This window comes from Pinus tabuliformis, chromosome 2_1 (assembly GCF_031772625.1).
Source record: "Pinus tabuliformis cultivar Carrire ecotype Pingquan chromosome 2_1, CPIR1, whole genome shotgun sequence".
Classification (NCBI taxonomy): Eukaryota; Viridiplantae; Streptophyta; class Pinopsida; order Pinales; family Pinaceae; genus Pinus; species Pinus tabuliformis.
Genome location: NC_142299.1, coordinates 126,279,047 through 126,423,225, shown reverse-complemented (window position 1 = coordinate 126,423,225; position 144,179 = coordinate 126,279,047).

Below are 144,179 nucleotides of genomic sequence, written 5' to 3'. Positions count from 1 at the left end.
CTTATCAAACTAACCACACTTCTTGGAGAGACCCGTGCGAGCTCTTCCTTGCTCTCTCATGAAGGTGAAATTAAGGGATTGTTTTCTAATTCCCCGCTACCTTTGTAGATCTTTCCGCTTCACGTCGTCCCAAACATTAATGTGTTTGCATAACCCGCTTTTCACATAACAAAGTCTTAATATAGGTATTCAAAGATTTAATATACTTACCTCGCGGTCCCTTGAGAAAATGTCGTTCTGCTTCACTGTAGCTCACGATCATGTCTACCGCAAACTCAGTGATAAACCCCCCTATTATCCGGTCGAGCCAATGGTCCACATCTCACGTGATCTTATCTTCTGATGCCTCTAGTCTGCGCACTAATTCCAGAGTCCACACTATCGTTTGGTTGAGCCTACACCTTCCCTGGCTATCAGCTAACCTCATGATCCACTCTTACAGTTCATAAGGAAAGGATGTGAAAAAAATCTCATGGATTTCCATATACACGTAGCGATCCAGCCACCTTTTCTCAGATACCTGTGGAGTTTTGTTTTCCTATGTCGCAAACTCGTGAATCTTCTTGTCCAACCACTCTTCAATTTCCTTCTTTATTGGGTTCCAGTGGCACGATATTAGACATCCCTAAGGTAGATCTCAGTCTCGGCATAGAACCATTTGTTGGCTTGTTGGGGCCTGACCCAGGTTCAAAAGTGAGTTAGCCAAGCAAATCCCGGTACTGTTGGCCCTTTCGGCAACAGTCCATGGAGTGCGGACTGAGGTATCACCTGAAGTAGTATGGGAGGGTGTTGGAACCAGGTTTTTTCACCCTACAGATGTCTGATATGGGCGATAGGAGCACGATTCAACCTTCATGCTTACTAGCTTATGCGCACCAGCGAGCTTCTTGCATCTTGTGGTACTGCCTTCGCACAACTCCAGCCGTAGTGCAACCAGTGTTAAATACCCAAGTCTTCCTTAATTATGTTCTGTTCACTTAATTACTTAGAAGTTTTTCATACATAAGAATTCATACAAGTGCATGCATATAAATTAACAAATACATAACATCAAAATATAGATCCACGAAAAGATGCACAATATGCCGAATCAAACTTATCTTTATTAATAATTCTCTTCAAGTTCAGTTCAATACAAACTCGACTCCACCCCACTCACACAGTTGCAGACTCTACTAGGCCTCTGCGCACTCAGTTGTGGATCCTCTAACTACTACTACGACCCAATACACTTCAGATCCACTTCTATCCTCTAATCATGCCTTCGCACTATTACTTGTTTTTCAAAAAATATCTTTAAAATTAGAGCCTCGTTCTATTTATACACTCCCATGGTCCACGGACCATGGGTAGGCCAACACAACTTTATGTTATATTACATTATTTTAGGGCGGACAACCCTATGACTCATCCTAGATTCTTGTGCTCTGCGCCCACATTTCACGGGAACTTTACATTTCATTGACCAAAACTTGGGCTTTACACCCCAAAACCCTGCTATGGGGGGATCCGCTGCCCAAAAATTTCATAGGATCCTGATTTGATAATGCACACATGATCCCTTAGAGTAGATTTCATTTCATGCAATTTCATTTCTCCATGTGTGGTAGATTAAGATTTCAATTCTTGCAAGTGTGGTAGACTAAGACTTCAATTCCTGCAAGTGTGAAAGATTAAGATTTCAATTCTATGCATTGTACTATAATTGTACTATAATTTCTTTTGAATTGATTGTTGAATTAGAATAGGTCAATTTGGTTTGTCATTATGTGGTTTCATAGTTAGATTAATCTAAATTGGAAGTTAATTTATAACATATACAATGCATACATGCTTCTCAAGTTTCACGAAACCCCGGGTTGACAATTAAATGATAGGTAATTAATTTTCCTCAACATTTTGGCGCCATTGTCGAGGAAGTGTGCATAGGAACTAGCTTTCAGTCTAGAGTTCATTTATTTATTTTATTTTATTTTATTTTTATTTTTATTTTTTTAGTTTTTTTTCTAGATGCATGATTAAAACATGTAGATGCATAAATAATTTAGTTTCATATCATTTTTATAAAAATATATATATTAAAAAAAACCTTCAATCACCTAACACTCCCACTATATCACGTGGTGCAGTAAGAGCCGCACATCCACATCATGAATTCTTATTTTTGTAGGTAAAAGGGATGATAAAGGAGGATGAATAAATGGATGGAGATCCTCTTGGATTTCCCATTCAAGAAACTGATGTCAATGTTCAAATGAAGAACATCCCTCCATTTGTACTTCCTAACTTCAATGGTATGTGATTAGAAGAATCAGAAACTTTTCTTTTTGAATTTGAAATAATTTGTAGATCTTATGGCTACTCATTACACATTCAAAAGTTTAATGTGTTTCCAACAACATTGAAGGATAAAGCTCTTAGATGGTTCGTGACTTTAGGAACAAATTCTATAAGGACATGGGATGATATGAAAAGAGTGTTTTTGGAAAAATATAAAAATCATTACAAACATCATGACCTTAGAAATGAAGTCTTTAAGATGAATAAAAAAGAGGATGAAAATATAGAAGACCTAGTGGAGACATTTACTTATAATGTCAAAAGATCTAAAATGTATAATTTAGGATCAAACATATTAAAAACTCTCCTACTAAATGCTATAAAGGATGAATTGATTGATCTTCTTAACCTCGTTGGAAAATGAGATGTTTATCAATTGTCATTTCAAGATATTTATAAACTATGCATGAACATATCAAGAGGGAAAGCAAAGTATGGAAGATCTCCTCAAGACCTAGTTACGACAAGGGAAAGTAAGTCGACAACATGATTGGTAAGTCAAACTTAACTTAACAATTTGCTAAACATTCTTGGTAATTTAAATGAACAAATTGAGATGATAAGAATGAAAAACAAGAAAAAAATTGAAAATGTTTCTTTATTTTACCCTACATGTACAAAGAAACATTCTTTGCATGAATGTCCACTTGATAACATTAAAAGTTGAAAAATTTGTGTAGGATCACATACTACTGAAGATTTCCCATCATTACCAGGGTTAAAGGCAGTTTACCAAAAATATAATGGAGTGAATCAAGCAAAAGAGAAACTCTATTATGTAGGTCCAAGAGGACCATGGCAGCCTCATTAACCCAATATGGTGCAATATCCTTGTGCACAATTTCAAGGTTATGCACAACAATATCAAAATAATTGGAAAATACCTTTGCCTTGGCAACCTTGGCCATCTCAATCCCAATCTCAAAACCAATCTTGGAAATAGGGTTGGGAAGAGCCTTACAGAGGAAATCCACCATATACTCAATCTTCCCTCAGTGTCCTCAATACCAATATCAATGTCATCCATACCATTCACCTCCACCATAATATTAGTTTCACCCTCAATTAATCTCAATGCAACCTTTCCCATTACTTGTACAACCATTTCAAATCCCAAACAATAAAACACCTCAATCCACTTACAATGTTGAGATATAGAAAAATGATTCAGCACCTGCCATTGAAGAACAACAATCAAAAGAAGAAGATTTAGATAAGGTCCAAGAATCATGGATAAATGTTAATAAAGAGAAGTTGCTCCAACTTGAGATTGAAAAGTTTCATGCATGCCTATCACTGGATTCTATGAATGGAGATCACATATTTGAGGACTTGCATGGCATGATAGAAGGAAGCCAAGGAAGAAAAGATTATATTGAATCTTGGTTCAAGACAATCATTGGATCCCAGTATTCCATTCTTCAGTATCTTCTAACATCATTTCAATCAAGACAGTTGGTCTCTCATATACTGGTACATAACAAAGAATATATTTCAAACCTGCATATGAGTATACCTATCATTTTGTTACACACATGGCTCCATTGGAAACATTCATATACTTAAAAAAAATAAAAAAATCAAGTAGATTAATTAGGAAAAATAAAATGAAGCTTGATTGCATTGTTTTTGTTTTTCTTAATTGCATTTCTTTTAGAATTTAGAATTTTTAGATTATATTTATTTTCTTGCATTTTAATAATTTGGCCCACAGGGCTTTGGATTGATGGTGAATGGGTGTACTGTTAGGGCACTCCTTGCGATAGGTCACCGGTTCAAAATCCCCCGTGGGTGCTTAGGTAGTATTATATAGAAAAAAAAAAATTTGAAACACACATATATATAATAATAAAAAAAGATAAAGTGTTTCTTTTTAAATTTATATAGGTATATATTTAACATATAAAAAAAAGTATATTTTCTATATATATATATATATATATATATATATATATATTACACAAAGAGATTTGTTTATTTAAACCAATTTTAAATAAAATAAAAAAATTAATTTAAAATGCAAATCATAAAACAAATTAGAACTTGTAGCTTCATGATCTTCGATATCTTGTTAACGATAGTGCACGATTGGCATGGAATTGTATTTCATCTGACATCTGTAATAAAAAAATAACTCATATTAAGCCATTTGGTCTCAACCCTGGCTCAGAAAGATCGAAAATGTTGTAAATAACTGAAAATCCCATTCTTATTGATCATGCATTTGTAAAATAGTGCTCCATTTGTTTCAGTAGATTATATTTTGTGCACAGATTGTAAAGCTTGTGAACTTTCTGGATCATGAACATTGTTCCATCAATTCAATGTTGGAATCCAGACAATAAAAATAACGAATTTCACCTAGCAGTTACCTGAGCAGAGGCCAAATACGCAGAGGTTAAAACCGTATTTTTTAAAACGAATTTTGTGACCAAATGAAAATGAATATAAAAAATATAAAACATGGGTTTTTAGTAGAACATGGTGGATTATGTTTAACGTGGAAGATTTCCTCAAAATTTATAACCGTTTGAGAGATGTTCTGGGTTATTTAGAGCCTTATTTTCCATATTGCGTGAGAAAAATAGATTTAAAAATTAAATGCATAGATAAACAGTAGTGGCCATGATCTAATTTCCCTAATCTTCATGAGGAATATCCACCAAGATCCAATATCCCTGATCTATAGGAGACATGGAGTGTTGTCCACGCTTGATATTCTTCAATGATGACAAGTCTGTGATTCAAATCAAAAGTAAATAAGAGTGCAAAGGTTGCATTTCCCGAGTCTTCCATTCAGCCCGATGAGGAACAAATGGAATAGATTAAGTGTGTGTTCCTTAATGGATTGCCCACATCTTGGGATGAAGAGAGAGTTAAAAAGGGACACAAGGAATTTGGTCAAACTGAGAATGTTCAATTATCGAAGAACATAACCTCTGTCAAGCATAAAGACTTCGGTTTTGTTCATTATTCTACTTGTGGAGAAGCTCAGGGTTTTATTGATAGTCTCATTAACATCGAGATTGGAGAAGAGGATAGTAAGGCACTTTTTATTATAGATATTATTTGATGTTGTTCAATCATTCTTCCAATTGTTTGGTCGATCAAGAATCTTTGTGAAGCATTTAAGATTGATAAGAAGGAAGTTAGGAATTTGGAAAAACTGATGATTTTTTAGGTAATTTTACATTGTTTTTAGTTATTTGTATTTTACTAGAATCATGGTTGATGCCTTCAAAACAATTACTACGTACAAGTACAGACAAGAACAAAAAACAAGGCTATGACATCAACAAACTAGAAATCTCTCTGCCATTATTCAGCTAAAGAAGGTTTGCAGGTAAAAATAAGCAGATCAGAATTACCTTTCCTTTTTAATAAAAACAAAATTGTTCTATTTGCTATTTTTTTTGGAATAGATACCGATTAATTTGAATATTGGACTGGTTATTTGTTCATAACAAACATTCATAGCTCTATGTACTTAACTGTCTGTTCAGGATTTTAGCTAGAGAAACTGCGCAATTCTGTAGCTGAACAACAATTATGCAGTTGAAAAACAATTATGCAACTCTATATTTAATTCAATGATTTATTTGTGACAATGCATTCTAATCAAAATTCATGAGCAACATGCCATCTAATTTTCCTACGTCATCCTTCACATCAACATCATGTTCCCATGCCACACTTAAAGCATGACAGTTTTCACTATTTCACAAAAATTTCAAATAAGCATAACTCTCTCATATGACATCGGTTTTGGATGATTCAAATTTCATCAGAAATATCTCGATGAGATCTACACAATGAGAAAGCTTTTAGAAAAATGAAGAAATAGTGAAAGAATGAAGAAATTTCTAACAAGACATGACAAGTAACGTGAGGCACTAGTTCAAAAACAGGTAACCATTCATTTGATTTTCTTTCATAAATTTATTTTATTAGTACCAATTCTCAGTTTTTTTTTGTGTAAATTACATAAATAGAGAGATTAATCACCTCTCTCTTTTGATTATCTTACATTTCATTTCAGAAAAAAGTACTAAGTTTTTGCAGGTTCCGAGAAGGTAAACAAATGGACACAAACAAACAATGTCTCTCAAGGACCACATTTTTTAAAAAGGAACATGATCAGAGCAACATCAAAGATGAAATATCCAAGAATTAGCACATGATTTTGGATAACAAATTTCGAATCAAATCCATCACATCATTTGGAATCCTTTCAGATACCAGTTTTACCATTGCATTCCTACTTATTTAGTCAATAAAATATTAATCTCATTTTCCTTCACAATGATTTTCCTACCTCGCTTTCAATAACCTTTAAACCTGGCAAAAAAACCATTCATGTCCCCTACAAAGATGATTCATTCCATTTTCATTTTTGTTGTGTCAAATAAACCTTGATCCACTACAAAAATTTTCATCTATAGTCCTTCAAAATTGTTTTATGCTCGCGTTAGATCATGGAGGATTCATTAATGCCTCCCTTCTAACAAGTCTTGGCCTATCAACATCAGCATATTAACAAGGTTCAAGGATAGATTCCTTATTAGTACCTTGAGGCTTGTATGCATTAATGCTCAGTTCTCTCATTCACAATCATGGGAATACATCAATGTCCCCGGATCATTGTATCTTGCAAGTGGCTCGACATTAGCTCATCTATTCACACTTTGCAAGACGTACTTAGGTACCTTGGCACTCATTGACATTACTGGTGATTTTTCCTTGCATTGGTTAACAACATTCATCAATGGCTGGGAATCCAATGAATTCTCTTCATGCTCCACAACAACACATTTATTCGCATGACTAGAATTGTACCATCGCGTTTTTTAGCAGGTGAAGACTATATCATTTCAGCATTTTGTAGCAGATACAACAAATTTAGCAATAACAATAAAGAATCCACTTTCACCACCTCATCCACCATTTATGCAACCAATAATCAGATGAAATTGTGCATTCTATTCCATGATCCAACAATAGTTATAACTTCTCTACATCTGCACAACTTTTCCACTTCCTAGTTAAGTAAAGCTATGTTCTTTTCTATTTTTTAATCATAGAATTCCTTGAATATTGAAATTATAATTTTTGGAAAATACTTCACCATATTTCCTTTCTCATTTGAAAAAAATCCGCAAACACCTTTAGTTGGGGGGAAAGGGACATCCATTTATTATCACATCCATATCACTTCATTTCATCCTAACATACTTGTCCTAATCAATTATTATTGCATTATGGTTCAAAAGTTGTGTGATTTACAAATAAATGCCTAAATGATGAGAATATTATATAGCTTATTTAAATATGCATTCTTAAATATGCTCAATGAATCTTGCTGCAGCAAAAAGAAACAAGGTATTGAAACACAAGAACCAATACCAATTAAGATTTGGTTGTCAGACAAGAACCAACCAAACATGTTGCAATTAAATGTATGACAAGGAATACTCTGCAAAAAGAAATGAAATGGTCAAATGAAAAGTTTAAGGACAACTGATATAAGCCAAGCTCATTCAAAAGAAAATCATGACTAAGCAATGCAATCAATTGCATGAGGGCATGCAATAACGCCAGTTGGGGAGTATGTAGAGTCTCAAAAATGTATTCAAAATATCATCCACTTTCACCTTTATCACCACCATTTCACTCACATGTCCCAACTCCATGACCATATAACCTTTCATTAGCCTCCATTTTTATAATTATATGGGTTCCATTTGTGTTTTCCAAAAGTTAATGATTTATAGTATTATAAGTGAATTAAATAGTTAAGACTTAGAAGAAATACATATACTTGCTAACACTTAAAAGTGGCTTGAGTTTCATGACATGTTTAGGTCATTTGGAAGCTTCCAACGCACCCTTATGTGGCCTCCAATGCTCAAATTCGATTTCCCTGCAAGATATGGAAGAAAATTTGGGTAAAGATCAAAGAGGATATGTGTCTCATAATTACCTATTTGAGTTGTAACTCTATGAGATTTTCTAGGGATCTAGAGAGAGAATAATGGACCTCCATTAATGAGGTAGCTTCTTATATTTTTTTATAAATAGGAGAGCCTCCTCCTTTCAAAGGCATGTGAAAAGTTGGAGATACTCGGGTGTCCAAGTTAAGATTATTCATGAATGGAATTTAGATTTAGCACCATGCTCATGAGTGACGTTCACCTCTTTCTAGTAATGCTTGCATTGGGATCCTCTCAACTTGCCATCTCTCATACTTTTGGATTGGCCACCTATAATGTGTGAGATTTATTGTTTTTCATAGATTAAGATTTATTGCTTTCAATTTATTTCATATCTTTTCCTGTGTGAGAGGTTAAGAGTGATTGTTTTTATTTTATTTCATATCTAGAGGTTAAGAATTATTGTTTTTGCTTTCATTTCATTTCATTTCATGTGGTTTTGATTATTCATTTTATAGGATCCTGATTTGATAATGCACACATGATCCCTTAGATTATATTTCATTTCATGCAATTTCATTTATGCAAGTGTGGTAGATTAAGATTTAAATTCCTGCAAGTGTGGTAGATTAAGACTTCAATTCCTGCAAGTGTGAAAGATTAAGATTTCAATTTTGTGCACTGTACTATAATTGTACTATAATTTATTTTGAATTGATTGTTGAATTAGAATAGGTGAATTTGGTTTATCGTTATTTGGTTTCGTAGTTAGATTGATCTAAATTGGAAGTTAATTTCTAGCATATACAGTGCACGCATGCTTCACAAGTTTTACGAAACTCCCAAGTTGACAATTAAATGATAGGTAATTAATTTGCCTCAACAAGAATTCCACAGATGCTCGTGAGGAAGAGGCTATTGAAGAAGAAAGTTTTATGTTCGTCGATCCAATCCAAGAAATAATGAAGCTTTTGTTAACATCTAATCCGAAACGGATGGGTGAAGCTGGACAGTCATCTAGAAGATGAACTGATCCGTTTTATGTATGTATAAATAATAGTTGGCTAATGAATAAAATCACCAGTTGTTTCTTGCGCTCATTAATTTCTGGAGTTAACCTGGCCTGACATGGTATCAGAGCACAGGTCCCAGAAATAACTCCTGCCTCTGCCAGGTTTCTGCTACCTCATGAAACCTCTGTCCTGAGAGACTGCGCATCCGTTTTCATCTGTGCCTCTGTCCTGGAGACTGCGAATTCTTTTATAAAACGTTTGCCTGAATTTGCTGACCCTCTCTGCGCTGCCTCTGATCTGACATATCTGTCCATATGCCAACACATCTGCCTGAATTGTCCTCTGTCTCTCTGCACATTCATTTATGCCAACGCATCTGCCTGAAACGTTCTTTGCCTCTGTCGCTGCCCAGAGATTGAGCTTGGTCGAAACTTGGACGTGCTATGTTGAACAGTGAGACTGCAGTGTGCATTTTGCGTCAATTGTGTTCAAATATTGAAGGCGTTCGGTAAGTGATCAGAATCCATTAAGAAGCTCATAGCATTGAAGAATATTGATAGTTGATTGAATGGCATGTATTCGGAGTTCGAATTGTATGTGAAATCTGGAGTTCGAATGGCATGTATGTGAAATCTAAGTTCGAATTGTCGACTTGTGGAACTTTGGCTTGGCACCGTCCTTATGTATTGCACTCCCATTCTGGCTCATGAGTTTTTAAACTCTTCTCTGTCGGCTCCCATACGCCGTTGAAATCCCATACCAGGTTCTGTGTGAGCTATTTTTTATGGGCGTAAATTTAAATCCCATACCATTAATATCGGTGAAGTGTTGTGTTTATATCCCATACCATTCATTTAAATACGATGGGGTAGCTGTGAGAACACCGTTTTCCAGTCCATTCATAATCATACGGGCATGAACTTGCCCTACTGTTTCAGTGTTGGTACAGGCCTCTAACGCAGAAGTGTAGGTTGCATCCATCTCAATACCTCTATACATTGGCTTTGCCTTCAATTTTCGTGCGCATTAACGCTGTGGTTATATTGACCACGGTTTGAGTATTGTATGGTAATCAGTTTTGGCGGTTTGAGTATTGTATGGTAATCAGTTTTGTGCTGGAATCAGTTTTGTTTGGTATTGCGGCCATCGCAATTTTTTATTATTTCAAAAACAATACAATTGGTCTCTTTCAGAATCGAGCCTATCTGCTTCATTTTCTGAATCCATGAATGCTGCGGCAATGCCATGGCTATGAGTCCACGAGTTCCAACAGTGAGGTATGGGATGGAGTTGCGGTTTGAATTGAGCCAATAATATTCACTTTGTCTTCAATAAAAAAAAAAAATGCAGTCCATCCTCAAACGCAGTCATTCTTCAAGAAGGCGGTCAAATTGAATAGAGCAGGAAGTCGGAGGCGCGGATCAAACAAAGCACACCAACGTCCCTTACTCGCCCGAATCTCTGTCTAAGCTACTAGAGAAATTGAATCTCGCTCAGCCCGCAGCAGAGGCTTCTTAATTTAATTTGGAAATGCATGTCTAGGATCTATGATGCCATGCTTGAGCTTATTGCTGTGAAGCACGATAGATGCTGGAATATGTGGATCTGCCTAAACTGCTGAAGCTATAATGTTTAATGAACATGGTTGCTTTATTTTCATTCCATATTCTAAAGTGAATTTTCCTTCGCAGTTTCAGTTTTTTAAAGATGTGTTGGGCTATTCTGTTTATGTTTCCTTTGACATACTTAGTGGAGGACATTTTATAAAATTTTGAAGACATTTGAAGAAAAGTTAGCATAAAGAATCTGTTGCCCTTTTGAGTATACTTTCACTGTACATCAGTAGAAGTTCTTTTTATCAGCAAAATTATTTTTCCATCAGCAAAAATAATTTTTGTTACAGTATGCATTCAAAAGAAAGAGAAAGATATTTCAGAGGCAGGGGGGGAATACATTCTCAAGCAGAAAAGGCAGACTTACATTGCATTCGCTGCAAATGAAATGGATCTCATGATGCTTCTACATGCAAACTACCATGGGAAAAGATTTAGAAGAGAAGAAATCAGCAGAAAGGTAAAACTGATGACACAGACAAAGGTAAAGCACCTGAATCCGCTCACTATATTGAGGCACAATGTAACATTGGAGTAAATGAAGATCTGTTTAATGCTTCACTTACTTCTTCGAAAAATGACTGGTTGCTTGATTCAGGAGCAACCTGTCATATGACTCATAGGAAAGATTTCACTGATAATGTTGATGGAGAAGTATACTTTGCAGATCAGTCAAAAATCAAGCCATCAGGGCTTGGAACAGTCAGGCTTAAACTGCCTGGTCTTCCAGACTTTCTTCTGGATCATGTTCTATATCTCCCACAGCTCAAGAGAAACTTGCTGTCCCTGGTCCACATCCTCCAGCAAGGTCACTCCATTCATATGTTTGATGGAAAGCTTGAGGTAAGAAAGGCATCTGACCATTCACTTGTCATGAGGGGTATAGAAGAAGAAAGACTTCTTAAACTGCAAGGAACCTCTGCTCATGCACAACATTTTTCATATATTTCTCATCATGATGAAGGTACACTTCCATCAAGTTTATTATGGCATGCTAGATCTGGACATTTAAACTATGATAGTCTCCGCTTGTTGAAGAAAAATGGTGTTGCTGGTTTGCCTACAATTCCTAGAAAACATAAACAATGTGATGCTTGCATTCTAGGAAAGCATAGCAAACAGTCTTTTCATGATTCACATTCAAGAGCACATAGGAAGCTTGAACTTATTCATTCAGATTTATGTGGTCCAATGCCTGTTCCTTCTGCAAATGGAAATAAGTATATCATGACATTTATTGATGATTACACCAGAATGTGTTGGGTTTATTTATTGAAGAACAAATCTGATGCTTTTCAAACATTCAAGAATTTTCATAAGTGGATTGAAAATGATGCACAATCTCATATTGGGTCTATTCGCACTAATAATGGAAAAGAATATACATCAAATGAATTTGAACACTATCTTCGCCAACATGGGATTAAACATCAAACAACTGTGCCTTATAATCCTCAACAAAATGGTGTAGCTGAAAGAATGAACAGAACAATTTTGAATATGGTACGATCCATGCTTTTCTTCAAAAATGTAAAGACAATGTTTTGGGATGATGCTGTTCTATGTGCTGCATATATAAAGAATAGATGTCCATCTAGTGCTATAAGAAACAAGACTCCTTATGAATTGTGGTATGGACATGTTCCTTCGGTAAAACATCTCAGGATATTTGGTTCCACCTGTTATGCTTTAATACCAAAGGTACATAGAAACAAACTTGGTGCTAGAAGTCATAAGTGTATCTTCCTGGGGTATTCAAACACATCTAAAGCATACCGCCTGTATGATTAAGTAAATAAAAAGTTTGTTTTATCTAGAGATGTCATTTTTCTTGAATCATCCAAATCTGACAGTGTTGTTGAGCGGCAACTTGATCGCTTGGATAGATTCACAAAACCGAAATCATTCCAAGAGTTTGATAATCAGATTCCACATCTTGAAGGGGGGATTCCTATACTAGATCAACATGTGGAATCTCCTTCTGAAGAACAATCTCCCCTGCATGACACTCCAACAACGGATGATGCTTTAAGTGATGTAATTGATAGAATTGGGAGACTTAATCTTGATTCAGTCCCAACTCAATCAACAGAACAACCTGGACCATCTCAGAAAGGTCCCCCAAAGTGGCTGACAAAGACACTTGAAAGTGTTCATCCTGATGAAATTGGAAAAACAGGAACCAGAAATTCAAACCGACAAGATGGAGGTGATGTAGATAACTCTAATTCACCTGTTGATATGGATGTTACTTATGATTGTGAATTGAACTTGTCTACAGATTTTGAACCAACTTCCTTCAAAGAAGCTGCTTCTCATGATAAATGGAAAGAAGCGATGCAGAAGGAGTATGATGCCCTCATAAAGAATGGCACTTGGAAGCTCGTTGATCCTCCATTTGGAACCAAACCAATTGGCTGCAAGTGGGTCTACAAGAACAAGTACAAAGCTGATGGCTCACTTGACAAGCACAAAGCTAGGCTTGTGGAAAAAGGTTTTGCACAGAAGGAAGGGGTCGATTATGAGGAAACTTTTGCTCCCACAGCAAAATGGGCCACCATCCGGACACTCTTTGCACTAGCTGCTCAGAACGGTTGGAAAGTCCATCAAATGGATGTAAAAACTGCATTCTTGAATGGAGATATAAAAGAGAATGTTTTTATGTCCCAGCCTGAATGATTTGCTGTGAAAGGACATGAACACAAAGTATGAAAACTTGTGAAGTCCTTGTATGGCCTCAAACAAGCACCACGAGCCTGGTATGAAAAACTAACTGAGCATCTTCTGAAACTCAACTTCAATCATTTTGATCTTGATGATGCAACTTTATTTGTCAAGAAAGTTGGCAAAACAGTTGTATATCTTGTGGTATATGTAGATGATCTTTTAATGACAGGGAACAATGAAAGCTATATTGCATCCATAAAGAAAGAATTAGGAAATTTTTTTGAAATGACTAATTTGGGCTATGTTCATTACTATCTTGGCATTGAATGTAACCCAACATCCAAAGTCCATATTTCTTTCTCAAAAGAAATACATTGGAGATTTGTTAAACAGATTTGGCATGACAGAGTGCAATCCCCTTTGTACTCCAATGGAACAAAACTTGAAGCTCACATCTATTGAAGGAAAGGAATTTGAGGATGCAACAAAGTATAGGCAGCTTGTAGGAAGTCTCATCAACCTCACTACTACCAGACCAGACATTTCATTTGCTATTGGAATCCTCTCCAGGTTCATGCAAAAGCCTTGTGAGGGACATTGGTCTGCTGCAAAAAGAGTTCTAAGGTACTTGAAGGGAACTCAAGACCTTGGAATCAAGTATACACAGGTGGACGACTTCAACTTGATTGGATACTCTGATTCAGACTTCGATGGAGACAAAGAAACTGGGGTATCTACTTCAGGATATGCTATGAGTCTTGGATCAGGAGCTGTCTCCTGGAGATCACGCAAACAATCAGTACCAGCAGATTCCACAACAGAAGCAGAATATGTGGCAGCAGCTGAAGCAACGAAAGAAATTGTGTGGCTCAGGAAAATTCTTGAAGATTTGCAGGTAAAACAAATACAATCAACTCCACTCATGATTGATAACACCTCTGCAATAAAGTTGGCCAAGAACCCAAAGTTCCATGATCGTACTAAGCACATCAACACTAAATATCATATGATCCGACATCATGTTGAGGCCAAAACAATCCATCTCCGTCATTGTTCCACAAACGAGCAAATTGCAGACATCTTCACCAAAGCTCTTGGAAGAGAAAATATTGAAAGATTCAGAACGATGCTTGGACTCACCAACATCCCTTCAGATTAAGGGGGGGAATGTTGACACCTAATCCGAAACGGATGGGTGAAGCTGGACAGTCATCTAGAAGATGAATTGATCCGTTTTATGTATGTATAAATAATAGTTGCCTAATGAATAAAATCACCAGTTGTTTCTTGCGCTCATTAATTTCTGGAGTTAACCTGGCCTGACAGCTTCAAATGAAAGAAAACAAGAAAATTAATTCTTTAGTTTTGATTAAGCATTAGACTAGTGAGATAAAAGGAGAAATCAGAACCTTGATGCAACACATTTGTTGGTATGCGGTGAGAAACTCATTTAATTATCCCATTTATTTGTTTATGATTTAGTTATCTCATCCTTTATAAAAAAACTCTTTATTTTATAGGGATTTTTGGAGGAGCACAATCCTCATGCTACGACTATGGAATTCGGCATTGGTAGTAGCGCCAGTGCTCCACCTGTGAGTGAGTCACTAGGCATTGAGAATGGTAGACCCACTTAAACACACACAACAGGATTTTCACCCCCTGAACAACATACGTCGGGATCTACATATGATGTTGTGGATATAGAGCATGATCCGATTACACAATTTGAAGTGATATTCCTTGGATATTCCCGTGTTACTAGCACGAGAGCACTACCAATCATGTTTTTAGTAGTTGATGAAAATGTTCCCATGAAAATAGAGAAATTTATAGGTATTTAAGAAGTTTTTTAAATATTAAGTACAACCTAAATCGAATTAACATATAGTTTGTCACTATTTCAAACCTTGTATATCATTTTGCAAGAAATGATGTATTTTATAGACACTTGTATGACATAACCTTGGAAATATTAGGGCCAACCATTCGAACAAACTGGAAATCCAAAAATTCGAAGTTATAAAATGACCTTATTACGAGAATGGTTTGCCTATTTAGTGATAGTACCTTCAACAAAACTATAGTTACTTGAAAGTATTCCTACATTTAAAATATTTGCAGAACCAATATAGGTCTCAATTGGAAAGGGCCAATTCACATGATCTCCCTCCATTGATTCCAAAGATGGAGTGGATAGTGCTCATGGAAGATGAAAATGAGAAGGAACTTTGAAAAGTAGGGAAGACACCAACTAGACCATGAAGGTATGAAGCACTTTTAATAATGTATTTATGATTCTTTATCATCATTGTGACATCTAGGTAATTTTTCAATGTAAATATAGGCTCCCAGATACTTCCAAAGCCACGATGGCTAGAATATCCAAACATGGGAAACATCATCTTGGCCTGAGTGGTTAATTGAAACTAGCCGCAAAAATTGTAAGTATATAAAAAAATAATTTGCATATAAATTATACATTGTTGAAAATTTTAATTTAATATCAAAGAAGAAGAAAAATTTATGTTCTAATGCAAAATTGCATGGGTCACAATTCAAAGAGGCTCCCATGAAGGAATACCTAAAGCTTTCTTTCAATTTAGACTATCAAGTCATAGTTGAACGAAGGACAAGCTTGGCGTATTCAACATATTCCACCACCCAACCTAACACTCACATAAATTAAAGAAAGTAGTAGAATTTATAAATCATTACTTTTACAATCTATTGGTTATTATTTTTGGCCATAAAGTAATGTGCTTTATTGTAAAAAGAAGGCAAGCAATGTAGATACAACACATGAGCCTATTGACGATGGAGTGCCTGATCTTGAGACTGATGTTCAACTCAGTACTGAAGGTATTTCATGTGTTATAAAAAATTGTAGTATGGAATACAATTAAAAATATTTGAATGCAAATGGTTTATTAATTATAACCTTTCTTGTTTCTATGCCAGAGCATGTACAGGATGTGGCCAGAGAAGAGGAGGAACATATGGCGACATCTGAAAGTATTGCACTTCCCTCCACTAGAAAAGCAAGAAAATGACATTATACTACTCCTTTTATTAATAAAACATTTGTAATAATAATAAATATAAATATGAATTTAACATTTCTTTCTTATTGCAGCTTGGCCCCACTTGCAAGAACATACTCATAGGACTAGGTCAACAACAAGACTTATTACACTAGATACCACAAAAACTAAAGGCGGGCAATAACAAGACATCAAGGCTAATAACATATTGAAAAATAGAAAGAAAGTCGATAAAAAATGACCGAACTTCTTTATTTAGAGCCCCTTTTTTTGAGTACCACATTTTTTATTGAGATGTTGAATGCATCATGGCATGTGAACATATAACTTTAGACTATCTTAAAAAAAAGTTGTGATTTTCCATTGCAAAAATTTAGAATGATTTTGTTTCATATTGTGTAAGCATATTTTTGTGATACAAGGAGGCTGTATAATACCATATATTTGATAAATTTGTGGTACAAGTCAATTAACTCTGTTACAAACACCAAGAGCATATAATTATATTCCGGTGTGAAACTAATCCTTTACACAATCCATGCCCATGATAATTCAACCATCTACTAATTTGTATACCTATCCCACTAAACCCTACACTACCACACCCCTAATTTAGGTGCTAGCTAATGCTGCTTCAATTCCTAATCACATCAATTTGTGATTATGACGACAATTTAAGTACATGTGTGTGCAATGTCCATGATGGGATGTATGAATTGTCATCCCCAAAGTTTCCTTTAATGATTATAACCTTAAATGGGATAGCACTGGTCTATCTCATCATCTTAAAATGACTTGGCAGATGAAAATTTACAAATTTTTTCATCAACAGTTCACACTAACTCATGAATGACCCTTTCTGTTGGGTAGTGGATCCCCCCATAGCATGTTTTTGGGGCTTGAAGCATGAATTTTGGTCAAGTGTAATGTAAATACCCCGTGAAATGCAGACCCAGAGCGCAAGAGTCTACGGTTGTCCGCCCTAAGATATTATAATTTAATATAAAGTGTGTTGGCCTACCCATGGTCTGCAGACCCTGGGATTGTATAAATAGAGTGCGGCTCTAAGATGTAAGATAGATATGTTTTTTTGGGATGATAAATGAGCTTTGAGTCTGTAAGTCCGAGTCTTGGGTTGTAGTAGGAAGAGGCTCTGCAGCTGAGTGCGCAGAGGCCTAGTAGAGTCCGAAGTTGTGTGTGTGGACCCTTACAGCTGAGTGTGCAGAGAGGAGTTAGGATTGTACTTGGATGAATAATTAATAAAATATAAGTTGATTATGTAATATTGTGTGTCTATGCTTCTGTTATATTTATGCATCTCTTTACAGTTTTATGATTATGCGCACTTGTTATGAATGTTGAATGATTAATGAGAATATTGGGCCCACATAATTAAGTTAAAGACATATGATAATAGCACAGTAAGGATAAAGGATCTAGACAACACCTCTTCGCACTCTTTGCAGAGCTACATAGAAGCAGTAGCACAAGCTGCGAAGGATAGATGGCTGCGCGGAGTAGTGCAAGCGCGCCAGTTTGGTTCGCGAACTTCCTAGACTTCATCAAGACATCACTAAGGTGTGGAAAACTTGTTCCAACACCCTCCCATACTACTTCGGGTGATACCTCAGTCCACGCACAACAGACTGTTTCCGAAAGGGTTGGTAGTTTCAGGATTTGTTTGGCTAAATCACTTCTGAACCTGGGTCAGGCCCCACCAAGCCAACACTTTCTATAGATCATATGCATGAATTTTTTGAAGGTCATCCCCTCTACCTATCCTATGATTGATTGTGACAACAAGTGAATAAAATAAAATTGACAAATATTTGTTGACAAGATCCCATACTTATAAATTGTACTTTGTTCACCTATTCTCACAATAAATCATAGGCTAGGTAGAGGGGATGGTCTACCAGAAATTCATGCATATAATTTGTATAAGGGGTCATCTATGAGACAATGTGAAGTGATGATGACATACATGGTAAATATTCATCTATCGGGTCATTTTGAGATGGTGATTACAGATCAATGCTAACCCATTCAAGGTTATAATCATTGATGGGAAATGTGTAGAGGACAAGTCATACATCCCATCATGGACATTACACTCATGTGTACTTAAATTGTCATCATAATCACAAATTGTTGTGAATTGACAGCTAATATATGTTAGAATTTTGTTAGATTAATATAAATTAGAAAATGCAACCAATATAGAGATTATTTACAATAAATATAGTAGAAAATATAGCAACCATTCCAACAGTGTCGACTAGTCTATATTGAGACTAATCTTGATGCTTAATGGGATGACGTATCAACTCATTTCATGTTTTATCCCAATAAGCATTGAATGTCATAATATTACTCTTAGGTTCTATTCAAATTCTAGCAATTTATAAGACTTGTAGCCTTCTACTATTTGCACAACTCTCTAGCTTCAAGTGGTACACTATGTCTAGGTTAATTAGTATAGGTTTAATGAAGGTAGTTTATTTTCCTCAATCTACATTCAAAATATCTTTCAAACCTTCTATCATAGGCATGGACTCCTATAGGTTATTCATATTCTCTATTTTCTTAGTTTGATCGATATTAGAAGTCTCATTCTCATAACACACACACATACACATATGGAAACATTTATCTGATATTAATCATTAATATCTATGCATCAAACACAACTCTCAGCTTATATACTCTTGTTCATACTTTGAGTCTTACATATGTATGTGCAAGATCTTTTTGTCTTATTCAAGTGTTGGACCACTAAATTTTCATTATTATTACCATTTGTTGACATTTATTTCATCCATTTCCACCATTCGTTTATCATGTTATTTATCATTTAATTCCATTTTATAATTATTCATGCTCTTGTGGATTAGTGATGTTTATTCTCCTTTATTTTTAATAAATTGAATATTATTATGTATTAATTTTACAATTATGGTTTATCAATGAATTTGTTATAACATCACTCATGATTTTATCCTCCATGAACTCTTTCAGATTACAAATTGATATTCATCTCATAATCAAATATTCCAATTCAAAAATTCGCTGAGATAAAAAGTGGCATCTTTGCGTTGGACTTTTTGGGCAAATGAAGATGAATCTTGAAAATCTGATACATTTGTTTTGTGTAGAATGAACCAAATTAGTTTTCCAAAATTCAGTTTGGATTGAGAGAAATGGAAGGTTCTCTGAAGGCGATTTCCTCATATTTTTCATTGTGGTCTTTTTCCAAATTCTCACAATTGCAATACTATATTCAACTTGTTCTAGTTGAATCATGATGCAAAGCTCTTTAAAACATGATATTACTGATCAAATTTTTGTGGACAATCTACAATTGTAATGGAAAATCAATTTGTAATCAATTTAGTAGTAATTTCCATTTTCTCTCCATGTATTTAAATGAAACCAAAGATCAAAGAGGGGAAATTAACAATTGTGGAATTAATGTCAAAGCTAACTTCATTCTGGTATAATTATTTCTCAGAGATGTTTTAATGAAGGAAGTTATCTATTCAATTCTACATCTATTATTCGTAATGTAATTTGATTTATTTTTCAAGGCTGAACTAACCCTTTTGCAGTTGTTCCACCAACCTTGGACGACGTTCTACCTTAAAAATCTAAAGTAGTTTAGTTGTGTTCTTGTTTCTTGGAATGTCAATTGTTGTTCCTTAAAGTAAATTTCCTTTTTTAAAGTAATTTTTTGGCTTCTACATTTTCCTAAATTATTGTTTCCTACAATTTCTAGATTTCATTTAATTTACCGCACTAGATTAGTATTTGAATTTTGTTGGGTGCAATAGGTTAAATTTCCAATTCAGCAAGGTGTGCTTTAATTTAGTATTGATTCAGGTTGTGTGATGAGCATACTAATTTTCTTCTCATTTAATTTTTACTTTTTAAATTTAGTATTGTTTTTCAAGTCTTACATTTTATTTTTTGTTGAATGAGCTTGATAGTGTAGAACCCAATCATGTAGAACCAATGTTAGTTGTTGGTAGTTGCTTGCATATATTTTGCAGACTGCCTTGAAACAAAAAGACGTTCCTCAGGTTGATAAATAATGTTTAGGTGATTAGTTATTTTTTATTAAGAAAATAATTTACCCAACATTTTGGTGTTGTTGCCAAGGAGGTATTCAAATAGCACTACCACACTAATATTTGGTTGTAGATGCACAGCTGACTCTGAGAGGGTTGGATATTAAAGACAAAAGGTAAGAACCTGCACACACACCCTAGATAACTTGTGGTGAGGTCTAGCCTCTGTAGGTAGTTTAAGGTCATATAGCATGCACTGATAGAAATAGGAAGTTTAGAGGTAGACTTTTAACTTTTTTTATGATTTCAGTTAAGTGGTGGTGTAAGTACCACCCTTTTAGCTAACCAATTGTTAGGAGCATTCGAAGGAGAAGCCTTGAAGAAACACATGATGAACATCTTTTATTTTGTTAATAAATGGCACACATTACTACTTTTGAATTCCCTATCAAAGATCTAGGAGGATTCATACAAATGCACATCATTCCCCCATCTACTCTACCAAATTTTCATGGTTTGGAAAATGAAGATCTAGATACATTCTTATTTGAGTTTGAAGTACTTTTTAGAGGATATGATTATTGTACTAATGCTCAAATGTTGAAATTATTTCGTCTTACTCTAAAAGGACCAGCTCTCTGATAGTTTATGAGCCTTGGTCTCAATTGCATTCAAACATGGGAGGACATGAAGAATGTATTCTTGAATAAGTACCAAGACTAGTACAAGACCAATGAAGATATTTTCAGAATGACACAAGGGGAAGCTGAATGATTGGAGGACTATGTGGAGAAATTTTAATACAACCTTCAAAAATCAAAGCATAAACAATTAGCAAAAGAAACCTTGAAAACACTCCTTAAAGGAATCATAGACAATTTTTTAGAACTTTTAAACCCGATAGAAAAAGGTGATTTTTTCAGCTAATGTATGTTGATGTTTGTAATTTATGCATAAGGTATTCAAGAGGAATCTCCAAGGCTGGTAAAAATTCTAGAGAAATTTCATCTTTCTTTTTCAATTACGCTACAAGAACATGAGATACATGAGCTGAGATTAGTGATTTATTTAAACATTTTAAAATTTATATTATTATCTCTCTAATTTCACAATTGGATGTTTTTCTGGTTAAGAAAAATAAGGAAGAATTTGAAGAAGTGTTTTTACCTCAGTGCCGAAAGAAACATCTCATAGATAGTTGCTCTTTCTTTACGATGGAAAATAACATATCAAAGAGATGGATAAGAAACAACAATCTCACAACCATGGAAACCATGGCCTACATGCATGGTTCATAACACTTCCTCTCCATTTTATTACTTGTATAATCCATTATGAAATACTCATGTGTTAGGGCAACCATACCAATCTTAGTATAACCCCTACCAATATTGTCCACAATTTTGGCATGACTTATCTTATGATTACATGAATACTTTCACTCATCTTGTAGCATAAAAACATCATCAATATTCTTTAGCAGATTTTCAACAACATCTTGCTTTTCTATCAAAATCATCCACACAACCCAATCAACTACATCATCAAAATCCTCCATGCCCTACACAATTTCCTACTCAACTCATTCCACACCCTTAGCATAATAAACCCATACAACATGCTTACAGTGCTGAATTGAAAAATTTACCCACCATTCCCACCCATTCTATCTCACCTGCGCCATTGAAAAAAACTTATATTGATATTGGGAATGTTTCAAATCCAAAAATTGTAGGAGTTATGGAAGAAAATGAGGTTTCTTCTAGTCTGCATCAACAAGGAAATGAAATCAACAAGGCATTGGACACCCAATTTTCTAAAGAACTTCATGATATGACAACTATGGGAAATCAAGAAAGTAAATGATATATTGAAGATTGGTTTCACTATGTCATTTGCTTGCAACATCACTCCATACTTCGCCAATTTTTGGCACCAACTTTTCAAGGGAACTTGGGCTCTCCTACCTTGGTATTTATTAATGTACATTTTTCTAATTTGGAGATGTATGTATTTGAGACCTTGTCTTGAAAATGGTTCCATTGGAAGTACTCTTATACGTAGAGAGATTTCATATTTTTCAAATTGAGTAGGTTAGTGTAGCAAATAGAATAAATAAGGAGATAAATAAAAACATTTCTTTATATGTAAAAATAGTTGTTTTTGTTGCAACACATTATGAAAATTAATATCGATGATAAATATTTGAATTTATTTATTTATGTAGATGTATTATATTGAAAATAACATCTCTACAAATACTTATATCCATTTTTATCACCATTTTGGAAACATTTCCTTATTATCATATCTTATGGCATCTAGGCTTGATCAAATTTTTGAAACAATAGTCGGGATAATAATGTTTTGAGGGATAAAATGGACATATTTTCAAAAAATGTTTCTATTCTAAGTATAACTTGATGTCTGATTTCTAACCCAATTCTAATCACTCAATTTGGATGTCAAATGAGAAAGTTATGACCAAAACATTGACATGGTGTCTAGTAGGCAGCTCAAGAACAAAGTTGGTATAGTGAATTTTCTTAGGCCTAAATGACTATATTTTTAAAACTATTTATATGGAATATTTCCCTATGAATATATTTTACAAGGAAATTTAAATCACTCAATTTAGATACTGTATGAGAAATTTATGACCACAATATTGACTGTCTATTGTAAATCAACACTCTTAAAACTTTGTTTTTCAGTTGTTCTTTAGCATATTTGAACTATCAATTATTATTTTCTTCAAAACATATTTATATTGGAGATATATAAATGAATATAATTTCATTCACAATTTTAATCATTTCAATTGATCGTCAAATGAAAAAGTTATGCTTAAATATGGACTTTTGGTATAAGTTGAGAAATAGAAAACAACTCTCTTATGCAGGATGTTCTGAAAAACTTTTGACATATTATCACATGGAATTTTTAAAACAATTTTCTATTGGGGATAACCCTATGAGTTTACTTTCATTTTCATTTGGTATCACTCAAATCATATGAAAAACGAAGAAGTTATGATTAAAACACTTCTAGTCAGTACCGCTCTCCAGTAGGTAATAAATCAATTCTACTTTGTTATTTCTATCTATGGATTTTTTTTATAGAGTAAATAATTATTGTTATTTTCAATATTTCATGTATTAAGACAGCCTGTACACCTCTCTTCTTCCATGATTTCATGTTTTATTGTAGGTAGTTCCTCGTTTTTGGTAGGTCCCAGGAGAATAAAACATGTCCATTTATGAGTAAGTGATTCTTGAAGGAAATGATAATGAAATAAGGGAATTTCATCGAAGCATCTATTATGAAATTTAATAATGATTTTGATTCTTTATAGGTGCCATGGTCTAAATTTTTTATCATAAGAGCTTTCTACAAAAAAATTATCGCTATTTCCCACCAACACAAAGAAAACAATGTGAAGACTTTTTCATTACTTGATAGATTCATAACAAGAGAAATGAAGAATTGATTTGAAGATCGAAGTCATTTATACCAAATCATTTTTCCAAAATATCATTTGTTTCCACTCATTCACCATTGACAGATTGTTATTACCTTAGGAAATAACATTGTTGCAATCGAAATCACAATTGTTGTAACTTCTGTTATTTATTTACTTATTGTTTTCAATGAAGTGTTGTTTCTTTTCTAATTTCTCTTATGATTTTATGTTTCAGGTGTTATTTACTTCAAAGTCACGACTTTTGTTCCTTCATCAAAATAAAAGAAGAAAGTTCTTCAATTTCATGGTGTTTCTTCACATCTATCCCTTTGTTTCTCAATCTTATCAAGTATATAGTTGCCTAATATCTAATATTAAACACTCTTATGGTAAGACTTGTCAAAAATGATTTACTCTTAATTCCTGATTATTTTGTAAAGTGACTATGATTGTTGGACAACTAATCCTTTTTCATGTCACCTTGGTAGGATTGCCCATTAAATTTGTTTTTGGGAGGGATTTCTATAGTCATGTTTGATACTTCGTGTCCTCAAACTTAAAATGGTATGGGTAGTTTTGAGGTTGTAACATGCAACAATGGTATTGTTGGATAAATAATTCTCGAATCATAATTGTTTCTACCTTAGTCACAACTATTGTTTCCTAAGTTACAATTGTTGTTCCCTCAGTTACAACTGTTATTTCCTGACTCACAGTTATTGTTCCCTCAGTCACAATTGTTGTTTCCAGACTCACAGTTGTTCCCTCAGTCACAACTATTGTTTCCTGACTCACAGTTATTGTTCCCTCAATCACAGTTGTTGTTTCCTGACTTAGTTTTTTTCCCTCAGTCATAAATGTTGTTTCTTGAATCACAGTTCTTGTTCTGACTCACAATTTTTGTTCCCTCAGTCACAACTGTTGTTTCCTGACTCACAGTTATTTTTCCCTCATTCACAATTGTTGTTTCCTGACTCACAATTGTTGTTCCCTTAGTCACAATTGTTGTTTCTTGACTCACGGTTGTTGTTCCCTCATGCAAAACTATTATTTCGTGACTCACAATTATTTTTCCCTCAATCATAATTGTTGTTTCCTGACTCACAGTTGTTGTTCCCTCAGTCAAAGCTTTCGTTCCCTAACTCACAGTTGTTGTTCCCTGAATCACAATTGTTGTTTCCTTACTCACGGTTGTTGTTCCCTCAGTCACAGTTGTTGTTCCCTCAATCACAGTTGTTGTTTCCTGACTCACAGTTGTTGTTCCCTCAGTCACAGTTGTTGTTTCCTGACTCACAGTTGTTGTTCCCTCTATCACATTTGTTGTTTCCTAAGGCATAGTTGTTGTTCCCCCAGTTACAATTATTGTTTCCTAGTTCAACTATTGTTCCCTCTATTACAATTGTTGTTACCTAAGTCAGGGTCATTGTTACATTCATCAAAACTATTATTATTAGCCCATTTTCACGCTTTTGATTCAACACTTGTAGGTCTTTTGATATTTTTCTCCTTGCTGAATGGGAAATACTTTTAATGTTCTTGTTCCTCTTTGGCATAATGATTGGGTAGTCAGTTTATATTTCTTTATCTATAAACATAATCTTATTTTTAAGGAATAATTATGTAAATATGATTTCATCATGTTAATTTTGAACTTTCTTAATTTTTCAAGTCCCCGATGTTGTAAATTTTATGATGATTACCACAAGTTTGTATTTAAATATTTCCATCACTATATAATGAATTGTTCCTCAACCCCAATCTTAATAAAGAAAAATATATTTATCAATAGTAATTTAAGGTTATTAGTTTTATATAAGCAAGATTAACCAAGTTGAAAATAGTTACTATAAAAAAATTTACGCAATCCCTAGCTCTTAAGGAGTTGTACCACCCCATCTATTAAGTAATATTTTGTTGATTAAAAATAATCAGAGTGGAATTTTAAACATAAATATTCAATTGAAGGATAAGAGGTCTCATCACGAGCTGACCTACCATGATCATAGGTCCTAATAAAGTGACATTATGACTACTAGTCACCAAGCCAGGGTAATGTCCTTTGGTTGTAAAAATGAAGGATAAGAGGTCTCATGACAAGCCGAATTGTTCACTTTTGTTACCTCATGTGAATGACATTGTTATTAACTAGTTACCAAGCTAGATCTATGATCTTCAGTAAACATCTAAGTAAATTGAAGTGCTCTCATAACTATGTATTTATTTCTAATAGTGTTACACAGTATTTTGTCACACTTCCCATCCCATATCCTAAAGTGTCAAAATGACGAAATATGTCAGTGTATTCACCATGAAACATGTTTAGAAGCATCCCTGAAGAACAAAAGAAAAACTTTCCTTGAAATATTTATGAGAAAACTTGTTAAAAACCTATTTTTCAAGAACAACGCGTTTTGTACCACTGGTAACCCATACTGGTAACTTGCTGCACTATGCTAAACTAGCGCTTCCAATGAAAATTTTATAAGGAAAACCCACACTAAACCTCTTCAGGTAGTTTTTACTAAAGTGGAGGAGAAGCTTCTCTTACTATAAGTCTCAAGAATGACGAGCTGGTTACAAGCGAATAAGGATTAGATGGAGATCTCCCATTCTTGGTCCTTGATCCTACTTTCATGGATTTTTCCCTTGAGTTTTGGAACCTCTCCCTCCTTTTATGGATCCTTAACTCCCTCACCTTCCATATAAATGAGATCCCTACTATCCACAACTGGTTGGCTATTTCTTGGTTGCCTTCCTGTGCTGAAACTATGCCTAAATTCTTACCATTTGTCTAAGGAGAAAGGAGTGCTTGAAGGTCTTGGATAAGACTTAGAAACTCACCTAAAGGAGGATTCGAACATCAAGGATTAAGTGTTTGTATGCTTCCCTGACTTTCTATGAATAATACATATGTGTTTTCTTTCCATAAGTGTGTCTACCATTACTCATTTAGTGTGATACTCCTTGATCTGTCACATAGTTTATGTTATAATGAATTATGTTGTCTATGTCTTTTTCATATTCGTTTGATCTTCCTTGTATGTATTCATCTGCAACGGCATAAGTAGGATTGACCTTGGAAGCGATAAGATCAAGGATGACACCAACAACCATTAGCATGAGAGTTAGGTAGGTCACCTATCCTACTTTGTATTTTCTCATATAAACTAGGAAAGTTTGTACATATTTTTCTAGTTTGTTGCTAGATCCTCCCATAAGACTAGACAGATTGTTTCTTTCAACAATAAGGATTGCCTGCACAACAAAATGGCGACTCCACTAGGGATCTTATAGCGCTTCAAACCTCCTTTTTACGTTTGGAATTTTTGTTTAGTTTGGCCAACCTCCTAGTAATCTGTAATTCAAGTATATTATGGGTTTGCATTATAAATAGGTTGTTCTTTAGAGTGTCAAGTTTGGATATCTCTTTGAAATTATTTTTATTTTTCCAAGTCTTTCTTAGCCAACGCATTTTATCCAAGAATAGTCATGCTGCTAGGGTGGTTTTTCAATAACAGTAACACTGAAAGCCTTGTCAGCATGGGTTTTGACTATTACATTCACGCTGATCCCTAAAACTTGAGGACTTTTAGGGTTTCTCCCAGAAACATCTGGTGTGTCTTGATCTCTGAAGTATCCTCCTACTCTATGTGCTTTGGATTTATCAATATTTTGGTTGATTTATTGTTGATTTGCAAAATTCCATTCCATTGCTTGAAGTAATGAAAGTGAAGTTTGGTTTAATCTTTAGGTCTTTAGGTCAATTGGATTTATTGTTTGTTGCTTGTGTGTGTTGAAATATTATTGATTTGTTGTTGATTAAAGCATTATTAGTTCTTTTGGAAATCATAAAAGAAATCACATTTTCATTTTCTTAGCTTTCATCTCAAGATTTACTTTTCGAGAATTGCATTAGGTTAAATTGCATTGAAAAGTCATTTTTGGGATTATAATTGAGCATAGATTACATTGCTTAGTTTCAAAAGCTGGAAAAAAGTGCATTCTCGTTCATTGAAAACAAGAAAAGTGAAAAATTCATGTAGTTGCATGTTATTCAATTAAAGTTTCATTTTACTTTTGGTGGATACGTTGGAATAGTGAAATTGAAAGGTCTAGTTAGGAAGCTTTGTTTTCTACATACTTGATTATTGTATCACTGCTTGAACCTCTTCCCTATGCTAGATAGATTTCATCGAGGTGAAAAAAATCATTTTTTCATACTAGTTGCATCGTAGGTGTTCAGGTGAGATCGATCTTTCAACCTTAAAACTAAATCTTAATTGAAGATCAACTTAAAATTTACCTCAATTAACCTAAGGATCACTTGTCATTAACGAAAACATTTAGAGGTCTAGGCTAGAGACATGTTTTGGTGTCGATAAAGGTAGAATTTGCCATTGTTTGCCATCGTTGTATCTTGGGGGTGAAATACAGTTCCACATATGGAAGTGTATAGGACTATTCTCCAGTACTTTCAGGTATATCAGAGGCACTCTATGCATGGTAAGTATATGCAAATGATCTCATTAAACGGTTACGCATTAGACAGTTCTACGACAGACTACACTCCAACGTACCATCGCATATATTTTGGGAGTCCCATATAAGTTGTTATCCACCCACAGGTTACTGAGTCTATCGCCTTGTATTACATGATACACCGAACACAACATTCATGGAGATTGGATGTCATACATTAATCCTTGGTTTGCCAAGGTTTATGTTGCAGTTCATGGTTGCTTGGTAAACCATCATGCCTAGTTTACCCCTTTTTGATTTATTTATTTTTGTTAATTTCTAAAATATATCGACCACATAATTACATCATATACGTGAAACAAAAACTCCTTTTGTCCTCAACATGAATGGTTAATTGTAAAATCAGATTTAAGCCAAGAGAATTCACTAACACACATTAATGATTGATTTTATGAAAAGACATTGTGGCAGAACCACCAGGAGTCCAAAACAAGACCCTAGATATCAATGGAGATGCTAATGCACTTGACTCAACTAGAGTTGTAGGTTCTAATAATGTTGAGGCTGAATCCCTTCAAAACCAAGGTGTTGAACTTGGTATTTTCCTAAATATCCAGCCCCTTGCTTCCTGACCACCGATAGAGTTAATATGTTAGAAAATTATATATTACAGAGCAATGGAACACATAAAATATTGCAGAAATATAAACATAGAAAATGCATAAAACAAGAGAGACACAGATATACATGCTTCACCCAATTTGGGCTACGTCCACGGAGAAACAGCCAATCCTTATTTTATTATATTATCCAACAAACTGAAGAGATACAACCTACAGTAGATCCATTGTAACTCCCTCTTCACTCTCAATCTCCTCTCTTCTCTTCACTCAGAATACAGATATGATAGACGCAATACAATTCCCTCATATATAGTGAGGGGTTTCCTTCTAGGGCAAAAAACCATAAATTAAATATAACTTCTACTGTCAGATCATCTACCTAATGAATGGCCCAGATTGACTAGAAAGTACTATACTTTTACAAGGCAATTTTACATTTGTTTTTAGCTTCGGGGGCACTACCCTCGAGCCCCTGCCGGGGGACCACTAGCCCCCGGACCTCCCAGCCAGGGGGGATCGGCCCCATCGAACCCCTTTGGGAGGAACAAGCCCCCCCCCCCCCCCCCACAGCCCCCCACGTGGAGGGGTGTACAATCTTCCTGGGGTATACATTCGTCTGATACCTTTGAATACAGAAGATAATCAGGCTCCACACCCAATAATCTCCTACTTAGAGACTGATTATAGCAACTCCATCGCTGCTTCATTCGCTAGACAATGAATCCTCTTTGGACCTAGCTATTTCTCAACTTCTTCATCATACTTGAAGACCAATTGAAACTGAGCAGATTCTCGATTTCTCTATGGTTACAACTTTTGTTAACATATCTGCAGGATTCTGGCTAGTGTGTATCTTTTCCAACTTCAATTGTCCATCTTCCAATGCTGACCGTATGAAATGGTACTTGATCTGTATATGCTTAGTCTTGGAATGAAATGCATAGTTATTTGTAAGATGTATGGCACTCTGATTGTCACTGTATAACCTGCCCATCTCTTGCTTCTTACCCAATTCATCCAGAAACCTTTGTAACCAAATCATTTATTTGCTAGCCTCTGTAGCAGCAACATACTCTACTTCTATTGTTGAGAGTGCAACAACACTTTTTATTTTTGAGACCCAACTAACAGTTGTTCCACCTACAGTGAACACATACCCTGTTGTGCTCCTCCTATTATCTCTATCACCTGCCATATCTGCATCAACATATCCCTGTAGAGAAATGTTTGAACCACCAAAGCATAATGTTTGATTTGTGGTACCTCTCAAATACCTAAGAATCCACTTCACCGCCATTCAATGTTCTTTTCTTGGATTTTTCATGTACCTAATTACAACTCCCACTGCATGTGAAATATCAGGCCTTGTGCAGACCATTGCATACATTAAGTTTCCAACTGCTGATGCATATGCAACTTTATACATATGAGCCATTTCTTCCTGAGTTTTGGGACACGCCTCCTTACTTAATTTGAAATGGCTGGCCAAAGGTATACTAACTGGTTTTGCATTTTGCATATTAAACCTTTTCAACACCTTTTCTATGTACTCACTTTGATACAATGTTAATTTGCGATTCTTCCTGTCTCTAGTTATTCTCATACCAAGGATTTGTTTTGCAGCACCCAAATCCTTCATTGCAAATGAGTTTGCCAATTTTCTTTTGAGCACATTTATCTCCTGCATGTTAGAACCTGCAATGAGCATGTCATCTGCATAAAATAACAATATAATATAGCTACCATCATTTTTCCTTTTTAGATAAACACAATGATCAGAGTGACATCTAGTATAACCTTGTTTAGACATAAACCCATCAAATTTTATATACCACTTCCTTGGAGCCTGTTTTAAGCCATACAAGCTCTTCTTCAACCTGCACACTAGTTTCTCCTTCCCTTTTACCTCATATCCTTGTGGCTGCTTCATATATATCTCTTCCTCCAAATCCCCATGGAGAAAGGCTATCTTTACATCTAACTGCTGAAGATGCAAACCTTCAGCTGCTACTAGACTTAGAATAGTTTTGATTGAAGTCATTTTCACAACAGGAGAAAATATCTCATGAAAGTCTATACCCTTTTTCTGTGCAAACCCTTTCACCACAAGTCTAGCTTTATACCTTTTTCTACCTCCATCTTCTTCCTTCAACTTGTAAACCCATTTATTCTACAATGTTGTTTTACCTGTAGGAAACCTGACTAAGTCCCAAGTCTGGTTATGTGCTAAGGAGTCCATCTCTTCTTTCATGGCTTGCTCCCACTTCTTCCTGGTTTCTACCTGCACTGCTTCTTCATAACATTCTGGTTCACCAGAATCAGTCAACAATACATAATATAATGAAGGAGAGTATCGTTCAAGGGGTCTACTTATCTTGGTAGATCTTCTAACACCACTTACAGGTGTTTAAAGTGCTTGTTGCTGTTGTGGTTGTTGTTCCGACTGTTGATCATTATGATTTTCAGGCACCATCACTTTTCCTGTGATATCGTCAAGCACTGTGTATTCTTTGTTTTCTTTTTCCTGTTTCTTTTCCTACAACTGATTCTTATACAAGACCTTTTCATTGAATATTACATCTCTACTCCTAATGATTTTGTGATTTTCATAATCATATAAGCGATAACCAAAATCATTAACACCATATCCAATAAAGGTACATTTCTTTGATTTTGCCTCAAGCTTTGTTCTATTTTCGTTGTTAATGTGGACAAAGGCTTCACAACCAAAAGTCTTTAAAAAAGAGTAGTTTACCTTTTTACCTGATCCAAATTTAAACAGGAACGCAACAAATTACATAGATAACCATATACACAAAGATGCAGCAGAAATAATACTTCATTTCATTAATGGAAAATACTGAAATATGCTTACAAACAGTAATGGAAATAAACCAGCTAGGGCGATGGTAGCTTATCTCTAAGAAGAGATGTGGTGGCTACATGCCTCTAAACTGTGTTACAATGAGGCTCAAAGGCCTATTTATTGTTGAGAAACAATGGAAAACCCTTAACATTCCAAAACCTAACCCTAGAAGATGAAACACCAAACAGTGGGCCCCGTTTGGGTAAATTGGTACACCAACTTCCCGGCGTCGTAACTTTGGCATACAATCTTCATTTGACACGTACAATAGCTCGTTAGAAATATCTATCCGAGCACTACCACTTTGGGAGGCAACATCTATGCATCGACCCATGTTGCCCCAGATTTCCCAAAAAACGTCGTTTAGGGCCTCAAAACGGCTCCGGAAGTTGAGGACCCGAAAAACTGCTAAAAATAGTAAGTTGTGCTACAATTAAGGAAACTGAAAATGTTGAGAGAAACAATGGTGGGGGTCCAGGTGGACTTGGCAGGTGGCCACCAATATCCACCTGGATCATTCCTCCCCCCTTAGGAAGCAATGGTCCCCATTGCGTTGAGTTCCTCCATGAGATGAGGAAACTTTTGCTGAACTTGTTCCCTGGTGAGCCACTTGCCCTGGTGAAGGAGTTGGCCTGCTTTGACAACTCGATATAGTTGGATATTCTGTTGGCAAGTGTTCTTGATCTGTGTGTCCATGATCCGATCAATTGCAGCTTGTTCTATGCAATCTGGATTTAATTCTGTGGGTGTGAGCTGTTCTGAAATGTCGGATGTGTCTAGCACTGGTGGAAAGTATGGCCGAAGGCGGTCCACATTGAACACTGGGTGCAAGCCAAGGAATGGGGGAATGCTGAGCTCAAATGCATTGTCTCCCATAGCCTTAGTAATGGTGTAAGGACCATATCGAAGTGGTCTCAGTTTTCGATAGGCTCCAGTAAGGTGTTCCTTTTGCAAATGCAACCAAACTTTGTCACCCACCTGAAACTTGTGTGGCACCCGATGTTGATCATGTCGCTGCTTGTACTTGGCATTTTATTTCTCCAGAATGTCATGGACCTGCTGGCGAATATGTTGGATGTGCTCAATGAAGCTGGTGGCCTTATCTGTTTCAAACTAGGCATGAGCTGAATTTATGTGAGTAGCTGCAAGTGGCATGGCCACATCAATGGGGCATAGTGGCTGGAATCCCAAACCCACCTGAAAAGGGCTATGGCCAGTGGAGCTGTGAAGAGCTCGATTGTAGCTATGCTGAACATATGGAAGGCTCTCGTCCCATGTGCGTGGATGCTTTGAGTTATACATGCACAGAATGTGCACAATCATCTTATTGACAACCTCTATCTGGCCATCAGTTTCAGGATGGAAGGTTGTGGACTTCGTGAGTTTGGTGTCCAACATTGACCAAAGACTGGACCAAAATGTGCTGAGGAACCGACTGTCCCGATCTGAGATGATAGACTGTGGGCTCCCAAAGTGCACCCACACTCGTTCAAAGAAGAGTTTAGCAGTGGCTTCTGCTGTGATATTCTTCTTGCGGGCTGCCATAATGGCCATCTTAGAGAACCTGTCGACGACCACAAAAACACACTCATTTCCATGCTTATTGGAAGGAAGGCCTGACATGTAATCCATGGAGATGGATTCCCAAGGTCGACTAGGGGTAGGCAATGGGGTATAGAGGCCGTGCTTCTTGATGGTCAGTTTGGCAATGGCACAGGCAGTACATGATCTGATGTACTTCCCAACATCCTGTCGAAGATTCGGCCAATAGAAATAATTTTGTAGTACTGCCACTGTTTTCTCGACCCCGAAATGCCCAGCAGCCCCACTGTAGTGTGCTTCCCAAATCATCTTGGCACGCTTGCTTGAAGGAACACAAAGGTGACCCAGGTGACATAACAGGGCATCTTGGAGGTGAAAATCTGGAACATGCTGACCCTTCAAGAGTGTCTGGTATGTGTGGCCGAATTCTGGGTCACTTTTGTAGAGAAGTGGCCAATCAGAAGTCTCGTGCCCACAAGAGTTGAGCACGGTGGTTAACGCCATGATCGGTGGTCGACTGAGGCAATCTACAACATTATTGGTGTTGCCCTTCTTATACTTGATATTCAAGTGGAACTGTTGCAGGTATGTAGACCACTTCTGATGGCGATCATTCTGCAATTTCCCTTGGGTCTGTATGAACTGCAGGGGTCGGTGGTCTGTGTGGATGACCGTTTCCTTCCCCAAAATGTAATGCTTCCATTGTCAGCAGGCCTGCACAATGGAATACATCTCTTTATCATAAGTGGGGTACTTCCGGACTATGTCTGAAAGTGTTTCATTGTGATATGCCACTGGATGTCCATGTTGAGTAAGGACTACCCCAATAGCATAGTCAGAGGCATCTGTCTCGACCTCAAATGGTTGTTGTAAATCTGGTAACGCGAGCACTGGTGCCGTGTAGAGGCAATCCTTCAACTCTATGAATGTCATCTATTGAGATTCAGACCAAAATAATTTTGCTTTCGCCCCTCCCTTGGTGACTTGACTCGAGGGCCAAGTAATATGAGAAAACCCCAACACGAACCTACGGTAGAAGTTGGCAAGACCTAGAAAGCTGCGGAGCTCTATTAGAGTGGTTGGAGATGGCCAATCCTGAATGACTTGGATCTTGGCTGGGTCCACATGCACCCCCTGTTCATTAATGATGTATCCCAGATACTGAACCTGGGTCATGCCAAAAGTTCATTTCTCCAAATTGGCACATAGCTTGTGTTGCCGCAGTGTTTGGAGAACCTGTCGGATGTGGTGGAGGTGCTCTTCCCAACTCTGGCTGAAGATCAGAATGTCATCCAAGTATACTACTACAAATGAGTTGGTGAATGGCCGCAAGATGTCATCCATTAGCCTCATGAAGGTTGCAGGAGCATTCGTCAATCCGAAAGGAATAACCAACCATTCGAAAAGGCCCTCCTTGGATTTGAAGGCAGTCTTCCACACATCAGAGGGTTCGATTGGTACCTGGTGATATCCTGACTTCAGATCGATCTTGCTGAAATATTTCACCCCCTTTTGTTGGTCCAGGAGGTCATCAATCCGCGGGATCGGGTACCTATTACAGACAGTGATCTTGTTCAACGCCCGATAGTCAATACAGAGTCTCCATGTCCCATCCTTCTTCTGTACCAACACGATTGGGCTCCCACAAGGCGATGAACTCGGACGGATGTGACCTTTCTATAGGAGCTCCTGAATCTGCCTCTTGATTTCATCGTTCTCCAGAACGGAGCGCCGATAAATTGGTCCATTGGGTAGCGGCGCACCTAGGGTCAGATCGATGGAGTGCTTGACCTGACAGTGCAGAGGAACCCCTGCGGGGGAGGTGAAGATGTCCTCGTACTCCTCCACGACCTTGTCCATCTGTAGTTGTCGTGCGGAGGGGCCCTGTCTGGAGGCCGCGGCCACCGTCTTCTTCTTTCCTTGAGGGCGTATCATCAGGAAAACAAATTTCCCGGTTTTGGAAATGAGCTTACTACATTGTTTTGCAGTAATCAAAGAGATGGCGGTAGGTGGTGCTACCTCTGGTATCCTGTACAACTTATTTCCCAATGTAATAATAACAGCACGGGGCCTTGATTCATACACAGCATGTCGCTTCCACAAGTATGGCTGTCCTAATAATACATCACAAACTTCAAGGGGAGCAATGTCACACAATACCTCATCCGTGAAGGGCTTGATGTTGTATGGAAGGCGACACTGTTGGCTCATGCAAAGATCTCGTCCTTGGTGAAGCCACCCGATGGTGTACGGTTGTGGATGTGCTGTGATCAGTAAGCCCAACTGCTTCACGACCTCTGCCGAAATGAGGTTCTTTTGGGTCCCGCTATCAACATTGAACTGTATTGGGGAGCCCTTTACCCACATTTGGGAGTGGAAGAGACGCTCCTCCTCCTCTGGATCTTCGGGTTCATTTTTCTGGATCTTGGCGGTAGCAACAGTGGCGTTGGGATCCGCATCAATGATCTACTTCCGTTTGTCATTCCCTTTGTTGGGTTCTGACTCAGAGTTGGAACATGCATCTGATTCTGAAACCTTTAGCTCAGCCACCAGTGACTGCTTGGCCCGACACTCACTTGTGTTGTGAGTGGAGCTCTTATGGAACTCACACCATTTTCCCGTGTCCTTTTTCGGCTTCGCGGCGCTGTTCTTTGCTTGCAGCTTCGGCGGGTTGTCTTAGGCTGCCCCGCCTTGGCTTTGTCCTTTGTTCTGTGGTTTAGGGGCACCTTTCCCTTGCTTTGGATTCGCAGATCCAAAGTCTTGCTTCTTTTGTTTAAACTTCTGCTCGACCTTGACGGCATATCGGTATGTTGTGCCGAGCGAGGAGATGTTCAGGAATTGTATTTCTTCCTAGATGTACTTGTGCAGGCAGCCGCAGTATTTGAGTATCAAATGCTGCTCCGAATCCTTGATACCCAACTTTGTGCGAAGGGTATGGAAAATATTGGTGAACTCCGGCACGTCTTGGTCCCTTCCCTGCCGCAGCGTGGTCCACTTTATGTATTCATCCTCATAGCTTCCGACAGGGTAGTACTGCTCCTTGATGGCATCCCAGAATGAATTCCAGGTGGGTGCGGCTGAAAATAGTGAGCCAGTACTTTCATCCTTCTGCTCGCAGTAGGTTTCCCACCAGTCCTTGACATGGGGGGCTGCTTTGAGAAGAGCGAAAACAATCTTTTCCCGACTCGAGAATTCATGAACATAAAAATAACCCTCTAGCAGATTTAACCATTTATCTACGGCATCTGCGTCTATCTGACCCTCGAATATGGGGATTTCAAAATTAACTTGTACCTTAAAGGGCATGGCACTTCCAGAGTAGCTGCTGGAAGCCGATGCGTCGTTTCTGGGTAGCCGCTGAAGTATCTGGGCAAAGTTGTCCATCATCACATTCCGTTGTCGCTCGAGGGCTTCCGCGAGCAAGATTTTGATAGGATCTCCTGCCCCCTCGTCTTTCTTCTCATCTGCCATGGGAGGCCGTCGAGATTTGTGAGGCTGGTCTTACAAAGTTTCGACCAGTTCAAGCCCTAACTCCTTATATCCTGACCTTGTTGGGGACATGCAAAGAAAAACAGAGAAAAAGCAGACTGCTCTGATACCACTGATTCAGATTTAAACAGGAACGCAACAAATTACAGAGATAACCATATACACAAAGATGCAACAGAAATAATACTTCATTTCATTAATGGAAAATACTGAAATATGCTTACAAACAGTAATGGAAATAAACTAGCTAGGGCGATGGTAGCTTATCTTTGAGAAGAGATGTGGTGGCTACATGCCTCTGAACTGTGTTACAATGAGGCTCGAAGGCCTATTTATTGTTGAGAAATAATGGAAAACCTTAACATTCCAAAACCTAACCCTAGAAGATGAAACGCCAAACTGTGGGCCTCGTTTGGGTAAATTGGTACACCAACTTCCCGGGGTCGTAACTTTGGCATACGATCTTCGTTTGACGTGTATAATAGCTCGTTAGAAAGATCTATCCGAGCACTACCACTTTGGGAGGCAACATTGGCCCCAGATTTCCCAAAAAACGTTGTTTAGGGCCTCAAAACGGCTCCAGAATTTCAGGACCCGAAAAACTACTAAAATAGTAAGTTGTGCTACAATTAAGGTAACTGAAAATGCTGAGAGAAACAATGGTGGGGGTTCAGGTGGACTTGGAAGGTGGCCACCAATATCCACCTAGATCATTACCTGTCCATGCCTCCTCTGGAATACCACCATCCAAGGAACTTGAAGGCCCTCTGTTTATTAGATAAACAACAGTATCTACAGCATCTGCCCAAAATTGTAAAGGCAATCTTGCATGCAATCTCATGCACCTTGCACGCTCCATGATTGTCGTGTTCATTCTTTCTGACACGCCATTTTCTTGTGGTGTTCTTGGAACTGTCTTCTCTCTACAAATTCCATTTTCTGAATAGTACCTATCAAACTTTTTTCTACAATATTCACCTCCATTATCTGATCTGAGACACTTCAACCTCTTTCCTGACTCATTTTCAACCAAAGCTTTCCATTTCTTGAAAGTATCAAATACATAAGATTTATTTCGAATACAATAAATCCAAGTTTTTCTGGTTGCATCATCAATAAAAGTAACATAATAACGAGAGCCACCAAGAGATGATACCTGATCAGGTCCCCATACATCTGTATGCACAAGCTCTAATTTTTTTCTCTTCTTTTCTTTCCCAACTCTAAGGAATCTGACTCTCTTTTGTTTTCCATAAACACAATTCTCACAAAATTTTAAATTGACATGCTTCAAACCTAGCAACAAATTTCTTGAGTGAAGAATCTGCATCCCCTTCTCAGTCATGTATCCAAGCCTATGACACCACAATGTCGTATCTTCTCCTATAGAGGTTAAAGCATTAACAAAATTAGAAATACCATTGCATAAATACAATGTACCAACCTTTCCTCCTTTTGCTATTACCATAGATCCTTTAGTGACCTTCCATGTTTTATCTGTGAAAGTAGTTACGCAACCTTCACCTCCCAACTGCCCTGTTGAAATTATATTTTTCTTCAGATCTGGAACATGCCTTACCTCCTTTAATAGCCATTGATTTCCATTCTGATGTTTTATGAAAACTGTACCCATTCCAACAATTTTATAGGGTTTATCATCACCCAATCAAACCTATCCAAAATCTCCTTGAACATAATCATGAAAATGTTTCTTATCAGTTGTGGCATGGAATGAGGCCCCTAAATCTACCACCCAGGCATCAATAATATTTTATAATGAAAGAGTCAAAGCACCTTGCAACATAAAACCTGTTACATTCACTTCATGATTAGTTTCTTGTTGCGCGTCTCCTTCTTTTCCCTATCGAGACTTATAGTATTTCTTCAGGTGTCCTTTCTTCCCGTATTTCTAGCACACTATCCCCGATATGGATTTGGATCTGCATTTTCTTGACATACTGCAATATCCAGCGCTCTTTCCTCTTTCAATTTTTCTTCCCCTAGTCTCTGCAATCAAAGTATTACCTGATGTCTCCCGAGAGCTTTTCCGCTGCATTTCCTCGCTAAGGATTGCCCCAACAGCATCATCAAACTTTAAAGTACTAGATCCAGAGACAGAGTTACTAATGGCCATAACTAAACCATTCCAACTTTCTGGCAGTGAGCACAGAAATAACAAAGCCCTAACTTCATCATCAAAAGTTACCCCTATAGAAATTAACTGACTTGTAACTGTATTAAAATCATTTAAATGATCAGCAACAGATCCATCTTCTGACATCTTCATATTAAATAAATGCTTCATAAGAAATACCTTATTTGAGGCCGAGGGTTTTTCATATATTTTTACCAATGTTGACATTAAGCCCTCTGTTGTCATTTCCTTTGAAATATTAAACGCTACCGATGCCGCTAGGCACAACCGTATTGTTCCAAGTGCCTTTCTTTCGAGAATATTCCATTCTGTGTCTATCATACTCGTTGGCTTATTTTTCTTTCTGCTCAATGGTAGGTACAGATCTCTCTGATACAAATAATCTTCCATCTGCATCTTCCACAGCTGGTAGTTTTAGCTGTTGAATTTTTCGACCCTAAACCTAACATCTTCTGTCATTTCTCTCACACGAACCCGAAACCCTTCTCTCCTGCGATTTTATCAGCCAAATAGACCTTCAGCTCTGATACCAGTTGTTAGAAAATTATATATTACAGAGCAATGAAACACATAAAATATTGCAGAAATATAAACATAGAAAACGCATAAAACAAGAGAGACACAAATATACGTGGTTCACCCAGTTTGGGCTACGTCCATGAAGAAATAGCCAATCCTTCTTTTATTATATTATCCAGCAAACCGAAGAGATACAACCTACAGCAGATTCGCTGTAACTCCCTCTTCACTCTCAATCTCCTCTCTTTTCTTCACTCAGAATATAGATATGATAAACGCAATACAATTCCCTCATATATATTGAGGGGTTTCCTTCTAAGGCAAAAAACCCTAAATTAAATATAACTTCTACTGTCAGATCATCCGCCTAATGAACGGCCCAGATTGACTAGAAATTACTAGACTTTTACAAGGCAATTTTACATCTGTTTTTAGCTTCAGGGGCGCTACCCTCGAGCCCTCGTCGGGGGACTGCTGGCCCCCGGACCCCCTATCCAGGGGGGGATCATCCCCCCTGAACCCCCACAGGGGGGGCAAGTCCCCCCTGCACCCCCCCGTGTGGACGGGTGTACAATCTTCCTGGGGTATACATTTTGCTGAGACCTTTAAATACAGAAGATAATCAGGCTCCACACCCAACACAATAGGCTCATCTCAAGACTCTCATCTGGCTAGTCCTCGACCTACTTCATATTTCTTTCTTTTTCCCACTAATGCAGTGTTTGAATCAGATCCTACAGTTCTTTTATATTTGTCACCTCCACATCTGTATAGTCCTTTTGATAGTCCCAATGTACCTTTGAGTCCTTCTCCCAAAGAGAATTGGGTTCTAATCGGAGAACCATTCCCAACCATGGAAACAAAAGGTGATAACCCGCCTATAGATTCAACACCCCAAAGTATTCCTATGGATACTTATGGAACTCATATTCCAAGTATGAATATTAATCCTCCTTTACTTCTTTCTCCAAAAGGATTTCCTTATGTTTCTGCGCCCTACATGATGAGTGGGCCAAGTACTCCTCCTGCTTATAGTGCACCCTTGGTCCCACCCTTGGTACAAACATGCCTGTAACTGTGCAGACCCCTACCCAACCTATAGTGATGGTAGGTGGAACACATGCTCCTCTTAATCTTTTTGCTCCTCCTACTGTAACCATGGTAACTGCGGTCCCTAATGTGAGTGGAAAATCTATAATTTCATCTCTCCCTTTTTCTACGGGGCAACTAACTCCCTATGTACCTCCTACTTCTAGTTGAAACCATGCACCCCCTCCTCCCACATCAGGGGAATGTCTACCCATTGGTGTTGTTTCTAACCCAGGTGGAACACCATTTCCACCTGTATCAGGTAACGTCACGGGGACACCTTTACAAGGTCACCAAGTCCCTTTGACTCAAACTTCATACCAGTAGTTATATATTCCTACTGACTCTTAATAGCTCCAAACTCCACTATCAAGAGTTCCCCCTTACCAGCAGGAAGGTCCTCAAATGTAGTATGGTCTTCAAATGAAATACGGTCATTAATTGCAGTATGGTCATCAAATGCAGTATCCTTATGGGACTGGTAATTCTCCTCTATGGCCATAAATTCCTATCCAAGCGCATCAGGAACCTTATCCACAATCGCAACCACATGTTTCTTACCTGCGGCCGCAACTACAGGTTTCCTACCAATCCCAATAGGGGCCTTACCAGCAACCACAGCCACAAGTTCCTATCCAACCCCAGTAGGGACATTACTTACAACTACAACAACAAATTTCCTACCAATCGCAATAGGGACCTTACCTATAGTCGTTTTTGCCACAAGTTCCCTTACAATCACAATAGGGACCTTACCAACAATCGTTGCCACAGTCGCAGCAGATGAAACATGGACCTTACTAATGACAGTATGGTCAATTTGCTTCAAATACTCCATACATCCAATATGGTCACCAGACTCATTATGCTCAACCTCTATATGGTCTACCTCCTTATCATCAACCTCCATATGGTAACCTCCCTATGGTCAACCTCATTATGGTCAACCGCCTTATGGACAAAACCAACCACAGTGGGGGCAGACCCAAACTTAGAAAGGTTGGAATACTGATTTTGGCACATACCAGAGACCTTACACCCCATATAATCCAAAAACTTTATTCCTGACGACGTTGGAATTATTGGATGTGTCACAACTTACAAATGACCCAATATTGCACTCATCGTACTGACCTTTGGTTCTAACTAAAATACCTAGCGATTTTCCTAAGTTCGAAGTTAAATGTAGATAATACCCTCCAGTGCATGTTGTGATTCACCACCATTGGTGTTCCTCTAACTCTTGGGTCGTTGATGTAATCTGGTCGTGTCTTTTCTAGTGCACTTTAACGAGTGTTTCCACTAAAGGGTATGTTGGGCACGGGATCCCCAAAGGGAATTTTTGGGGTTTAAATCCTAGGTTTTGACTAAATTCGATGTAAAGGCTCCACATTTTGTGGGCATGGAGTTTGAATATTGTAAAGGAGTCATAAGGTTGTCCACCCTCATTTTTGTAATATAATGTCGGATTTAGAGATCTACCCATGGTTTGTGGACCATGGGATTGTATAAATAGAGTGAGGCTCTAAGTTGTAAAAATAATCTAAGTAGTAAACTAAGGATGCTAGAATAGAAGCATATAAGAAGATATAAGTGTAGATTCGAGTCTTTTGGGTCATAGAGTAGGATAAGGCTTTGCAGCTGAGTGTGAAGAGGCCTAGTAGTCAACAGTTGAGTGCGCGGACCCCTGCAACTGAGCGCGTAGGGTGAATCGAGTATGTAGCTGTTGGAGAAGAAATAAAGAGAAGCTTCATATCAATTCTGCGTAACTTTTTCCTGTTTTTTGCATTGAATATATTGGGTATAAATTGAAATTTCACTGTTTATATGGTGCAAGAACTTATATGATTGTGTTATTAAGTGAAAATAAGATAAAGTATCTGTTTACACAAAGTTAACTAACATTTATAAGAACATAAGTAAGATCCATGATGTAACTTGGGGAAATAGCGCAGATCGCTGCATTAGCAATGCGAAAGCACCTCAGTCCCTGGTTGGGGTTGTGCAAAGGCGTTTATAATAGATCACGAAGGTATTGCAGGTCAGGACAGTGTGTGAAGTGACCTGCGCGAAGCTATTCACAATTGGACTAAATCAACCTTTCAGACATCTCAAGGGTGCGAAAACTTGGTTCCAGCATCCCCCCATACTACTTCAGGTGAGACCTCAGCCCGCGCTCTGCGGGCTTTTACCGAAAGGGCCAGTAGTGTAGGTATTTTTTTGGCTAATTAACTCTGAACCTGGGTTAGGCCCCATCAAGCCAACAGGATACATCTAGCTCCCTCGAGGTCCCTTCCAAGATTTCAATACTTTTGCTATGGCTTTCCTCACCCATTTCCAATTTCTTATCCAGTACGAGACTAGAACCCATCTCTTAAAATCTTTGCAATAGACGACCTCCACTCATATCTCTGATCATATCCATGAATGGAGACGTAATCATTGTCTCATCAAATTTGACATACCGAATCAGATTTTGATTGAATGGTTCATCAAATAATTCATCCCTATTATCACTGAAGACATATCCATGGGTGGTTGTCTAACTGAGGAGTAAGCCATCGCCCATGCTCAGTATTTGGATCTTTTCTATTCACAATCTGACATGTTGTACTAACTCCTACCTGGTGCCCAATGACCTTCGATTGGTCGTGCATCTTCCACACCTAAAAATACACCACCCATTGATGGTATCATTATATATGTGGCCCAACAGTCTTGTAGTACCCCAACTACTTATACGAAACCTAAATCTACTCTGGTCGCTGCGACCTCCAATACTAGAGACAACTCAAAGAATCCTAGTAAAACCTTACAGATAAATGTTGTCCAGTATACCACAGTAGAAAAATCCTCAAAAGCAAAGAAGAAAGGTAAAGGAAAAGCTAAGCAAGATACCTCCAAACGGGATTCGCAAAAATCGTTTGCTAACGATCCGTCAAAAAAAAATCCTAAATATCCTTGCCTTATTTTTTATGAAGATCATTACGCTAAGTATTATCCCCCGACGTGCCAATGTAAGTCTTCTTCTGAAATGCACCATAGGGACACCAGATGTGTTGAAGGAACCTTTCCCATCTCAGCAAACACAAATGGTAGAACAACCCCATGTTAGACCTCTAGAAGCTCTCAAGTGTTCATGAGTGACTCAGAACCTATTTTCGTAGCCACCAGATCAAAATATTATCCTCCACCTGAAAAAATTATGGTGGAGAAACATGCCACTGATATACCCTCTTCCTCCACTTCACCCAATTCTGGTCCTCTCCATATCAAGAAACCTAGAAATGATCCCATAATCTAACCACCCACCAAATTAGGTTTTCTTCAGAAGTCATCTTATAATCCCAATGTGCGAGTTGCCCAACATTACAAGATTGTAGAATATTTTTCTCAAGCACCCTCGACAATGTTGGCCTTCGAAGTCCTTCAAACATGTCCATCAAAATGGAAGGATTTTCTATCTTCTATTGGAGGAATTGATCCCACGGATTCCAACTTTATCACTTTTGATTTTGAAAACCACGTCCCTCCCTTACCACATCAACTTGGTTTTTTCATAAAAGTTGTTTTCATGGGAAAAATGATTCACCAAACTATTTTTGATGAAGGAGCCTCTACATTCATAATGTCCTTATCATGTTGGAAAGCCATTGGCTCCCCTCCTCTCAACCAATCCCCGAATACTTTGGAAGCTTTCAATGGTAGAGGTTTCCAACTGTATATCATTCTCAACTCCTTAACCATATAGTTGGAAGGAAAAAATGTCAATTTGGAAGTAGAGGTTGTTGACGCAAATCTAAACTATAACCTTCTACTTGGTTGTAGCTGAACTCACGTAATGTTTAGTGTGGTTTCTTCGCTTCTCTGTGTAGTCTGTTTTTCCCATCAACACATTCCAAGACATCTAAATACATTGTCAGATGCATTAGCTAACTATGTTTTAGATTGACATTTGCAGAATATGTAAAAATGAAAACCATGGCATAATAGGAACATCAAGTACATAGGGTAAAACATTTGGTGACATTCTTCCTAGAGTGTATCCCATTGTTCATGTATTATTGAGTAGAGGTGGAAGCTCCTAGACCTAGGGATCCATGACTACTGAGGTGGGGTGAGTTGATGCCTCGTCATGGAGGTGGTCAATAGATGTCCTTGCCCCCAAAGTTATTTGGATGGCTGCATCAAAAACTCATCATGGTAGATGATTGGGCCTATGCCGATACATATTTTCAAGGAGATCATGATCTCCCACTACCACATGGAGAAAAATGGACTGACTCAGTTAAAGAACTATTTTTTTTAGTCTTTCAATTTTTTTTTTATGTTTTTCATTATGTGAGCTGAGATTGAAACTTATGATATTTTGTAGATGTGGGACCAAAGTGACCTCCAGGGGTTTCTCTAATAGTGAGGAGGGTGGCATGCAAGATTGAGGATGCACCCTATAAGGGGGGAGTTGATCCTATGGTAGAGGTGCAATGCAACTTGTATGCCCTTATAAGAGGCATTTGATAGTATGCTATGACTGATAAGGTACCACTCTGGTATCAGAGGCATGTTGTGGGAGTTTTAACCAGACTGTGTCGGTTATTGTGCCAGGTTTTTAGAGTTGTTTCATGCTATCATGAGCACCATGTCAGTGAATAGACGTGTCTCCAGTTTTATTTTCTACACTTATGTAGGCTCGAGGAGCCATGTGTCCCAGAACATAGATTTTGAATTTTCAATGTAATAAAAATTTGAGAAACCCTATATATCTATATCTATATATATATATATATATATATATATATATATATATAGGGTTTCTCAAATTTTTATTACATTGAAAAATCAAAATCTATGTTCTGGGACACATGGCTCCTCGAGCCTACATAAGTGTAGAAAATAAAACTGGAGACACGTCTATTCACTGACATGGTGCTCATGATAGAATGAAACAACTCTAAAAACCCGGCACAATAACCGACACAGTCTGGTTAACACTCCCACAACATGCCTCTGATACCAGAGTGGTACCTTATCAGTCATAGCATACTATCAAATGCCTCTTATAAGGGCATCCAAGTTGCATTGCACCTCTACCATAGGATCGAATCCCCCCTTATAGGGTGCATCCTCAATCTTCCATGCCACTCTCCTCACTATTAGAGAAACCCCTGGAGGTCACTTTGGTCCCACATCTGCAAAATATCATAAGTTTCAATCTCAGCTCACATAATGAAAAACATAAAAAAAAAATTGAAAGACTAACAAAATAGTTCTTTAACTGAGTCAATCCATTTTTCTCCATGTGGTAGTGGGAGATCATGATCTCCTTGAAAATATGTATTGGCATAGGCCCAATCATCTACCGTGATGAGTTTTTGATGCAGCCATCCAAATAACGTTGGGGGCAGGGACATCTATTGACCACCTCCATGACGAGGCATCAACTCACCCCACCTTAGTAGTCATGGATCCCTAGGTCTAGGAGCTTCCACCTCTACTCAATAATACATGAACAATGGGATACACTCTAGGAAGAATGTCACCAAGATCGATCTGTAGCCAAACTGCTTAAGTTCCTTGTCTTGCATTTGGTGAGCCGATCCTTCATGTTGACCAATAATCCAATGCAATAGTTGAACATTGTAGGACTAAGACAATCTACTGCATACTGGAAGTGAGACTTGATCTCTTCATGCAGAGCCTAGGCCCCAACTACTTAGACTATAGTAAGTAGATTTTTTCTCAATGGAAGGTTTGTGATATTTTGATATCAATCTTCCCACTCTTCATCTTATGGGAACCTAGGAAATGTCTAGCGATCAACATGTAAGTACTCTCTCCTCAAATACGAGATCTAGACAACTGAAATCGTTGTCCCCTCCTAGACAAATCTGTGATGAAATAGATGTTTGTAATTTCTATTTCGAGCTCTTAGTCTCCTATGATGAACATATAGTGGTCTACCTCCCACCATCCTACCAAGTGTTGTGGTAATTCCATCTGGGTTCTGATCCCAAGAATATGGAAGAATTTGAGCAATCCACATGCCCGAAGAGCCCTTAAGCAATTTAGATATTATGTTTCTTGATGGTATTCCACTTCATGACCTCTTTCCTTTCACTCAATAACCATTTTCTCCAGCAAATAACCTGTGAAACATCAATGAACAAAGATTTTATTAGCTCCTATCGAAGAAAATTTGCAAAGCAATCAGTAATTTCGGAGATCCATTGAAAAAATTTGATTCACAGTGCCAGCACATTTGTTTATTTTAACTCTTCCAAGGTGATGGCACCATTGATATTAAGGAGAGAAATGCGAGTCCGATGGGTAGAACCTGAATTGATTGGCCTCAAGATAATTTTTTTTCAAGCCCTCCTAACTACCTATCCTATAGATGAAATCACTTAAAAATACAATAAAAATGCAGAGGAAGGACAAATCTCTTTCTTGCAACAAATGGTTTGTTGAATGGTGCCATGGATCGATCACACTCCTCACCTAAATATCGCGGAGATTTAGGGTAAATTGTGCTCTCTAAATTACAAAATAGTAAATGGTAAATTTTCTTTTTACTTTTTGAGTTTATATAAGATTTTTAAAGTATTTTTTTACCATTTAGGGCATATTTTACCTATATTTTAATATTTTTATCGAACAGGGTAATGTTTGTTCACATATGTAGTGGCAGGTTATGGCTTCTTAGTGATGGTAATTGATTTTGACTGAAATATCAAGTTTTGTTTTATCATTTTTTTGGACTTGTGAAAAATAAATGAAAAAGGAACCCCCAAGGAGTAATCTTTCAGCTCTTTTCTGACTCTCGGAATATGAAAATATTGCCAAGTACTTGTTGTCTCAAACTCGTTAAAGTAAATGAAATGACATCTACTCAGTACAAGTGTAACCCTTTTCCGAGCTAAGATAGACTAATGTACGAAAAAGGAATACCTTAGTCACACATGGCTAAGAGATTCTCATGAATTTTGTTTTCTACCTTTTCTAGTTCGAGAGACTACCTATGAAAAGGGACCTCTGGAGTTTCATTTTTGCCTCTTTTTCAAACTCTCTAAACATGAAAAAGATGTTGAGCTACCCCTCTGTCGGACTTGTAAAATTGAAATGACAAAGGACTTGTCACCATAACGGGACCAAGCTACTCCTTCCTAGGCCTTATTAAAAATAAATGAATGGATTCATTCGAAGGATGAAGTTGTACGACAATCATATGCTATTCTATTCAAGCTTGAGATAAAAAATAATGAGGTACTCACTAGAAATAGTGGGGAAAATTGAAGTAGGCATGTTCTGTATTTTGTATAAAGGCAACATGTCACTCTTCAACATGACACTTATCTGTTGCTCATGTTGGGTTTGGGTTATCCTCACCTCATCACTTGTCTTCCTGGGTTTTGAAAATCAATTTTCCTCTCATTTTATTATATCATATTGTCACCATGACCTTTGATCATATGTTGAGTCAAATGCTACCAAAGTCTAGACTCATGTCACCGATATGTTCAGGACAAGTCTCATATGCACCTCAAAATGCTTATACCCTGTTTGAATTTTCTGCAAAATATTGAATCACTCTTACCAACTCTGCTAAATCCTATTTTTCATGTTGATGATGTGGGAAACATTATGACCTTCCTTCGATGGATCACTTCCTATTGACTCCAGATCATTATCCATGAAGATGATCCAGAAACTCCCTTTAAGTACCTTGGAGCTTGCATGCCTCAATGGTAGGTTCTTTGCATTCGACGATAGGTTCCCATCATTGGTCTTCGATTGAATCATTCTACGAGTGTTCAAATTTAGCTTCCTTGTTCACACTCATGGATTTTGTTGTTGTACCTTGATATCCATCATCATTATTGGTGGTTTCTCTCATGCCTATTAATGGTTTCTATCATTGACCCGTAATCAGGTGGTTTTCTACCATGTTCGACTCCGATACGTCTAATCACATGGTGGGATTCATACTTTGGTTGGGTCAAGACAAAGATGAAGACCCTAGGTTTCATCAAATAAATCCAGGCTGTGTGGAGTTTGTTATCCTTTGAGATAACCTAAGGTCAATTGGTTATGCCAAAGCATCTATAATGTTTTGTTGTTTTAAATGATTGGATGACCAGTGAATTGTTTACAAACAGGTGCTTTAAACTTATATAATTCTTAATCAAATAAAAGCTTGTTCTTTACATGCACATGGTTATTTTGATTTTAGTGGGATGGATAAGTAGAATATGGAGAAGTATAATTGATTTAATATTCAAACTGAGTATTTAACCATTTATAACCATAAATTAAGAAAACAATGTTTTCTTAATCAACAAAATATAAACAGACTATCACAGAGATCTAGTGCAATTTATTATCAAAGAGGAATTTGCAATAACAGATAGTTCTGTAAATTTATCTCTTATTTAAATTACAACTTCACAGAGCATCCAAAATGAAACTGGAATTCAATTAAATTTTAAATCAGATAACTACAAAAGACATTATTTATATGAAGAAGACATAATGAATTAAAAATAATGAAATACAACTCACTGAGAGACAGACCATATGCGGCAAATCCAGAATATTTTATTATCTCAAAAATTCTCTAGCTTAGTACAAATCTACTTGATAACTTGTTCAAGGGTTCAACCCTGAAAACTTCAACAGAATGAAGTATTTAAGCAAAATTACAAAAATATTACAATTAATTCCTGAGTGACATGGCATACTGTTATTAACTTATAACTAACAAAAAAGAAGTAATTCAATCAAAAGGAATGAATCTGAATATTTGGCCCCACTTTGAAGGAGAATAGTTACTGAGTGGCCACTATTCAGGTGTTGCGTTGGTGAAGCTGACCTATCCTTTAGTCCTGAAATTCACACAACTTACCCCACTCTTCTTCATCTGGAATAAAAATATTTTTTACCTTGTGGTAGATCTCATCTACCTCAGTATACTGAGCAAAAGTGGGTTTTACTGCAAAAAAGAGTTTTATCTCATGTTGGATAAAACTTATGTTGCTGATGGCTTTGTAAAAATCCATGCCTATTGTTATCTCAAAATCAGACCCTAGAAGGCTGCTGACCAGGAAGACCTTAAGTAACTATTTCAAACCTACTTTAGGCTGAGGCTTAGCCTCCCCAACCTGAGAGGGATCTCTCAAAGGATTAATGATTTGGATAATGAATAAGATGGCTAACTCCATGAAACAAATGCAGAAATGTAAGTGGTGGAAACACAATTAGAAAGTATCCATTGGGCTTATGGAGTCAAAATCATTTCAGTATAACAATGATATCAACCTTACATAGAAGTCAGGACATTTAGAATTCAACCATTTAGAACACACCAGAAACATATAGGAAAACACAGTTTATAAATATGTGAAGGAAATTAGAGCACAATCAGTGATTTCTAAGTAATCACACATCTATACCACTGCAAATACTGAGGAGAGGATAATACAAAACATTCTGAACAGTAAACTCCTTCTGATTCCTGAGAAGTAAAGCCAAGTATTGTATTACTAAAACAGAGTCATGTACATAGCACAATAGTTCCAATTTCTCTGAAATTTTCCCACAAACAATGTAATTTTCTTCATTATTATGATCACTCTTTGATGTAAGCTGCTGCAAGGAATTACAAAAATGAACAACCTTTTCCTCTGCCTGAGGGTTATAAAAGCTATCTTCTAGTACTTCTTCTTGGTGTTTACAATCAATTTCATACTCTTTATGATCAAAAGACTAGCAAGTTTGCTGCATCTTCTCATTCATATCAGAGGATGTAACATGGTTTTCATAAGTAAACCCCTACTGATTTTCATGTTGCATTTCATGGGATGTTATACTTTCTTCTTGGTGTTGAAATGCATTGTTATGAAGAGCCTCTAAAATTTCTTCATCCATAAATTCATCATCATCATAACAATCCTCCAAATACTGCATAAGACTCAAAAAATGTTTACAGCAATCTTTGACCAGCAATAAGGAAGGATGAGATTCTTTATACATCTCATAGAATTCATCGTGAAAATCAGCAAGAGAATATAATGAACCATTTTCCAAACTTTTATACCAAGACCATGCTTTTCCTTCTAAAGTGGTCATAAACATCCTCATGAGACAATCTTCAGGGAACTGAACCTTAAGACTGCGTACATGCATATGAAACCTAACCAAATGAAGAGCAGCATTGTCTTTCTTTTCATATTTAAATATTGGAAGATCATCTGACCAATCAACCTTTGGCATAGGATTTGGAAAACTAGGGATATGAGACTGATTCATAGGGGCATACTTGGCATTCATTCTTGCAATGGAACTCATTTTGAAACTTCATCAAGCTACTGATCTTCTAGCAGTGAAGTCACCTTCCAATTTGTTATTTGATGTGTGGAGTCGCCAAGGTAGTTTGCAGCCTCAAAAACTTTATGAGCTCCTGCTACCTTCAGAAGTTCAGCTTATTGATTTCAGGAATGAATAATCTTCAGACTCCCGACAGACGCACCAAAATGTTATCACCAAAATAGGACCCTGATAGGCTGCTGATCAGACTATCTCGGTGTAACTATTTCAAACCAATCTTTTAGCTAAGGCTTAGCCTCCTCAGCCTGAGATGGCTCTCTCAAAGGGTTAATGATTTAGATTAAAGATATGAATAGATGGCTAACTCTCTGGTTTGTAATTGTATATGTTTATAGGTTGAAAGATGAAGGCTGGCTACCATTGGGCTATGGAGTCAAAGTATGTTTTAGTACCACAGCAAGATCAGCTTAACATGAAGTCAGGTCATAGAGAGTTTTTATGCATCAACAAAACAAAGATACAATGCAAGGAAACATAGTTTATAAATACATGAAGAAAGTTAGAGCATGATTTGTGAGTTCTAAGTAACATGTATTCATACCACTGCAAGTAAGTGAAAGAGGAAAGCCATGAGACAATATGACATTAAAAAATCTCTTTGAATCCTGAGTAGTGAAGCCAAAGAATTCTACCTAGCATGGAAGTCAAGGCATTATAGAGTTCAAGTGCAGAAATGAAAATACAAAACAGTGAAACATAGTTAGTTTATCTATGAAGGAAGTCAGAGCATCATTGATGAGTTCTAAGTATCATAAGTAAACACCACTACAATGTAAGTATTGGAAGATGCCATCAAAACAAGAACATACAAGAAGTCTTCATGAATCTTGATTTGTCTAAGTAGAAATTCTGCATTAGGTCAAAAATATACACAGTCTGCACATAGAGCAGCAGCTGAGCCAAAAAGTCTCCAACCCTTTGCTAATTCAACCTCTTTCTCTATATATAGAATTTACAATTAGGATTCCATCATCCCTCATCAAGAGAATTCGAATTTTCCATCAGTGACACCTATTATAACCATAAAACAAACCTTTAAATGCATTTGACAGCGAACTAGCAGTCCTAGAGACCTAATACAACTAGGAGTGTAACTCCTTATTATGATTACAACAACCTTATCTAAACATTTAAATGCATTCTTTGATAGCTACAACCTCATGAAGTCCAATTTGATGAAGCCTCCCACATGGTCACCCAACTGCTGATGACAAACCTAGAAATTAGGGAACATGTTTCCCTATTTTTAGGTTTAGATCCTTGAAAATTGGCACGTGGGACAGAGCCTTTATCTCCTCATCCATGAAAATTTTTATGAAACTGAAGGATTTTTTTGTAGCCCATGTTGTCCAGAACAAAAACCTCTCCTGGTTTTTTAAAACATTCCTCTAGCTATCCAGAATTTGTCCTTGAAAACACGTGTCAAACAGGAAAAATTCATTTTCTGAAATTAGGGTCTCAATGAAAGCTTAGTATCTCCCAACTGAAAACACTTATGAATAAAGTGAGATAGGTTATTGTATCTGGAGAGTTTATTAAGAGAAACCTCCCTAAAAATTCCAAAATACGTCTTCCTGTAACCAGAAACTGATCTTGAAAAAGACTGCTAAAACCAGAAGACAAAGCTTGACTTTCAACAGTTTCGTAGCGCAAGTTTAACCATAAATTCCTCCCACCTTAGAACGAATTTGAAGAAACTAAAAGGCTTTTTTGTATTTCAGCATGTTAGGAAGAAAAGCCTCTTTCAGTTTGCAAAATTGAGTTCTCAGATGCTCAGGAAAGCTTATGGAAGTTAACTAGTAAAAACAGTTTTTTTGCTGAAACAGGCTGCTTCAGGGGTTTCGTAGCGCGCTACGAAAACACTGATTTCATAGTGCAAAACAGGATTTTTACACTATCTGCACTACGAAAACGTGGATTCGTAGCTAGTTTCAAAATTTCTCCAAAATGATGTGAGATATGACTTCTAAACACATGGTGAGGCTTCTAGGACATGGAATGAGGCTTTCAAACTTTATTTGAAGATGGACATGAGACTCTAACCCTATGACTTAGACTCTAAAACATAAAAATGACTTCACCATTACTTGACCATGACTGATACAAGAATTGATAAACCATGTAAGTTGTCCAAATTTTTTAAGGAAGTTTTACAATGATAACAGTAGCAGTTAAGGCATCTAATTCAACTTATTGTTGAAGATAGGCCTCATCTATATGCCTTATTAAAGTAGAGGTTAAAGCTTCTAGTTTATCAAAAGTATCCAAAACATGTTTATCTAAATATGGATGTATAGGAACCTTTTTTGATTCAATGAATTGAACAAAATTAGGGTCTATTACAGTTTCATGAATTGAATTTTCTGATTTAGTTCTAAAAAAAGAAAGCTCAAATGATAAATCAAACTGAATATCCTCTAAACTTGATAACTCCTTAGGGAGGGAATTTTCTTTAATTAACTGACTAATAATTCCTTGAGTTTCTACCATTTTTAGTTTCCTTAAAATTTTGTCAGGATCATCAACTATTGTAGCAGGATTTGGATATGGATTTGCCCTAGTATAGTGTGTCCTTTTGGGAGCCAGAATTTTAATTTTTTAATTGTTTTATGAAACTTTTTTAACAACTTTAAAATAACATTAAGATGAAAAATATAAGATTTAATATTTATCAATAAAGTTTGATTACACGGAGGATTGGTCCCCAGTATGGTCGCCAATATGTTATCACTCCTAAATTTCTCTAGAGTTGTTATGAAAGAATTGATAGAGGTAACCACAAACCTACTTTGGAGATTAGGACCTAGCCTTCCTAATGCTCAGAGAGGGCTCTCTCTTTATTATTTTACTTTGTTTTAGTTAATTGATTTTAGGCTAGTTATGATGGTTCTTGGGTTTTTATTTAGATTTGGTGGTGGAATCACTCACTTAGATGTATAGAGGGATGTCTTTTACCTTTGGTCTATGGGGTCAAGTCTCAGCAAACAGGACTGGATCAAGTTCTAAAGATAGTGTTTACAGGGCAAGGTAGCTAAGTAAATTTAGATCTTAAGGTTGGATGGTGAAGTGGTTTTCAATCGGGCTCAAGGAGCAACTAAGGGTTCCTCAAATCGAATAATGAAGGAAATGGTAGGGGTCAATCGAAACTAGGGAGCAATGAAGGATTCAATACTCTCGATATCAGAAGAAAACATTAAAATGATTAACACTTCAAGACAGAGTGTACTTAAAAATATTTTATAATATAATTCCAGTTAATTCATTCAATTTAGATAACATGCAAGTTTGTGAAACACTTAATAAAATAACAATTTGACAAAAGAAAATACTTCACTAAAGTAGCTCAACACATGAATCTTGTCATGCAATCTCTTTATTACTCAGTCCAGTCTGCTGACTTGAAAAATGGTACAATGAACCCTTAGGTTACAAAGCAATACAACTATAGAAATGTCTAGCAATCCACCTCTATACTTTGAATTATGAAGTATTTATGCAAAAATAGTTTACAAAATATCCCAAACTGTCTTGGGAATTATTCTAGGGAAAAGAAATATCTTCATGCAAGAAGATAGAGACAGATATTCAACTGTTGCAATCTGTCCCTTTTTATTAGGTTGTGCTGTTAGATCTTTTGCAGGCTTTTCTCCTTTGTTGTTTGTCTTCCACGCTGACTGTTCTTTTACTTTTCCTATTAACTAATACTCTTTCATCTGGCTAACCTGTTGCTTTTATTTTACTGCTCTGTTTTTACTTTTGCCTTGCAATTTTACAGTAAGTCATTTAATTTCTCCCAAGTGTCTGCATCTAGTAATTTGATATTTACCATTTTTCTGTAGATTTCATATGCTTCTGTGTACTTTGCAAAGGTGGGCCTATTCACAAAAGAGTGTTTTACCTCATGCTAGAGGTAAAATAGGTTCTCAAAAGTCTAGTAGAGAACCTTCCCTATAGGCACCCCTTTTATAGAAGAATTATTGGCTTGATCTCTTTCTACTTCTCTGATTTTCTTATTGTAGTCTTCATGTGGCATTAGTTTGTCATTTATCACCAAGGGATTTGGCAAACCTTTCTACCTCAAAGCATCAAACTTAACCATGAACCTATCTATAGCCAGCTCCATGGTTTGGCATTTGTCCTCAAGGTTCATCATTAAGTTCCTCTTAGTGAGCACTTTCTTTACCTCTAGTATGGTGCCAATTCTGTCAGCTATGTCCAACTCCTACAATTCATATTTCTTTTTAGAGTTAAGAAATTGCATTATTATAGTGGATTCTTCTGGCATGTCTCCAAGTTCGGCCTTAACTCTCTGAATTTCTTCAGTAGCCTCTTTGATTAAATAATTTTGTTCGAAGATGACTATGTGGATAGCCAGATATCATTGACAAAGTCAATGATATTTGCCCATAGATGTTATTTAGCGTGGGCAAGTGGCTTTTTTAATGTCAATTCTTTTTCCAAGCTCTTCATTCTTTCAGTTAACCTGGTTGACTTCTGAACATCATTTTTGTGCATAATCTGAGCCAATTTCTTCTTATCCTCCAGACTTGTTATCTGTTCTTTAAGTTTGTTTATTTTAGTTGTCTGAGTGGACATGTCCTCAATGGCTTTGACCATTTTACTTGCCTCATCACATGGCTAAGTTGCTATTGTTGTTGAACCTATTGCTGATGTAGATGTTATTGCAGCTGGAAGTGTTGTAGCCAGTGGAGCTGTTGGGGCCAATGAAGCTGCAAAAGTTGATGGAACTATCGTGGTGACTGTATGGATAGCAGTGGTAGTGGTTTTCTCAAGGCTGGCCTGTTTCAGCTGTATCAAGTTGTCCAACTCCTTCTCCATTTGTTTTAATTGATCATTTAGTTAGAGAATGAAATCCATCATCTCCTCTTGCTGAGTTTGGCTTTCATGGACCTCCTTGGTCTGTGGATTCTCTGAATGAGGCATCTTCAATTGTTTCTTTAAAGCAGCAATATCCTCATTTTTCTTCTTTATCAATTTATCTGCAGCTTTGACATCATTGGGATTATATCCAAGCTCAATCACCAAGTTCTCCAGTGACTTGATTCAGTTATCCTTAGCCTATGAGGATGCCTTTTATAGCTTATTTTGTATTATGATGGCATCCAATGAGCTGTGAAGTTTGTGCATAGTCATTGCTTTACTGGTCATGGTGGAATAAATCATCTCACCTGCCTATTTATGGAACTCAATTTGGTCAATAGGGTGAAAATCCCTAGCCAAAACTTCAACTTTAGTCTTCCTGTAGTCTGCTAATGATTTGGGTTGCTGGACTGTAGGCTACATGAATGTCATTTGCATCTTTCCAGTCTTAATGTCAAGGGATGACATTAATCAATTTTGATTGGAAGGTGTTTGTTTGAAGTATTGGGCATAAGTTTCAACCTTCAATGCCTCATTCCTCAGCTTAATTTCCTTGTACTTCTTTTTAATATCTTTCTCTTTATCCACTGGTTTGCTAGATGAAGAGACTTCAATGCTAAGTTGTTTCTCAATAAGTTGAGTGTTTGAAGTAGAAGGCTGGTGAGTTTCCTCTGAAACTGTTGGGTCTTTACTCCTTCCAACCATTATGTCAGTGTCAATGATTTCCACTGTCTCAATGGTGTCTTCTTGCTCAGTTACAAGATTAAGCTTGGGCCTCTTCCTGTAACTGATCTCAAACCTATCATCTATAGTGTCCATCGCTGAGCTAGAACCTTCTTCCCTGGTTCTTTTCACATTTTTCTCCTCATTGGCTGGAGTCTGTAGAATGGGAGTAATATTCATCTGTTCTTCTAGGGTTGGAACCTGCAAAAAGGAACTAGTATCAAACTTCTTTTCCACATCTATAAAAGTATTCTCCACATCTACTAGATTATTCTCCACATCTATCAAAGTGTTTTCCAGCCATTCTAACTGGTTGGAATATCTCTCAATGTCTGGCCTGGGATCATGTATGAAAGGACTTAGCTTGAATTTGAGCCTTAGTTTATTTATGACTCCATTAGGTTCATACTGCCACATAAAAGAGCTCTTGAAGTTCATCTGCTATAAAAGTTTGTCTGCTTCTGGCCCAACTTTCCTATTATTACAATTGGTTTTTCATTTTAAACTGGGTCTTCTTCCTAGCTGACATGAAATTAACTTCATGAGAGTTTATGATTTGCCTGAAATACTCAGATGCAAATATCCTCATTGGAAGGTATTTGGGCAGATTGTAGGGAGTGAGTTGGCATCTATATATTCTGATTTATGTGTGGTCCTAGTATAAATACAAGTCTCCCACTCTACTATTCTTAGCCAACTGTAAAACTCTCTTAATCTCCTCACTAATTATAGGTTGATAGCTACTGGTTAGCATTTTATAACAGGATGAAAAAATGAATCAACAAATTCTTTCTAACCAAAAACAGTGGAATATATTTGGATCAATGGTGTCCAAAATATGACAGATCTTGGATTACCCTTGGTGTCTAACTTTTGGATGCTGACTGGAATTTTGTTTGACTGAAAGTATAAGAACATATGAAATACTACTAATGAATACTTGAAGACTCTCTCATTTGGTAATCTGATAAACTGTTCATGGATTCTGTCTCCTATGAACTGAGAAAAGTTGTAAATTGTAGTAGGAGGCTTGTCAGGGCAAAAGATAGAAAGCAAAGCAAGGAAAACCTCATCCATATCTTCATTTGTGGTGTACCTTAGAATGCAAGAGAGCATGGTAATAATTTGTCTTCCTCTCTCAGAGAAAATGGTGGAAGCATATGGAGGACTATCTGTAGGAGTGTGAAACTCCTCTATGATGAAAGTTTGAAAAATTTGAGCTTTCCTGGGAAGGTCTAGCTTGGTGTAGAGTTCAAGTAAGCCTTCAATGGAAAGTGGGGTCTTATTTGGGCTTGGCTGGATCTGCAACATTTGATTTAATGTAATAGTGAATAAAACCTATTGGTCACAGGTGATTATGGCTCTTTGACTGGGAACATAGCAAGCTTGACAAAAGTGGATGATTTCTAGGAATTGGTGTACCTGTGGGATCAAGTACTTGGGAAAATTTGACTCCCATAGGTGAATGTCATCATTATAGTTCAAGAACTTATCTTTACTCCAGCAGTGGAGTTTCAGTAGGTAGCTAGGGGAAGCACTGTCTTTAATTTGAAATTCTTTGTCGGCTAATGGGAGGTGGTCAATGTCCGAGTGAGGGATTTGCAGAGGTCTTACATCTAGAGAGGTTTGGGAAGCCATAATTTGGTTTGTTCAATGGAATTACTCTTTCTGTGATTTTAGGAGTAAGGTCAGAAGGTCTGGAACAGTGGGTAGGGTAATAACATTCTCAAAAAAGGGGTTTGGGTGCATAGTAAGATTTTCTTGAGTTTAAAAAGGTATTTTAATTAATTTAATTAATTAACCTTTGATAATTACTATGTATAACTTAAATTTACAGGGCCATTCTGGTTCTATCGAGAATACCTCGAAATTTGACAGTTTGGTGTACAGATGGGGTTCTGTGGTGGCAACAGATGTTACTAAGGCTTCAGCTAGCTATTCGTTTCTTCAATTTGGTGTCTGTGGCGTCTTCAGGTGGCAATAGGTGGTTAAATTGGTCGCACAGAGGTTCAGGGTGTAAGAATTGGTTAACAGAGGTTTACAGTGAAAATGAGCGAAAAGAGTAAAATGGGGTTTTTTCGGCCTTTTAACCAATAATGGTTACATTTTGGCACGAGATTTATTGAATGAACAGTGGGTATTTTTGGTTTAGGTGGGGAGGTGATTTTAGGCCATATTGCACCACTTTTGGGTGGAGGGTGGTATTTTTCGTGAGCACGCGATATAACCTGGTGCCACCACGTAGCAAAACAGTGCTCGGTCAAAACCGTGAATCCAGCATGCTCTCAGGCCGTTAACTATTGGATTATGAATCTGCGCGATATGGTTGTGCACCATTCAATCTGGAGGTGGGAGATTGGAGGGATATCACGCGGTGAATTTGCACTGACAGAGTTGAGATGTGATTGGCAGGACCCGGGGTATAATTACAAATGAAATGTGATTAATTAAAAGTAATCATGAGATTTTAAATATAAGCTATGGGTTAGTAAAGGTGGGGACCATGGGTTATATGGCGGAATTTTTAACCATTCACCAAGGTTTGGTGAGTTAAAAGGGGGTCAAGAAATTATAACGTGGGGGATTTATAAAGCAAGACTTTAGGAAATAACTGAGGATAAAGGGTTTTTGTTAATTTTTAAGGGGAAAAGGGAAATTAATAAGTGGGGGAAAGTATTATTTGTGATGGGAATGTGTTTCACACTAGGGAAAAGGGGTTTTGGGAAGGGGAAATGATTTTTTTTCAAGGGTACGGTCTAGGGAAATGTATGAAAAAAAGGGATAAAACGTCAAAATGAAAGGAAAGGGCTTTTACAAGTAATTAAGGGATAATGAGGGTAAATTAGCAAATAAGTATGTGGGGGTGTAGTGAAATGAGTGGAAATTAGTAAATAAGCTTTAGTGAATTTCATTTCTCTTTGACAATTCCTCCTGCACATGAAACATATGATTAAGCATGATGAATGTGCTTTTGACCTAGCAACATTGTGCATTTGTAAAACTTCTTCTACATACCCTTTATTTACCCTATCATTTTCTCTTCGTTCATTGGGTGAATTTGATCTTGCTGACCCTTTATTTATTTTTCTTTGATAAGAAAACTATCTAACTGTAACCTTATAACTTCCAATGGCTCAGATTAAACTGATGAGCTCATTATTATTCTCTACCTAACTATTGATCTACCAAGATTAAAAATTTTGGCTAGATATTTATTCTCTATCTATCAACATGAAATTTAAAGCATGAATGAATCGAGATTAAACTATTTGACCATAATGGATTGTGGCATTTTTGACAAGCTACACACAATCTTATTTTCAAAGTGAAGTAAAAGGAGTGGCATTTGAATTTTCACACTTTCATGATCTATTCTTATCTTTTTTTGGGGTTCATATTTTTCACTTTTTTATCTTTTTCTTTCTTTCTGTCCTTTGATTATTCTTTTAGGACATACCCTCTTTACATTTTTTAATTTTAATATGGGAAAAAATTTGCAGAAAGCAAAAGTATGTACAATATTACAAGACTAACCATAGCCAATTCAAAATTATGAATCCTATTATTATAGGAGCCTAACAGATGTATTCCATAGGCATTACCACTTCCATACCATAGACAAGCATAAAGGGGTTTGTCCAGTCAACTTCTTGTATGTCGTTCGATATGTCCACAGTACTGCAAGTATGTGTAGGTCCCAATCAATTGCTGAGAATTGCAAACCTTGGTCGGCTCTCGAGCACTTTTTTGAATGCCTTTACTGTTCCGTTAGCTTGTGGGTGATAAGGAGTGCTCTTCTGGTGATAGACCTGAAATTCCTCCGTAAGTGCGCTAATCGTCTCATTCAGGAAGTGCATACCATGATCACTCATCAAGATCTTCAGACATCCAAATCACGTCAGTACATGCTCAAATAGGAAATTTGCAGCAGTCACACCCATGCAATCCTTCACTGGCTGCACTTATGCCCAATGAGTCAAATACTCCATCGCAGTGATAATGTATCTCGCTCCTGTCTTTCCTTGTGGCTAAATAGTTCCTACAAAATCGATCGCCCACTTCTCGAAGGGTTGCAACATCATTTGTAGATTCAGAGGCATTTCATCCCTCTGCAATGGCCTGCCCGTTCTTTTACATACATCACACGCCTTGCAATATGCTTTAGAATCTTGATGAAGGGCTAGCCACCATAACCCTGTGTGTAGAATATTTTGCGTGGTTGCTCTCCCTGCATAATGTCCTCCTGCGACACCCCCATGAGCATATGAAAAGATGCTGCTTCTTTCAAACTCAGGTACATACTGTCGCAATATCTCATCAATACCCATTTTATACAGATGTCCAGCAATGATAGGGAAATATGTCGCACGCACCACTAATTCATTCTTTTTCTAGACAATGTATCTTTTTGGTGCATTTCTTATTGTTAGGAAGTGTATTATATCCACAACACGCACTGCAAATACTTGTGCATCAGGAAACCCTTCTTCCAAGTTAGTAGGTTCCTCCCCCGTTTCGATGTGCGATAGATGATCTGGTCCCATGTTCAATCGTCCAGGCTTCATGACAACTTGAAAAATCGTACTCCTGAAATAATAAGAGCCATCTGTAGATTATCCCCCTGTATACATCTTAAAATGGCCTCCTAGCAAGTAGTGTCGATACTTCTGGAGTGCATATACCATATCTAACCCTTCGCACTCAGTGGTGGAATAGTTCTTCTCTACTTTGGATAATTTGTAGCTTGTGAACACGATAGGATGGTCCAAGTCTTCTCCACTAGCCTGTGATAGTACTGGTCCTAGCGCTATACATGACGTGTCAATATGTAAATGAAACTCTTTCTTCTAGTCCAGGAAGACTAGAATCGGTGCGATAACCATATTTTCTTTCAATATGTCCAAGAACTTCTTATAGCCATCATTCTAGCAGAACGTGACATCCTTCTTCAACAATTTTTCCATAGGTGCAGTGATCTGGGCATAGCTTTTGATAAACTTTCCGTAATATCCCGTATGTCCCAGAGTACCATGCAGCTGTTTCACATTCCTCGGTGCTTCTAAGTTTAGTATCCGTGCAATCTTCGTAGGGTCTACCATCAGTCCTTGTCTACAAACCACATGCCCCAATAGGTTTCCAAAAAGAACACAAAACAAAAACTTCTTGAGATTGAGCGCGATCTGGTATCTTCGACAGGTATCCAACATAAAGTGTAGGCTTGCTACGTGGCACTTAACCAGCCCAAATATAGTCCAGTCATCAAAATATACCTCTAGGAACTTATGAATAAATTCCTTCAATGCTACAACAACCACGCGCAAAAATATTGCAGGCACATTACTCAATTCAAACAACATTACAGTGTACTGAAAACAACCCCACTCAGTTGCGAAGGTTATCTTGCTCCTATCCTCTGGCACGATTTTGATTTGGTGGTACATAGAGAACCCAACAGTGAAGAAGTATGCTTCCTGGCCGCCTACATTGTCCAACACTTCATCCATGAATGGAGTCGGGAAAGGATCATGCACACAAGCATCATTCAATTTTTTGAGATCCACGCCTATCCTTATCTCATCCTTCCACTTCTTCTCTTGCACCACCATTGGACTTACCCAATCATATTCTCCCACAGGCTTAATGATGCCTTCCATGAGCATCTTGTCCAGCTCTAAGCGGACCTTCTCCTTATATTTCGGATTGAGACAGTAAGGCCTTTTCTTAACTAGCTTTGCGTTGGGCTTTAACGTGATCTTCGTCATTCCTAAGTCCCTGATTATTCCTTTCAGATCCGTAAACTTGGTATGGAATAAGTCTTGGTATTCACGGAGCAATTCAGTGACCTTATCCACTGTCATGTCGTCCCAGTAGTCTCTAATATTCACGAATTCGGGTTCTGCCTCTGTACCAATGTTTACTTGTTTCGTTTTCAGCAGCACGGTTATATCAAGATTCTTAATCTGCGGCCCTTGAACCTCCCGGTGACCTTCTGTTTCTAGAATGTTAATCCTCCATGGATCCTCATCCTCTTCTTCAGTAGTTACATTATAGCATTCTAGCACGCGGCTCAGCTCAGTAGCCCATTCAGACTGAGCCAAGTCTAAAGGATCCTGCGGTATCCTAAAGATAGCTACTTTCACCTCTTGTAGCGCTTCATTAATACTATCAAACATGTCCTCAAAACTAAAGGTCATCATGAATCCTTCGCATAGGATATCCCATTCACTTATCCCATGGAAAATCTTTGTTTCTATATACGAATTCATGGGGATAGCATCGAGGGTATGACAGAATAGGTGCACCCATTCAAGTTGGGCCTTTTCTTCATAATCTTGGGTCCATTTGGCCAGATGTGCACACAGATCATCTTGCCCATCATACTTGTCTGTCAGTCACAGCTTAGACTTCTCAAATCATGTTCTCGTCATCCTCCTACATTCGTGCCAATCGGAAAAGCTTCCCTTGTGCATACGCCACCATATTGCGGGCGTAGCGCGTAATGCCCAATCCAAGGCCTAGAAGCACTGCTTTTCTGGTACCTCCCTTTCAAATGCATTGAAAATGATATCTACCTCATTCAAACCATCCTAGGTAGGAAGATTTCTTACTTCTCGTGACAGCTAGTGTAGCGACTGGGTCATCATGTTGCAATTCAGCGTAGTTACTTCATGTAATCAATTTTTCCAGCGTTCTATTTCTTTGTCGGAGTCCAAAGTGCAGGAACTCTCATGATCCCATGTGATCCATCCATCCATGGTGGGATTCACCCAATCTTGGTCTCGCGTTGTTATCTCATAGATACAATCCAGGTCGTCATCACTCTCATAGTCACGGATATGTTCAGTGTAGCGCGATCCTTCAACAATATCAAGGGGTACTATTACACACAATGATTTCTTCCCAAAGATCATCTTCCACTTCTTCATATTGATTACCCCATTCATATCAATAGCCCAGTCAATTCCCAGGAGCGTAGGACAGGGATTGCTGTCATCCACTATCTCTATTACTTCAAAGTCAGCCAGTGTACTCGCTCCCTCAAATATCCATGGTCACCCCCTAAAGCCGCCCCATGGGGATGATGTTCTTCTGATTCGCCATCCTTAGCTAAATCTGAGACCATTGCAGTTGAGGTCTCCCCATCCATTCCCAAGTCTATTTTGGTAGGACATTCACATTTGACCCTAGGTCTAAAATGAACTTATCCATTTCATACTCTCCTATCTGTGCAATCAGTCTCAACTCCCATCCCATCCGTGTTTTATGCTTGCCAATATTTCGTACTACACGCAGCTCACCTGGTGCAGTTCCAGCACATCAATTAATGATTTCTTGTAATCATTTCATAGCCTTACTATCATGCAACAACTTCATAGAAGTTTCCAAGAAAGTTGTGAGCATAGAGGGGTCCATCTCCTGCTCAGGCTTATCCTTGATTCCTGAGGTGGAGGCCTCAACAAATCTCTTCTTAGATTCCATGAAGGTTTCATGTGCATCCTCCAAATTCAATTCAGTTTCCTTTGTTGGAGCTTTGCGGACCCACGCACTATCTTCTGGTTGTTTCCCTTCATCATATCCCATCGTGATTCCACTTCTTAGAACTATATTTATGTTTGGATCTTCTTCGCGTGGCTCAGACCTCATCATTTGCAGGTTTTGAGTTGGCGAATGTGGTAGCACCCCTTTTTCACATATCCTAGCTGTCAACATCGGACAATCTTCCATTTTGTGATCAAATAGGATGCAATACTTGCATGACGAACATGTTGGGCTAGTGCAATCGCGGGTGTAATGTTCTGGTCCCCCACAATTGTAGCAGATAAACTGTCCTCGACCTCTTCCAAGTCCTCCTCCACCTCGGCCTTATCTGCATCCTTGAAATTCTATCCGCACCATCCCTACACTCTGGTCAGGGGGCCGCATTTCGGCCTGAACCCTATAGGCAGGAGTTCTATCCATCATTAATTCATAACTCCTGTAACTACGCTCACCATTCCCTGCCAATCTACAAAAGTTGTAGAACAACTGTTGCGGTGTCTATACATAATTATTCAGCATATGACAGTTATCATGGCATGTTTTTCTGCTACCTAACATATAGCGCACCACAATGCAGGCCTCGCGCTAGGTCCTTCTTGAGCTTCTAGCCTTAAAGGCATCGGTCCTCCTCCTATAATATAGTTTGCAAAGACCCGGCAATGGTCTTTTACATGACCCTAACTCTTACATTTCAGGCACCATACTTCCTCGCGTACCTCGGCCGAACCGTCATGTTCGGCTTCAAAATTTTCATCTCAAGTCATAGATTCTTCAGTTGCGCATGGATCTACTGAACTCCTAGATTAGGATCTTACATTGTAGTTTCATGTAGTCTCATGGAAATCTCCAAGGCCTCTGCCTGAGATGTTATCTTTTGTTGTGACAACGTGGCCCTTAAGTGAGGTAGTAGCGAAGCCACAAACCACTTATGATGTTGTCCATCTATCAAATTCATGTTGGTTTCATGGATTGTACACTTCAACCTCTGATCTAGCTCCCAAGGCATCAATAATATTTTCTAATGAAAGAATCAAAGCATCTTGCAACACATACATATATAGCTCAAGTACCATTTCATACGGTCAACATTGGAAGATGGACAGTTGAAGCTGGAAAAGATACACACTAGCCAGAATCCTGTAGATATGCTAACAAAAGTTGTAACCAGGGAGAAATTGAGAATCTACTCAGTTTCAATTGGTCTGCAAGTATGATGAAGAAGATGAGAAACATCTAGGTCCAAAGTGGAGTCATTTTCTAGAAAATGAAGCAGTGGTGGAGTTGCTATAATCAGTCTCCAAGTGGGAGATTGTTGGGTGTGGAGCCTGATTATCTTCTGTATTTAAAGGTTTCAGCCAGATGTATACCCCAGGAAGAATATACACCCCTCCACGCGGGGGGGGTGCAAGGGTGACTTGTCCCCCTCGGTGGGGGTCTAGGGGGGGTAATCCCCCTTGGCTGGGGGGGTTCGAGGGCTAGCGGTCCCTCGGCGGGGGTTTGGGGGCAGCGTCCCCGAAGCTAAAAATAGATGTAAAATTTCCTTCTAAAAGTATAGTAATTTCTAGTCAATCTGGGTTGTTCATTAGGCGGATGATTTGATGGTAGAAGTTACGTTTAGTTTAGGGTTTTTTTCCCTAGAAGGAAAGCCCTCACTATATATGAGGGAATTGTATTGTGTCTATGTATATTTGTATTCTGAGTGAGGAAGAGAGAGGAGATTGAGAGAGAAGAGGGAGTTGCAACGGATCTGCTGTAGGTTGTATCTCTTCAGTTTGCTGGATAATATAATAAAAGAAGGACTGGTTGTTTCTCCGTGGACGTAGCCAAAACTGGGTGAACCACGTATATTTGTGTCTCTCTTGTTTTATGCGTTTTCTATGTTTATATTTCTGTAATATTTTAGGTGTTCCATTGCTCTGTAATATATAATTTTATAACAGTTGGCTTTGTGGATTGTACACTTCAACCTCTGATCTAGCTCCCAAGACGTCTCACATGGTTGCATCGTGATCTCCTTGAATCCCACAATCAACTGTGCCTCAAATTTAGGCCTACTGAACTCTATATTTAGTGTTGTCTAGATGTCTTCCACTCCAGCATTCAGGTTATCATTTGAGTACTTGATATACTAGGTTAGCACACGATCTTGCAGGGCACTAAACAATGTCGTCTTCTTTATATGATCATCTATAATACCTTGAGCTTCCCATACAACTTTCACAACAAACCAAAATTGGCCTAGATCCTCATTTCCCAAGCCTTTGAACAAAGGCATCTTTACTGCATTTGCCATACTGAACTGCGGTGGAGGTGGAGGTGGTACGGGTGAAGTTGGAGGTGATGGTGGTGAGGTTGGAGGTAGTGTGGGTAGATGTGGTATTCGCGGGAATCCTTGTCTTATTAACTGAATAGCACTTCGTGGAGAAACCTTCGCTATCCCTTCCTCGTCACTTCACGGAGGTGAAATCAATGGACTATACTCCATACCCTTTTTTCCTTCGTTTCTGTATGTTTTTCCACTTCCCGTAGTTCTGAACATCAAGGTAGCTACATGACCCATTTTTTGCATAATAGCATTTTAATCCAAGTATTCAGGGATTTCATGTACTTACCTCGCGGTCCTTTGAAAAAGTGTCGCTTCGCCTGGCTGTAGCTGACTGAGGTGTTGACCGCAAATTCAGTGAAAAATCCTCCTAAGACACGATCGAGCCAATGATCGACAGCGCGGGCGATATTATCTTATGATGCTTCCAACCTTTGCACCAGCTCCGGGGTCCACACAATAGGGTCGTTAAGTTTCCACCTTCCTTGGTTATATACTAGCTTTGCAATCCACTCGTATAGCTCAATAGGGAAGGAGTAGAAAAAGATCTCATGGATCTCTATATATAGGTATCTATCCAACGATTGTTCCTTTGTCAGTCACAGATTTTTATTCTCTTGTGTCACGAATTCGTGGATCTTTCTATCCAACTAGTCTCTAATATCCTTCTTAGTTGGATTCTAATGATACGACATCACACATCTCTTATGCAGATTCTGGTCCCAGCAACGGAACTATTTGTTGGCTTGATGGGGCCTGACCCAGGTTCAACGTTAGTTAGACAAACAAATCCCTACACTACTGACCCTTTCGGCATTAGCCCGCAGAGTGCAGATTGAAGTATCACACGAAGCAGTATAGGGGGATGCTGGAACCAAGTTTCCGTACCCTGAGATGGTCGTGATGTCGTTTAATTCCCTCTATCCCTGCCTTCGTGCAAGTTGCTTCACTCTAGGGCTTACAGGACAAACCCTCTATTTCGTCCTTCAATACCTCCACGAAAGGATATTATCATCCTTCGCGCAGCCCGAGCCTGTTGCTCAAATACTTTCGCGTTGAAATGGCAGCGTGTCGTACAAATTCCCCAATTAATCTAAGTTCCTTGCTTATCTTATCAAACGATATAGTTATCCCCGTGTAAATAGATATTCGTAAATGCGTTCAGTTACTCAATGTAATTGCATTCATTTGCGCACCATATAAGCATAATAAAGAAAATTCTTACCTAGCATATCAAGATGCATCAACAGAACAAATACACAGAAATTGCATAATATAATTATTTATTAATATCTTCCAAGTGGTTACAACCTTTGTCCGCCCTGCACACACAGCTACAGGGGTCTATGCACTCAGCTGTAGACTTCTACCCTAGGCCTCTATGCACTTGGCTACAAAGCCTCTACCTATACTACAACCCAAGACGTAGACTTCTTGTTCTAAAGCTATGATTCTATTACATCATTCATCACTGTCTGTCTCTTCCAAAATACTTAGAGCTTAGCTCTTTTTATACAATCCCATGGTCCACAGACCATGGGTAGTTCTCTCATAGTCGACTTTACTTTTACAAAACTAAGGGCGGACTACCCTTTATGACACATAACACCTTCGTGCTCCACGACCACAAATTGCTGAGTCTTTACAAGAATATTACAAAAATTGACTTAAACATGGGCTTTTAGCCCCAAAACTTCCCTTGGGGGATCCCGCTCCCAACAAGGAGTATAACAACAACAAAAAGAAATGGATTATCAACTACAATACAATATTTGAGATCCAGGATGACTATTACATTAATGGCTTATGACCAAGAGGTCATCAATTTTTCTACTTTGGGTGTCTGATCCAGAAGCATTATCGCTCCAAAAACCATCAAAGTTTCTGGACACAAAGTTCCAAAGGGGGTTTCCACATGGAGAAGGAATTCTAATTCGTACTTGTATATAATTCTAGTTTCTTTAATTATCATTAGAAAGCATGAGAGATTTAAGGGTGATTTATGGAGTGATTCTAGGGAAATCTTGAGCAATTTTAGGATTTAGAAAATATAATTTGTGGAGTGATTTATGGGTGATTTATGGAGGGGTCATAGGATCTAGAAAATGTGTGATTTTTCTCAATTCTATCTATTAATATCCTACAGGCAACAAAAAGAGAGAAAGTGTGAGGAAAAGAGATGGTGGCCAAATGAATGTGAAATCTGACCATAGAGAAGAAGTAGAGGTTCTTAGTAGCTCTATATACATATTATGTTAATGAAATGAAGTTTACATTATATGATTGTCTCTACATGATTTTGTAATCCCAATTTGAATGTATGAATTCATAATGGAAATATATCATATGAAGGAAAAAATTCTTGTTTAGGATTTGAGGCAATCGAGTAAGGGAAGAATTTGGTATATCCATAGATATTTATGTTAGTTTTAATAGCATCCATATGTAGTTGTCAAAGAGAAAAAGTGTATGGGAACCTTGATGTCAGTAGTTCACTGAAATCCCACAACTAGAGAAATTGGAACTTGCAGGAAAAAATGAAATTTTCCTGCATTACACCAATTCTTGAACTAGAGTACATTGTCATCACAAATCAAGGGATGAGAGATTTCATAAAATAATTTTTGTGTTCCATTAATAGTCTTCACATAGTTAGTCTATTTAATAACACCTTTTTTCTGGGATATTAAAGAATACCTTTAATCTCTATTTTGAGGCTTCTGCGATTTGTATTATGTGTATATGTTTCTTCCGAAAGAATCGCATCCATAATTGTTTGAATCGACGTTTCAAGCCATCCACCATGGCTCATCATTAGGATAGATCAATAAGTATATAAGACAGATCTCTATGGAATGAATAAATAGAGGTATGAGATAGTTATGGAACGGGAATGATGGTAGCCTATGTGTCTTAAGGAAGGTTAATTAATAATTAATAATAAAACTTAATAATTATTAGAGTTAGCAATTTTATTAGAATTAATTGAATTTTAAAATAAGATTGAAATAAAAATATAACTTTGGTTTTAATTTTATTTAATTATAATTTAGAATCTTATTAAGAATATTGTTTAAATTTTAATAATATTAATATTAATATTAATCCAATTTTTTAAAAATATTATGGATTAAGATTAAAATAAATAAAAATATAATTTTAATTTAGAATTTTTTAAGAATATTTATTAAGAATATCATTAAAAATTTTAGAAATTTAATTTTTTTTTTTAATATATAAATATCTTGAATTGTTACAGTTAATAGTTTTGATAGAACTAATTGAATTTTAGATTTAGATTGAAAAATAATTTTAATTATAATTAATTTTAATTTTAATTTTAATTTTATTTAATTATAATTTAGAATTTTAATAAGAATATTATTAAAAAAATAGAATTTTTTGTTTTTTAAATATATGAATATCTTAGATTTTTAACTAAAATCAAAATTAAAAATTAAAAATTCAAATTAGGGTTGTGATTAGTTAAATGTGAGTTGTAGAGAGAGAAGTAAGGTTAGAAATGTAATTGAAAGGTCAAGTGAAAAGAGGGAAGGGAGATGTTAGGAGAGGGTGATTTAGGATGTTAAGGTAGGAATCCAATTGTCACTTATTTTCCATCTTTCATCACGATTGAGGTTGTTAGGGTGTTTGCGTATTTCTATGGCTTTCCGAAATTTTCTATGGTGATAATGATCAAATTTGGCCACCACACTGGAGTTTTCAATATAGACATGATGATTGGTTTTACTGGAATGTTCAACCAGGGCTGAGGTTTTTGAGCTGTTGTGTTTTATGTCGGTGGCATGTTCTTGAATCCTAGTTAGGATAGATCAACCGGTTTCCCCAATGTAGGTTTTGTTGCATGAAAAAGGACCCTTGTAAACTGCTTTGTGGCATTTGGGATCCATGGGACCTTTGACCGATTTAAGGCATATGCTAATGGTATTCATGGGTTTAAAAGTGGTTATATTATTTTTCTTTCTTAAAATATATGAAATTTTGTCTGTTGTGCCTAATATGTAGGGGACGTGAAACTTACCCACATGATCATCCAGAGGTTGTTTGTTTTTGGGATTCTCAACATTCTTAAAGGCTTTGATCACTTGGTGCTTATTTTATCCATTCTTTTTTAATACATCCATAAGATGGCTTTTCTCTTTTTCAAAGTGATCCTGATCCAAAATAAGTACAACCCTTGTTGCTAGAGCGTCGAGAACACCAATTTTCTGGGAAGGGTGGTGGTGAGAGTTGGCATGTAGGTAATGTTCTGTGTGGGTTTTCTTATGATAGACCTGGTGAGATATGGAACCATCATGGTTTCTATTGATTAGGATGTCAAGAAAGGGAAGGCTGCCATTTTCCTCCATTTCCATGATAAACTTGATATAATTTGATTGACTGTTTAGGTGTTGCAAGAAAATGTTTAATTTTTCTTTTCCATGGGGCCAAATAATGAAAGTGTCATCGACAAATCTTTTCCAAGGTTTGGGTTTTAATGGGGAAGATTCAATGGCTCTAGTTTCAAAATCCTCCATAAAGAGATTGGAAATAATAGGAGGTAGAGGAGATCCCATGGCTACACCACAGGTTTGTTCATAAATTTCATCTTTAAAACTAAAAAATAAATAAAAATTAAAAAATAAATAAATAAATAAATTGTGTATATTTTAAAAAAGAAAAATATTAGAACCACTTTTAAACCCATGAATACCATTAGCAGATGCCTTAAATCGGTCAAAGATACCATTGATCCCAAATGCCACAAAGGATTTTACATGGTTCCTTGTTCATGTGGCAAAACCTACATTGGGGAAACCAGTCGATCTATCCTAACTAGGATTCAAGAACATGTCGCCGACATAAAACACAACCGCTCAAAAACCTCAGCTCTGGCTGAACATTCCAGTAAAACCAATCATCATGTCTATATTGAAAACTCTAGTGTGGTGGCCAAAATTGATCATTATCACCATAGAAAATTTAGAGAAGCCATAGAAATAGGCAAACACCCGAACAACCTCAATCGTGATGAAGGATGGAAAATAAGTGACAATTGGATTCCTACATTAACCTCCTAAATCGCCCTCTCCTAACATCTCCCTTCCCTCTTTTCACTTGACCTTTCACCTCCATTTCTAACCTTACTTCTCTCTCTCTACACCTCACATTTAATTAATCACAACCCTAATTTTAATTTTTAAAATTCTAAAAAACAATTTTATTTATTTATTTTTAACTTTTTTTAATGATATTCTTAATAAAATTCTAAATTAAAATTAATTAAAAAAAAAATTATTTATTTTAATCTTAAATCCAAAATATTTTTAAAAGTTTAGATTAATATTAATATTAGTATTATTAAATTAAAAAAATTAATAATATTATTAATAAAATTCTAAATTATAATTAAATAGAAATAAAATCAATTATAATTAAAATTATTTTTCAATCTAAATCTAAAATTCAATTAATTCTAACAAAATTATTACTGTAATAATTCAAGATATTGAAAAAAAAAAATCTAAAATTTTTAATGATATTCTTAAAAAATTCTAAATTAAAATATATTTTTATTTATTTTAATCTTAATCCATAATATTTTTAAAAATTTGGATTAATATTAATATTAATATTATTAAAATTTTAACAATATTCTTAAGAAGATTCTAAATTATAATTAAATAAAATTAAAATTATATTTTTATTTCAAACTTAATTTAAAATTCAATTAATTCTATTAAAATTACTAACTATAATAATTATTAAGTTTTATATAGCCCCAAGGGTTAGCTCAGTTGGTCAAAATCAGTGCCTCGCCATCAGGAGGTCACAGGGTCCATTCTCCCCGAAGCCCTTGGGGTCAAGTCTTGTAGTAGGCCAAGGGGCGTCAACCCATATTTTTCTATGGACGTAGCGCCACCCATTGACGAGGGTGTCCATGAACCACTCTAAAAAAAAAAAAAAAAAATTATTAAGTTTTATTATTAATTATTAATTAACCTTCCCTAAGACATGTCGGCTACCATCATTCCCATTCCATCACTATCTCATACCTCTATTTATTCATTCCATCGAGATTTGTCTTATATACTTATTTATGTATCTTGATGATGAGCCACGGTCATTGGCTCGAAAGGTCGATTAAAACAATTATGGATGCGATGATTCGAGAAGAAAAATCTACACCTTTAATCTAACTACATACTAATATAAACATCCCAAAATCCATTTGTTGACAGCCCCCATTATCTGAATACATATTTCTAATAAAAATAACTCCTATTTTTAATATATATCCCCCATTTTTACTTAATACCCATTTGTATACCCCCTACTACCTATAAACCACCCCTATCCCCCTATTCAAACAATAGCTACAATATATTTACTCTATTTTTCACAATTTTAAAACCTCATTTATGAATGAATGTGATAACTTAGTGGTCAACAAGGTAAATCCCCCCATGGTTCCATTAAAATTTTGATTCCTCTAAGATAGCTAGGTGACATTGGAAAGGAATTGAACATGACATCATTAACATTAATATGAATAACTTTCAAAGTATATGAACATATTGAATTTGGAACAAGTTAGACTAAAGCCAAGTCTAAAATTGTTGAAGAACAATGTTTAAGAGAGCCATCGTATATAGTGAATCCAAATATGTGTGAGGGGCACCAATAAATGCCAAAGGAATATTATTAAACAACATCAAGTCATTCACAAAGAATTATGGAATTATCTCCAGACATGAAGAAAAAAGAGTATGATGTACCTAATACAAGTGGTCCCACTTACAACCTACTCTAAATTAGCACTTAACATCCATACGAATATGTTAGCTAAGAGAATTTATATGCAAAATAAACTAGAAAAAAATGCCAAATAAACAATTTGTGCCAAGACAAAAAAACCTATAACCAAACAACATTACCTAAATGCCACCAAAATGAATAATTTACGACAAGATATGCTTGTACCACCTACGTTATTCATAATAATAATATGACACAATGGCCACAAAGGGTCATCATTATAATATAAAGGTAGATGCACAAAGACCCAAGATAGGTAGGTGAAAGAGGCAACCCTGGGCTTGAGACTAGATGTTTTAAAGTAATATTCTCAATGTTCCTTCAAGTGGGTGTTTGCACAGAAAAACATGAAGACAGGATAGAGTAACAAAACTCCTAAACATTCATTAAAAAAATTACTTCGAAAATGCATCCATAACATTAATCTTTATACACTTAACAAAGCAATAAAGTCTTGAAACAACTATTCATAAGGAGTTGTATGATGTGGTAATGGAAAATAGTATCATTGACTCCCATACAAAATTTATATAAGAAGGACATATGTGAATAATCTTGCAGAATAAACATGTAGTATACCTAGGGGGTATAATATGGGGTACAAAGGGAGGTACCCAAGGGAATAATGTAATAATGGGATGGGCCATAGTAATAAATAAGGTGGTTAACCCATATCATGTAAGGGACCACAAGTAGTTAGCAATAATGTAATAAGCCCATGGTATTAGATAGATGGTATTGAGGGAACCATGGTAATGACCCATGGTATTGTATGTATGAGGCCTATATAGAGGCTAGAGACTCCCAATTGAGAGATGTCAAGGAATATTGTATGAATAGGCATATGGCTTGTGGAGTGTTCTCCTTCCTTAAGGAGTGAATGTACAGTGTTGCCCTACCTTAAGGGTTTGATTAATAAAGTGAAGCGTTTCTATCTATTCAGATCTTATTATTATTGGGTATATTTGTATTATCTTATAATTTTGGATCAGATCTATAACAAGTGGTATCAGAGCACTTTCTTGGGCAAAGTGGAGAATATTTTTTATTTTCTTTTTGCGAGAATATTTTGGGGTGGCGAGTTTGCAGATCATATCTGTACGTTTTGGTGCAAAATTTGAAAAATCTAATTGCAGATCTGGATTTTTTGTGAAAAAATAACCAAGTTCAAAAAAAAAAATTGGCCGAATCAGAGCCCGATGAGGGAGATATAGCTTATTTAAAAAGTAGTTGGGTTGCAGACATTTTTCGAGGCAGCGAGTTTGCAGAGCAGATCTGTACATTCTGGTACAAATTCTATAGAATCTAATTGCAGATATGGATTTTTTGTGAAGAAATACCCAAGTTTAAAAAAAAATCAGTTGAATCAAAGTCCGGATGAGGGAGATATCGCTGATTTAAAATCAGCTATTTTTTCAGAATTTTTTTTGTTGATGGCGGGACAAGTGCAGCGTGAATAAAAAATTCCAGTGCCTAGATCGGGATTTATATCACATGGGCAGATGCAGAATGGTTGTTCCATTTCCAAAAACAAGTGATAATAGGGATTCTGAGCAATATTGACTAAACTCTGACAATTTCAAATTTTTTCCAAGTAAGTGAATTTTTCCCAAACCCTCTTCATAGCAATTCTATATTTTATAGGAAAAGATAATGGTTCTACTATTGAAGAATACATAAAAGCAAAAAAGTCAGTATGGGCACAACATTGGAGATTTTTGGTAGTGGCTCATTTTTCAGATGAGGCGGCCACATGGTGGGAATTACTGAACAAAAAGAAGTTGTACAACCTTTCAAATGAAGAATTTGAAATTTTACTTTTAGACAGATGATCTCATGCCAGAAAACAAGATAATGAGAAACATGTGGGGTTATTTCCTACTGGTATCTCCTTATTGCAGGTTCATGGATTGCTTCAAAAGGAGAAGATCATTATGTCTATAAATCCTAGTTGCAAGAAAAATCTTATAAATGTCAATTTGGCAAAAAAAATGCAAGTCCCAGCAAAACAAATGGAGCACACACAGGTTAATAATGAGGAGGTGCAAGTTTATAAATATTTGAAGATTTCTATGGACAAGTATGTATTGCATTCTAATTTTTATGCTCTAGATATGGCTAATGTGGATGTTGTTTTGGGATACCCTTGGATGGAAGCAGTGTATACTATCAATATTAATGTGCAGAAGAAATTCCTGAAGCTCTAGTATAAAAAGAAGAAAATTACATTACAGGATATTTCCATCAATAAATAGGTAGAGTCCAAGGAGGATGAAGCAGAAAATGTTACATCAGATGAGGATTCAGTGGTTGAAGTAATATTGGAAGATAAGAAACAACAACAGGCACCACAACATGTACCAGATACCAATCAGGCTCCATTAGGTGGTAAATTAAAGAAAGATACATTGTTGGTTAAAACTTCAGCATATCACCACCCACATCACCCAGCAAGAAAACAGCCAACAAGATGGCAACAAATTAGCTACAAGGACAACAACCCCCGCATGGCATATAGAGAGGGACGACGATCCACCTACTATACATCAACACAAAAGAGCTACGAGGATCAACTTCCATCTCAAGTGAGTGAGGCACCAGCTAGATCGAGAGTTCACCTTTCTCTTGGATGGCTAGATGCACGTGCATGGTACCAGTGGACTACTCTTTTGAGTAGATCTTATTACTTGTGTTCTTCCCATGTTTTGAGGATGAAACATGTTAAGGGGGGTGGAATGTAGTATACCTAGGGGGTATAATAGGGGGTACAAAGGGAGGTACCCAAGGAAATAATGTAATAATGGATGGGCCATAGTAATAAATAAGGTGGTTAACCCGTATCACGTAAGGGACCACAAGTAGTTAGCAATAATGTAATAAGTCCATGGTATTAGATAGATGGCATTGAGGGAACCATGGTAATGACCCATGGTATTGTATGTATGAGGCCTATATAGAGGTTAGAGACTCCCCATTGAGAGATGTCAAGGAATATTGCATGAACAGGCATATGGCTTGTAGAGTGTTCTCCTTCCTTAAGGAGTGAATATATGGTGTTTCCCTACCTTAAGGGTTTGATTAATAAATTGAAGCATTTCTGTGTATTCAGATCTTGTTATTATTGGGTATATTTGTATTATCTTATATTTTTGGATCAGATCTATAACAAAAGAACACTATTATATTGAACAATTAGATCTATTGGGTGTAATGTCTATCTCTGGATGATCACACGAAGAAAAAAAAGAGAGAAAGACCCATGATAGTTTGATGATAAAAGAGAGCTTGGAGCTCACTCTTTGGGCATGGATAATTACTTCCTCATATCCATTTGTAGAGCTCTTATGGCTTTTTGTCTTTAGGAGGATGGACCAATTATTATTAGCAAGTTGAAGGTGATTTTTGTGGGTAGTTTCATCCCATAATATTTCCTCCCTATCTAACGCCATTATTTTCTTAGCAGTTCAAGCCATCATTTACTAGGCCATGGCATTATAAGGGAGGGTCGAACCAAGAATCAATCTATTGTACTATAGTAATTTACAATAGTATAAGAGGACATTTCGGTACTTTCATCATCCTCTTTTGGCCCAATAAATTGTGCCATTAGCCATGGTTGTTTATGGGCTTCCATAAATTTATTTTTGTAACTAAATAGGCTGCTCAAGTATGTAATTATAAGTTAGACTATAAATCATATTAGAAGATATTATAAGATTTTGTTTACTGTGGTATTTTTTCTTATGGTATGATGGTTGATTTATTTGTTTAGCAAGAAAGGATTTTACATTAATATTAATAAATATATCTGTTATATTGGTTGAATTTATTTATTGCAATATTCATTTTGGATATATTGGTTGAGTTGCTTGTATAGAAAGAGGGGATTTTACGTCGGGGTATACCAAAATACAAGAATACCTCACATTCCATATGTTTTAAATAGAGTACATGTGATGGTTCAACCCATAACTAGTTTGCATAGGTTGATATGTGAGATAGGTATATGAAAGGTGCCCAAAGAGGAATGGAGCAACATGACTTATTAATTGTACCATTTAAATGAGATAGAGATTGAACACTACTTCTTACTACAATACATAATCTATAGTCATTTCAAAATGCTAAAAAAATGTATTTCTTAACATTGTTTCATCATAACCACTTAGAAGAAATGGTGCGAAGAGGGGCAAAGATGATACGTAATAAAGAATAATGCTATGAACTAACTCAATGTTGGTGATTAACATCTAACACATTAAAAGAATTTAAATGGACCAAAAGTGTATTGCTTAACATTGTTTCATCATAACTATTTAAAAGAAATAGAGTGAAAAAAACCCAAAAATAGCGCACAATAAAGAAATAATACTATAAACTAACTCAATATTAATAATTAACATCCCACATAAAAACAATCCAACTAAGTACTTAAAATAATTTAAATTAACCACCTAATTGATATCCATAGTTCAATTTTTAACTCATATATCTCACATTAAATATAAATTAAATTTTATATATATATATATATATATATATATATATATATATATATATATTATTTCTATAACCAATATCTACACAAATCATCACCCTTGTTCTTTATAAATTGAAAATACTATTCTTTAACTTCTACATTCTAAAATAGGGAATCCCAATCAAACATGGAACGATGCAAAACCCTACAGACTTCAACTATGTCTTTAATCACATTTAATCTTTTAAAGCAATTAGTTGAGCATGAGTTGAACACCCTCTAATGGATGTTTAAACAATAATAAGGATGACATTTGTTCTCACGATGAACAATAAAAACGATATTGTTTTTGAAACTTTAGGATAGTATAATTATTAATTAATATAAACTTGATAAAATAAAACTATAATTATTAAAAAGAATATTAAAAAACTAATATAGTTAATAGTAAAAATAAAGTTTGTAAAAATACAATTATTGATAAGATAGTCAATGCTCGTGCCAGACCATTTTTGTAATTATTGTTGATTCAATATGAATTAAGATGATTATTTTAATTAAATGTTTTTTTATAAATATTATATTTTTCAATTATATTTAGCAGTGTCTAAATAGATTAGATAATCAGTCTCAAGAAATAATAAAATATTTTATTTTATTTCTATGTAAACAATAAAATTTATTATAAGCAAAAAAATTTAATAGTAAGAATCACACATTCTTTTATTAAATTAAAATTATAAGCAATTTGAAATTGTTAGTACAGCTTGTATTATTCCAACAAAAATTTTAAAATCTATCTTTCAATTAAAAATATAATAACATAATAATATTTTTCATTTTCTTAATTTTTTAAATTATCACGTTTTAATTTCTTTATTTTTTAAATAGACCCATTTTTTAAATCAATTTTTAAAAAAATATTAATAATTCTTTTAATATAAATATTTTATTTTACAATAATAATTTAATAAAGATATTAAAAATAAATCAATTACAAAATAATCAAATCAAATAATAATAATATATATATATATATATAAAACTAACTAACTAACTAAATTGGTGATTCCCACGCATTGTACTTAATAGACAAATGGTAATGGCATTTTTTATTTAAATAGCATTTTCCTTTTATTTTAAGGAACAGCAGTAAGATTATTGTGCACATCTTTATCCACCTGCATTGACTAAAAGAAGAAGTATGGATTAAAAACGATATTATTCTTAAAAGCGACAAGTGCTAAGGGCCATTTTTATTTAAAATGTTTTTTTAATAAATGACGACCAGATTAATGTTACACCTCCCTGTCCCATGCATTGATTAAAAATGATATTATTTTCAAAAATTTGCCATATTATAACTATTATTTTAACATAAATTTTATAAAAATACTATTATTTAAAAATAAATGTAATCATTAATAAATATAAATAAATGTAATCATCAATAAATATAAGGTTTATAAAATAATTGTAAAACGGCAAACCTCGTAATGTGGGATAAAAAGAAGTTCCTCTTTGAAACTTTAGTCACTCCTGTTATCTTATATGGCTGTGAAGTTTGGGGCTACAGCATCTCCAGAGAATCATGGAGGAAGATTGAGCAAATCCAGAAGCGTTTTATAACTTATAACCTGAAAATTAAAAGTAATACACCCTATCCTATTCTCCTTATAGAAGCAGGTCTTTCTTCTATTGAGAGCCTAGCTATGCTCAGGTTTCTGATGTACAAGCACAAGCTTAATAACATAGACAATCATAGACTTCCTAAGCTAGCTTTAAATTCCAGCCAAAATCACCTAAGGCTTAACCGAGGATGGCATAAGGACACAAGGGCCTGGTTAAACTATTGGGAGATCAATGAGAATGATGCCTTGCAAAACATAAATAACATTAAAGATATTGTTACTTCTAAGTTCAAAGAAAAATTGTGGTGTGAGAAAGATTTAGCGTCTAAAAGAAAATTAAGTTATTATAAGAAGGTCATCAACCCCACCCTTGAAGATCAAAAGTATCTCTCTATTCTAACTAGCTCAAAAAAGAAAATTAATATAGCAAAGATTAGAATGAATTCTCATGAGCTCCATAGTGAAACTGGCCGCTGGGTAGTTCCTAAAACGCCATGGATGGAAAGGATCTGCCATATTTGTGAGAATAGGAGCATCGAGGATGAAAACCACTTCCTCTTAGAGTGCCCTGCATACAACCACATTAGATCTCAATTTCACAACCTTTGTTACAATACTGACCTTCCTAGCCTTTTACAATGCCAAAATTATAGTGAGCTCGGGAGGCTTCTCTCCAAGCTTTTTGAGCATAGGAATAAAATCTTAAATCAAAATAAATAATTTGTCTTTTTAGGTCCGATAGATCATTATTTGGTCTCAGCGGACGTTAACGATCATCATCATCATCATCATCATAAAAATATAATTATTGAAGAGATGGCCAATGCTCATGCCAAACCATTTGGCATGACGGTGGGTGCAAAATCAATTGAAATCATTATTATAAACTATATGTCTTTAGTCAATGCTCATGGCACACCATTTGTAACGACCGTTAGTGCGAAAGCAATTGAAATAATCTTTATCACAATTTTCTATCTCTTATATATATATATATATATATATATATATATATATTAATTATATTATATTATATAATATGATATAATATAATATAATATAATATAGTGGTATATGTTTTTGTAAATATATATAAAATTAATTTTAAATTAGTGGGTAGCATTGTTGTTTAGTAACTTTTTTTTAATGAAAAAGATAATTGATAATTTTAAATAATAATAATAATTTTATTAATAAGGTTAAATTTGTTGAATTGAGGTTTCTATGATCCATATCATATCTAACTACTCCCCAGTTAAATTTAGCCGTTATAGCCATTTTCTGATCTTGAATTATAGTCGTTGGAGGTCTGCTCTGTCTATTTAACATGCATAGCTTGATCTGCTCCTCAACTTGTCCTGATGATGAACCACACTAGTTGGTTCGAAATGCATCGACAAATGAAATACCATGTGATGTGCGCCGAAAAATCTATCGTAAAGGTTAAATTTATATATTAATAAATGGTTTAAGATAATTATCATATGGTTTAAAGAAAAATGATAATTAATTTATTACAAATGATAATTAATTCACTATATTATTATAGGATGGGAAACATAAAATGTTTATTATGATAGGTTGATTACATAAAAGGTTTATTTATCATAATAAGTTTTTTCCCAAAGAAAAATCGTAATTTTATTTAACTTGAAAATCAAGAAATAAAATTACATTCTATAGATGTTAGAAGACATTCCTTTTGCTCAGTCTTTCGGTCGATGCCCAAAAAAAGAGAAACACAAAATTAAAAAATAAAAGTTACATGAATCTTTCGAAGCAGTGCCAGTCAAAGGCTAGCACCCAAAGAAAAACCAAACCAAAGAAAAAGGAGAAATTGAGACTAAGAGAATGCTTAGTCACCCTTTTCTACCCTTCTTCTTCTCAACTTTTTGCCATCCTCCTTGATCAGGAGTGTTACAGATCCATTTGGGCACATCAAATCCAAACATTCAGGTCAATGTTTTAGGGCTCATCAAACCCTAAATTCAGTTGTTTCATGCCCTAAACAAGTTAACCCTTTGAATGCCTCCTTCCCAGACAGTTTCATGACATGAAGACATCTAGAAATTGCCTCTAGAGGGACCAACATAGGTAAGCCCTTATGAAGGTGTGCTGCAGAGAAGTTGAGTCTACTGCTAGGGTGCTTTGCAGATCACTTAGGCTTCCTTTCACCTGCGCTGGGCGAGAATGAGCGAAATTCACATAAGGTTTGGGGAATATTCTTATCTTTTGGAATCATCTAGAAGTTTACTTGTCTTATCAACTCCTATGAGCTCGAAAATGGATGAGGAATGAGTTAAGGAGCATCCTATCCTCTCATCCCTTCCTCCATGGAATTAATTCTAAGAATGGAAGGCCATTCAATGTCACCATTAATGACAAAACCTCCTTCATCTTCCTATAAATTTACCACTCATCTAAGTGATCAGGGGTTGGATTATGTTGAATCGTAAGGAGATAATGCTACTATGAGACTTGAGTTTGGAGCAAATGATGTGATGCCACAAGCTTGTCTTGCTTTTGATGTGATGTGGAAGGGATCCAAGCTAGAGGAATGACTTTGAATCAGACATTGATGGTTGTAATTCCTTCTTCTATCTAATAAAGTGTTTGAAACTTTTTCCATATGATGTGTTCTTTCATAATGCTTATATGTATGAATTGCTTCTAATTCCTTCCATTTATATTCAATGGATCATATGCTTTGATCAGTTTTCGTCTTCTGTTGTGTTGACAGGGTACTCTTCAAGTGGATTAAGTACGGGAAGGAGCGACGGAATCGATACAAGGGAGACGAGAGAAAAGCGGAACTACAGGTAGGCCTTCTATCCTCTCTTCTTATCTATTGCTTATAGAGAAAGTCTAAAACACTTTAAACTGTTGTTCTAGGCACAACTACCTGTCTAGTGAATTAGTTTTTATCCATAGATGCTAAATTCTCCAAAACAAATTGGCAACTCCGCTGGGGAAGAATTCTCTTTCCTACTAGCTTATCCACTTCCTAGGACATCCTTGTAGAGTCTATTTGTGTTCATTGATTGTAATTTAGTTGCTTACATTGAGAAATTGGTCAAAACTGTGTCAAATTGCCTCTTGAAATGGCTTATTGTCACTAGTGCAGGCTTGTGAGGAACACAGTGCGCTGCATAGCATCCCTGGCTTAGGGATGAAGCACACTGTCTCCCAGTCTAGGCTGCGTTGATCCTCCTAGGATCAGTTTCCCACCTTTGGAAAGTGTTTGTTGCCAAATTTTCTCTGTTTTATTGTTTGTTGATTGATAAATGAATGTTATGTCTTAGAAAATGAGTTTTTATCTCCTGGTCTAGTCCAACTTTGATAGGATGGATTAATGTTTCTTCATGTTTTCTTTATCATTATCGATCAATAGACAAAGTTAAGATATAATTGATTAATCTTCATTCGAAAGAAAGTCTCATAAATTCTTCTCTTCCTTCGAATTTGAATTTTCGTAAAAGCCTTCGTTCATATGAAAGATTGATTGATTGTATGTGCATATTTCCTTTTTGTTCATATTCACATTAAGGGAATCGAAAAGAAATACATACATGTTGCATTGAAAAATTTTGTGTGTGCTGATAGGAATAGTGTAGGGAAATTGCATTTAGATTGTTCTCTTTGCTCTTTGATCAAAATTAATATGATTTCTCTATCCCTAAGTAGCTAGGATTTTCATCATTAAATTGAATGGAAAGAATGCTTATCATGATAGTTGCATTCCTAGGAATTTCAGAATACATCACTTGGTGATCTTGAAAGGCAAATTCCTAAGCAAGATCAACTTAAAATAAACATCAATTTACCTAATGGAGCATTTTCATTAACGAGGACATTTAGTGGTTCTAGGCTACAGACGTGTTCCAGCATCGTAAAACAAAGCAGTTGTTGCTAATGTGTCTGCAATACATCCCGACTGTGTTACCTCATTCCACGTATGTGAGTATATCGTAGCTCATCCACATACCTTCAGGTATATAGGATAGTGTTACAGTACGTAAAGTATATGGGAATGCTCTCACTGTGCGGTTTTGCATTAGACAGTGCTTATACAGACTGGGCCTCCATGTACCTTCGGGTATATATGGGAGGAAAACTCTAGGTTTCTATCCATCCTTAGGTAACCGAGTTGGCCACCTTGTAAACTGTGATACACTAAACACAGCATTCGAGGAGATTGCCTACCCGTACTTCTTGGTTTGTGAGGAGGTATTCTGCAGTTCATAGTTTCTTGGTAAACCTTTTGCCTAGTATAACCCTTTTTCTTTATTTCATTTTTGATAATAAAATTAATCAGCAATCGTGGAGGAACATCAACCCATACCCCATCGTTCGTGGAGAAAAACGAGCAAACCACCTTTGCCTCCCGATGCGACACCAATTTAGGCAAAGCGGTCTCACTTAACTGATTCTAGTACATAAAGAACTCCTAGTTCTTCATCTGAATTACCTGAATCATCTATTTCAGTAAGTATTGAGACTCCAGTTACTCCAACTATTTCTAGCCCATCTGTTTCTTAAGAAGAAGTTTCACAATTACCTGAGGACATTAGCACTGATCCTAGTGAAACAGTAACCGAGGTTGTTCAACAACAAGTTTATCCTCAACTTGAAATTTCTCAACAAGAAAGTACTTCTAAATTTGAATTAGTTCAACCAGAAGTTAATCCAGAATCTATCCCAGTTCAAACAGAAGTTACATCTGAACCTGAAGTTGTTCAGGGACCTCTCTCTGAAACTGTTGTTCATTTACCCAAACATCTGGAGTTCGAATTTGAACATTCAGAAGTTGTTACTTTACTAGAAGACAATCAATCGATTATCCCTCAAACATCAGTAACTATTGAAACTTCAACTTCATCAACACCAAAAATATTTTACGGACCTGACGAGGAAGTTCTTCCACCAGTTTTATTTGCTATAGAGGAAGAATTGGAAGAATATTCCACACGTGGAACCCCGTTTCACTTTGGAACTGGGCTTTATCTTTACCCTCATACTCTTAATTTTTTCGCTCCATTTGATCTTGCTTCTTTTCAAGTACCCGTCAATTCTTTAGGACAAATTTTGGGTCAGTTAACTATGGTTGAACAACCATCAACATCTCAGACTGTATCATTTGATGCAGCTACAATAGAATCATCTGTTGCAACCTCTTCGATGTTTTCTACCACACCTGAGTCGCACCTATATGGTGAATCGTCCATCCCAGTTGGTTACCAATCATTGTCTGGAACCCACTCAGGCGTTGCTTCTACACCATGGTCATCACCCATGTCCTCAATCAGAATTTTTCCTGGTTCTTATATAATGGGAACTCAACAGTTTGATCCTGCATATCAGTATCAAGTTTGGCAATTTGGTCAACAAATACCTATGTATCCATTAAATACTAGATTACCACCATATGGAGAGCAATATGCTTATTCATCATATCCTCCTTATTCCATAGGACTACCATATGGTAATATCCTACAATATTTAGGTCAATCTGGAATTATACTTTGTCAATGGCAACCAACAATGCCAGTTCAACTGAGGCTTGTGTATCCAACAAAACCAATGCAAACTATGTCAGCTATTCCTACTACACCTGTTGTTACTACTGTACCACAGTCACAAGTTAAAACTATTGTATCTCAACCGGTACAAACTGATCCTTCTACCTTGCAACCACAAGTTTCAGGTCAAGAAGTTCAAGTTCCTCAGGTTGTTGTACAACAACCACTCGTTTCTGGGGTTCAGCAACAACCTCAGGTTAGTATACCCTTTTCTAGACTGACCCAGGCTTACACTAGTATAGTTTATTCACAACCTGGCCAACCTTTCATTGATAGACAACAACAACCGTTAAATCAACAACAATTGATTCAACAACCATGGCAGCCTCAATTTCAACAACCCTAATTCCAGCAATTCCAACCCCAGTTTGGACATGTTCCACAGGCTCAACCTGGTTTTGGTCAATCTCAAGCTTACTAAAGTCTTGATCAACAAGGCTTTGTAGGTTATGGACAATCACACATTCAACTTGGTTATCGACAACCACCTTATGTTGGTTTTGTTCAACAACAACCACACTAAGGTTACCAAATGTAGATGCCCTTTATCGGTATGCAAAGACCTATTGCTCAGGAAATTCCATCATATCCTGGGTATGCTCAACCTGACTTAAATCAACAGTTGTCGTTTGTAGCAACTTTAGAATTACTAGATTTAAATCGGCTTACTAATGATCCAATCTTATATGCACCTTGGTGGCCGATAATTCCACATAAGTTACCATCTGACATTCCGAAATTTAACGAAAATCCTGGAGAAAACCCATCAAATCATGTCATGACCTTTCATTTGTGGTGTTCATAAAACTCTTTAAATGATGATTCTGTTAGACTTCATCTTTTCCAAAGAACACATACTGGTCTAGCTGCTAGATGGTACATTGAATTAACAAGAGCTTCTTTCGATAATTTTACCACTTCAGCCACTACATTTTTTACCCACTTCCAATTACCCATCAGATACGAGACTGGAATGGAACTCCTAACCACTTTAAATAGACTATTGCTACCCATATATCAGATCATATTCATGAGTGGTGACGTCGTCGTTGAATGGTTAAGAAATATGTTCCCGATCAGCGTTTAGCTAAGTGGTTCATAAAATCCTTATTGCCATCAATCACCGAGGATGTGGCAAAAGGTAGAGTTGTCACAGAAGAGCAAGTTATTGCTTGTGCCCAATACTTGGATTTTATTTACACACAATCTGGCACACTTTATGATAAAATACCCAATGCAGCTCAACCAGCTTTCATTGTTCCCCCTCCTCCACAATCGAGTAAGGACTCTCATGCCGACGATGGTGTGATCGGTTCCTCGAGCACACAAACAGTAGGAAGACCATCTGGTCAAACTCTTGCTATTTCCAATCAAACTACCAATGCATCATAAAATACTCTTTCCTCCGAGATTAATTTTGTGTCATCTGACAAAGGCAAAAAGACAAAGAAACCAGGGAGCAAGAAAAAGGGGAAAAACAAAAATAAACAAGAAAATTCCCCTCCATAGAAATCATCTGATTCCTCTACTTCGGCAAGGAAACCTCGTTATCCATGTCTAATCTATAATAATGAGCATTTTACAAGAGATTGTCCACACCGCTCTGAGGTCTCTAAACTTTTAAAGACTTCAAACACATCGACAGTGTTGACTGATCTGTTTCCAACCCTGGAGACACATTTGGTTGCAACAAACCATGCTTCTACATCCCAAGTACTCATGTTATCCATCACAAAGTCACAAAATGAAGTTTTGGTGTCAACAATAAACAAAGAATATGGAAATCCATCGTCATTGTTGAATAATCAAGCCACTAATCAATCTAATCCTTCGACTTCGACTTCATCTAAAGTTGTTCCACCCATTGTACTTGAATTGAAAATAAAACCACCAAAGGGAGTTGTGCACAAATTGACATTTAACCCTCGGGCTCGAGTAGCTCAAAATTATAACATAGTGGAAGATCTTGCTCAATCACCCTCTGCTACGTCGACACTCGAGGTGTTGCAAAACTATCCCTCCCAGAAGCAGGCTTTACTATCAGCAATAGGCAGAATAGATCCCATGGATTCAAATCTTGTGGTTTTCAACCATGCAGGATATACACCACAGTTACCGGCACAATTAGCTTTCCTAATTCAAGTAAAAGCTCTCAATAAGAATGTTCACCGAACTATTATTAACGAGGGGGAATCTACTTGTATTATATCCATGAGTTGCTGGAAAACACTTGGTTCACCGTAATTTTCACGATCACCAACCACGTTGAAAGCTTTTGATGGAAGAACATATACTCCATGTGGGATTTTGAGTAACCTGCAAATCAAACTAGGGGGCAAAACAGTTACTGTTGAAGTTGAGGTAGTTGACGGACCCCTCGATTACAACATTTTACTGGGAAGGCCTTGGGTATATGCTATGGCTATTGTGGTTTCCATGTACTTTCGTACTATTGCATTCCCTTTTAAGGGTGGAATCATAGTCATCAATCAGCTAGCCCTCTTTACCAATAGTTCACAGGCTACGGGAAGAATTATGTTGGTACACAGATCTCCACTGTCACTTCAAAGTGTTGGAGTAGGTCTTTTAGAGATCCTTCTCTAATGGGTAATTTTACCCCACCGTCACCATCTGATTTGGTAGAAGTAGCAAGAGTAGAGAATTGCAACATGATTTCCTCCACCTCATCTGATTTAAGGAGGATTACCAGCAAAGTTGAAGTTGATAGTAATATTGAGTTGATGCCATCAAGCCCCATTGAATCATCATAACAATCAATCTTTCGGGCTTGTGTGGAAAACCCAAATCCGCACTCAATAATTGTATGGGTAGATAGGTCGTTAGAATATGGTACCTCTTCGAATCCTTTTCCACTTATACATTCTACAGATGAAGGAATCATCCAATCAATGATGAGAGGAACCATGGGAATATTATCATCATCGTTCCCACCTTCCAGATGACATTGAAGATTATTCAAATGAACTAAACCACCCACCAGTCATTGATTTCCTATTGAATTCAGTTTTCATAGACACAATCGAATCTGAGCGAAACCTGTCAAATATTGAAGAAATGGTTTCTATTAATATTTCGACCAAGACTAATATTGTAGAGAACATTTATGTCACCAAATCTTGTTCTCCATTGGAACTTGATAATTACCATACTCTCTTTCGTGAATTTAGAGATATTTTTGCATGGTCTTACAAGGAGATGCTAGGCATTGACTCTATTATTGTTGAAAACAAAATCAAAATGTACCCTGATGTCAAGTCAGTTTGACAGTGGCTTCGACCTGTTCATCCAAAGAAAGATGCTGCAATTAAAGCAAAAGTTGAAAAAAATTTGCGGGCTAATTTTATTTACCCCATTCCTCTTACTGACTGGGTTTCCAACATTGTTCCTGTCATGAAGAAACAAGGAACAATGCGAGTGTGCATCAATTATAGGCATGTAAATCAGGCATGTCTAAAGGAGAATTATCCTACTCCTTTTATCGACCAGATTATTGATGAATGTGTCAGATGTGAAATATTTTCATTTATGGATGGATTTCCTGGATACAATCAAATCAATATACGCCCACAGGACTAATCGAAAACAACTTTTATTTGTCCATGGGGCACATTCGCCTATAGGAAACTTCCATTCGGTTTGAAGAATGCTGGGGCCACATTTCAGAGGGCAATGAATTATGCCTTCCATGACATCAATCACATTGTTCAACCTTACCTTGACGATTTACCAGCTCATTCACGAAAGCGGACTGATCACCCGCAACACTTGAGAGCAATATTTTTACAGTGCTGACACTACAAGATTTGACTCAATCCACACAAATGTGTGTTTTGCATTGTTTCTGGTCACTTTCTTGGATTTGTAGTGTCTCGAGAAGGGATTCGATTGAATCCATTAAAGGTTCAGGCAATTCTAGATTTGGCTCCACCTTCAAATCTTTTATAGTTATAGAGACTCCAAGGGAAAGCCAACTTTCTGAGGATTTCATTCCTAATTACACTGAAATGGCTAAAGGCTTTACACGTATTTTGAAAAAGGAGATACCCTTTCATTGGGATCAAGTTGCGCAAGCTTCCTTTGACGCTCTTAAAGATACCCTGATTAGAGCTTCCCAAAATGACTATTACCTGTATCTCGCCACTGCAGGTACAACCATTGGCATGGTTTTAGTCCAGGAAGAAAACGGGATTGAACATCCTATTTATTACTTGAGTCGTAATCCCAACGATATATAAAGTAACTACTCTTATGTCAAAAAACTAGCTTTGGTAGTCGTCCAAATTGTTCAAAGTTTTCACCATTATATCCTATTACGGAAAACAACTGCCATTTCAGATTGCAACCCTATGACATACATTTTGTCACGTCAATTGTTGGGGGGAAAATATTCAAAATGGATAGTTATTCTACAGGAATTTGATTTAGAATTCATCAAGTCTAAATCAAATAAATCTCTAGTTTTCGTTGAATTACTATGTGACCTTCCCTCGACCTCCATCGATTCAATATCCGAACCATCAATTTTGGATGAGTCTCTGTTTCTAATTTCGTCATCTGACGCTTGGTATGGAGATATACTGATTTATTTCCAATCCCAAAATTTCCAGCAAGATACCTCTCGCTTACAACAACGACATATTCAATACCAAGCCAAAGATTATTTGATCATTGGTGACACATTTTACTGTCGTGGTATCGACACGGTTTTACGGAGGTGCCTCACGCATGAGGAGGTCGAGAAAGTATTGAATGATTACCATTCAGGTGCCTGTGGTGGACACTTATCTGGATATGCAACTACACAAAGGATTCTTCGTGCTGGTTACTTCTGGCCAACTATAGTTAAAGATTGTATTATTGTTGCCAGAAGTTGTCATGCATGCCAGATATATGACCGAAAAACCAGATTACCACCTGCACCATTACATCCAGTCATTGTTGTTGTCCCATTCGCTAAATGGGGCATTGACTTTATGACATGTAACCCCACGTCGACTAGGGGGCATGGGTATATTATAGTCGTCGTTGACTATTTTACCAAATGGGCCGAGGCGATGCTAACATTGAACAACATTGGTGAAACAGTTGCTCTTTTCTTTTATAACCATGTGGTTGCCCAGTTTGGTGTACCACAAGCCATAGTTACAGATCATGGGTCACATTTTTGCAATCACATGATGGTTGAGTTCACTGCTAAGTTAGGACTGTCGCATGATAGTTCTACGTCGTATTACCCGCAAGGGAATGGAAAAGTTGAGGCTATCAATAAGGTCCTAAAGCGGATGTTACAAAGAATGATATTGGTTCATAAAATAAACTGGCACTTAATCCTGTACTCTGCCTTGTGGGCATATCGAACCTCGATGAGAAATGCAACTGGATTTACACCCTTTCAGTTGGTGTATGGTTTGGAAGCAATCTTACTGATACAATGTGAAATTTCATCGCTCAAACTCGTGATTGACCTGTTACCCAACACTTCTAAAGAAGAAGCACGTTTCTTCGAATTAATCCATCTGGATGAAACCCGCCGTGATGCCACATTGGCTAATGAAGTGCATAAGAAATGTATTAAGGCACAATATGATAGGAATGTAAAGCCTTGTATCTTCTCAGAAGGAGACCTGCTCTTGCTTTACGATCAGGAAGCTGATAAACCTAGAGCAGGGAAATTCGAAAAAATGTGGATGGGTCCTTATGTTGTCAAGCATGTTCTGGAAAAAGGAGCCTACGACTTAGTAGATTATGATGGGATTCCATTGTCGCAGCCCCGAAATGGGTTGTACCTCAAATGTTACTATGCTTGATTAAGTATAGTAAAACTCACTGTATATATGCTTTCATTGCATGTGTGTGTGTGTGTCTTTTAGATATTTTTATCTGGTTAGTAATCCGCTTTGCATTTGTTGCAGATGTCGAAGTCTTCAGAACCTTTTGTCGGTTACGCCGATGGTGCTAGTCGTAGTACGCAGAATCTGCCTTCTGCAGCATGGGCCATTTTTGCTCCAAGTGGCGAGTTAGTGAGTTTTTAATGGATTTGTATGGTCAATCGACAAACAATATTACTGAGTATAGTGTGTTGATTGAACTAATATTTGATGTCATTTCACTTGGCATTCACCGAATCATCATTAGGCTAGACTCGCAACTCATTGTACTACAACTAACAAAGATTTATACTGTTCAAAATCGAATAATTTTTCGTATGTTCCTTAGAGTTCATATTTTGGAAAGACGTTTTGAACACATTCAATATCAACATATTTCCAGAAATCTTAACACATTAACTGATTCTCTAGCGAATTATGTGTTAAATAGACATTTGCAACATATGTAAAAGTAATATTTTCAATTCACATCATCAGTTGAATAGGATTGCATATAACCATAAAAAAATCTGAAAGTAAAATAGATAGGTGTTTTAAAGTTTTTACAAAATTTCTGCCCAAGACACATTTGGTCATGTGACCCAAAAACTCAAAAATGCATACAAAATATCCTAAGTAGATATAATGGTGCTCATGGTAACAGGTCACAGCCTATGCTATCATGCACAAAAGCCTAGCCCAATGGTTAGGAACACCAATAGTGTGGCGTTGCACCCTCATAGGTAACTCCTCAATCTGAATATTTGAAATATTAAGGGTTAATCCCTATATGTGATCCTACAACTCTGCTAAGGTCTCGGCCAAATACAAGTCCTAGAGAACTGCTCTCCTGATATTTCTCTGCGCTAGCCCACCTGCAACCTGTTGGCATACCGCAGGTCGAACAATACCCACATCTATATGCATAAGATTAATCTTAGTTTAGTCTTGGAAACAATAAAAAAAAACCAAAAAAACATGTAGAAACTTGAAAAATAAAAAATCACTTTGGTCAAACAACTTACCCATAGCACCCCATTGTGCTCCAACTGGTAGAATCAAATTTGGATTTCCATGATAATCCATCCCTGATTATGGATGCTTCTTGATAACGACATGTTGTCACTCAAGCCAACTAAAAAATGCAAGGGAGAAAATGATTGTTGACTGACCAGCATGTCGAGCCATCAATTCAACCGACCTTTTCATATGTGGATCTCTAGGACCAGCCACACCCAGTGATACATGCTGTGGTTGCATCAATGGGACTTTCTCTAAGGCAAAAGCAATCAAGATCGAACCATAGCAGAAATTCTTCATCTTACCGCTCTTTACCTTAGTCAATTGTTCTTTCAGTAGTGAAAGTACAACCTCGCACCACTTGAAAACTTTTGGCTCTAGACACTCCAGTGCATGCTGCATATATGATCTGTTCGCCAGATGTAGTGTCACACTGCCAGCGAATTTTGTGATCGCGAAAAGGATCATTCTTAAAGTAAAATAATTTACATCCCGGATATTTATTTTCTCGTCCTTTCTAGTCTGTGTATGTGGCCGACAAAATTGTTTGATGTAATCTCTCACTGATTCACCTCCACGGAAAAATCCAGAAAGTGAGATGGGGGCACCTCACCTCGACAGTCTTGTAAGAAAGTTAAAATCCTCAATAGTAATAGGGACCATCTTGTCCCTAATGTGAAATGTTTGATCTGTCGGATCCCATGCACGAACAAGGAACTGCAATAGTTTTATTTGTTGCCTCATTTCGGACAAATTAAAGTAATTGAGTAACCCCTAGTTCTTGAGGGCCTCAACTGTACTCGAGTTATTTAGGGAAACCATGTCTTGTTCTTCATGCTCTATTTCTCGCCATGTAATCGACATTCTGATCCGATGAAATCCTGAAACACAATCATAGGCTAAATTAGGATCCTTTCCATGCAAAAAACAAGACAAATTTTGGATCTAACGGCTAAAACAAACTTGGGAAATGTACCCAGTGCAACCCAGGCACAGAGACAGTGTGTTGCAGAGCATCTAGCCTTCTATCTGGATGCTCTTCAGCACAGCTTTTGATGTGAAAGCCTGCACTGATACCAGGGCAAAAAAATGAAACCCCAGGGGCCCCAAAAAACCCTAAAATTTTCATGAAATGACAAAAGAATGGATTGAAAAGAAAGTAGAGAGGTTTAATTCCTACCTGGTCCAGACGGCTCGAGCAATGGTCCATAGAATCTTTCGCAATTAGCCAGTGAATTTTGAGGTAAAAACTGAGCTCAGGGCACAAAAATGGATGGTAAGTTCCAAATGGTAAAAATGACATGGTAAAAACTTGTTTTATGTTTATTTCATGTTAATTAATCGGCTAAACATTAGTATTTGCCTATTTTTTCCTATGAAACAAATATTTTTAATCCATTTGGTGATGTTTTGAGCAAGCTACAACTGATTTGCAGAATTCAATGTGCTGGATTGTAAGTTGTATTTTTGACCACAAAGCACACTTTTATCTCTTTTTTGAGCTTTGTTAAAAATGAAAAAGGAACCCCCTTGGTGTCCTCTTTAAGCTCTTTTCAGAATCTCTAAATATGAAAAGATTGCCGAGCGCTTGTCCTTTCCAGCTCGTTAATGGATTGGAAACGATATCTCTCTCGTATTATTTCACGCTTTTTTGAACTTGAGAGATTAATTTACAAAAAAGAACTGGTGGAGTATACTTTTTGTGCCTTTTCAAACTCCCTAAACATGAAAAGGACCGAGTTATCTTTGTCGTTAAACTCGTTAAAAACATCAAATAGCAACAAACTTGTCCATCTAGACAAGAACGAGTTTCACCATTCGCTAGACTCGTTAAAACATCAAATAGCAATGGATTCGCTCAAAGGGTGAAATTATACAACAAGCATATGTTATCCTCCTCAAGCTTGATAAAAATAAAGAGGTACTGGTCAGCAATGACTGGAGAAAATGAAAAAGGGAAACCAATTTATGGTAGCAGGTCGCTCTTGAACATGACACTTTCACTCCATCACCGTGACATCTGGGCTGGGTTATTATCTTGATGGTTATCATACCATTGGTCTATCATACCATCCATCACTTCATTTTGGGTCAATGCTACCAGTTCACTTTAGTGTCACTGGCATGTTCAAGAGAAGTCATTCAGTCAAAATCTACCTTTTGCAATACCATAAACCTTCATTTTCATGACCACCATTCCTAAACCTTGTGTCGTTAGTCAAATTCCATCTCTAAAATCACTACATTCATTTCGTGTCGTTGATGTGGGATACATCAAGGCCCTCCTGCGACGATTCACTTCTTGTCGACATCAACTCATTATCCAAGAAGTTGACTTAGAAACACCCATTCAGTACCTTGAGGCTAGCATGCATCAATGGAAAGTTTCTCGCTTTCGGCGATAGGCATACATCAATGGCCTTCGACCAAAAGACCTTGTATGGTGTTCGACATCAAATCATCCATTCACATCATGCAAAATGTAGTACAGTACCTTGAGGATCATTATCATTATTGGTGATTTCTCTCGCATCTGTTAACAACTTACATCATCGGCCGGTAATCAGATGGTGTCTTCCCATGTTCGACTTCAGATCACATATTCACATGGTTAGACTCATACTTGAGCGAATGGTTGAATGAGATTGAAGACCCCAGATCTAGTTTCATCCATCTGAGTTTCTATATCAAGAGTACTAAATCATATGTACAACGGCTTTACATTGATATTCATTCCAATCATGGGTTTATATTTGTAGACGACTGTTTATGTACATGTAATGAAAGTTTATAAGCTGAGCATGGGTATGCCTTCCCTCAGCAATTCATGTAAAATCAAATATCATGATATATGCATTGTAATTGATGCAGGTCACCTTCCACTTCGATACCTCCTCATTACATTGCAAAGCATGTCATTCGACATTGGCATTTTTCCGACTTCATGCTTTAGGGGGCAACTATTATAGATCCATTTGAGCACATCAAATCCCAGCATTCAGGTCAGTGTTCTAGGGCTTGTCGAACCCTGAATTCAGTTATTTCATGCCCTAAACAAGTCAACCCTTTGAATGCATCCTTCCCAAACAGTTTCATGACTTGAAGACATCCATAAATTGCCTCTAGAGGGACCAGCATAGGTAAGCCCTTATGAAGGTGCGCTACAGAGCAGTTGAGTCCACTGTCAGGGTGCTCTGTAGAGCACTTAGGCTTCCTTTCGCCTGCGCTAGGTGATAATGAGCGAAATTCACATAGGGTTTGGGGAATATTCTTATCTTTTGGAGTCATATAGAGGTTTCCTTGTCTTACCAACTCCTATGAGCTCGAAAATGGATGAGGAATGAGTTAAGGAGAATCCTATCCTCTCATCCCTTCCTCTATGGAACTAATTCTAAGTATGGAAGGCCATTCAATGTCACCATTAATGACAAAACCTCGTTCATCTTCCTATAAATTGACCACTCATCTAAGTGATCAATGGTTGGATTATGTTGAATTGTAAGGAGATAATGTCGCTATGAGACTTGACTTTGGAGCAAATGATGTGATGCCACAAGCTTGTCTTGCTTTTGATGTGATGTGGATGGGATCCAAGCTAGAGGAATGACTTTGAATTAGACATTGATGGTTGTAATTCCTTCTTCTATCTAATAAATTGTTTGAAACTTTTTCCATATGATGTGTTCTTTCATAATTCTTATATTTATTAATTTCTTCTAATTCCTTTCATTTATATTCAATGGATTGTATGATTTGATCGGTTTGCATCTTTTGTTGTGTTGATAGGGTACTTTTCAAGCAGATTAAGTACGGGAAGGAGTGATGGAATCGATACAAGGGAGACGAGAGAAAATAGGAACTACATGTAGGCCTTCTATCCTCTCTTCTTATCTATTGCTTATAGAGAAAGTCTAAAACACTTTAAACTATTGTTCTAGGCACAACTACCTGTCTAGTGAATTAGTATTTATCTGTAGATGCTAAATTCTCCAAAAAAAGGAGTGGAACTTACAATGATTAGTTGGTTGTCTGTTGTTTTCCTCATATGTTCCTTATTTGAGTCCGAGCTCTCACAGGAATAAGGATGTTTGGATCCTCTAATTTCATTCTCCTTTTGCAAGTCTTGACCAAGATTCCCTTTCACACCAGGATTTTGCGAACTTACTATCGCCATTACTTCCTGATTAGTTCCTTCATTTGTTGGAGGAGCTTGTGGATTTGAGTTTTCCGCAGTGACGATATCCTCTTCCTCTTCTTCCTCAGGTTGTTGTGCTAGGGATTTCCATCCCTTAGGCTTTTTAGCTAGTTTCTTTTTCTGCCTAGGATCTTTCTTTGCTAGAGGACGTGTGATTTGTAAATGTCCACTTTCTAGACAAAAGTGACACTTGAATGGCATATTCTAAGAACTAGGTCTGGCACTGATTGTTGTGTGTTAGAAGAATGCGATCAGGAAGACCTTTGTTGAGGTCTACCTCTACGCAAATTCTGGCAAAAGTATATATTTCTTCTTCCTTTCTTTGTTTATCCATCTTGATGTATCTCCCCAATAGGTTACCAATTCCTTCTAGAACTTTTGGATGCTAGAAATGAAGAGGTAAATTATGCAATCTTACCCATACTGGCATTTTGGAGACCACCATTGAATTGGCATCAAAATCTGGGAACCATGGAGTGATGAACAATCCTGCATTACCCTAGAACCATGGACCCTCTTGTATAACAAATTCTATGATCTCTGATGCTTCAAATTTTACTATGAAGAATCCCTTGGAATAGAGGTGAACCTCACAATTTGGTGTCCAAGTCATGAAAATCCTCTGAGAAAGGTCCATAGGTTTTTTCCAAAAACCATTAAACTTGCAAATGATTGCCTAGGCTTGATAGGTTGAAAGAAGATTAGTTGTTTCTGCTATATCTATTGTCATTGTCAGGATTTGTTTTGTCTCCTCCACAATATAGGGCCCAAGAATGTTTAGAGTTTGTTTAGATTTACCTAGTGCAGCAGATTTCCCTTTAAGAGTGTCTTTGAAGGAAGTAGATCCATGGATTGGTCCAGGCAAGCCTTCGCACAACCTCAAGTTTATGATGATTGTGGAGTTCCTATCTACACCATAGTCCTATAGTTGTTGATCATCCTTCATAGATCTACTAGCACAGATCAGGCTTTGCACCTCCATTGCAATACTGGATTTGTGATGAATCTCCCTTTTCAAATCCTGTACTAAGAGATCCTTTTTTACGCCCATAAGGATCAAATTTCCAGATGGGGTTTGGGAAAAAATTTGAAACACTGCACATTTGATCATGATAGATCCTTTTTCCTCACTTTTCTCTGATGGACACTCATTGGGGATCAAAAATGTTTCTCGCCTAGAGATTATTTGGTTTTTGATATCCTGGAAAAAAATGGTTTGCGCTTTTGTATCTAGGTTTTGTCCACTTTGCATCTCTTGCCTGTATGTCGCCATCGTATGCTAGGGTTTGGATTACACTGTTGGGGAAGGGCCGAACAATGGAGACAGGTTTTTCTGTTATCTCAATGCAATCAACAGTGGGAGATATCAAGATATGGCTAAAGAGGATTGACCCGCCTCATATCACAACGAGAACAGAGCCTTACTAAAAAATGAAGGAGCGACAAGTTGAAATTTGGATCTAGATGTCCTGAGAACATGACATCATATTTTCCAATCAAGGTTTGTTTCTGTCGTTCCCATCTTTATTGCCACAATTACAGAACTCTTGCCACGCATCGATAAATGGTTGCATGGATCCTCTATGTGTTGTGGTTTTTCTCTTCAGTCGCTGGAATATGTTGAATCTAGATTTTTCATTTTTCGTGCCTATGGTTTAAAGCTTGTGCTCGAGAGTCATGGATGTGAGTTTTATGGGGACAAAATCCTTTTGCTTCAGATCAAACACTACATAGATCAAGTGGCATATCCACCTAACCTTTCTACCAATCTGGCAGTCCTCCTCTGTATAAGACCTAATTTGTGCTTTCTATCTCGTTTTTTGATAGAATCCAATGAAAATGGAAATGAAGGTATTATCATAATAATTTTATTACATAATAAGTTTATTTATCTTAGTGTTTATATACCTTGAGTTTATAATATTAATCCCTTGGGTTTAATATTATTCCCTTGGCTTTATAGTCCCTTTGGGTTTTATTAATAACCCCTAAGGTTTATTATTCCCCTATGTTTATAATATCAATCCCTTGGGTTTATTATTCTAAGGGTTGATATTGCTAGCATATAATATTATTCATCGGGTCTATAATATTAATCCTTGGGTTTAATATAAATCCTTTGGGTTTATAATCATGGTCAACCATGGTCCAATGTCACATTGTGACAAATATTGTCATAATATGAAAATCAACCATGGTCAACCATTGTCAACCATTGTCAATGATGGTCAATAATGGTCAATCATGGTCAATAATGGTCAATCATGGTCCAATGTCACATTGTGACAAAGATTTTCTCAATATGAAAATCAACCATGCTCAACCATGGTTCAATGTCGCATTATGACAAAGATTGTCTCAAAATGAAAATCAACCATGGTCAACCATGCTTATTTTAGGGTTTATAATATTTATCTTAGGGTTTTTATACCTTGGGTTTATAATATTAATCCCTTGGGTTTAATATTATTCCCTTTTGTTTATAATCACTTGGGGTTTTAGTGTTAACCCCTTGGATTTATTATTCCCTTGGTTTTATAATATCAATCCCTTGGGTTTATTAATCTAAGGGTTCACATTCCTAGAGTATAATATTATTCATAGGATTTATAATATTGATCCTAGGGTTTAATATAAATCCCTTGGGTTTATAATGATGGCCAACCATGGTCAGCCATATTTATTTTAGGGTTTATAATGTTTATCTTAGGGTTTATATACATTGGGTTTATATTATTATTATTATTATTATTATTATTATTATTAATTAATATAAATATATAATAATAATAAAAAAATCTATATCTTTTAATAAATAATAGTAATGGTTAATTTATTATTAAATATAAATTAATTAATTATTAAATATAAATTAATTAATTATTAAAAATACTTTTCTAGTGAAATCACATATCAAAAAATTTCGTTGACGTATTTTGAACCACTTACTATAGTTCATCATGAGGACATAGATGGATAGATTTTAATAAAGAACTAATAAATAGTAGAGATGCAACGACTAACTCTTAATAGTGAAAATTTATCCACTAATTTATTTATTTATTTAATTTTCTATTAACATTATTTATTACTATTTTATTATTTTTCAATAATAGTTAAATTTGAACGTTTAGAGAAACAATAAATAACAATAAAATAATTCAAATTTGCAAAAAATAAAAAGATAAAGATAAATTAAAAAAAAAGTTTTAAATAAAAATTACTTAAAAATTAATAATAATAATATGGCAGAGAAGAAAATAAAAGATTAACTAATTAAAAGAATTAGAACTATTCTAATTTTTTTTTAACAAAATTATTAAATAATGTTATAATATATAAGTAATATAATTTATAACCCATATAAAAAGGTGAAGACGAGAACTAAGATTAAAATACAATATTTAAAAAAAGAAATAAAATAATAATAAAATAATTAAAATAAATAAATAAATATGTTGAATGCTAGAAAGGTCAAAAAATAAAAGGGTAAGAAAACCACGAGGAGGGGACCAAAAAGAAAAGGAAACCAAGAAGGAACAAAGGGAGAAATCATAGGGGTAAAGACAGGGATCCAACAATGACTTACCTTCCAATCATCATCCCTGTTAAGAGACTTAGACCATTTTTCAATCTCAATAGCCTCCCTAACCTTACGAAGATGGAAATGATCAATCTTGGCAAGGACCTGAGAATCCCCAATACTTATATGGTGCTTCATCTTCTCAGTGTGCTCATCCAAAGCTGAGGAGAGAGTCCTACCGTGTTTTATGCCAATCACATGGTCTTGAATTCTTTGATTAATGTAACAGCCAGTTTCTCCAATGTAGGGAATCCCATAGGAACATAGGATCAAATACACCCCTTTCATCTCTTTAGGAGTAGCCAGATCTTTGACTGATATTAGGGAGCTACGAATCATGTTCAGGAGGTGGAAGCAACATCATGTTTCCTAAGAACTTTAACAATCTTGTTAGTAGGTGCTTGTACAAAGGGAAGTTGAACACTAGAAGATAATTCCTTAGGTTCTTTCTTAATCTTCAAACCCTTGCTCGCTTTTTTAAAAACTCTAATACCTTGGGATCTGCTATAACCATTCTTCTCAAAGACATTAAGAAGATGGTTTTTCTCACCCTCTAAGTGATTCTCATCAAAAACCCATATAACACTAGTAGCTAGAGTATTTAGAGCACCTAGTTTATGTGCTCAATAGCGATGGGAGTCAGCATGAAGATATTGTTCTATGTGTGTTTTCTTATGAAAGACTTAGTGAGAGAAAAAGCCATCAAATTTCTTTGACATTTATTTATATGAATGAATTTATTAATATAATATTAATTATTATTAATATAACTATTATTAATATTCCTATTAATAATTATTATAACTAATATTATTATTAATATGATATACACACATCAGCGTATATCAACCAGATTTATTAATTTGGTTGTGCTAGTATATTTCATAATTATAGTTATGCATGCTTTGTAAATATATACATAATTACTGTTAAAAGAGTGTAATATGCAGCGTCGTTGCTTAGTACTTGTGCCTTATAAAAAAGGCAATTGATAATTTTAAATAATAATTTTATTAATAAGCTTAAATTTATATATTAATAAATGGTCAAGGATAGTTATCATATGGTTCAAAGAAAAATGATAACTAATTCATTACATTATTATAGGATGGGTAACATAAATTTTTTATTACATAATAAGTTGAAATCACAGGTTCGCCTGTTTTAATATAATGAATTAGTCAATGAAACTTTAAGTGTAATATTTAGTCTCTCATAAAAATAAATATTTTATAGCTATTATAATAAAAAAAAACCCGATGGGGTTGGATGATTAGGGGGTACAACATCTGGCTTCATGCGAGTGAATTAGAGTAACGTGACGCGTGGTGTTTTGCAAGGAAACGACCACACCAAGTTGCATCGCCTTCCCCGAACCATAAAAAGCATATAGCCTACTATATATCAGGTAAAATTTGAGTTTTATGTTGCATTTGATCTTATAGTTGTAGGAATATACAGGGTAAGTTCCTCAGACAGAACACCAAAGGACACCGCTCACAAATAGATCATAGATCAATACACTAGTATTCTTGACATGGTTAAAACCCTCAAAGAGGGAAATAGTCCACGACATGAGCCAACACGGCCACTTTAGGAAATTTATTAATAAAAGAATGAAAATTAACATAAGCTTCTCTCATGAACGGTTAACCTACAAATGACCCTCCATTCTCTTTAAATAGAGATCATGAACCAATCGGGTGTTAAGCCATGGATCAATTGTTGGTAATACCAAGGAGAGAATGAACCGTCAGATCAATTCACGTCTAGAACATATCGTGACCATCAGAGTGTAAGTTACAAAAGTACATAGTAAAGAAACACACTTTACCTAACTCTACACTAGACCAAGTTATACTTAACTATTTCCTATGTGTCGGAATATCCTAACATCCCCCCTTAAGAACAACTTGGGATAGGATTGAAGGATGTACAAATATGACACAATAGGAGAAGGAAGGAGGCACTAGAGACTATCCCCCCTTAGTGACAACTTCCTGAACTCCAACCATAAATTGAAGTTTAGTAAACTTCACCTCTGTGAGAGCCTTTGTAAAGATGTCTGCAACTTGATCATCTGTTGAACAATATTTCACTTCAAGAACATGGTCATGAATGAGCTGATGAAGTGGATGTGTAGTTCAATGTGTTTGTTTCGCTGATGTTGGACTGGATCTTTGCATAGTTGAATGGAACTTTGATTATCACACCAAAGTGTAGTCGGATGCTGCTGTTGAAAGCCAAACCCTGACAGGATCTGACGAAGCCACAGGGCCTCCTTACTAGCTTCTACGGAACCATGATACTCTACTTCTATTGAAGAAAGAGAAATGGCACTTTGTTTCTTGCAAGCCCATGTAATAGGTCCTAAACCAAGAGTGAACACATAACCTGCAGTAGACTTCTGATCATCAAGGTCACCAGCACAATCGGAATCAGTGAAACCAACCAACAGAGGAGATGCTTCTGCACTATAATGAATCCCAAACTGAATTGTACCTCGAACATAACAAAGTATTCTTTTAACTGCTTTCCAATGACTTTCATGTGGGTTTTGCATAAACCGAGCAATAAGGCCAACAACAAAAGAAAGGCCAGGACGAGTATGGGTCAGATACAAAATTTTTCCTACAAGTTGACGGTTTAAGGTAGCATCAACTTCAAGGGAAGTACAAGTGACTGAAAGTTTGGCTCTAGACTGAAAGGGAGAAGGGGTTGGCTTATAGTCTTCCATGTGAAAATGGCATAGAAGATCACAGGAATACTTGGACTGGGGAAGGGAAATACCTTCCTTGGATTACAAGACTTGAAGACCAAGAAAAAAATGCAAGTGTCCTAAGTCTGTCATTTCAAACTTCTTTTTAAGGCTGGACTTCACATGGTTTATAAGATTGGGATCACTACAAGTAAGGATAAGATCATCAACATAAAGAACAAGAATGATAAGAGACTTGCCCACTTTCTTCGTGTAGATAGTATTGTCAGAATGACACTTAGAAAAGATAGTTTCTAAAAGAAAGCTATCCATTTTGGCATACCAAGCTTGAGGGGCTTGCTTGAGACCATAAAGGGATTTCTTAAGCTGACATACAAGGCTAGAGTCTGTTTGTATAAAGCCAGCAGGTTGTTCCATATAGATTTCTTCATGCAAGTCTCCATGCAAGAAGGCAGATTTAACATCCATCTGATGGACTTCCCATTTGAAAGAGGCAGCAAGGGAAAGAACAAGGTGGATAGAGTTCATTTTAGCAACAGGGGAGAAGGTTTCAGTATAGTCAATGCCTTCAACTTGTGAAAAACCCTTACCAACAACACGAGATTTATGTTTATCAACTTTTCCATCTAGGCCATACTTGGTTCTGTAAACCCATTTGCATCTAACAAGTTTTTGTCCTTTTGGAAGAGGAATAAGATCCCATGTATCATTTGCCAATAATGAACGATATTCTTCATTCATCGTTGCATCCCAATATGGATGGCTTGAAGCTTCTGCAAAGGTGTCAAGATCATAATTCGCTGAAGCTTGAGCCAATAAAGAAGAGGCTTTATCGAATTGAGAATGTGTACGACGTTGATCTGTAGGATCACCGGCAAGAGCACCTGCTACATCCCAAGTAGCATGGACCCAAGATCGAAACTTGGCTCTAATACCATGTAGGAATGTACAAGGTAAGTTCCTCAGACAGAACACCAAAGGACACTACTCACAAACAGATCACAAATCAATACACCAGTATTTTTGACATGGTTAAAACCCTAAAAGAGGGAAACAATCCATGGCCTGAGCCAACACGATCACTTCAGGAAATTTATTAATAAAAGAATGAAAATTTACATAAACTTCTCTCATGAAAAGTTAACCTACAAATGACCCTCCATGCTCTTTAAATAGAGATCATGGACCAATCAGATGTTAAGCCACAGATCAAGTGTCGGTAATACCGAGGAGAGAATGAACCGTCAGATCACTTCATGTCTAGAACATATTGTGACCGTTAGATTGTAACTTACAAAAGTACATAGTAAAGAAACACACTTTACCTAACTCTACACTAGACCAAGTTATACCTAACTATTTCCTATGAGAATTTGGTTGAGAGGTTTCACTGTGGTTGAGTGTGCATAGGATCTTTACTTGTGCATCTTCGTTGGGTTGGTCAGTTCCAAGTTGAAAGAAGCCAGATGGGGGTGTTATGTTTGTTCTATGAGGCTCGTTCATATGATGGTGAGGGTGGTGTGGGATACATGGGAGAGAAGTTTGGGATGTACATAGCGTGTGCCAGGAGTGGTGATTGAAGCTTCGATAGTTTGTTCTCAAGGGGCAAAGCTTGGTCGTGGGTGAAGTTGCCATGTTTGTGAAGGTAATTCAGTAAGCAGGATGCCTCCTTTATGTTTCAATTGCACTTTATATTGTGAACTTTGTCACTATTTAGTCTTCTAGACTTATTACTTCTCCTGGGAGGGTATCGCTTTAAAGCTAGTTCTCACTTTGGGACTCTTGGAAGGTAGCATTAGGTGCCCCTCCTATTTTGAAGGCTCTGTAAAGGGTTCATACTCAGGTAACTGTGTTAATTTGTTCCATCAGTGGTGTGTCGGAAAAATATGAGGCCACTGCATGGGCTGGGTAGCTAAGCTCCCTCACGAGGGTGGGAACAATCAGAATTGTTGGAGTGGGTGGTGTGCCTCCCTTGGTTTGAAGACCTAGTTCTTGGATAACCTATTGTTGGTGGTGGACATGTTGTGTTAGCATGGGCATGCTCCGCAAGGTGGGGGGAGCAGACATGGAGGGCGAGGTGGCTCATGTCTGTGCCCAATAACTGAGCTGAGTGGAGTAACCACTTTCATTGGCTTTGTTAGTTGATCAGTTGAGGGATATCCTAGCCAACCTTGATGTCATTCATTAGCATAGATATGATTATCGAAACGAGACTATTGCTTACATCAATGATGTTCAATACAACCAAGGAGAAATTTTTGAGCGCCTAGATTCTATGCAACATATCCAGCACCGAACTAGTGAGCATTTGGATGAGATTAAGGTGTGAATGTCACATATTGACTACCATGTTCGTGAAGGGCATGGCCCTCTTGTGGCCAAATGTGATGGTCATTCTCCGAATCCTCTCCCTTGATATGAAATATTGTGGTTGTCTTTTGGTTTTGTTTGTGATTTGGGATATATGGCTATTCTTCCTTTATGGTTCATGTAAGAAATGGAAGTATCTTCTTTGTTTTTTTACACTGCTCTCCTAACTAACAAATCTAGTCAAATTGAAGCTAGAAGAGTTGAAAACCTTTGGAATGTATGCTACATCTTTTTGAAAAATTCATGAAAGTTTTTTTATCAACATAAAAAATTAAAAAGAATTAAAAATAAAAAATGATAAATCATAAGATAAGGATAAATATGCTAATGTATTGAAAATTATCAATAACCTTAATATATTTATATCCTTCATATAATATATATGATATATTACCATCATAAAGGTAGTCAACCATATTATTGAATACATTGATGAAACCAATAATAAAGGTAATCTTGTTTACTGTTATGAATATATTTTTGTATTTGATAAATTCCCAATGACATAATTCATGGTTTTAATTAGGTATAAAGAATAAAATATGCATCCTTAATGGTTTATTAAGTATACAATAATTTTCAGATGAAATTGTGTGGAGGATGTTTAATCTTGTCCAACATTTCAGCTGGACATTTCACCTGTCATTAGGGACTTTGAGAATTCAATGATTACAAAAGAGAGTTGTGAATCCTTTAATAGAAGCAGGAATTCATAATTAATCGTTAAAGAATAATATTAAAATAATAACCGAGTCATTAAAAAATTAATAAAAATATATTATATAACTAGTTAAGAGAAATGATTAATTGATGAATTCAGGGTTGTGTGATCCATATTATGAATGTTGAGAGATCTTTTGGTAAAATCACATAAAGAAACTTTAAGTCAACGTGTTTTGAACCATCTAGTATCATTTATCTTCAAGACAAGATGAAGAACCAGATCATGGCATTAGATTAAATAGATGAAGATAGATGTTGTCTAACCGTTAGAATATAACAGCTAGTTTTGACTAAAGAATTATCATTAATTAATAAACAATTTTTTTTAATTACAATGAAGTAATAGATGGAAATTAGTTGTAAATAAAGAATTCAATTAATTTTAGCATTATTATTATTTCATCAAAACGAAGGTCAATGATAGTAAGGTCAAAATTAATTATTCTAAACAATATAACTAAAAAATAGTAATAAGAAAATGAAAAAATAAAATAATAAAGAAATAAAGAAATAAAATAAAAATAATAAGGTCAAATTTAACTATTCTAAACAATAAAACTAAAAATAGTAATAAGAAAATGAAAAAACAAAATAAATGAAATATAAATGAAAATAATGGATTAACTCAATTTTATTATTTAAATCCAAAAAATAAAATAATATGGTAAAAAAAATGAAAAGTAAATAAATGAGAAATAAAGGAATACCGACAATTCGATTAAAATAAATAAATATTATAAAAACCTAAGAATACAAGGGATCCAACACCTGCTAATACTCCAACCATTGTCTCTATTCAGATTGATAGGCCTCCTTTCAATTTCCAAGGCCTCCCTAAACTTACAGTGATGAAAATGACCAATCCTTGCAATGACCCTTGCCTCTTCAATGCATATGTGATGTTGTTTCCTTTCCCCAGGTTATGGCAAAGCAGAGGAGTGGGACCTTCCATGTTTGATTTCATTTGCATGCTCAAGAATCCTTGATTAATTGAGCGTCTAGTTTCACCAATGTACAGAGTCCCACATGAGCAAGGGATGACATAAACACCTTTCCCATCTTTAGGGTTCACATGGTCCTTCACTGATATTAGGGAGCTTCAGATAGTGTTTAGGGGCCTAAATGTCGAAGGAACCTTATGGTTTTTTAGACTTTTAGCAATATTGTATGTGGTTCCTTGGATAAACAGAAGATGCACCCCTGAAAATTGATTTTTAAGATAATTTTTAATCCTATGACCTTTTTCAACCTTAAGGAAGGCTCTAAGACATTGGCACTTACTATAACCATTCTTATTAAAAACACTAAGGAGATGGGTTTTTTCATCATTGAGGTGGTTTTCATTAGAAACTCATAACGCCCGAGTGACTAAGGTGTTGAGAATGCCTAGCTTTTGAGCAGGGAAATGATGCAAATTTGCATGAAGATATTGTTCAATGTGAGTTTTCTTCTAAAAAAATTGGTGGGAGAAAGAACCATATTCTCTCTTTGAAATATTAACTTCAAGGAAAGGGAGGCTACCATCAATTTCACATTACATAGGCAACTTTATGGAATTAGATTGATTGTTAAGATGCTAGAAAAAGAGGTCCAACCTTTCCCTACCATGAGACTAGATGACGCAAATGTCATCCAAAACCTTTTCCAAAGCTTAGGCTAGAATAGATCTTATCAGGACAAGGTATTAGATTCAAATTCCTCCACAAAAATATTAGCCACTACTGGGGAAATGGGGAAACCCATAGCAACTCCACAAGTTTTTCATAAAATTCACCTTCAAAACTGAAGAAAGTAGAAGTAAGACAAATTTCAACCAAATAAGTTGTATCTGGGTTTGTAATGTGCATGATGACTTCAATGGCCTCATTAATGGGGATATTAATGTACAAGGATACCACATCGAGACTCACCAAATTATCTACAGGATCCAACCTTATACCCTTTAATTCGTTGACAAACGAAGACGAATCTTTGACAAAGGATTCAGTCCGACCAACAAGAGATTTAAGCTTATTGGCTAAAATCTTAGCAAGAAGATAGGTCGTCCCTCCAATGGTGTTGAAAATGGGATGCAGGGGAGCCCCTTATTGGAAATTCTAAGTCTATCTGTTAGAAATCCTTCCTATACTTTCTGATTTATTTCTTCCTACACGTTATGTTAATTAACAAGTTATTTACCATGTAAATACTAAAAATAAATACAAGTACAGTATTAACACATAAAGATCATCAACTGAAGGAAAAACAAGCACACAAGTGACACCGTTATTTTTGGACTAATGTCCCTAGAAAAACCCAATGCAGGAAAACCAGTGCAACTATCTGAGGATTTTATTATTAAGTAGTTTCAGAATACAATTTGGGTGCCAGAAATGGCCTATCCAATAGATAATGCCTTTGGCAGTAGTACCTCTCAATTGGAGACAGATATCAGCCCCAATCTGCCCCATGAAATCTCCTAGCATCAACCTCTAGGGTCTGCGTTAGCCTCTTTGGTCGAGCATAAACCTCTCTGGCCTAGCGTCAACCTCTCTGGGATCTGTGTCAGTCCCTAGAGCCTCTGTGTCTCCCATGTTGGCCCTCCTCAGGCTATGCACAACTCGTGGTTGCCTCTTCATGGCCTCTCGCTGCTTCTGTATGGCCTCTAGCTGGATCTGCGTCAACCCTCTCACAGCTTCTGCGGTGATGCTCCCAGTACTATCCATGCCTCTCTGCTACTGCATTCACTGACCCTTAGCTGTAACTCCGATCACTCCTTCAATTTCCTCAGCAAGCCCTGCCCCTGAAAATTGAATTCTTGATCAACTCGATATGTTATCCAAGTGACCCTCAAGCCTCGTCTTATACTCTTCTCGTTGACAATTCAATAGCCGAGATTAAGTCCCTAATCAATGGCTAATATTAGATCTAGATTGATCCATGACTTTTGAACCATTCTAACTCAATTTTATATTATTTCACATTAATATTTTATTTTCCCTAAGTTTAGACTTAGGGACTTCATTAAAAATATTAATTATTTTAATATCTCCCAAACTGGTTAGATTCTATCCAAACCATTTCTAGGTATTGGAGGTCTCATGTTCTTTAACCTCTCCACAAATTTTCATGGCTAGAGCACATCCGATGCCTCCCCAAAACAACACTTCCTCTTAGCGAGGACTATGCTCTAGTAATACTCCTGACTTAGCATCACCCTGATCATCCGGCATCGATCCCTCTGCTGATGCTAGACCCTACTGCCCAACATCCTCTGCATTGCTACATCATGTACTACTACCCATGGCCGTGCCACTGCCACTGTTGCATCTATACGGTAGCTCCCTTTGCATCCGTGTTGTTTCCCATGGCCCTGCCACTGCCATTGTTGCATCTGCACTGCAACCCCTCTCATCATGCTACATCCTGCTACCCATAGCAGTCCCACTGCTAGCTACTACACTGCAACTTAGTTACTAAGAAGTAAGTAACTAGTCTCCTAACTCTGACATCTTCGTCAGGCTAGAAACACTCCTGATGTTGAAGCTCCCTCTATCACTGACAAGTACTCCCTCTCTAACCTTTGTGTTGCTGCAACAACTCTATGCATCTCACACTGCTACCTCATGTTGTCCTGGGACTCCTGCACTATAGCTCCCTCTGTTGCTCCATCCACATCCGTCTCTACCGACATCTGCCAGTCCTACTACTCCTCTTTAGGGCTCTCGTAGCAAGGTATAATCCAAGAGGTTGGGTACCTCGAGGATCCTACCCCTCATCGCCTATAGTCTGTCTGACTACAGCTTGATGTCTCCACACTTCCTATCAAGTGGTGCATGAGCACTTATGGCACAGTCATCATCTCTCTCCACTTCTTTCTCTACCCTTGCTGGTGCAGCCTTGGTCTCAGAAGCCTCTCCCTTACTCTTCTTCCTCAGACACTAATTCAAATGGTGACCCAATTCGCCACAGTGGAAGCATTTGACCTTGGAGAGGTCCTTCTTCTTCCATTTCTCCTACTTTCCCTCAGATGCCAGGGCAGCAACCTCCTCTTCCTCCTTCTTGATTCTGACCCTCTTGTCACTGCTTCTCGCCTTGGTTATCCTTCTCATCTCTTCTTGACGAAGAGCCAGCCATAGTTCCTCCCAATCTAGAAGGGTCGAGCCGCCCAGTATGCTCTAGACAACTATCTCCCAATCCTCTAAGATTGCATTAAATGTGATCCTCACCAACATCTCCTCATCTGGTGTGGCCCCTATGGAAGTTAGCTAATCTCGGATCTCCTTCAATCGACCGAGGAAGGTGTCTATCTATTCTCCCTTCGCATTTGTCATGTCCTTCTCAGTAAAATGTGGTACTGCATAATCCTTGATCCCATCAAGGATGATGCTCTTGGCCCTCACCATTATGTCCTCATACTTTTCATTCTTAGTCGGGTTAACTAGGATCACTATTGTGTTCAAGGCGAAGTGCTTGAGACGATTCCTGTCTAGAATGGACAAGATCCTAGCCTTCTAGACTACGAAGTTTGAGGCCCCATCCCATTTATCCTGATCTCTTACACCATTCATTTCCATTTCACTGCTCCTCTTTCGACTCTTCTGAGTCTCTCTACTTCCCTCCTAGAAGTTCTCGGTGTGACTCCCTCTGGGCCTCGATTTCCCTCCTGGAAATCCCTCTTCGAATGTCGAGATGCCCCCACTATGATTGTTAGTGCAGCTGCACCACTAATCTAGATTTCTTGGCTAGAAATCCTCAATAGCAAATCCCTCCTCCTTGGTCTTGCCGTGTATGGTATTGTTCTGACCACATTACCCCACCAACTTCACTCTGCAACTTACCCACAGCCTCCTGCGCCCCAGAAAAATGAAGGTTAGAGCCTCTAGGCTCTACGCAGTCCAGGCACCAGCAAACTCCACACCTCCTAGCCACGGGTGTCAATCCTTCCTGACTGAGAAAGATGACCAGGCACTACGTAGGTCAGGTCTACTCTTCTCTGCCACTGCAATGATCCTCTTCTCGTCTCAAACTGATGACACAGGCACTGCATCACCCATTCCTTTCTTCTTTTCTACTAGGAACAACTTCTGTCACTCAGGATAGTTGTTTTTGCTACTGCTTCTCTCCTCGGCTGATGCCCTCAGTTATCTTGCGATCTGCAACCATGCTCTGATACCATGTTGGAATTTCTAAGTCTATCTGTTAGAAATCCTTCCTGTACTTTCTGATTTATTTCTTCCTACTTGTTCAGTTAATTAAAAATTTATTTACAATGTAAACACTGAAAATAAATACAAATACAGTCTCAACACATACAGATCATCAACGGAAGGAAAGAAAAGCACACAAGTGACACCGATATTTTTGGACTAATGTCCATGGAAAAACCGAATGCGAGAAAACAAATGCATCTATCTGAGGGTTTTATTATTAAGCAGTTTAAGAATACAATTTGGGTGCCAGAAATGGCTCACCCAATAGAGAATGCCCTCAGTAGTAGTACCTCTCAGTGGGAGATAGATATTAACCCCAATCTGCCCCACAAAATTTCCCAGCGTCAAACTCTAAGGTCTATGTCAGATTCTTTGGTCCAACGTCTGCCCAGCTTCAACCTCTCTAGCCCAACATCACCCTCTCTAGGCTCTGCATCATTCTCTGGAGCCTATGTGTCTCCCACGTTGGCCCTCCTCAGGCTTCGTGCAGCTCCTAGCCGCCTCTGTGTGGCCTCTCGCTGCTTATGCGTGGCCTCTAGTAGGCTTTGTGTCAACCCTCTCCCGACTTCTGTGTTGATGCTCCCAGTACTATCTCTGCCTCTCTTCTAATGCATTCACTACCCCTCAGCTGCAAATTTGATCACTTGTTCGATTTCCTCAGTGAGCCCTGCCCCAGAAAATCGAATTCTTGATCAACTCGGTGTGTTCTCCAAGTGACCCTCAAGTCTCCTCTTATACTTTTCTCTTTGACAATTCAACAGCTGAGATTAAGTCCCTAATCAATGACTAAGATTAGATATGTCTTGATCCATGACTTTTGGACCATTGTAACTCAGTTTTATATTAATTCACATTAATATTTTATTTTCCCTAAGTTTAGACTTAGGGACTTCATTAAAAATATTAATTATTTTAATATCTCTCAAACTGGTTAGATTCTTCACAAACCATTTATGGGTATTGGAGATCTCATGTGCTTTAGCCTCTCCACCAATTTTTGTGGCTAGCTCACATTTGATGCTACCCCAAATCAACACCCCTTCCTTATGGATCTTTGGAAGACCATAAATCTTAGGAGTGAGAGGGTTACTCTCGATCAACTTATGACTAAGGGAGCTAACAGTGCTACTAGATTTTATGGCTAGAGAAATTGTTTTAGAAATCTTCTTTATGGGATTCTTATTAATTTTTCTATAACTTCCTCTATTACAAAGGTGATCTAACATTTTTCTCTGATAATATTCCTTATCTAAGATAATGGAAACACCCCCTTTATCAGATTTAAGAACGACGATGTCCTTGTTATTATTCAAAGCTTTGAGAGCCTCAAAATCAGGTTTTCTAAGGTTGTTCTTAGGGGGCTTAGCCTTTCTCAGGACCACCGCATAGTCCTATATAATGATATCCTTAGTAGCAGTAAGTCCCTTATCCTGAGTTCAATGTCACAAAAAATCTCTTACACTGGGATCTTTCAGGAGTAAGGGAAAAATTTAAACCTTTCTCTAAAAGACTATAAACAAGAGGATAAAAAAAAAAACAAGAAATATTAACAACTCTATTATTAAAAGGGTCGAAAGAAATTATAATTTTATTATTAATATTGTTGTTAGAATCAAGAGATAAAATAAAATATGTAAATAACCATTAAGATATAGGGTCAATTCAATAGATTAAGTAAAATAAAATAAAATATATAAATAACCATGAAAAGTAAGAAAGCTTTTTGTAAAAATCATATCATTGGAGTTTTGTCGATGAGTTTCGACCATTCAATGTGGTTCATCATCAAGACAAGATGAAGAACTAGATCATGGCATCAAGTTAAATAGATGAAGAGAAAAAAAATAGTCATTATAATATAATGGTTAGATTTGACTAAATAAGTAATATTTATTAATGAATAATATTTTAATATAAGAGAATAATTGTTAGAATATAGTTGTTATTATTGAATTAAGGAAAATAATTAATCAAAACGAAAATTTTAATGAAATGAATATCTAAAAATAAAAATAAAAAATAATATTTATGTCAAATCTAAATTATAAAAACAATTAATAATTAAATAATTAAATTAATTAAACAAATAAATTATTAATTAAATTAAATTAAAAGCGAATGAAAGTAGAAAAATTAAAAAATATAGTATGTAAATAATTTTCCCAAGGAAACATCGCAAATTTTATTCATTTTGAACAATATTACATATTGTAGATGCTAAAAAGAATACGCATAAAACAATGGATCATGGTGTCCAAGATCAATAAAACTCATCGGAGAGTTTACACTAGTCTACTCTTTCCTACCTTTCTTTCTTTCCACTTTCCGCCAACCACTAGAGTTGGGCATGGATGATATAATAGTCATTTGATTCTCTTTTACATTTACTGGGATTTCTTTATTAGAATCTGAATTTTCTGATGCATGAGTTCATTTGGCACTGCTTGCTTCTTTTTTAGAGGTAATCATCTCAATCCGTTGTTATTGATCGGAAGGAATTATAACTAAAGAAAAGTTATGCTCAGCCTCATCCTTCTGCGAAGTGTCTGGGGATTTTTGATCATTTATGTTTTTGGTTTTTCTGTGGTTTCTGCACCTTCTTTTTCTACTTCCCGAGTTTCTAAAAACAACCATCCTTTTGGCTTTTGTGGTTGTCTCTTTTTTCTTTTGTGGTGTTTCTTAACTTGAGGACAAGCTCTTTGAAGGTGACCAGTATGAAGACATGTACGACAACGAAAAGTCATATTCTCATAGTCAAGGGGTTGAGACCACTGCAGATTGTTGTGAAACAACACAATGCGATTAGGTAAACCTTTACTAAGGTTTACCTCTACACAGATTCTGGCAAAGGTGAAAATGGCTTTTGAGACTCGATCTTCATCCACCTTTAAGAATTTCCCCAAAGGATTCCCAATTCCTTCTAATACTTTGTGATGCCAAAAATGCAATGATAGATTATATAACCTAACCCACACAAGCATTTTGTATACCACCATGGTGTTTGCATCAAAACCCGGGAACCAAGGTATCATGAATAAACCCAAATTGCCTCAAAACCATGGTCCCTCATTTAATACATAATCCTTATCTTTCGTTGTATCAAACTTTACAATGAAAAAACCCTAGAACATAGAGAGATAATCACAACTTTCTGTCCAAGTAGCAAAAATAAATTGATGTAGCACCTCTGATTTGGGCCAGAATCCATTAAATCTACATATAACTCCTCTTGCATGGAAATCAGCATAAATCTCATTTACCTCAGGCAAGTTGACTCTCAAATCTAGCACCTGTGTCATCTGCACCATGATATAGGGATCAGGAAGAGTAGGATATTGTTCTAGATGTTTTTGTGGCTCTACCTTCCCTTTGAATGCATCTTTGAAGGAAGTTGTGCCTTTTGAGCTAGATCCAGGGCATCTTTCAAGACGTCTCATCTTAAGGATGATGATCGAATCGGGATCAATGCCATAGTCTTGCAACTTGTATTCCTCTTGATCCAAGTGGATATTGGTGGCCACCCGCCTACTCCACCTAGACCCCCCAGTCAGTTTCATCCATTTCCTTGTTCATTTCAGCATTTACTATTTTTGGCAGTGTTTTGGGTCCTGAACTTCCAGAGTAGTTTTGACCCCCTAAACGATGTTTTTTTGGGGTCTACGACAGGGCCATAGCCATATCAAGGGGCCTGCGGCGAATCCTGTAGTACTTGGAGAGACCTTTCCAACAAGGTATCATACGCACCAAACAGAGATAATATGACCAAGTTATGACCCCGGGAAGTTGGTTACCCAACAAACCCCAACGAGGCCCACAAACGCTTGGTGTTACATCTATTGGGGTTAGGGTTTTGGTTTTTTTAGGGTTTCCTCATGTTTTACAATAATAAATATGCCCTTGAGCCTCATTGTAACATAGTTCAGAGGCATGTAGTGCCACATCTCTTCTAAGAGATAAGCTACCATCGCCCGAGCTATCTTATTTCCATTCTGTTTGTAAGCATAGTTCCGTATTTTTCTGTTAATGAAATGAAGTATTTTTCTATTGCACCTCTGTATTTTATGATTATATATGTAAGTTGTTGCATTTCTTTTTAAGTTCAGATCAGTGGTATCAGAGGGGTCTGATCTTTCTCTATTTTTCTTTACATGTCCCCAATGAGGTTAGGGTATAAGGCGTTAGGGCTCTGTCTGGTTGAACCATTGCAAGATTAGCCTCACAAAACCTAACGACATCCCATGGCATAATAAAAGAAAGACGAGGGGGTAGGAGATCCTTTCAAAATGTTGCTTGAGGAAGCCCTTGAGCGACAGAGGGACATGATGATGGATATCTTTGCTTAGATCCTTTGATGACTACCCACAGGCGATGCATCTTCATCAAACAACCACTCTAAAGGTGCCACTCCTTTTAAGGTACAAGTTAACTTCGATATTCCTGTATTCAAAGTCCTAATAGATGCAGACGTCATAGATAAATGGTTAAATGTATTGGAAGGATATTTTTTCAGTTCATGACTTTTCCAATCGGGAAAAGATTACTTTTGCAGTTCTCAAAGCCACCCCATACATTAAGGATTGGTGGGAAACCTGTTCTGAACAAAAGGACGAGAGTGAAACTTCGTTGTTTTCAGCCGCACCCACTTGTGATTCTTTCTAAGATGTCATCAAGGAACAATATTACCCTGTCGTGAGCTATGAAGATAAATACATAAAGTGGACCATGCTACAGCAGGGAAGGGACCAACATGTGCCAGAGTTCACAAATACTTTCCATACCCTTTGCATAAAGCACGGTATCAAGGATATTGAGTTGAATTTGGTGCTCAAGTACCGCAACTATCTACACAAGTGCATCTAGGACGAGATGAAGTTCCTGGACATTTCCTCTCTCAACACGGTATACGGGTACGCTGTCAAGATTGAATAGAAGTTTAAATAGAAGAAGCAAGACTTTGGATCTACAAATCTAAAGCAAGGAAAATGCGCCCCCAAACCAGAGAACAAAGGACCAAGCTAAGGCGGGGCTACTCAAGAAAGACCGTTGTAACCACAAGCAAAGAAAAACACCACAAAGATAAAGGACACTGGAAAATGGTGTGTGTTCCATAAGAGCTCCAATCAAAATATAAGTGAGTGTCGAGCCAAGTATTCATTGTTGGCTAAGATGAAGGCTTCTGAATCAGACGCATGTTCCAACTCTAAATCAGATGCCAATAAGGGAACTAACAAAGGGAGTCAGATCATTGATGCGGAGCCCAGTGCCACCCTGGCCACCACCAAGATCCAGAAGAGTGAGCCTGAAGATCCAGAGGAGGGGGGACGCCTCTTCCACTCACGAATGTGGGTGAAGGATTCTTAGCTGCAGTTCATTGTTGACACCGGGAGCCAAAAGAACCTAATTTTAGAAGAGGTTATGAAGCGGCTAGGCCTAAAGACTAAAGCACATCCACAGTCATACACCATCGAGTGGCTTCACCAAGGACGAGATCTTCGAGTCAAACAACAGTACCGCCTTCCATACAACATCAAGCCCTTCACGGATGAGGTATTGTGTGACATTGCTCCTCTTGAAGTTTGTGATGTATTGTTAGGACAACCATACTTTTGGAAGAAACATATTGTATATGATTCTAGACCTCGCTCTATGATTATTACTTTGGCTAATAAGTTGTATAGGATACTGTTGGGTTGTGAATACGACCACTTTTTAACACTCATTTCATCCATTTTTACTCTTCTTTATCATGTCATTTGTTATAATTTATTATATAAATCCATTTTATAATGATTTATGCTCTTATGAATGAATATTATTTATTCTCCTTTATTTATAATAAATTGATGATGGAGGATGGAGCGGCTCGCGTTTAGACCATCCGTGCGGTCAGGGTTTGGCTAGGGTTTTCAGAACCCTACAGGCTTTGTTCCATGCATCACTTTCCCTTTGCTACATTTCGACGTTGGTCTCTATCCGTTACAGCTGCCTGTACATCCGCCGTTCGATGCTGCCGTTTCGCTGCCGTTTGGTTCTTACCTTCAGGTCTCCCGTTTACCTTGAGGATGTACGCAGTCAGGTAACCTACGGTCGTTAACTGCACAAGCATTTTGTTTATTTTACCTTGGGGTTTTTTACTGTGCCGTGTCATTCTGCCGGGATTTTTCCACCGCTTGACTTGCTCACCGTTTCGAGAAGCCGTTACCATGGATGACTTGGAGAGTGTGGACTACTCCGCGGATCCCTTGGAAGGGGTCTCCATCTGGAGAACTCCCAATGCCAGCTCAGATGGAATGTTGTATGGTGATTTTTCTGGGATTTACTCTCAGTATGTGCATGGAGAATCCTCCAGAACTATGCCCGTGGTTCTTCCGGACGACCCACCCACCTGGTCGGCCCTCTCGACGCCTTCACATTCCCCGGCGACCCTAGGGTTTGTGGCTGGTTCGTTAAACCCATCTCTCGGGTTAACTCCACCGACTACAGGCTCTTCATACCTTGCGCATAACCCTAACCTTGATTTGGCTACCTCTGGCTCTGCGGGTTATTTGGGTCCCTCGTCTGGTTGTTTCTCATCCGTACCTCCCCTCTCGGATCCCCTATCTGGCATTTCTCTTGCCCCCTTCGCTGGTATCCCTGCATCCTTACCTTCATCCATACCTTCCCATACGCCTCCATCGGCTCCACATTCGCAGAGGATCCCTTCTCATTCTGGAGGCCCTAGAAAGAAAACTAAATGTTTTAAATCTCGGGAGGCCGACTACTTCCTCAGGCTGGAAGAGGACATACAGTGGGGCGAAGCTATGGATTTTGCAGACCGGGTCTTAGTTGGTCGCATAAGGGGACGGAACTACACAGCGGCACGCTTGAAGGCATGGGTTACTGAGGTCTGGGGTCATCACTTGGTCGATCTACCGTTTGTACAGACATTTGTGAGGGGATGGTTTGCACTCCGTTTCGCGCGTGCCGACCACACAAACTAGGTTTTGTCTTCTCACTGGCATTTTGACCATGCACCTGTGTTACTCAAGCGGTGGACTCCGTTATTTGATCCTGAGATGGAGAAAATTGGGATTGGCCCTATTTGGATTCGGCTTCCAAGACTCCCTCTACAATATTGGTCAGAAGAGATTTTCAAGCGCATTGGCAACGCTCTGGGATCCTATATGGGTTATGACAATTCATACCTCCAGACTGGTATGATGGCCTATGCCAGGATTCTTATTTATATGGATACACGGGGAGGACTATATGAATACATTACCATCCAGTGGAGAGATTCTGCGCGAAGGCAGATCATTGACTACGAGGGCATTCCATATCGTTGTCGCAGATGCCACAAAGTGGGGCACCTTTACAGAGACTGCCCACTCCTTCGGAAATCCCATAGGCAAGCACAGGAACAGGCCACGGAGATAGACAATTCAAATCCTTCGAATTCGCAGCCTGAACAGCCTGAACAACCTCCTGCTACCCCACAATGCAATTCAGGGGATGCTGGGACGGCTGAAGGAAATGGTCACTTTCAGACAGCACAGGATCCTCCGCCCCCGGTACCGCCTTCATCCACAGAGGCTCAGGAGCACTCACTGAACCCTCCAAAGGACACTGCGGTTACGGGTATGTGTTTATTTTCTTCTCCTATCTCTTTAGATTTACAAGCATCCTGCATATCATCTGTCATCTCACTTGCTGAACCGCTTGTATCTCACACCCCTCATCAGCTGTCTCATACATCTCTCACTTGCTCGATTCCTCCTCCCCCACCTTTGGCTCCCCCATCCCTGATCTCATCGACCTCTTCTATAATTAAGCAATCACCTCAGTACGCCCTTCGTCCCTGGAACAAAGATAGGGGACCTGATGTGATCGGCCTTGATCCTATTAATCCTCCCTCTCATAACAAATTAGGCCGTGGTCGTCCATCCCGTATTACTAAAGCCAGGAAGACGGCTGATGAGGAGGTCGCCCTCGGGCGACCGCATACTATTATTGGGGCCCTTAGAGCAAAGGATGGCCCTCCCCCGCCTTCCTTATGAAAATCCTTTCCTTCAATTGTAGAGGGTTTGCTAGTTCCTCTAAAAAACTAGCGCTCAGGAGGCTTATTACCTCGGATCATCTGGACATCATATTCCTACAAGAGACCCTCTGCCCTATGGATATACTTGTTCGCACCCTATCTTCATGGCTTCCGCATTGGACCTTTCATGCTCTTGATGCTGCAGGCCGTTCTGGGGGCCTTGCCGTCGGTGTCTGCAACAAATCTATAGATATCAGTAATTATTGGGGTGGTAAGGGTTACATTGGTATTGACATTCACATACACACTCTGGATCGGGACCTTCGTTTGATTAATGTCTATGGACCCTGCACTGATAGACTCACATTCTGGAGATCCTTATTTGAGAGGCAGCTGTTGCAGGCTAACAATATTGTTCTGGGAGGTGATCTTAACTTCTCTCTGGGATATAGTGAATCTTGGGGGCATATGGCACAAGTGGACTACCTCTCAGAAACACTTTCCTCTCTATTGGAAGACTACCATTGGGTCAACATCCCGTCAGCCAGACTCCAGTATACCTGGATCAATAATAGAAGTGGAAATTAGAGTCTGGCCAGGAGATTGGACCACTTCCTTATTAAAGAACAATTATATAGTGATCTACCCAGAACTAGACAATGGGTTGGAACAGGGGGTCTATCAGATCACAGGCCCATCTACCTTGAGTTAGATGGCCTCACTCACAAGATAAAAAGTCCTTTCAAATTCAATGTTGCATGGCTTCGAGACCCAGCTTATATTCAATTGGTACAAGATTTCTGGCATAATAACCCTATTAGGGAGGAGGAAGACTTATCTTCGGGTTTTGTCAGGAAGTTATCTGAGCTCAAGCTGGTCACTAAGAAATGGGCTCATCAGAAAAGGATACAAGATAATCACACTCTAACGGAGGCAGAGAGAATAATATCTGAATATGAAACCTCTTCTACAGGGAACTTTAACACGCCTGAGGACAAGGAGCAGTATAATCTTCTGATAGCCCAGCGCACACGGATCCTGAAGGAAAGAGAAGAAAGTATGAGGTTGAGAAGCAGGGCTATATGGCTCATAGAGGGTGATGATAACACTAAATTCTATCATAAATTTGCCAATGGGCGCAAAGCTATCAACACAATCTGGGAACTTAAAGATGAACGGGGACACACTATATCAGAACAACATTATTTGGCAAGACTGGCAACTGAACATTTCCGGGGCATTTACAAGGCTCCCAGGAATGCAAATATACTGGAGATCATGCGCATTGCAGAGCTCTTCCCTAGATTTGTGGATCAGGAAGATTCGGAAGAGATTCTCAAGGAGGTGACCATGGAGGAACTTGAGGCAACCCTGAAATGGTTCAAAAAGGACAAAAGTCCTGGGCCAGATGGGTGGACAATCGAATTTTATATCTCCTTTTTTGACATATTGGGTCAGGACTTATTGGGTATAGTGGAGGACAGCAGGAAAAGAGGTAGAATATCATCAGCAATTAAATCTACTTTCATCGCTCTCATACCTAAGACAGATAACCCTGCCACATTTGACGAATTCAAACCCATATCATTATGCAACTGCCTTTATAAGATTATTGCTAAGATAATCGCCAACCGTATCAAACCCATACTCTCTCGGCATATATCTTCTGAACAGTTTGCATTCTTACATCACAGGCATATACATGAGGCCATAGCTACGGCCCAGGAGCTCTTACATTCCTTACACACCAAGAAACAGAAGGGTATGATCCTCAAAGTCGACCTTTCTAAGGCTTTCGACCGAGCCAATTGGTTGTACCTTAGGCTCCTGCTCACACATATCGGCTTCCCTTTTGACTTTATCAGATGGATTATGAGCTGCATTCTGGATGTCTCATATAGTGTGCTCCTCAATGGAGAAGCGACACCTTTCTTCACAGCAGAGAGAGGGCTTCGACAGGGATGCCCCCTATCTCCTTTATTGTTCTTGCTGATCATGGAGGGGCTGAGCAGGATTATCTCATCCACTAAAGCTCGTCGACAGCTCACTGGTATCAAAATTGTGGATGAACTCTTCCTTACACACCTTCTATTCGTGGATGACATACTCATTTTTCTCAACGGCAGCATTGGTGACTCTACCTCCCTTCATAACTCCTTTCGACTCTTCCAACAGGCTACGGGTATGCAAATTAATAATAACAAATCTTCTATCACCACTGTTGGATGCTCGGCACATGAAGTAATCTTTACCACACAGCGTTTCCCATTTGCTAGTTTGGAGCTGTCGGATGGTATTAAGTATCTGGGTTTCAGACTGAAGCCAGCAGGTTACAAGATTGCAGATTGGTTATGGCTCATCGCCAAGGTGGAAAAAAGACTACAAGTCTGGTACCACAAATACCTCTCGAGAGCTGGCAGACTCGTTCTCATAAAGGCAGTCATAGAAGCAACACCGGTGTATTGGATGGCCTTGGCCTGGATACCTAGAGGTATCCTGAACCGTCTACAGAATATTTGTTGTCGTTTCCTATGGAAAGGGCATCAGACAGGTCGTATTTTTGCATGGGTCAAATGGGAAACTATCACTAAACCTAAGAGATGGGGAGGATGGGGAATCAAGAGATTGGCCATATTCTCCAAAGCGCTGGCAGCCAAGCTAGGTTGGAGCCTACTAACAGCAGACAGTCTTTGGACCAGGGTGGCACAATCTAAATATATAAAGCCATTATCTACTCTTGATTGGCTTTGCACCAGACCTGGGCATAGCACGCAATACTCAAATATTTGGAAAGCTGTCATTGATTCTATCCCCCTACTAAGAGAAGGCATTACATGGCGTATCAAAGAAGGGAATGCTGTTAGGATAGGGGTGGATCCCTGGGTAGGCTGTGGGAATGCACAAAGACTCCCGGTGGAGCTGGTGAGCTATCTCAATGACAGAGGCATCATATATATTAAACATATCGGGGACCAAGATAACACCACATTTCTTCAGCAGGCTTGGATTACAGACAGAGCATTGAACCTGCCACACCAGTGGATAGATGATTGGAAGGACTATATCTCTGCGCTCAGTCAGGCCAATATCAGACTCCTGGACGGACCGGATGAAATTATATGGGCACACGCCAAACATGGTGCATACACTCCTAAGTTGGGATATCTTAAACTTATGGAGACATACATGCCACCTGATATTCACAGTGCATGGAAGACGATCTGGAAGTTAAAGGCACCCCCAAGGACTAGACTTTTAATGTGGAATATAATTTTTGACAAAGTCCCGACAGGCTCCAACCTCATCAAGCGATCTTTCCACGGGCCTTATCGTTGTCACCTCTGTTTAAATGCTGAAGAAACAACGGAGCACCTTTTCCTCTCTTGCACCGTGACCACACATATTTGGCAAGACATTACCTCTCATATTCCTCATCTGAATCTTTGGCGCGGGGCATCCCTTCAGGAGGCATGGTCTTCCTGGTGCACTGAACATACTGGCAAAGCCAAAAACCTCCCTTTGCTGATCTGCTGGGCTATATGGATAGCCCGCAATTTATCGATTTTTCAATTGAAGAGAACCCACTGGTCCTCGGTCATCCTTTCCGCGGTTTCTGATTACAATCTAATACCTGAAGAAGTAACCGTACCTACTCCTCGCACTCTCTCCCCGATTCCCATTGATCACTCAAAACCTTGGGCTTTTTTTGATGGATCGGCCCAACCTGATGGCTGTGGGGGGGGTGCTACACTTCATTTAAATGACAGGCATAGTTTTAAGATTCAAATATATCTTGGCAGAGGCACTAATAATTACTCTGAGCTCATTACAGCTAAACATATTATTCATTTTGCTATTCTTAAACGATGCCGACACTTACAGCTATTTGGAGATTCAAAAGTTGTTTGCAATTGGCTTAACAATGCATCTCATTGCCATGCATTTGCTTTAAGACATATTTTGGAGGAAGCCAAGAGACTGACTATGTCTTTTGAATCTTTTACCTGTCATCATATATACAGGGAGCAGAACACCATTGCAGATCAACTCTCCAAAGAGGCTGCGCACAGAATAGGAGAGGACTGGTGGATACAGGAGGACACTGACGGCACTTATTACCAGTACTATCATCGCCCTTTTGAAGAACATCATGATTGATGGGCTATATAGCCCATATATATGCTGATAGTTTTTTGTTTATTTACAGTTTTGTAGATAAAGACCTTACTGTACATCTTTTTGTTTATATATAGTATATATTGCTCTCTGCGAAGAGCATGACAATCAAATTTTGCTTCCTTTTTTACTGTTATAACATGCTCCCTGCGTGGAGATATAAACATCAATACTGAACTCGACAGGCACACCGCCTGCATTTGAATATGCCTCGGCATCTACAGAATGTAATTTTCTTAAACACTAATGGAAATTGCGACTTTTTCCCAGGGGAAAAATAAATTGATGATTATGCATGATTTTATCAATGATAGTTTTAATAAATTGGTTGTAACATTATTCACCATTTACAAAAGATTATTCAGCGAAGATCACATGAAACATCATTTGTCGATGCGTTTCGAACCAACCAGTGTGGTTCATCGTCAGGAAATAATTTTTTTTACTTAATATTTTAATTATTTATTAATATTTTTATCATAATATTATATTTTTTGGTTCCCCTAGGGTTCTTTTTTCCCTTTAATTATTAAAAAGGGTTTTGACCTTGTCCTCACGATGAACCACACTGGTTGCTTCGAAACGCGTCGACAAATGATGTTTCATGTGATCTTCCCTGAATAATATTTTGTAAACTTGATATGGATCACAGAAGCCTAAACTCTACTATTATTCACCATTTTTAGCCTCGAAGATAATTTCCAAATTGAAGATTTGATCATTAAGAGTGCCAACTCAGAAATTCGCTGGATTAAGAAGTGACAGTTTTACGGTTGAGACTCTGGGAAAATGAAGAAGAATCTAGAAAATCTGGAACATGGGTTTTGTCCAGAACGGACCAAATTAACTTTGATGAATAATGGTTCGCCCAAATTCAGCTTTTCTTGAGAGAAACGTAGGGTTCTTTCAGCATGATTTTCTCAGATGTGTTGTTGTGGCCGTCCTCCAAATCTCAGTTGCAAAGCCAAATTCGCCTTGCTCTTGTTGAAAAATGGATGGAAATATATTTTCTTGTTGATCAATTGGTTGGAAACAATCCAATTTTGTAATAGAAATCATGTTGTAATTATTTTTGTTATAACTTCTCTCTGATCTCTCTCTATTTAATTGAAAATAGAGATCAGAGATGGGGATGGAAAGATGATGGACAAATGATCAAGGCTTAGAGATTTAGAATTGAGGATGGCTGAGAGAATGTAGAATTAGGAATGATGGATTCAGAATTATGATTTGAGAATTAGAAATTCAAAATTAAGGATTCATGATTCATGATAGGATAGGAGGAAAAAGGGATTGTTGCATGTTGTAATTCTCAAAGCTTCAGTTGTTGTAATGCTTTCACAGTTTGATGATTAATATATGATTTGGGAGTTGTTGTTCATTCACTTGATCTGAAGTAGCCCAGCAGCATCCGCTAGCGGCTAAGGGCCCAGCCTCTGGTGGATTGTGCTGCTGCTGTATATTATATCTATAGTTCATGCGTGGTTTTCATTATCAATTTTGTTCGGTAATCTGATGTGTTTTTTTATTTTACATCATAGCTCTGTTACGTTTGATCTATTAAGTGATACCGTTTCCTGAGACAGAGACATCATAACTCTGCAATGCATTGCTGTTTCTTTAAGTGCTGATATAACTGGCTTTTACAGGATACCATCGCTATCCAATTATTGAATGTCTGTGTTGTAACACTTGACCATTGGTATTAATGAATTCATCTTAGAGATTATATTTCCTTGCAATTGTTGAATCTATGAACGTTGCTATTCCATTCTAAAATACCGTCATATTATTTATAACTAAGGCTGATGATTGGATTACCAAGACCAGATTACTATTGAGGTGTGCCATGTGTTAAGTTATTGTTTGACTCTCTAGCATTGTTCCATATTCTATCATTAATCAGTGCTGTTATATTTACCGTGTGTTGTCCGATTTATTCTTAGAGTAAATATTGCTATCTGATTTCTGTAGGATACACTTGCTGCACTTGTTTTTATAGATTAAGGTGGTGTTGTTTATAAGAATTAGTTGTCGTTACATTTCCTAGCTGCTGTTCCATTTCATGTTATTGGCATTATCTTTGCTTTGGTGTGAAAAACGATCTAAAACTATAGTAGGCATTGAAATTTGTTGTCTAGTTCCCAGATTGATGATTTGTTCCTTGATTATCTTCAACTACATTAGTTTACAAAGGGATGAGTTACTCTCACTGTACCCTTAACTGATAAATTGCTGTGGTTTCCTGAATGCATGATTTAAGTTACAGAGTGATAAGTTTCTTTTAATTGTAAGTAGATTTTATTTCCAGCTTTCATTTACTTTTGGATTTGAAGCACTATACTGCAAAACATTACTCTTGAGTAAATAGCCGCCTCAGACTGAGTACACTCTTGAAATAAAAAGTCTTCCCTGGGTTGACAATTAATGTGAAGGTAATCAGGAGTTAAAAAGACACCTTTTTATCGCTCGACAGATACCAGAGGTAGCCCTACCTACTGCCATCTCTTTGATCACTGCAAAGCAATGTGTAAGATCATTTCCCATACCAGGAAATTTTTTTTCCTTATGATTCGCCCCCAGGGCAAGAATAAGTTTGTTTCTAAGGCTTCCAGGGATGGCTCCTTTACTCAGCAATAGAAGATGGACAAGGTTGTGGAGTAGTACAGGGATATTTTCGCCTCACCCACAGGGGTACCTCTGCACTGTCAGGTCAAGAACTCCATCGATCTGGCCTCGTGCATGCCGCTGCCCAATGGACAAATCTATTGGCCCTCTGTTCTAGAGAACGATGAGATCAAGAGGCAGATTCAAGAACTATTGTAGAAAGGGAATATTAGGCCAAGCTCATCACCTTGTGGGATCTCGTTTGTATTGGTACAAAGGAAGGATGAGACCTAGAGGCTCTGTTTTGACTATCAGGCATTGAACAAGATCATTATCCAGAATAGGTAGCCAATCCCATGGATTGATGACCTTCTATACTAGCTCAAAGGGACCAAATATTTCATCAATATTGACTTGAAGTCAAGTTATCCCTAGGTGCCTATCAAACACTCTGATGTGTGGAAGAATGCCTTCAAATCTAAGGAGGGAATTTTCGAATGGTTGTTCATGTCGTTCGGATTGATGAACACCCCTGCAGCCTTCATGAGACCAATGGATGACATCTTGCGACTGTTCACCAATGAATTCGTGGTGGTGTATTTAGATGACATCTTGATCTTCAGCTAGAGTTGGGAAGAGCACCTCCACCATATTCGACAAGTCCTTCAAACCCTGCGACAACACAAGATATGTGCTAACTTGGAGAAATGCACCTTTACCCTGACCCGGGTTCAATATCTGGCTTACATCATTGATGAGAAGGGTGTACATGTGGACCCATCCATGATACAAGTCATTTGGATTGGCCAGACCCAACCACTCTAATAGAGCTCCACAGAATAAGAAGTATTGCCAATTTCTACTGTAGGTTCATGTTGGGGTTATCTCATATCACTTGGCCTTTAAGTCAATTCACCAAGGGCGGAGCAAAAGAAAAGTTTTTTTGGTCGAAAACCCAACAAAAATTATTCTCTGAGTTGAAGAATCGCCTTTATTCTACACTAGTGCTCACATTACCAGACCTACAAAAACCATTTTAGATTGAGACATATGCCTCCAACTATGCCATTGGTGTGGTTCTTACTCAGCATGGGCATCCATTGGCTTACCATGGTGAGACACTTTTAGAAACAGTCCGAAATTACTGAACTTACAACAAAGAAATGTATTCCATTGTGTAGGTCTGTTGTCAATGGAAGAATTACATTATGGGGAAGGAAACGGTCATCCACACAGACCACTGGCCTCTATAGTTCATATAAACACAAGGGAAGTTGTAGATGATCGCCATCAGAAATCGTCCACCTACTTGAAATAGTTCCATTTGAACATTAAGTATATGAAGGGCAGCACCAATAATGTCGTTGATATCCTCAGCCGACCACCAATCATGGTGTTGATCACTGTGCTCGACTTCTGTGGGCACATGACATTGGGGTGGCCGCATATTTACAAGAATGATCCATAATTTGGTAGCATATACTAGACACTCCTGGAAGGGAGCAAGTTCCAAATTTTCAACTTCAAGATGCACTATTATGCCACCTAGGACACATCTATGTTCCTTCAAGTGAGTGTGCCAAGATGATTTGGGAGGCGCACTACAGTCGGGTCACTGGACATTTTAGAGTAGAGAAAATAGTGGCGGTATTGCAGAAGTATTTTTATTGGTTGAAACTTCATCAACATGTTGGGAAGCATATTAGATCCTGCACCGCTTGTGCCATTGCTAAACCAACCATCAAGAAGCAAGGCGGGTATACTCCTATACCTACTCCTAGTCAGTCTTTGGAATATGTCTTCATGGATTACATTTCAGGCCTTCCTTCTACGAAGCACGACAATGATTGCGTTTCCGTGGTCATCAACATATTATCTAAGATGGCCATCATGGCAGCCTCCAAGAAGAGTATCACAGCAGAGGCCACTGCTAAGCTCTTCTTTGAGCGAGTGTGGGTACATTTTGGAATCCCACAAGCCATTGCCTCAGATCAGGACAACATATTCCTGAGTGCATTTTGGTCAAGTCTCTGGTCGATGCTAGATACAAAACTTACTAGGTCCATGACTTTCCATCCCCAAACTGATGGCCAAACAGAGGTTGTCAGCAGGATGATTGTACACATTCTACACATGTACAACTCGAAGCATCCATTCACATGGGATGAAAGTCTCCCCTATGTCTAACAAAACTACAACATAGTTCTCCATAGCTCAATAGGCCACGACCTCTTTCAGGTAGGGCTTGGATTTCATCCATTATGCCCCATTGATGTGGGCATACCATTTGCAGTCACTCAGGTAGACTCGACTCACGTTCAGTCTGAAGCTGAAAGGGCTAACAGCTTCATTGAGCGCATTCAACACATCCACCAACAAATCCATGATACATTAGACAAAGCCAATGTTAAGTACAAGCAGTGCCATGATCATCATTGAGTGTTGCACAAGTTCCAGGTGGGCGAAAAAGTTTGGCTACATTTGGAGAAAGAGTACCATGTTGGGTCCCTATAATACTAGTAATTACCCCATTACTATTGTAGTTATACCCCTTATTTATATTGTTGTGCCCCCATTGCCCCCATATTGTTATTAATGTGCCCATAGAATCCCTCTATTGTTATTTTTGTGGCTTTATATTATTATTGTTAGGTCGGATGGATTATATTGTGACTCCATAGGCTCCAATATATAGAAAGGAGGTTTTGTCATTTGAATCATCCAAGAATTGTTCATTTATGTAATGTAAAGGAGGTTGACCCCTTGAAGAGGCTGAATTGTAAGGCGTTGATCTATTTTTTCTATCTTTTCTTGAGCTGGTTTCATAACATTTGGTATCAGAGCTTTAGATTCTAGGGTTTCGCTGCTCCAAACAGGTCATCGTGGAATTTTCACTATAAATTTTTTTCTGTGACGTTTCAGAAGTCACAAAAAAAACCCATTTGATAAGAAATCACGCTGAACCTGGGGTCCGAATTTTAGAGCTTTTCGTGCGATATTGTCGGAGATATGATCCCAGGAAGTTGGTCTTTTTGCAAACTCCTGAATTACACTCAAAACAGGTGACCTGGGGAAAATCGTCATAACTTTATTTTTGAGCATCGGATTGAAATTTCGTAAGAAGGTAAAGAAAGAGGACGAACTGTAGTTTTTGTTTATATATTTTTCAGAGTCAAATATTGAAACAGTGACTCGTGGCACTTCATACAAGTTTGCTCTACTGAACTAGTCTATAATCAGGTCACTGCGGGAGATTGTGCATAACTCTTTCTTGGAGAATCCAATTTGGATCAGACTAGTGGCATTGGAAAGAGGACATAGAAGGCTACTACAGATCAAAATTTCAGAACTGGATGATTCGAAATTGCAGAGATACATCAGATTCAATATCAGGCTTCTACAAAGTAAAAACAAAGGTGTGTAGTTTTTATTTTTTATTTTTGCATAAGCTTGGTTTGAAGGAATTCAAAGGGCATAGTAAAGCATTATTATCGGTAATTGATGCCCCAAGGAAAGAAAATGCAAACACCTAGTAAGGAACCTGAAATCTCTAGCATGACTCATGAAGAAGAGGAAGAAATGCTACATGATATATCAAAATTACAAGAACAAGTGCAACAAATGTGACGCTCACAAAAGTTAACAGATGCTAAGATAAATGGCGTGGAATCTAAGATAAAGGGCATGGAAGCTAAGATGGATGATCTGAAGACAGATTTGAGGACAGATTTGAAGACAGACATGGCATATTTGAAGACAGATTTGACAAATTTTCTACAAGAAATACTTACTAATGGTGAAAAGGTTGTAAAGGAAACTCATGATGTGAACAAAAGAAATGTTAATCATGATTCCATAGACTCTAATGTTGGATCGAAGACCCACCATATTCCAAAAATCGATATGAGGAAGTTTGATGGCAAGGATCCCGCCACATGGATATTACAGATGGAGCAGTTCTTCGATCTCAATAATGTGCAAAACACACAGAAGGTACGTGTGGCAACTTTATATTTGGAACCAAATCAATTTGTATGGTATCAATGGCTTTGTTCTCGTAAACAATTTATCACTTGGGAAATTTTTACAGAAGAATTGATAGCACATTATGAGGATACAAAAAGCAACACTTTTTTTAGCCAATTGATAAGTCTCAAACAAAAGGGTTCAATAATGGAGCACATTAAGGAGTTCAAAAAATTGAACATAAGGGTAAACGATATTCCAGAGCAGCATAGGATTGATGTGTTCATAGGGTCTTTAAAGGATAATATCCAACATGATGTTCGACTTTGGGAACCTGATTCATTAGAGAAGGCATTCAGGTTAGCAAGAAAAATGGAAAGCAAAATTATGGCAACCAGGAAGCATACCGCTCACAACTATAAATACGGAAGTGTAGTTGCCCCTAGTCTTCCACAACCTATAAGGTTGACACCACAACAATTGGAAGAAAAAATAGCAAAAGGGCTTTGTTATAGTTGTGATAGCAAATACACTAAAGGTCATAAGTGTGCTGAGAAGAAATTATTCTACATAGATTGTGAAGAGGAAGAAGAAAAGGAGCAAGAAAGGTCAAAAGAACAGGATATGCTCCAGGAACAAAGCCTAGATGAAGAACAAATAAATCCGACCATATCTTGTAATGCATTGACGGGAATTACCACTCCTCAAACCATCAAGATAGAAGGACAAATAAAGAAGAAAAAGGTGATAGTGTTGATTGATTCAGGAAGCACCCACAATTTTATTCATTGTAGGGTAGCAAAAGAATTGAATTGCTTCCTATATCCAGCACTAGAGTGTCAAGTGATGATTGCAAATGGAGGAACAATAAATTGCTCTGGAAAGTGCCATAATATCAAGCTATCCATGGGAGAATATGTATTGACTAGCCCAATGCTTTCCATTCCAATGGGAGGTGCTGATGTTGTACTAGGAGTCCAATGGCTACAATCCTTGGGTACAATAGCTTTTAATTTTCAAGAACTTTTCATCAAATTTTCTGTGGAAGGAAAGGAATTTGAATTAAGAGGTATTGCAGGGAAACCAGGAAAGATAATCAGCTCTAATAGTATGACAAAGCTTCTAAAAAAGGAGCAAAGGGGTGTAATTGCACAATTATGTTCGCTAGATGTTTCCACATTAGAATCATCTATTTCTCCATATCTCCAAAAAGTCTTGGACAATCATTCCAAGGTATTTGAGACTCCCAAAGGTCTCCCACCCATGCGTGATCATGATCATGCTATTCAGTTGATTCCAGGAAGTGTTCCTCCAAACATCAGGCCGTACAGATATCCCTATGTCCAAAAAAGTGAAATTGAACGTATGGTTGCAGAAATGCTAGAGGCTGGTATAATTCAACCGAGTCAAAGTTCTTTCTCTGCTCCAGTAGTATTGGTGCACAAGAAGGATGGATCATGGCGCATGTGTCCAGATTATAGGGAGCTCAACAAGCTCACTATTAAAGATAAGTTCCCCATTCCTTTCATTGATGAATTACTGGATGAATTGCATGGATCAATTTACTTCACCAAGTTGGATCTTCATTCAGGATATCATCAAATCAGAATGAAGATTGAAGACATTCTGAAAACGGAATTTAGAACTCATGAGGGTCATTATGAATTTTTGGTCATGCCTTTTGGCCTTACCAATGCACCTTCAACATTTCAAGGTTTGATGAATTCAATTTTCAAACCATTCCTTAGAAAATTTGTGTTAGTATTTTTTGATGATATACTTATCTACATCAAGTCTTGGAAGGATCATGTTGAACATGTTGACAGGGTGCTACAACTATTGGAGGAGAAACAATTATATGCCAAAAGATCTAAATGTTTCTTTGGAGTCCAGGAGGTGGAATATTTGGGTCATATTGTATCTCATGAAGGAGTTAAGGTATACCCTACCAAAATTAAAGCCATTAAGGAATGGAAAATCCCCACATCCATAAAGCATTTGCGTGGATTTCTTGGGTTGACAAGGTATTATCGCAAGTTTGTTAAGAATTATGGGAGAATAGCAGCACCTCTAATGACATTATTGAAGAAAGATGCATTTTCATGGACTCCGAAAGCAACAAAGGCCTTTGAACATCTTAAAGAGGCAATGTGCCAAGCACCGGTCTTAGCTACACCGGACATCACAAAAACCTTTATTGTGGAATGTGATGCTTCAGGAAATGGAATTGGTGTTGTTCTAATGCAAGATGAAAGACCCATTGCTTTTGAAAGTTGTCCAATCAAGGGAAAGTTTCTAAGCAAAGCTATTTATGAGAAGGAAATGTTGGCAATACTCCATGCACTTAAGAAATGGCGACCCTACCTAATGGGAAGACACTTCAAGGTAAAAACAGATCATGATAGCCTTAAATACTTTTTAGAAAAAAGATTATCCTCTGAAGAGCAACAAAAGTGGGTCACAAAGATGTTGGGTTATGACTTTTAAATCATCTACAAAAAAGGGAAGCAAAATGTGGTGGTAGATGCACTCTCAAGGAAGGATGAGGATGTGGAAGCATTGTTGTGCGCTATTTCTATCATCCAACCAGATTGGATAAATGAAGCAAGGGAGGAATGGAAGAATGACGAAGAAGTGTGGGCACTTATTCGAAAGCTACAACAAGATTCCAGTATGTCTGATACATTTAGCTGGAAAAATGATTCGTTATGGTACAAAGATCGCTTATACCTCTGTAAGAATTCCCAGCTAAAACAAAATATTCTTATGGAATTACACACTTCTCCCTTAGGAGGGCACTCAGGATTTTTAAAAACTTACCACAGGGTTAAGAAGGAATTTTTTTGGGATGGCCTTAAATCAGATATTCAAAAGTTTGTGGCAGAATGTTTGGTTTTCCAACAAAATAAAGTTGAAACAATTAAGACACTCGGTCTATTACAACCTTTATCCATTCCAAGCCAACGTTGGGAGGAGGTATCAATCGATTTTATCACAGGTTTACCCAAGTCTGAGGGAAAGAGTGTCATCATGGTGGTAGTTGACAGACTTACCAAGTATGCACACTTTTGTGCATTATCACATCCATTTAAAGCCAGTACAGTTTCTACTGCATTTATGGAAACAATTCAAAAGCTACATGGAAACCCAAAGATTATTGTAAGTGACAGAGATCCCATTTTCACTGGAAATTTTTGGACACAATTATTTTCTTGTCTTTGTACTCAGTTAGCTCATAGCTCATCTTATCATCCTCAATCTGATGGGCAAACTAAGATAGTAAACAAATGTTTGGAAGGATATCTTCGTTGCTTTGTATCTAATAAACAGACACAATGGGTCAAATGGTTGCCTCTAGCTGAATGGTGGTATAACACTTCCTTTCATACAGCAACAAAAATGACCCCATTTATGGCACTTTATGGGTATCAACCACCATCCATGACATCATATTTAAGAGAAAATTCTAAGGTTCACACAGTGGAACATCACATCGAACATCAACAACAAGTCCTCCAACTCTTAAAGGATAACCTCGCGTTGGCACATAATAGAATGAAACAACAGGCAGATCAACATCGCAGTGAAAGAAGTTTTGATGTAGGTGATTGAGTATTCCTACGGCTACAACCATATAAGCAAATGTCCCTCAAGCAAGCTAAGAAGGATAATAAATTATCACCAAAGTATTATGGTCTGTACAAGGTGTTGCAAAAGATTGGTACTATGGCATACAAATTGGAGCTTCTTGCAGCTTCTCGATTGCACCCAGTTTTCCATGTTTCATGCTTAAAGAAGGTTATAGGTGACAAGCTCCCAGTTCAAACAATATTGCCAGAACTTGACGAGGAAGGAAAAATTATATTGGAACCGGAAGTAGTTATAGAAACAAGAACTCGACAGCTACGAAATCGATCAATTTCAGAGTACCTTATCAAGTGGAAGAACTTATCCGCTGAAGATTCCACATGGGAGGATGAGAATTTTATGCAGAAGTATCCAGAACTACTCAAGCGTTGAGGTCAACACTTTTTTGAAGGAGAGTGGCATGTTGGGTCCCTATAATTCTAGTAATTACCCCATTACTATTGTAGTTATACCCCTTATTTATATTTTTGTGCCCCCATTGCCCCCATATTGTTATTAATGTGCCCATAGAATCCCTCGATTGTTATTTTTGTGGCTTTATATTATTAATGTTAGGTCGGCTGGATTATATTGTGACTCCATAGACTCCTATATATAGAAAGGAGGTTTTGTCATTTGAATCATCCGAGAATTGTTCATTTATGTAATGTAAACGAGGTTGCCCCCTCTAAGAGGCTAAATTGTAAGGCGTTGATCTATCTTTTCTATCTTTTCTTGAGCTGGTTTCATAACACTAACTAGACCCCACTGCAAGCTTCGCCTGCTTCGATATGGGTCATACACCATCAATAAGGTTTTCAGTGAAAATTCTTTTGAGCTCAGTATCTCACCATTCCTTAGCCTGCCCTCAGTATTCATGTAGACCACCTTCGACCATACTTTCCAGCATTGTTGGACACATCTGACATTACAGAACATCTCACACCAATAGAGCTCAACCCAGACTACATGGAGCAGGACACAACTGATCAAATCATGGACACAGATATCAAAAACACCTACAAACATAGGATACAGCTATATCGAGTTGTCAAAGTAGGCAAACTGCTTCATTAGGGCAAGTGGTTCATGAGGGACTAGGTTCAACAGAAATTTCCTCACCTCATGGAGGCTCTGCACACAATGGGGACTATTGCTTCCTAAGGGGGGAGGAATGATCTGGGTAGGTATTTGTGGCCACCCACCTATTCCACCTAGACCCCCCAGCCAGTTTCATCTGTTTCCTTGTTCATTTCAGCATTTACTATTTTTAGCACTTTTTCAGGTCCTGAAATTCTGGAGCACTTTTTACCCCTAACCGACGTTTTTTGTAGTCCGTGGTAGGCTCATAGCCATAGGTAGGGGCCTGTGGAAAAACCTATATTAATCTAAGAGACCTTTACAACAAGTTATCGTACGCGATAAATGGAGATAATATGACCAAGTTACGACCCTAGGAAGTTGGCTGCCCAACTAACCCCAACGGGCCCACAAACTCTTGGTGTTACATCTCCTGGGATTAGGGTTTTCTCATGTTTTACAATAAAAAAAAATTCCCTTGAGCCTTATTGTAACACATTTCAGAGGCATGTATCCGCCACATCTCTTCTCAGAGATAATCTACAATCACCTGAGCTATCTTATTTCCATTTTGTTTGTAAGCATAGTTCATTTTTTCATATTAATGAAATGATGTTTTTTCTGCTGCATCTCTTGGATCACCTCTTGCAATGATTTCCCTGCATAAGTCAAATTTTGAAGTCTTTTTGTGATACCCATTTGTTCTTGAATATTTTGTTTAAGAGTTTGTACTTGCTCCCAGTTGCAGACCCTCATACAAACAGTTTTCCTTCTTAATTTTCTGATAAACATTTGGATTGGGGCTCCTTTAGGTAGATTTGGTGATTGTTCTTCAGGATCTGTCCTTTTATTATTATCAATAGGTTTTCACTCTCTGCTTACGTTCAATTAATGCTGAAAATCAAGGGTAACACCATACCCAACTCTGTCCTCCCACAGTCGTACGTATACTGCAACCCCAAAATAGTCATAGAAAAACCCTCTGGCTAGAAGGATGATGTCATTAAAGAGCACGAAATCATGAAATTGGTGCAACGATTAGAGCCAGAAGAATTGTTTTGTAGATCCCATGTGGGGATCTAGTAAGTGTGTTGGGTATAATCCATTCAAGGGCTTAGAGCCTATGTTTTGAAAAGGGTATGCAGGCCTAGAGATAATCTCTTTTCTAGAGGTCCCTCTCTTTAGAAAATCGAGAGATCTAAGGAAAAGTGATGAGATGATCATTTTGTGCATGAGAAATTTTTCCTATTGAAAAACCTCCACCATCACCTATCTGGATCTGTTCCTGGGCGGTTGATTAACACTACACAGGACGAATTTGTTTTGGAGATCTATGGAAATGATACCCACAACTTGGAAAAACTAGGTACTTCTCATCAGATCCATCACAACCTCCTTTACTCGTCGAGGAGATCGAGTGACTGCTTTGAATTTGGGGGCTTCATTTTCTTCCTCTACGGTAATCGAAGTGTAGGAGGCTGAGGCCAAGGTCGTCACAAAAACTTTGGGGATTTTGCAACCCACATGCAATACATATAGCATCAACACCATGGGATTCATGAAGTGGCCGTGATCTCTATTCCCCTCACCATGTAGAGATGGCTCAAGAGGATATTTCCAAAATTTTGACTTTCTGCAAGCTCTCTCAACAGTCATACATAAATCACAGCCAAAGATAAATCTATCCTCTGAAGACAAAAGTGGGAGAAGAAATCCATCCTCACGCAGAGGATAATCCAAAAATCTTTCATCGCACCATGTCACTAACAATGTGTTTGAGGCAGATCCTTGAATCACAACGGTGAGCATAAGAGAGCCACAAACCAATGAAACCCTAACCTCCATTGTGTTCGCCCTCCAACCTTTAGATCTTGAATATGTAAGTAATAATGAAATGAATGTAAATAATTGTTAAAAGAAAGGGTCAAGTCAATATATATATAAATAATAATATATATATATATATATATATATATATATATATATATATATATTGAGAGGCAGGGTCAAGCCAAAGGAATTAAATAAATAAATAAATGATTAAGTAAATTAAATTAAAAGAGAATTAAAAGATTATTAAAATAGATAAATGGGATAGGGGATTAAGAGAAAATGAAAGAGGATAATGGAAATGATAGAAGTACATGATCAATTAATTTATTAAAAAGAAGGAGAATAAGAGTAAAATTAGAAAATATCGATAAAATTGAAAGGATAAATAATCTGAAAAATACATTGGATTAGAAAACAATATGTATTTTTTTAATTAAAAGGATTTATTATATTTATTATAACATGAGACTATTAAATATAAGGATGCAAAAAATGTTAGTTAATGAGTGAGATGGTAGATTACTGATTGCTAAAAATAGCTTAAATTATAGCTATCCTCTCGATTAAAATTTTCAGGGTGTTTCTCTATTTCAAGGGCCTCTCTAATGGAGTATAGAATTGTAAAAAGGAAAAAAGAGGCTAGGATTTTGGTTTGATTAAAGAAGATTAGATGTTTCAAGTTAAAAGAGTGCTCAACTATGGCTGATTTCGAAAGCCTAAGATGATTGGTATCAACAACATGCCCTTTAATGTGAGCTGTGAAGGGACATCTAGTATTGCCAATCTATGATTTTCCACATGAATAGGGGAATTGGTAAACCCCTAAATTCAACATGGGGTCAGACTTATCTTTGCTGACTAGATCGTCTGCTTCAAAGTTTTGTGGGGCTTAAAAATGGGTTTAACATTCATTTTTAACAAGATTTTTGCTATGAGGTTAGTTTTCCATTTTATGTAAGCGACAAAAACTTGGTCTTGAGGAGGAGAAGAAGGAGGGTTAAAATATTTTGGATTAGAGATGCTCTTGAACACTTTATTCATATCAGAAGAGGAATAGCCATTGACTTTGAAAACTTAGAACATGTGTGCTTTTTTAGAGGGAAGGAATTGGGGAGCTGAAATGTTAAGGGCTCAAGAGTTGAGGGTTTTAAGAACACTGTATTTTTGGGAAGGGTGGTGTTGAGAATGGGCATGAAGATAACAATGAGTGTGGGTCTTTTTATGTAAACTTGATGGGTTAGGGAGCCATCATGAAGTTGGGTGACAAGGACATCTAGGAACGGAAGAGAGCTATTGGATTTGATTTCCATGGTGAATTGGATATGAGGGGAAAGATTGTTGAGATGGGAGATAAATGAATCTAGTGCAAGTCTACCATGTTTCCAAATGACAAAGATATCATCAACAAACCTGAACCATCATTTACGCTTATAGTTTTAAAGTAGTTATTTAATGATGTCAACATTGATCTGTGAACCAAGGAGGACCTCACATCTAGAATACATGTGAATGAGAAGTGAAGGTCAGTCATCTAGAAGACTGCTCGAAGGCGGAGGCAGTGGTGTTGTCGCGTGATCCAGATCGACATGTCATGATATTTAATGCCTCTTTTAACGTGGGCATGTGTCGAATCTTATCAACATTTAATGCTATTACTTTTAAAAAAAAAATTAAAAATAATTACTCTTCTCATCCCACTAAATGATGAAAAAAATATTGTTAAATGGTTTTTTAAAATATTAATTATCTTTCTAATAAAAATAATAATAATTTGAAATAAAACTATAATTTAGCTGATTTTTTAAATTTTAAAGATATGTAACATGAAATAAGTTTTTTTTATGCTTATTATAGATTGTTGCCTTAGGTTTAACAAACATTTAATTTATGTAACTGCGCTAGTAAGTATTCATGCAAAACAATAAGGCATAATCTTATTTATAGACGAAATGACATTTTTCACGACATTTTTTTTCCTAATTTTAACCAAAATCTCGCAGATATTTTTAAAAACTTGAGTTTAAGTTGTTTTATCTATAAAATTAGAATGCCCAGGGATTTTTTTAGTGTGTTGAATCAATTTATGCATTCAAAAATGTATTTTAAGCAACAAAAATTCACATTCTTGCTTGAAATTGTATCGTTGGATTCCGATGAAAATTGTTATTTTGTCTATAAATTAGATTACGTCAAACAATAAGATCAATTTAAACTGAATTTTCACCATCAATTAATTTTTTTAACACTTTGCTTAATCATTTGCACGATAGATATAACTTTTAGATGTATAACTAGTTAAAAAATTTAAACAAATAAACTTAGTCATTCACGTAATTTTTTGAACGAAGAGGCTCATTCTACAACCCAATATGAGGGGATGTGTAAGTTTATCTGTCGGTCTATTCCCTTTAATGTAAAAATAGAAATAAATAAAAATTGTGTTCTAAATATAAAAATAATGCCGGTTATAATAAAAAAAATGAATGCGTTGTTAAAAAATAGTTAAAATAAAATATTTTAATGTGGGTTATCAATAAAATATTTTAATACGAATTAATACTGAAATATACTTAAAAATACATTAATAATTGAAAAACCATTTTAATTTAGATGTACATGTTATGTGAAATATTATAATGTCAATTATGTATATATTATATATCATTTTAAAAAAAGCATGTATATATTATTAAAAAAATTATGACTCAAATGTTTATTTGGACATATATATTTTATTTAGTATTTAAAAATATAATTTAAACAATGAGAAATAATATTGTATTTTGCACTCTAGATAGATTTACATGTGAAAATAATTGGTATTAAATCTGTACTTCAGATAAAACTATACTTATTTAATAAGCTTAATTAATAAAAATCATTAATATATAATAATATTGTTACAAATTTATTCATTTATTAATATATTAGGTATTATGTTCACCAAAACATATCATTCCCGTATACATTTTCCACAAAATAAGTATTCCTCTTAGTAACCACACATTTTTGTTGTTGGGAAAAGTATCCAATACGAAATGACCCTATCCCACTCTAAGGGTGATAGTACCTCAGCAACAATCAAAGCAAAGCTATTCCAGATTACTTCTTTATGAGATGTAAGAGAGAGGAGGAAGAGATCCACTAACCGATGTCTTCCGCTAATGATTGATCCAATCTTCTCTCTTTGCTTCTTGCTCCCAGCTCCTTGCTCTTTCACTGGCCCAGCTACACCAAGATCCTGCAAAATCACAAGAGAGGGAAACTACAAGAAGCATACATTCATAATTGATTCAAGGATTAGAATAAATCAAATATACAAGTATCAATACGCCATTGAGACACATGCATATAGAAGAACCTCAAATGCTTTATTAATGGAAGAAGTAAAGTTCAGGAAGTGATACAACCATAAAAGGCCCAATCCAGCATCACCTCCCAGCAGAAAGAAATCTCCTTTTCACCTCCTTCAAGAAAATCACCCAATAGTTCTATACTCAAACCAACAACACTTCGTTACAGTCACAAGATTCCAGCCTCCCTAGACCTCATGAGAGAGCTCTATATATAGGAGTTTTGGAGAAAGGATGAGTCAGCTTGAGCTTGGCATGGAGCTGACTAGTGTCCTCTCCCACTTCAGTTATTCTTCAGTTCTTGAGTCCACTTGGAGGTTCTTGCTTCCACTTGGAGATCTAGACCCTCTTACTCATCACTAGGCGAATTCCCTGATCCAAGTGTCATTTTGGAAGCTTCCTGGGCATTGACACCTTGAGGAATGACTATGCCACTTGGCCAAACTCGCCCAGCGCAGGTAGCCTTCATTGGAGTTGACATTCAGCGCAGGCACCGAGTGGAGCAGTTGACATGATCCAGAAATAGCTTGTTTTTGAGTGTTTTCAGGTGGAGAACTGATATTTAGTGCTGTGGTTTGTTGACCTTGTTCCTCTAGGGGTAGGAACAACATGTTTAGGGACTTTGGATCCCTTAGATTATTGACATTTCGTGCTTCATGCTGTAAGGCACAAAAATGTCTATAACAGTTGTCCCCTAAAGTATGAGGTCGTTTATCGGGTGAAATGCTTTATCAGGAGGATCCGAAGTTCATTCAATCGCTGAGAGGTGACCTGTAATAAAATACAATACAATACATTATTTTTCATTCTGCTTTCATGATCTAGCTGAGGCAGGCATTCCCATGCTCAGCTTTATAAATTCATTTTGGTACATAGAACAGACGATCGTCTGATGATAGACTGATAATTCTCTGCTGAAATTATCATCCTTTGAGTATGATGATCATCTGCTGCAATGATGTACATGTCAAATGTCTTTATGTTTCCTGAATATATATCGCAGCCCAGATGGATGAAACTAGATCCGGGGTCTTCAAACTCGTTCGATCTTCACTCTAAGTACAAGTCGATCCATGTGAGAATTGCGCTGAAGTCGAACATGGAAAGACATCGATTGATTACCGGTCAATGATGTAAACCGTTAACAAGCGCGAGAGGAATCACCGATAATGATAATGACCCTCAAGGTACTACAGTACAATTCACGTGGTGTGAATAAAGGACTTGGCGTCGAACACCACGTAAAATCTTCTGGTCGAAGGTCATTGATGTATACCTGCCGCCGGAAGTGAGAAACTTGCCATTGAGGCATGCAAGCTTCAAAGTACTGAGGGGGGTGTTCCTAGATCTACTTCTTGGATAATGAGCTGAAGTCGACAAGAAGCGATCCGTCAAAAGAGGGCCTTAATGAATTCCATATCAGTGACACGGAACGGAGCTAATGATTTTAGTGGAGGTGAAAACAATCTGTGAAATATGATTCAGGGTGGCGATCATGGGTGGATGAAGGACAATGTATGGCAGTGGATGGGACACGGTTGACTCTTTCTGAACAACATCTCTTGAACATATAACGACACTGATGCGATGGATCGGTAGCATTACCCCAAATGTGGATGGTTTGGCGAGGACCATGGTGATGAGACCGGTGAATGAAACAACCCAACCCGATGTGATACGGAGGAAAAGTGTCATGTTCAAGAGCGACTTGCTACCATTAAAGCTTTGAGGTTCTCCCTATTTTTCCCCAGTCATTTCTGACCAGTACCTCTTTATTTTTGTCAAGCTTGAGGAGGATAACATATGCTTGTTCTATAACCTGCCCTTCGGGCAAGCCCATCGCTATGTTTTAACGAGCCTAGCGATAGGGAAACTCGTTCTCGTCTAAAGACAAGTTTGTCGCTATTTAATCATTTTAACGAGTCTAACGACAAGGAAAACTCGGTCCTTTTCATTTTTAGAGAGTCTGAAAAGGTACAGAAAGTTAACTCCAAAATTCCTTTTTCGTCATCTAATCCCTTAAGTCCGAAAAAGTATAAAACAATATAGAAGGGATGAGTTTTCGATAATTTTAACGAGCCGAATAAAACAAGCGCTCGACCTTTTTGTGTAATAATCCCTCAGGTCCAAAAAGATTAAAATCTAGAGGAGGGATAGCTCTTTCGGTCACTTTAACGAGCTGGAAGGCCAAAACTCGGCAAAATTTGCATATTTTACGAGTCAGTTGAAAAGAGCTCAAAGAAGACTCGTCTTTTGAGGAACGAGTGATAAAAAGGGATAGCAGCAGATTCTAGGTACAGGTTGGAATTTTCCAATCATGGCAGTGTCACAAGGATGGCTAGGTGAAATCACTCTTCGCAGCTGTTCCTCAAAATGGGTAAACAATCATATGGGGGTGAACGATCGGCCAAATGGAATGGAGGTGGCAGCTGCAAACACGACCAAGGCTTTTTATGGCTAATAAATTTACGATCACAATGGTTATTTACCGAAATAGGTTCATTTTTTAATGAGCTTAAACTCTGGAGGAAACTCTTGCTCACGCTTTTCTATTTTTTAACGAGCATAAATTCCGCGGTAAAACTGCTCGACCTTATGTTTATTTTTTAACGAGCATGAACTATGTGCTAAAACTGCTTGGATCTCGCTTTTCTATTTTTTAACGAGCATAAATTCCGCGGTAAAACTGCTCGATATACCAGTCATAAGATAAGAAATGTCTCCTGTAAGACTCCATTTTTTATAGAGCTTGCGCCTCACATAAGCTATGCTCCCTCTCCTCCTTTCTTTATGCAAGTTCGGACACGGCTAATCCAAAAAACAGATAAATAACCACTCCTAGCTTGCACTCAAAAAGGTTTGCATGCCCCCAGGTATAAAGTACAATTTCAAGGCTGCCCCTACTTATCCGATAAAACATTTGTTTTAAAGGGTGAGGCTTGCCTCTTCCTGGTTACCCAAAGATTGTTTTGTTAACACCATCAAACGAAAACATTTCCTCGGCACTGTCTACCGAAGTAGACAATGGTGAATGACCTTTGTCAAACAAGTAACCTTGACAAAAGAATCCTATTCTAGAACAACCCCTCTTCCATCCACGGATGGGGTACGGACTAGTCATATTTTTTCGCGGAAATTATGCCTTATACCCAAGGTTTCCTCTGCCCGAAGCAGACCAGGATGCATGCCCCCTGGGTTCCAGTCCCATCTTTCCGAATCACTCGCACTCATCGGGAAGGAGGACTGGGGGTGGAGACATTTCTTGGGTGAATAGACCATTGAGGGTTGGTATGTGACTATTTGCGATGCGTGATCCCAGAAATGAAAGTTGGTCTACGAGCTTGACCATTCTTCCTTCGTGTGGAAAACACATTACTCTAAAGAGTGAGGAGACTATAGCTCCCATGCAATATATATAGTCTCGTCCAAGGAGTAGGTTATAATCCAAGGGTCCTTGAACGACCATCACGGTCATTTGAACGGTCTTCCCTTTCAATGTAACAGGCACATTGGGGAGGATCCCTAATGGTCGACTGGTTCCTTTATCAAAACCCGAGAGATTTCTTATCTCAGGAAAAAGTGTCGGGGAACCTAGTGCTTTCCAAGCAATAGAGGAAAGGATACTCACAGATGCCCCTTCATCAATGATAGTGCCAGCCATTACCATTCTATAAATTTGGACTATGATTCTGAATGGTATACTGGCTGGCAACCGGGGTCTGCCTAGTTGGTTCCAATCAAAGGACACAACCAGGTTGCTTGGTGGTGGGACCGAATACACAGCCAGATATGACTCCGACGATGTTCCTTCCTGCGATAAAGGAATGGGCGCATTGCCCTGATGCTCATCAGAATCTGTGTTGATGAAAAGAATCTGGATGGTGTCATCCTTATTCTCTTCAGTGAGGGTGTCATTTGAAGATGAATCTTCAGTGACGGTGTCATTTGAGGATGAAACCTCTGAAGGAAGAACCGGGTCAACTGCCATATCGACCTTTAGACTTTCATCTGGTCTGGATTCAGTAGGTTCATTTTCAATGACTGACGCTTCAGCTGACCACTTGAGCGGGCCAGTTGTATTTTCAACCAACGAAGGACTTGGCACGAGTTTTTTGTATCCAGGAGGAAGTCTCAACGGTGAAACCGGGCGATCTTCCAAAACTCTCTTCGCTTCGTCTAAGAAGGGACAACGGTGGATGGCGTGATCGCCTTCACACAGTCTGCAGGGGGATCTTGCTCCCCCTCTTTGTCTTGAACCTTCACTTTCGCTGGTTGACGGTAAGCATTCAACATGGCTACCAGAGGTTGATGCTCCCGAATTGTGCAACCGAGGGGACCAGTCCCTTAGTATCCGAGGAATACAGGGACAATATCTATGGAAGTGGTCTCCTCTACATATGACACATGGCGATTTAGGCCCGGTCTGTGTTGTGTGTGGATTTTTGTTAGATGTCTTTTGCTTGCCCCCAGTCGCCTTAGGCTCCTTCTTCTTCTTCTCTCTCTTCTTCTTCTCCTTCTTCTCTATGGGAGCTTGGCTTTTCCCGGCTCTACCTTGCGAAGATGAAGGATTGGA